General features: G+C 46.1%; 1 protein-coding gene across 3 annotated transcripts; it reads left to right on the forward strand.

Annotated features, from left to right (window-relative positions):
- Nucleotides 1-1181: 1181 nt before the first annotated feature.
- GNGT1 (G protein subunit gamma transducin 1) lies at nt 1182-121307 on the forward strand. Of its 3 annotated transcripts, none has more exons than XM_063924789.1 (3): nt 1182-1413; nt 119596-119694; nt 120819-121307. In XM_063924789.1, exons 2-3 carry the CDS (start codon nt 119599-119601, stop codon nt 120942-120944), a joined length of 222 nt encoding a protein of 73 aa, XP_063780859.1. In that variant the 5' UTR covers nt 1182-1413; nt 119596-119598; the 3' UTR covers nt 120945-121307. The 3 variants fall into 3 exon arrangements, with proteins under 3 accessions (XP_063780859.1, XP_063780858.1, XP_063780856.1); XM_063924788.1 differs by lacking the exon at nt 1182-1413 and adding an exon at nt 119287-119507; XM_063924786.1 differs by lacking the exon at nt 1182-1413 and having other exon boundaries at nt 119514-119694.
- Nucleotides 121308-136327: the final 15020 nt, after the last annotated feature.

The raw sequence follows: 136327 nt of genomic DNA on the forward strand, positions 1-136327 counted from the left end.
GCCCCCTCACACACATATGTTTATTGCTCTATTTTGTCATATAATGTGGATCACCCTTATTAAGTTGTTTATCATGTTTAACCGTTCTTCTCCCCGCCACCTTAGTTAGAGAGGGAAGTCTACATTTTTAGTTTTAGTATTAATAGGCCTTCCTCTCAGTCAAAATAAAAAGCTGACCCCTTTCACGCCAATTACGGTTGTTGTGTCTTTATTTACTAAGATAAGTGTGCTTGAGTGGCGTGCGGATGCATCTGACGTGTGAAGTTTATGAAATAAATCCTATTTCTGGTCACATTGCTCAAAGATAAGGATTTTAGGTGACTCACTGTTGAGCGTTCTGATAACGTGTACACACTCATTAAAGCCTAAACATCTGTTATCACGCTGCCTATCTGTTCACACCTGTTATTATACACCTTTCTATTGCCAGGAGATTCAGAGCATCAAAGTTCTTGCTTTTATTGACTATGAGTAGTTCAGTTATAAACAACATCCTGCTATTGAATGAATCCATGGTATAGGTCATCCAGAGAGAACCCACCCCCTACTGTAATGTATGTCTGTTTGTCTGACTTCATGATGTGCTGTTAGTTTAAAAGTGAATAATTTACAAAACATCACTCAGAACCTGATCACCAGTGGCAGAGTCTGTGGGGAGCCGGCGTCACTGACATCTGTGCAGTCAGTCAATTCTACTCCCATAAATATACATCTCAGCATTATCGTGTGTGTTTATATATTATGCTAATCTGTAGGACATTTTAAGGAGCAACCCAGGGACGTGCAGTCAGGGGAGGCAGTGCCTCCCCTGTCATTAATGATTAAAATAATACAAAGAAGATACTTATGACACATATTCTGTGTCATAAGTATCTTCTTTATATTATTCTAATCATTGTAAGTCATTAAATTAGTTTGGGAGGCACTGATGGCAGTGCCTCCCATAGACATTGGGAACGAGGATACAGCGGGGGGCGGGGCCAAGCAGTGGGCTCCAAAAGCCCATTGAAAAAAGACAAGAAAGCGGCACTAGTGTGAGTGCCTCATTGACAGGGACCGATGTGATTGGACAGCGGATGCAGTGCTGGATCCGCTGGTCCAATCACCTATTAGCAGCGGCGGGACAAGTGACTCTGAGCTGCCAATGATTTCCATCCTCTGTCTTCCATTCCCCTGAGTCCTCGCTGCCGCTGCTCGTGGTGGGAGCCTGACAGGAGGAGCCTCCATTACATCTGTTCTTTTCCGTTACCCCGCAGCTAGCAGCAGCTAATCTGCGGGGCCAGCGCAGGTGGCCTGGGAAGCCCAGAGAATAGTGCAGTGGCAGCGGCAGCCGGCGCTCTCCTCCTCCCCCACAAGATTCTTCTGCTCCGCGGCAAGCATGAACACTGTCCTGGTGCCCATACGCGCACGCAGGTGAGTGATTTATTTATGTGCAGTCCCGAACGCCGGAGCTCAGCCGCGGTTGCAGCAGCTCTGAGTCACACTGAGGCTGGCTGCTGGCATGTAAGGAGAGCAGCTCCTCTCAGGCTGTCATCGAGTGGCCAGCTTGTGTGGTAGCTGCGCTGTCCTCAGCCTAAGGGGTGAGCCTGCGTGCATGTATGCCATCCCCACCCTCTAATAAATTATGCTCTCTGACCACCATGAGTGGGTAGCGGGAGCCAGGGAGTGGGGTGGGTTAGGGTGAGGCTTGATTGCGTTTGTGCTGCTGTCTATGGAGGGGCCATGGGTGCTCGGGTGGGAATGATGAAGAGGGAAGGGGGGGGGGGGGGGGTTCTGTGGTGGGAATAATCTCCACTTAGCTTTCTCTTTCTCTCTCTCTCATGTAGCTCTCTCATTTAGCTCTCTCTCTCATGTAACTCTCTCCATGTACTGTAGCTCGTTCTCTCTCCATGTAGCACTCTCTCTCCCCATATAGCACTCTCTATCCATGTAGCTCTCTCTCTCGCCATGTAGCGCTCTCTCTCCATCTAGTGCTCTACCTCTATTTAGCGCTCTATTTCTCTCTCCTTTCCATCTCTCTCTCTCTAGCCATGTCTGTCTCTCTCGCCATGTCTGTCTCTTGCTCTCACCATGTCTCTTCCTCTCGCCATCTCTCGTGCCATGTCTCGCTTTCTCTCTCCCACCCCATGCCTCTCTCACCATGTCTCTTTCTCTCTCTCTCACTATATCTCTCTCTCACTCTCTCCCACCCTTCATATTTACACACATCTGGAACCCCCCCAAAAATCCTGCGTTTGGCCCTGGTGCCTCCGTGTCAGGACCAGACACCGCAAGCCGCAGCATGCCGGGACGCCATCTCCATATGTCCTATGAGGTCCAAGCCAGGACAAGAATAATATGTCACCTGTCATGCCCCTGAGAGTGTCTCTACAGTGGTGAGAAATGTTATACCAGTTGTATTTGTGTGCCAAGGTTTCCAGTTTTTAAAGCTTTGTCTTTAATTAAAAGAAGTATCTGCACTATGGTGAGCACCCTCTGTTTAATGTTCCCAGATTTTTATATATATATATATATATATATATATATATATATATATATATATATATATATAATATACTGCTGGGGATGTACTGGAGTAGCCAGTGCCTCCCCAGCCATTGACCTCACCGCACGTCACTGGAGCAACCCAGTTTACTTGCTATATTTTCCCTTATCTATGGAAATCGAAGGAACTGACAGCTTTCTGCGCCTCCCATTCAGACCCATATCCTTTTTACAAAAATCAAGAATCTTTATCCAATACTAGGTATGGCCATTGGTGTGTTATCTATCGATGGTTGCCATCTATGGCACCATTGATGGATAACCCTGATAGTAAGAAACCAGATCTGTAAGGGAACCATCGATGGTTTCACCAACTGATGGTCACCTCTACGTTAGTACTGAGTGAGTTGGAGGCCAATCATGACCGGGGGGCATAGTTTCAGAGGTGTTGGTGGGCGGAGCTATGCTCTGTGTCTCCAACACTGACAAAAAAAATATTCGATAGCTCTTTATAATTAATGGCAGGAAACCATATGGTTCTTCCCCATTGATGGTAAAAGTAGTTACCATTGGTTATAGACCATCAATGATTTTAAATAATTGATGGCCGTTGGCCATTCTTATCCAATACTACACTGCAGCAATAGGGAGCCAAAAGAAACATTTTAGCGTGCTATTCCTGAAGCTCCTCTAAGGGCATGAAGCAGGAAGGTGAAAATTTAATGAATAAACTGTGTAGGATTGCTGCTTAATATAATAAGAATAAGGTCTAATTTTGGGATCTAGTTATGTGACTGGCGGTCAGGAGACCGCCAGACACGATACCGACGGCTACATACCACCCCTCTCTAACTCCCGACAGTCAGCATGCCAACTAGCAGCGACTATTTCCACTCGTATGTGTTCACGACACCCATAGAGTGGGAATAGAACCTGTGGCGAGTGCAGCTCACCACCGTGCCTGCAGCATGGCGAGCGCAGAGAGTCCACAAGGGGCTTTGTTGCACTTGCCTCCCTCACCGGCATTCTGCTGCTGGGATCATGCGGTCGGTATGCTGACCGCCGGGATCCCCAGCTCCGGTAAAGCATACCCAACTCCTAATTTTATATGTGATATTAACAACATTAATTATGTAAGTATCCCATTTGCCGACTTTCTTCTTTTGAGGGAGACTGATGTAGTAAAATGAAGGTGTGGTGAAGGGATGTGACCTGGTCTACCCACTGGCAGTGCCTAGCTCCGCCTATGGGCATTACATACTGCCAGGGGGCGGATTCTGGTACTTACACAGGCTGGCAGCTAGCTCAGAGAGCTTGGAAGGCAGCAGAAGTAGTGAGGGGGCGTGTCCTTAGCGAGTACAAGCCACTGGCCCAAGATGTCATCACAACGCATCATACCACCACAACCAAAATTCTGGGAGGTCGGCATTAACTCCATAATGCAGATATTAGATCTCAGCGGACAGCTTCTTGCTCCATGCTGAAAAGCAGACCACCTTAAGGGTACATTGCTTAGTATGAAGGTAGTATATTGCAAGAATAAGGAACACTTTTTTCATTAATGCTGCTGCTCAATACTGTAGATAGTTTTTAACAGAAAATCTATTATACAATATGTGCAATAAAAAAGGAAAATTGCTGTAAAGCCAGCTATAAACACTATAAATAGAATATAAATGCAGCATTGTATTCCAGCAACCAGTGGCAGCTCCAGAGGTGTGGCTGCAGCACAGTCCAAAATTCAATTACGGAAGCCACGCCAACTGCCAGTGAGTCCCAGCCGGCGATGTTTGGCAGTGTTTGGGGTGGCAGTTAGTTGACTCCGCTATTTGAATTTTGGACTGTGCTACAGCCCCACCTCTGGAGTTGCCACTGCTGACAACCATCCACAGCACTGGGAATAGGAGCAATGTCTAGTGCAGAACACTGGAAGCAGTGGCTCTCTCAGTGACCCACAATGTTGTGGAGCAACTTTGCCACTGACTGTTTGTGTCACTATTTTCTGGGCTTATCCCTGGCAACAAGTTCTCTCAGACATACACTGGGTATGGATGGTTGGTGCATCATCACCCAAGTATGGCCAGACCCAGCACCCACAAACATGTTGCTTTGGCATCACAGTCCTGACTATATGCCTGCTGTGGTGTGGAGGTCTCCATATTGGGGGAAATTTTGTAGCGGTTATTCCACCAGTGCAGTGGCGGATACAGGGGGGGGGGCACTCGGGCCCGTGCCCCCCCTGTCATTTGTAGCCCCAACCCTATGCGTCCCCGGCGCTGCACAGGGAGATGACGGGCACCCGCTGAGATTGTGTTACCAGCGGGCGCCCGTCTCTCCTCACCGTGAGCCGGAGGCAGGAGCTCAGCACTGAGCTCCGGCTTCTGGCGCTGTCACTGTGCGGCGTGCGCTATGGGAGAGACGTCAGTCATGACGTCTCTCTCATAGTGCTGACTGAGGAGCGGATGCCCAGAGAGGAGGAGGACTGCAGCGGTCTGGAAGCGGGAACAGGGCTCGGTAAGTATGATGTTTTTTTCTTCCTTAGTGCAGCGGGGGCCTCTACTGGGGGCAAACTACGGGGGGACCTTACTACTGGGGGGGCATCAACAAGGGGCATTACTACTGGGGGGGCATTACTACTGGGGGGCATCTACTGGGGGCATTACTACTGGGGGGCAGAGCCGGCGCTACCATTAGGCAGCTGCCTAAGGGCGCCGGCACCTGAGGGGGCGGCTGTGAGGCTGATGGCATCATAAGGGTGTCTCTCAAAGAGACATCCTTATTTTACTTATCGCTGGTGGCGGCAGTGGTTCGCATAACCAGCGGCCGCCACTCCCGCACCTCACAGGTGCTATCTGGCTGAGTCTGCAGACATGTCATAGTCTGGTGCAGCGCAGCCAGCAGCAGCAGTGTCTGCTCCTGCGTCCGCCCCCCTTTCCTTCTCTGAACAGTGAGTGGCTGCTCCCTCCCCCGACACAAGCCACCAATGTTCTCCTTCCCATCCCGAGGCCCCGCCTCCTCGTCTGAGGCTCCGCCCCCTTTTGCTCTTTTGGTCCTGACTTTCTTGAGCTAAGCTTGCCCTGCTTATAGTCCTCTGCAGTTCTATGGGGGGACCATGATGACTGACAGGAGATTACAGGAGTCGGACCTCCTTCAACCAGAGGTACAGTAACTTGTAAGTATCTTATGGTGATTTTTACTGTTATCTGGAGTTTATTAATATAATCTGGGGAGGTGGATATTGCAGTAATATCATGTGGGGTGAGGTGTAGTACTGTTATGGAGTCGTGAATTCATGTTTTATTTTGGTATATTGTAGGTATTTGTGGGTGACTTAAAGTTATGTGTGTGTGTGTGGGGGGGGGCTGTGCTAATATTTTGTGGGAATTCTTTAAGGGGATGTATTGATGTTTAACATGTAGATAGTGCTGTAAAGGGTCTATTCATGTAGCAGAGAAAAGCCCTGCTTTTCTCTGCCTAGTGTAATTCACAGAGCGGGTTACTGTGGAGAAGTCCCTGACTTCTCCAGCGACACCCCCGCTCTGTGCCTGAATGGCCTCACCATACTTTTGTATGGTGAGTGCGATTCATGAAGGAGCTGAAAGCTCTGCTTTCCGCTTCTCCATGGGGTTCAGGTTCTCCATCTCAGGATGGCGTAACCTGAACTGCGGTGCCGAGACAGCAGGGAAGCTCAATGCTTTCATGCTCTCTGTCCACACCCGGCACTGGCTCCGCCCCTGACCTCCCAGCAGCCACTGCGGCCTGCCAGGAGGTCAACAGGCGGCGCATGCGCAGAGGGACCCGCTGGCTGACTCCGCACATCGGAGAGGGAACTGCCTAGAGAAGACGTCACAGCTGGACCCCTGGATTCCGCAGCGCATCATCGAAGGGTGAGTATACATAAATTGCCACTTATTATAGCTATACATCGCAGCGATGCGATGTATAGTGATAAGTAACAATTCAGTTTTAATTTTCTTAATGAATAGACCCCTCAGTAACAAGGCCCAGGTGCAGCACAGAGGAGGCAGGATATAGGTGATGGGATGGGTGGTAAGCGGCACAGAAGAGCCGGGATATAGGTGACGGGATGGTGGGAAGTGGCACAGAGGAGCCAGGATACAGATGACGGAATGGGGGGAAGCTGCAAATAGGACTCGGGACACAGGTGACAAAATTGGAGGAGGTGGCACAGAGAAGCTGGGATACGGGTGATAGGGTTGTGGGGAAGCATCACAGAGGAGCCGGAACACAGGTGATGGGATGGGAGAAAATGGCACAAAGAAGACAGAAATAGGGGAAGCAGCACAGAGGAGCCGGGATACAGATGACGGAATGGGAGAAAACGAGAAAGCAATACAGAACAGCTGGGAAACGGGTGATGGGATGGGGGGAAGTGACACAGAGGAGCCAGGATACAGATGACGGAATGGGAGAAGCTGCAAATAGGATTCGGGACACAGTGACATAATAGGAGGAGGTGGCACGGAGAAGCCTGAATACGGGTGATAGGGTGGAGGGGAGTGGCACAGAGGAGCAGAGTTGAAGGTGACAGGTTGGGGGGAAGCGCACAGAGGAGCCGGAACACAAGTGACAGGATGGGAGAAAACGGCACAAAGAAGACAGGAAACGGGTGATGGTATAGGGAAAGCAGCACAGATGAGCCAGTACACAGGTGGCGGAATGGGAGAAAGCGATACAGAAGAGCTTGGAAATGGATGATGGGATGGGGGGAAGTGGCACAGAGGAGTCGGGATACAGATGACAGAATGGGAGAAAGCGGCACAGTAGCCTCGACACAGGTGACAGGATGGGGGGAGGTGGTACAGAAAGCTGGCATACAGGTGATGGGATTTGGACAAGCGGGACAGGGAATCCGGGACACAGGTGACGGGAATGGGGAAGTGGTACAGAGGAGCTAGGATACAGCTGATGGGGTGGGGGGAGAACCGCACAGAGAAACCGGGGCACAGGTGACGGGATGGGGTGATAGGATACATTTTGCCTAGGGGGCCCAGAAACCTTGCACCGGCCCTGCTGGGGGGGGTCATCTATTGGGGGCATTACTACTGAGGAACATTATTACTGGTGGCATTTACTGGGGGTTTTACTACTGGGGCATTATTCCTGGGGGACATCTACTGGGGGCATTACTACTGGGGGGTTATCTATTGGGGGCAAACTCCTGGGGGGCATTACTACTGGAGGCAGCTACTGGGGGACATTTTCACTGGGGAGCATCTACTGGGGGCAAACTACTGGGGGACATTATTACTGGTGGCATCTACTGGGGGCATTACTACTGGGGGCATTATTACTGCGGGGCATCTGCTGGGGCCATTACTACTGAGGGGGTCATCTATTGGGGGCAAACTCCTGGAGGGCATTACTACTGGGGGCAAACTACTGGAGGACATAATTACTGGGGGGCATCTACTGGGGGACATTATTACTGGGGGCCAACTGCCTCTCACAGACTGCACCCTGCCTCTCACACCCTGTCCCTCACACGCTGCCTCCTGCCCCTCACACGCTGCCTCCTGCCCTTCACACGCTGCCCCCTGCCCCTCACACACTGCACCCTGCCTCTCACACCCTGTCCCTCACACGCTGCCTCCTGCCCCTCACACGCTGCCTCCTGCCCCTCACACGCTGCCCCCTGCCCCTCACACCCTGCCTCCTGCTCCTCACACGTTGCCCCTGGCACCCTGCCTCTCACACACTGCCCCCTATACCCTGCCCCTCACATGCTGCCCCTGCCCCTCACACACTGCCCCCTGTACCCAGCACCTCACACACTGCCCCCTGCACCCTGACCCTCACACGCTGTCCCCTGCCCCTCAAACGCTGCCCCCTGCACACTACACCTCACATGCACCGAAGCAGCACGCAAATGTACTTGCCCCTTCCATGGTGCCCCCCCTTTCATTTTCTTCTGGATCCGCCCCTGCACCAGTGTGTGTGTTCTTCACTCTTGCACCTAACTTTCACTTTGGCCTTCCCCAGTTCTGTCCCTCCCTCTTATATTCCCAGGCTCTGTGGGGTAAAGGGTGAAAAGCTGCTCTTCCAAAAGTTAGTTTGAAAACCAGATCAGGGGATTTATCCTGGAGCAGAGAAAAGCCATGTTTGCCGAAAACAGGTTTTTTTCTCTACTTCGTTCTATGCACAGAGCTGGTTACTGCAGGGAAGTTCCTGATTTCTTCAGCAGCACCCCCGCTTCGTGCCTGCATCGCATTGCTATGCTTTTGGATGGTGAGTGCGATTCATAAAAGAATGGAAAGCTCAACTTTCTGTTCCACTGCTGTGTTCAGATTCGCCGTCTGAAGAGAGCAGGGAAGTTGAATACTTCTCTGCTACCTGCCCGTCATCAGCTATTGCTCCGCCCTCTTTCCTAGACCAGCATCCACTGTAGCTGGTTCCTTGCCCAGAACGCCGATGCATGCGGAGAGAAACTACTGCCCTCCAGATGCTCCAAGCAGTAGGACAACTTCCATGGCACTAGGGAAGAAGACATAGCATCTCTCCCCACACAGGGCCTAATTCAGACCTGATCACTGTTGTGCGAATTCGCACAGCAGCTGATTATCGAATGCCTGCGCATGCGTATGCACCGCAATGTGCACGCGCAAGCCCAAACAGCAACAGAATGGTGCAAAAATTTCAATCGCTAGGCGTACGCAAGGTGATTGACAGGAAGGAGACGTTTGTGGGTGGGAGTGTCAGAAAAAACACAGGCGTTCCCAAGCGTTTTCAGGGAGGGTGTGTGACGTCAGCTCCAGCCCCAGTCACCTGTTGCTACCGCACTGTAGGAGTACTGTAGGTCCTGGGCTACGCAAAGACTGCACAGAATGGAAAAATCATTCGATGGTGAGTGAGTTGTGAACGGATTTGCAGATGTCCGGTGTTTGACGAAGTTTTCGCATGGCATACGCATGTATTCGCACACTTGCATGGGGCGGGTTTTCACTCTCAATGGGCGGCAGCTATGTGATCGCAGTACTCTGCAGAGGAGCGATCAGGTCTGAATTAGGCCCCCATTGCAGAAGCTGTAAGCCAAGAAGTGGGAAGCATGCAGCAAAGAGGCAGGTACAGTTGATACCGCCACCAGTCTGTCCTGACCAGTGCTGCTGCACCACCTGCACCCCCCTCTATACGGCACTGCCTGCCAGTCTATGGTAGGTGCAGTGTCTCCTTCGAAAATTCCTCTAAACATGACCTCTGTGGCTGGGGATCTGTTTTTGGGAATGTAGCCACTTCCCAGGCACCGCCCAGGAACGCCCCTGGTTTTGCGCCACCAGTTCTACTGCCAGAGGCAGAACTCTGGGAGGCAGCGGAGTCAGCTGCCGCCGGGCTTCTGCTTTGAAGGGGGCACCTCTCCTCCTGTCCCGTGTGTTCAGCGACATTAATCAATTAAGTTAAATGACAGCAGCCGGTATCTCTTCCGTAGCCGACTTCCCCACTAGTCACTGTACCTTACAAATCACACCCTCCTTATTATAGATACACTGGTAGCAGTCACCTTACTGATTAAGCTATTTTCTCCTATAAAGGAAACATGAGAATTCTAACTATATGAAGTTATTTCTCTGACAATTACACGTAACTTCACATAGTTAGAATTCTCATACTTCCTATGCAAGAGCAGATATCTCCATCAGTAAGGTGCATGCTTCCAGTGTAATAGGTTGTGGGTTCTAATCCTGGATATGACACTTGCAAATTAATTGTCAGAGAAATAATCAGCATTGTGATTGACTGAGCAGATCTATGTAGTGTGTGGCTGGACCCCTACATAGATCTGCCTAGTTGCAATGGGTTTTGTAGTAGCTTCATATAGTTAGAATTAGAGATGAGCGGGTTCGGTTTTACTCGGATCTCTAAACGGCATCTTATTGGCTTACGGATGATATATAGGGGGGGGGGGGGGGAGAGGCACCAATATTTTTCTTGCCTCCGGGTAACTGGGACAAACTTACGCCACTGTCTACTGCCATCCTGTTGTGCACAAGGCAGTACACCATTTAGCCAAAATATGTCAGGTCCTCTTCAAAGCAGCTGCTGCATCCACTACGTTTTAACCACCATGCTGACAATGAAATACAAATGACAAGGATGAGCATTATGCAAACTGCAGTACCCTAGAATGGGACCCTTATGGTTCTACTAGCTGGGGGCTGGGGCAGTAAAACATCATTCATTTCCTTTTTCTTAAGTACTGTTTCTATAATGTCAAACTTTTTGCCACTAACGTTATGTATCACAATGATATTACTGAAAAATAAGTTATATAACTCCTACAGCAATGCTCTCTTGCTGTAGTGTAAAAAAATATACTTTATGTTGATGTATAAAAGCTTGTTTTGTCATTTCCATTTTTTTTAAGAGGTAGTTAGAGCTGAACGAATATCCAGATGATATTTTGCTCTTACAGTAAAGTTATCTGCAGTACAGACAGAGGAAAAGGGAAAAATTTCTTAGCAGCCAGGAACACTCCCTGCCCCCACGCCACATCCTCTGTGACATAGCTCTGTACAAGTCTACTGAGGTCATTGCAATGTTATAATTAGAAGGCAACTTTTACTAGCAAAATATTGTTTGTTCAGTGACACAAGGAAGTCTTGTCCAGCTGGTCTCCTCTCAGATCCTCACAGTTACATTGTATCATATTCTTATATGCAAGGAAACAACTTAATCATACAAGAATAAATTTCAGAAATGTTACATTGGCATCTACGCAGGTCTGGAAACCATCAACTCAACCCAGGATTTGTGATACAGTGTACCACTAATGGATTATTATAGGGAGGGGGGGGGGGGGGGTAGTCTGTACCCAAACCTGTAAGAAGGTGCTGACAAAATCAAGTTTGGCAATGTTGGGTTACAAGCATTCAAGTTGCATAAAAATCCTTCATCTGCATGGGTACCTGTAGAGCTATTGTCAGAAGGTTAATCACAATAATATGCAATAAATCAAGTGGTCTGTTAAGACTCAAATACAATTTCTTAATATATTATTACTTTACGTAATCGAAAAAGTCCTGTTTATAGGTTTTGAAGTTCAATCAGTCCATATAACGCATACTGTTTTGATACCCTTTCCTCCTGGCTCCTTCAATTTTTGTAGGTCTCAATACACTTTAGTGAGATGTCTCCACCTTTGGCTCCACATAGGATACAAATTTATTGTTAAAATCACAATTTTTACATAAACATGCGTACCAAATGTGACCTTCTAAGGAAGGCGCAGTAAGAGCATATAGGTGGATTTTTATAGTTAGAAGTTCAGATTATTTCTAATAAATATTTAAAATGCCAGCATTAATATATGCTGCGGATGCAAGGCACATCTTATTACCATATACGATAAAAGTGCGCTGTACGTCGCAAACACTACATCCCTTAAGAGAAAACAAGTACTCGCATACATTGTAAGCTGAGGTCCAACGCTCAGAGATGTATATATTTGATACTAAAATGATATGCATATAATATAACGCATGTACAGTGTATGTATGTATATATATATATATATATATATATATGGTTACAGAGTTACAATTACACAAGAAGCAGTTGTAAAATTACAGCTACAGCCAGCATACATTACCATGTCCCTCAATGCAAAGTCCGCTCCATCTTTGAAACTGCCCCAACAGCAAAAAAACAAACAGCAAATAGAACTTCTTGAGTGAGGGGAAAATACCTATGTACTGTGTATTGGGGGGAGTACACATCTGGAACTGAGTCTTCTGTTATTGGTCCAGGGGAGGGTGATCTCTCATTCAGCTTGTGTTATTGGTCAGTTCACATGCAAGCAATGTCCAGCCTTGAAGATAGGTTAGCCACTGGTTTTTCAGGAAGTTCTTTGTTCACTTTAGAATTTTTGGCTTCATATTCCTACATTTAATCATAACTAATTGTTGCAATGTGCTACAATCTAACCATTGCCATCAAATTAACACACTCATTCCCCTGATCATTTTGACACCAAGCATGACATGTTTATCTTGTTCCATTCCAATAATACGTATATATCTGATGTTAAACACTATTATATAAATACATTAATGTCTGGTGCTTGACGTGTTTAATTTATGTGTGGTATCAAATATGTGTTCTTTGTGGCTTGTCTGTGTGAATGTGTATGCTACCATATATCACTGTGCACGCTGCGTGTATGCTCATGCACAGCGACCCATCTGTTTGGAGTTTGTATGTAATGTGTGTGTAATATTTTTTACTTTGACAGTCCACCCTTTGACAGTAGACAATAACTGTCATAACTGTCACACTAAACATAATTAAAAAAAAAAATTCAAACACATACTCGGTGACCTAGACACACGTATGTATTCATTTCACAAATCAGACATTGACTATATTTGGAGAAGAAAAGGAGGAGGACGGAACATCCTCTATATGCACTCGGCGGTCACAGGACCACTGGTTGGGTGTGGGATGACATTCAACCTATAGAGTATGCTGGGACAGTGCTGTGACCTATGACAGTGATGGCTAACCTTGACACTCCAGCTGTTGTTGAACTACACATCCCAGAATGCCCTGCTACAGTTTTGCTATTTGGCCTTGCTAAAACTGATGCAGGGCATGCTGGGATGTGTAGTTCAACAACAGCTGGAGTGTGAAGGTTAGCCATCACTAGCCTATGATGTCTGATTTGAACGAATGTTGGACACATACATGTACCTACGTCTTTGCACACTGATGTTCGGATTCGATAGAGGTTTTGCTGGGTAGAGGGAGAAAACACAAACAAATCGTGAAAGAGACATATAAAATTTTCATGGTATATATTCCTATCACTCCCTGAACATTGTCTCCATTTCTGGATCGTATGCTAGGTCTGTTTCATCACTGAACAAGGGTTATTATTTCAGGTAGTGTCCTTCATAGATAACAAAAACCTTCGGAGTTAGGGGAGAGCCATTCATAAACTTTTCTTCCACATATATTAATGAGCTCTTTATCTGCTATGTGTGAATAGCCATTGTCTGATTGTTCCCGATTACCTCCCAATTTCTTGATTTCCTGAAGTTGGTGAGATTTAAACATACCAGGGATTTATCTATGGTACTGGTGGATCTTAAGACTAGGGGGTCTAGTTATATTATATTCCTTGTCCACCGGTCCCTTCCCCCCTCCCCCCTCCGTGTAATTCAAGTAACTCAGCTAACTCTAAAGAATATGGCACTAATCCTGCATTATTTCGTCTTAGAGGTACCTGTGAGCACATCCAACATTCCATTTGGTTTAAGACCTTACCCACTAGTGAGTGGTAATCACTCAAGGGATGTCTGTCAAATTTTGCCTTATTGCTAGACTGACATCTCTGGATGCACTCATCTTCAATTATAGGGTCACAATAACTATAAAATACAGTATTCTTCAGACAATAGCCTATCACGTTACCTCCGAACTCCATAACTACTAGACCTTTGTTTTTTTCTGGCTTTAACAAAGTGATCGGTTGATCCTGGGATCCTATAAAGACATCAATCCTTTCTCCAGAACCAGTTCCAGTCCCACACTCGACTCCTCATGAAAACCTCACAAAAATAGAATGTCCTGAAAAAATGTTTGTCAATGGGAAAAAGATAGAACAAAACAAATCTTGCTTATAGCAAATCCATTACTACGACTGGTCTTTTTGCAATCCTTTTGTACGCTCAGGTAGTGTGCAACAATGCCGCCTCTCAGTCTTCACGGAACAGACTCTCGGGTGATACTTCTGCGATCTCACTCCCTTTACAAGTTCCTTCCGGACTACCGACTTTCCTGCGATGGGAATCGTGGACCCAAGTCTCTCTCTCAGCTACTTTCACTGGGATCGTGCTGTCAACAAAACTTGGTACGGTCCTTCCCACCTGTCTATTTGGCAACCTGAGTGTAAGAACAATCACACAGTCTCTTGGTTCACAATCAAGACAGTTAGTAGTTGGCATACCAGGAATCAACAGTTTCAAGTTCTTTTGTTAAGTTCTCAAATGCTGGCTCATCTCTATAAGGTACTGTACTGTCATCTCATTGGTGTATTTCTGATCATGGTACGGATAGATCATGACATGAGGTTGTCTTCCAAAAAAAAAAAAAAAAACATTTCAAAGAGGGTGATTCGTTAAGTGGGGATCTGGTAGTGGTTCCGATGCTACATAACACTAGTGGCAGTGTCTATGGCCACAATAGTCCAGTTTCAAGCTATCTTTTTGCTCCTACTCCTAAGGATACCATATCTACACACAAATTTCTGCACAATTTTCTTCGCGGTAAACACAGCAGTATTTGTGGCGGCAGGAAATGCCTCTACCCAGTTTGAGAAAACATCAGTGCACACCAATACACATTTCAAATTCCTACAGGGTGTTAACTGTACGAAGTCGATTTGTATTACAGGTTGAGTATCCCTTATCCAAAATGCTTGGGACCAGAGGTATTTTAGATATGGGATTTTTCCGTATTTTGGAATAATTGCATACCATAATGAGATATCATGGTGATGGGACCTAAATCTAAGCACAGAATACATTTATGTTACATATACACCTTATACACACAGCCTGAAGGTAATTTTAGCCAATATTTTTTATAACTTTGTACATTAAACAAAGTGTGTGTACATTCACACAATTCATTTATGTTTCATATACACCTTATACACACAGCCTGAAGGTCATTTAATACAATATTTGTAATAACTTTGTGTATTAAACAAAGTTTGTGTACATTGAGCCATCAAAAAACAAAGGTTTCACTATCTCACTCTCACTCAAAAAAGTCCGTATTTCGGAATATTCCGTATTTCGGAATATTTGGATATGGGATACTCAACCTGTACCTGGAAAGGTCCGTCTGCAGGAGGAGTATGGGATGGCTATGTTGGTGCTACTTTACCAAATGTTCTTCCTCATGCAAGTAAGACAGGTCATTGCTTTCCTGCTTGCCTGAGAAGAGAACCCTGGTGCACGCCAGTATGCTCTTACCAATTTGCACATACCTTCCCTACCCTAGGTGAGTCAGACCATGTGCCGCTTCAGCTAGGCTTGGGGGCCACTGGCTTACCTTGTCCTTCTCTCCAGAGTCCTGAGGACCCCTGACCATACCCCTTCACCTTCCAGACCTCCTTTTCCTGTAGGGAACACAAATTTGCATCTCAATTTAATTGTAGTGTGTTTTCAAGGTAGAGTACCATGAGCATCACTCAAAAAAGAAAAGAAAAAACATCTCTAGAGGGAAAAAGAAAAAAAAATATCAGGTCTGCGTTCACCAGTGGGCTGTCACTTATTTCTGGTCTCGTAGTAAAGGTCTGATTCAGATATTCCATACCATTATGCATATCAGTGTCTATACAAAATTTTCCTTCACCAGTATTCTCATCCTCCACCCTTTGTGCATGACATCGCACACTGCAGTAATATACTGGTGTCATCATGCTGATGAGACATACTGGGTTCGGGCAGAACTTTGAAGGACCAATACAAATCATGTACCAGTACTACGTCCCAGGTATTTGACCCTTGTCCTACACAACTGTAGTTTATCCCTTGAGACCTGTTGTCATTTCTGGAAGAGACGAAACAGAAACTGCTTTGTATCTGCCAGGGACGACTCAAATGAATCAGCGCACAACAACAAGTCATCAACATGTTGTATCAGCACTAGTGATGTGCACCGGACATTTTTCGGGTTTTGTGTTTTGGTTTTGGATTCAGTTCCGCGGCCGTGTTTTGGATTCGGACGCGTTTTGGCAAAACCTCCCTGAAATTTTTTTGTCGGATTCAGGTGTGTTTTGGATTTGGGTGTTTTTTTTACAAAAAACCCTCAAAAAACGCTTAAATCATAGAATTTGGGGGTAATTTTGATCCCATAGTATTATTAAACTCAATAACCATAATTTCCACTCATTTCCAGTCTATTCTGAACACCTCACAATATTATTTTTAGTCCTAAAATATGCACCGAGGTCGCTGAATGACTAAGCTAAGCGACCCAAGTGGCCGACACAAAAACCTGGCCCATCTAGGAGTGGCACTGCAGTGTCAGACAGGATGGCACTTCAAAAAATAGTCCCCTAACAGCACATGATGCAAAGAAAAAAAGAGGTGCAGTGAGGTAGCTGTGTGGCTAAGCTAAGCGACCCAAGTGGCCGACACAAACACCAGGCCCATCTAGGAGTGGCACTGCAGTGTCAGACAGGATGGCAGATTTAAATAATAGTCCCCAAACAGCACATGATGCAAAGAAAAAAAGAGGTGCACTAAGATCGCTGGATGGTTAAGCTAAGCGACCCAAGTGGCCAACACAAACAACTGGCCCATCTAGGAGTGGCACTGCAATGTCAGACAGGATGGCAGATTTAAAAAATAGTCCCCAAACAGCACATGATGCAAAGATAAATTAAAGAAAAAAAGAGGTGCAAGATGGAATTGTCCTGGGGCCCTGCCACCCACCCTTATGTTGTATAAACAAGACATGCACACTTTAACAAACCCATCATTTCAGCGACAGGGTCTGCCACACGACTGTGACTGAAATGACTGGTTGATTTGGGCCCCCACCAAAAAAGAAGCAATCAATCTCTCCTTGCACAAACTGGCTCTACAGAGGCAAGATGTCTACCTCCTCCTCATCGTCCGATTCCTCACCCCTTTCACTGTGTACATCCCCCTCCTCACAGATTATTAATTCGTCCCCACTGGAATCCACCATCTCAGGTCCCTGTGTACCTTCTGGAGGCAATTGCTGGTGAATGTCTCCACGGAGGAATTGATTATAATTCATTTTGATGAACATCATCTTCTCCACATTTTCTGGAAGTAACCTCGTACGCCGATTGCTGACAAGGTGAGCGGCTGCACTAAACACTCTTTCGGAGTACACACTGGAGGGGGGGGGGGCATATTAGGTAAAATAAAGCCAGTTTGTGCAAGGGCCTACAAATTGCCTCTTTTCCCTGCCAGTATACGTACGGACTGTCTGACGTGCCTACTTGGATGCGGTCACTCATATAATCCTCCACCATTCTTTCAATGGTGACAGAATCATATGCAGTGACAGTAGACGACATGTCAGTAATCGTTGGCAGGTCCTTCAGTCCGGACCAGATGTCAGCACTCGCTCCAGACTGCCCTGTATCACCGCCAGCGGGTGGGCTCGGAATTCTTAGCCTTTTCCTCGCAGCCCCAGTTGCGGGAGAATGTGAAGGAGGAGCTGTTGACGGGGTCACGTTCCGCTTGACTTGACAATTTTCTCACCAGCAGGTCTTTGAACCTTGTGTCTGCCGGAAAGAGAGATCCAACGTAGGTTTTAAATCTAGGATCGAGCACGGTGGCCAAAATGTAGTGCTCTGATTTCAACAGATTGACCACCCGTGAATCCTGGTTAAGCGAATTAAGGGCTCCATTCCACAAGTCCCACATGCCTAGCGGAATCGCTCTGTTTTAGCTCCTCCTTCAATCTCTCCAGCTTCTTCTGCAAAAGCCTGATGAGGGGAATGACCTGACTCAGGCTGGCAGTGTCTGAACTGACTTCACGGTGGCAAGTTCAAAGGGTTGCAGAACCTTGCACAACGTTGAAATCATTCTCCACTGCGCTTGAGTCAGGTGCATTCCCCCTCCTTTGCCTATATCGTAGGTAGCTGTATAGGGTTGAATGGCCTTTTGCTGCTCCTCCATCCTCTGAAGCATATAGAGGGTTGAATTCCACCTCGTTACCACCTCTTGCTTCAGATGATGGCGGGGCAGGTTCAGGAGTGTCAGCTGTGTGCCTCTTCTGGAAAGCGGTGATACAAAGCGTAGCCTGCCTAGGAATGAGTTGGCATTTGCGAGATGCTGCTACTGGTGCCGCCGCTGCTGTTCTTGATGCGGGAGGCAATACATCTACCCAGTGGGCTGTCACAGTCATATAGTCCTTAGTCTGCCCTGCTCCACTTGTCCACATGTCCGTGGTTAAGTGGACATTGGGTACAACTGCATTTTTTAGGACACTGGTGACTCTTTTTCTGAGGTCTGTGTACATTCTCGGTATCGCCTGCCTAGAGAAATGGAACCTAGATGGTATTTGGTACCGGGGACACAGTACCTCAAGCAAATCTCTAGTTTCCAGTGAATTAACGGTGGATACCGGGATCACGTTTAACACTGCCCAGGCTGCCAAGGCCTGAGTTATCCGCTTTGCAGCAGGATGACTGCTGTGATATTTCATCTTCCTCGGAAAGGACTGTTGGACAGTCAATTGCTTACTTGTAAGTAGTACAAGTGGTCTTCCGACTTCCCCTCTGGGATGACGATCGACTCCCAGCAGCAACAACAGCAGCGCCAGCAGCAGTAGACGTTACACTCAAGGATGCATCAGAGGAATCCCAGGCATGAGAGGACTCGTCAGACTTGACAGTGACATGGCCTGCAGGACTATTGGCGTTCCTGTCTAAGGAGGAAATTGACACTGATGGAGTTGGTGGTGTGGTTTGCAGGAGCTTGGTTACAAGAGGAAGGGATTTAGTTGTCAGTGGACTGCTTCCGCTGTCACCCAAAGTTTTTGAACTTGTCAATGACTTCTGATGAATGCGCTCCAGGTGACGTATAAGGGAGGATGTTCCTAGGTGGTTAACGTCCTTACCCCTACTTATTACAGCTTGACAAAGGCAACACACGGCTTGACAAATGTTGTCCGCATTTCTGTTAAAATAACTCCACACCGACGAGGTGATTTTTTTTGTAATTTGACCAGGCATGTCAATGGCCATATTCGTCCCACAGACAACAGGTGTCTCCCCGGGTGCCTGACTTAAACAAACCACCTCACCATCAGAATCCTCCTTGTCAATTTCCTCCTCAGCGCTAGCAACACCCATATCCTCATCCTGGTGTACTTCAACAGTGACATCTTCAATTTGACTATCAGGAACTGGACTGCGGGTGCTCCTTCCAGCACTTGCAGGGGGCGTGCAAATGGTGGAAGGCGCAAGCTCTTCCCGTCCAGTGTTGGAAAGGTCAGGCATCGCAACCGACACAATTGGACTCTCCTTGGGGATTTGTGATTTAGAAGAACGCACAGTTCTTTGCTGTGCTTTTGCCAACTTACAGATGTATCCACATTTATCTTGACGGTTAATAGGATTAACTGTGACTGGCCAGTCAGACTTAATCCCCTGCTGTAATGACTTAATCCCCTGCTGTATTGTTCTCTGTATTGTATTGCAGTTGGTGGATACATCTGTAAGTCTTTTCATTTTTCTAGCGGGAGGATGAGTGCTTCCATCCTCATGTGAAGCTGACCCACTAGTCATGAGGAACATAGGAGAGGGCCTCAGCCGTTCCTTGCCACTCCATGTAGTAAATGGCATATTGGCAAGTTTACGCTTCTCCTTTAATTTAGATTTTTGGATCATTTTACTGAACTTTTGTTTTTTGGATTTTACATGCTCTCTACATTGGGCATCGGCCTTGGCAAACGACGTTGATGGCATTTCATCGTCTCGGCCATGACTAGTGGCAGCAACTTCAGCACGAGGTGGAAGTGGATCTTGATCTTTCCCTATTTTACCCTCCACATTTTTGTTCTCCATTTTTTAATGTGTGGAATTATATGCCAGTAATATATCAATAGCAATGGCCTACTGTACTGTACTGCTATATATTATATACTGGTGGTCAGCAAAATTATGCACTGTCCTCCTACTACTGCGCACAACAACTAAAATGTACCACAGGTATGGATGGATAGTATACTTGACGACACAGAGGTAGGTAGAGCAGTGGACTACTGTACCGTACTGCTATATATTATATACTGTCCATCCTAAGTTCATAGGGAACTCGGTATCTGTGAGATCATTTCCTCTATCTATGATGGACATGAATCTAGAACAGTGGAATGCAACATTAGTCTTTGGGGGTATCTAATATACCTTGTACTTCCTGAACGGGAGTACATGCAACATGCAAGGTAGGTAGAGCAGTGGACTACTGTACCGTACTGCTATATATTATATACTGGTGGTCAGCAAAATTATGCACTGTCCTCCTACTACTGCGCACAACAACTAAAATGCACCACAGGTATGGATGGATAGTATACTTGATGACATAGAGGTAGGTAGAGCAGTGGACTACTGTACCGTACTGCTATATATTATATACTGATGGTCAGCAAAATTATGCACTGTCCTACTACTGCGCACAACAACTAAAATGCACCACAGGTATGGATGGATAGTATACTTGACGACACAGAGGTAGGTAGAGCAGTGGACTACTGTACCGTACTGCTATATATTATATACTGGTGGACATGAATCTAGAACAGTGGAATGCAACATTAGTCTTTGGGGGTATCTAACATACCTTGTACTTCCTGAACGGGAGTACATGCAACATGCAAGGTAGGTAGAGCAGTGGACTACTGTACCGTACTGCTATATATTATATACTGGTGGTCAGCAAAATTATGCACTGTCCTCCTACTACTGCGCACAACAACTAAAATGCACCACAGGTATGGATGGATAATATACTTGACGACATAGAGGTAGGTAGAGCAGTGGACTACTGTACCGTACTGCTATATATTATATACTGGTGGTCAGCAAAATTATGCACTGTCCTACTACTGCGCACAACAACTAAAATGCACCACAGGTATGGATGGATAGTATACTTGACGACACAGAGGTAGGTAGAGCAGTGGACTACTGTACCGTACTGCTATATATTATATACTGGTGGTCAGCAAAATTATGCACTGTCCTCCTACTATATACTACAATGCAGCACAGATATGGAGCGTTTTTCAGGCAGAGAACATATGATACTGGTGGTCACTGGTCAGCAAAACTATGCACTGTCCTCCTACTATATAATACTGGTGGTCCCCAGTCCCCACAATAAAGCAGTGTGAGCACAGATATTTGCAGCACACTGAGCACAGATATCGAGCATTTTTCAAGCAGAGAACGTAGATATTTTCAGTACACTGAGCACAGATATTTGCAGCATACTGAGCACAGATATTTGCAGCACACTGAACACAGATATTTGCAGCACACTGAACACAACTGAGAGAATGCTGCACACGTCCTCTCCCTATCATCTCCAATGCACGAGTGAAAATGGCGACGACGCGCGGCTCCTTATATAGAATACGAATCTCGCGAGAATCCGACAGTGGGATGATGACGTTCGGGCGCGCTCGGGTTAACCGAGCAAGGCGGGAGGATCCGAGTCTGCCTTGGACCCGTGTAAAATGGGTGAAATTCGGGAGGGTTCGGATTCCGAGGAACCGAACCCGCTCATCTCTAATCAGCACAGACCCATTCTCAGGCTGAAAGGACTGTAAACAGTCATGTAGGGCTTGGGAGAAAATACTCAGGCTGTCACTTGAAACCTTGGGAGAATAGGGTCCATGTATTGTACCCCCTTTGTGAACGCAAAAGATGAAGAGGAAACTGTGAAGAAAAACAGAATAGAGGTTGGTGAAAGATAAGTTTGTAGAGGTGGAGAGGATTTTATTAAAATGACAGCTGGATTGGGCACTATGGGGAATTGATTAACTATTTGGTCTACCCCCCTTAAAGCTTGTGCTTGCTGTGTCACTACTGGGACGACCTCAGCCATCAATCCAGTGTCCTGTCCATCCTAAGTTCATAGGGAACTCGGTATCTGTGAGATCATTTCCTCTATCTATGATGGACATGAATCTAGAACAGTGGAATGCAACATTAGTCTTTGGGGGTATCTAACATACCTTGTACTTCCTGAACGGGAGTACAATATATGTATTTCACATTTAAATTTACACAACAAAATCTCTGTCGATTAAGTCAGGGGCCACTGCTGCTAGGAAAAAAAGAAAAGGGTTTACCATCATAGAGGCCCAATCGTAACTTCTGCAGGTTTTGTCAAAGGGTAATGTTGCACTTCTATCGTTCCTCCCATTTGCCGAATTAGTGTTTACCAGTGATCTTATCCTGACGGAGAATTTTCTAGTACTGCAAAAAAAAAAAACACAAACAAGCTTCTAGGTCATGCAAAGTATTCATTAATCCTTATCATCCCGTATTAAGGGTCTGTACATGGTCCAACAAACATTTCCGAGCTTATCTAGACAAGGTCATTCCTAGAAGTGAATACTTCTTAAGTGGTAAGAAAAAAAAATACCCTGGGGGTTACCCCATCTCTGTCCGCTTTCCTACTGGGAAATACTAATGTGCGGACAGGATATTCTCCATTTATGACATTACTTTCTTGATTTTTTTATTTTATTTTTTGGGTTTTACTATATATGTACTTGAATGACTCCATACTTACCAGTTCCACTGGTCTCAGCCACTTCCCCTGCAGGCTACAGCTCCTCCTTTACTGGTTGGATACTCCTCTGAGTGCATGAGAAATGGCTGAAACCAGTCAGGCCACCTTCTCCTCCTAAATAAAACTTTGACATTCATTAGTAAATATATAGGTTACATTCATAATTTTCATATTTTTAATTTTAGTATTTTCTATAGTTTGTATGCTGGCTGTAACTGCTTCCACATCCACATATGGCAGTGTACTTGCTTTCTCTTTTTTCTTATTTATTGTTGCTATGAGTTCAAACAGTTATTATATTTCCATTCTTGTCTTATATGACTTTGGTTAAACATACTTCCTGCAATATCTCAGGATCAAAAACCACCAACCCTAGGAAATGATGCCCAATCATCAACAGTCATTCGTACCCATTTGTCACAAAAAGCCTCACCGTGTGGACCGTACTTCCCACACATTATAAACCGAGCGGACCCTCTTGGCCTCTGCTCTCCAGCCTGTACCCTGGCTGCTGAACGTTTCTCGCTTGTGCACTTGGCTCCCATCGTGGACTTTTTTGACACAGTCCCCAAATGGACAATATAAGCAAACAGTGAAAGTCCTCCGAGTTCTTTCACCAACTCCTTCACCGCTGGAAAGTACCACGGTCCACTTCTGTAGTTACTGCCGCGTACCCAGTGAGGACCCTACCAGACCCCTCAGCACTGGAAGTATGACGTATTAACAGATCAATACGCCACCTTTTTCAGTGGAGGTTACAGGCCTGACTTTTTGAGTTTCTATCCACTAGAATTTTTTTGGGTGAGAAACAACTTATCGATCACCCTATCCAGTGAATGTCCACCAAGGAACTCCCTGTGAGCTCAGCGAAGTTTCTTCTTCCTTACACAAATCACATTTGTGTATGCTAACACAGCGGGTACGATATCACAATTTGTGTGAAATCACACAAATGGTATCACGTTGCGCCGCATATCACACACACACACACGTGCGGTCCAATCGCTCGACTCACAAATACTTGTTATTTGTGTGCCTTACGATCATGAAGACAATTTCCTTTTTTTTTTAGAAGGGTATGTTTTTTAGAAGGGTATGTTTGACTAACCCCACACCCGGCCTTAAAACGTGCGGCTGCAAACCACCCCGCCACTGAAGCTTCTCCTAACTTGAGTGTCTCGCCCTACGGGATCCCTTCCGGGGTTCAATACATTCACACGTACTTTCAAATCACACTAATACACAATGTTTTCTGTACAGAAAAATATCACTCCCTTTGATTGGTAGCTTGTCCCAGAGGTAGTACACTTTAAACAAATATAGTAATCTGCTTTTAAAATCGGATAGTTACTCGTTAATGTATAACTATGTCTTTTATCCCACCTTAAATTGAACTTCAGTTGTGTGGTTAAAAACCTGCGCTCGCTACTTTACGCAACCTTGCGCGTAATCACGCCACATGTGTGTTCCCATACGCTTACCGCATGTACTTTTTCTACCGTACCACGTGTATACCATGCGTTCGCACCTAAATATTCCACACTTATCATGATCAATGTAAGCAATGCAGCAAATTTGTATTTCTACTGCTCACTACACATTACACCTTTGTTCCTTACACAAGCTGGAAGTTGCCCACACGGGTAATCTTCTGTTGAGTACTGCCTAAACTTTTAGATCAGAACTGAGAGTTGTATGTGTTCTACAATTTACCCACTTAAAATATACACAAAATGTATAACAAATAAACGTATCCGATTCTATGCAGATCTATAATGACTATTGACTATAATTTAAATGCTATGATTCAGATTGGATAGCTATCTTGCAGAACATACACTGATATAAATATCCATATAGTAATATAACATATATATGTATTATATATATACACCACTTGATCTCATAGAACCCCCACACAGCACATGTATTCGTACACACATACTGAATGAATGCAGTTTTTACAGAGCCTCTAATTTGCATTTCAACAGATGTTCACAGGGTGGTTGAACAGGTTCATTAACATTTCAATTGCTTATCTTGTAGCAAGTAGAGGGTTAACAAATCATGGAGAAAAAAAAGACTTTATATCTGTGTGTAATTCTCACATCAAGTATTCATCTCACTATTAACTCTCACTAGGCCCAACTGAAACTATTTGTAATTGACTATGGCATGAGTTAATTAAATTCATTGGTAGCTTTTAAATGTTGTTGGATTTGTACATATATATTGTTTATTTGTGACAAAAGAAACAGATTATTTAAACACACTGAAAGTCAGTTGTTAGCTAAGTAGATAGAGAGTGACCTTACGTACCTAAAATGGCCACTGCTCCTCCCCCTTATTCCCAGCCATGTGCATTGACAAAATGGTGGTCACACCATGCGGCCAGAAATACAAACACTAGCTCCTTTGTCACAAAACACAAGTTATACAAGCACCGGAAGTCTGTTACTTCAAGCCTATGTTAGCAGAGTGTGAATAGGACGCAGCATGCTAACACAGCTATATCATACCTATGCACCAACTTTTAAATGCTCTTAAAATTTACTTAACAAACAATCCAATCTGAATCAAACACAATATGACTTATTGAAACTCGTTTTAGCAACAATAAAAATATGCTGTAGCATTTCAAATATTGTGCGTTTTTTTGTCACACACACACAACAAAGAAATATATTGTCCCTTGAATTTCATATCAGCGCCTTACTGATAACACAAAAAAACAAACGGCCTGCGGTTCAGCAGCATCTAGATGCGTTCATCTTTAGCTGGTAGACCACAGCAGCGTCTGCACAGTGCATCATTAATTACGTGATATCGTGGACGCAGCCCCCAACTGAGAAGTTCAGATTATTTCTTATAAATATTTAAAATGCCAGCGTTAAAATATGCTGCGGACGCAAGGCGCATCCTATTACCATATACGATAAAAGTGCGCTGTACATCGCAAACACTACATCCCTTAAGAGAAAACAAGTACTCACACACATTGTAAGCTGAGGTCCAACGCTCAGAGATGTATATATTTGATATTAAAAGGGTATGCATACAATATAACACATGTACAGTATATATATGGTTACAGAGTTACAATTACACAAGAAGCAGTTGTAGTAACATAAAGATCAATTACAGCTACAGCCAGCATACATTACCATGTCCCTCAATGCAAAGACCGCTCCATCTTTGAAACTGCCCCAACAGCAAAAAAAACAAACAGCAAACAGAACTTCTTGAGTGAGGGGAAAATACCTATATACTGTGTATTAGGGGAAGTACACGTCTGGGACTGAGTCTTCTGTTATTGGTCCAGGGGAGGGTGATCTCTCATTCATGATGTGTTATTGGTCAGTTCATATGCAAGCAATGTCCAGCCTTGAAGAGGGGTTAGCCACTGTTTTTTCAGGAAGTTCTTTGTTCACTTTAGAATTGTGGCTTCATATTCCTACATTTAATCATAACTAATTGTTGTAATGTGCTACAATCTAACCATTGCCATCAAATTAACACACTCATTCCCCTGATCATTTTGACACCAAGCATGACATGTTTATCTTGTTCCATTCCAATAATAAGTATATATCTGATGTTAAACTCTATTATATAAATACATTATAATGTCTGGTGCTTGACGTGTTTAATTTATGTGTGGTATGAAATATGTGTTGAATATATCTTTGTGGCTTGTCTGTGTGAATGCGTATGCTACCATATATCGCTGTGCACGCTGCGTGTATGCTCACGCAAGCGACCCATTTGTTTGGAGTTTGTATGTGATGTATGTGTAATATTTTTTACTTCAACAATAGCTTCCCCTATTAAGCTGTACCTCCTTCAGATCCAAGGCAGCATTTGACAGCAGTAAACACCGTGTTTCAAACTCTGTGGGGTCTTTATCAAGGTGTAAGTAAATGTCTGAAGGACCAGGTATTTATAGTGAAAGGAAGGCACCACCCACTTCCTATATTGGGGGGGGCGGGATTTCGGATGTTGGTGGTAAAAAATATTTTAACATATTTAAACAAGCAGCAACATAGCCATAAATATAATAAAAATGGTGAGGTGAGACAGATCCTTTCCTGTCTTACTAATGTATATGCCAGAGTTTTGACTATATAAAGTATATGAAAAATACAAAGAATATATCTTCTTTGTATTATTCTAATCATTTTTATAGTCAAATTTCTGGAGTAAAAAGTCATTGGCAGGGAGTTGCTTATCTTTTCCACACTTCTCTGATCAAAAGTCACTAAATTTCCAGCAGTATATTCTGCTGCACTTGTATATAATACCCACATGTATATACTGCTGCACCTGTGTATAATGCCCCCACATGTATATACTGCTGCACCTGTGTATAATGCCCACATGTATATACTGCTGCACCTGTGTATACAGTAATGCCCACATATATATACTGCGGCACCTGTGTGTTATGCCCACGTGTATATAGTGCTGCACCTGTGTATAATGCCCACATGTATATACTGCTGTGCCTGTGTATAATGCCCACATGTATATACTGCTGTGCCTGTGTATAATGCCCACATGTGTATATACTGCTGCACCTGTGTATACTGCCCACATGTATTTACTGCCGCACCTGTGTATAATGCCCACATGTATATACTGCTGCACCTGTGCATAATGCCCACATGTATATACTGCTGTGCCTGTGTATAATGCCCACATGCAAATACTGCTGTGCCTGTGTATAATGCCCACATGTATATACTGCCACACCTGTGTCTAATGCCCACGTGCATATACTGCCACACCTGTGTATAATGCCCACATGTATATACTGCCACACCTGTGTCTAATACCCACGTGCATATACTGCCACACCTGTGTATAATGCCCACATGTATATCCTGCTGCACCTGTGTATAATGCCCACATGGATCCTTCGCACAAACCTGTCGCTGAGCGGCGATCTGCTTTGCAGCTGTCCATCACGCCTGCGTATTGCGGTGCATACGCATGCACAGTTTGGATCTGATCGCCCGCTATGTGAAAGCGCACAGCAGCGATCAGGTCTGAATTACCCCCAAAGTACATTAGTCACCAGTCAATAGAGTCTATATAGCCTATTAGACAACACTCATTTGGATGTGTATTTCCCTAGGGCCTATATTGTTCACTAGTGTCTGATCTCTAGAACTTGCTTGGGAACACGTCATGGATAGCTATTGTCTGCGCCCGTCACATAGAGTAGACAGCCTTACTAGTACCAGGTTGGCATTGAGTCTTCTATATATAGTGGCCTGATACTAAGTCGCACACGAGACCAAAATTTGCACAAATGTGCATGTGTCACACGGTATGTATGCAGTATGAATTGAGACGCACCCTATCCAAAGTGTATTGGACGCATTATGGAAGTGATGCAGGTGTGTCACTGAACTGGGGAGAACTTGGGTGCATAAATGCTCACATTGGAGGTCGGAATCTTATGGAGAGTCTGCACCTAGTATGGGGATGTTGGTCTGATTATGCGACCACTAGTTGCATCTGAGACGCAGCAAGTGTTATTTCAGTACCTAAAGATTCTCAAAGGGGACATCTCAGTCCTTGCACAGTCAGAGTCATGGATGTACACCAGGGAAGGGCTTGTAGCGCTATCAGCATAAAGTCACACACTGGCAAAAGATGCACAGACAGAAGCTGCAGCATCTGAATCAGCCTCTTAGTGTTTATTACTAGGATTTACAATAATTAGACAACATGAATGGAACAGTCAAACAAGTTGTTTGTCAGGACAAAGGTGGATAACATCTCTGGCAAGTGGTGTTGCACCAAATTGAAAAGTCAGGAAACTTATCAATTATTATTATTATTATCCTTTATTTATATGGCGCCACAAGGGTTCCGCAGCGCCCAATTACAGAGTACATAAATAATCAAACAGGAAAACAGCAACTTACAGTTGACGACAATATAGGACAAGTACAGGTTAATAAACATAGTTACATCAGCAGGTGACACTGGAATAAGTATCAGGTGGCAGAAGACTGCTGGATTTGGGCAGTTGAAGATTATTAAAGTAAGACAAAGGATAAGCACATGAGGAAAGAGGGCCCTGCTCGTGAGAGCTTACAATCTAAAGGGGAGGGGTAGACAGACAGGGGTGACACAGATGGGGTACATAGAGAATGTGGAACAGAGGCTTAGGATGAGATTTGGCTGGGTTTGGTGAAAAAGTGGGTATTGAGAGCCCGTTTGAAGTGTTGTAGAGAGGTGGATAGTCTGAGGGGGAGAGGTAGGACATTCCAGAGAAGTGGTGCAGCACGTGAAAAATCTTGGAGGTAGGAGTGGGAGGAAGTAATCCGTAGGCAAGAGATTTGTCGTGCATTAGCAGAGCGAAGAGGACGGTTGGGAGTGTAAAGGGAGATAAGGTCAGAGATGTAGGTGGGAGAGGAGTGGGTGAGGGCTTTGTAAGCGAGTGTGAGAAGCTTAAAATGGATTCTGAAAGGGAAGGTGAGCCAGTGAAGGTCTAGTAGGAGAGGAGAGGTAGACGTAGTGCGTTTGGTGAGGAAAATGAGCCGGGCAGCAGCATTGAGGATAGATTGGAGTGGAGAGAGGTGTTTGTCAGGAATGCCAGTCAGGAGGAGATTACAGTAGTCCAGTCTGGAGATGACCAGTGAGTGGATAAGAGTCTTAGTAGCATCCTGGGTCAGAAAGGGTCTGATCCTGGAAATATCTTTTAGATGAAAATGGCAGGTTTGTGAGATGTGCTGAATGTGCTCAATTATCAGGTAAGGATCAGAGGGCCTAATTCACTAAGGATTGCAATTGCAAAGCTGTTTGCAGCAGGTTTGCAATTGCAATCCTTAGCAACGCAAATGCAGGAGGAGGTGAATACTACCTCCTGCCTACATGCCACCTACTCCCTGCATTTGCGATGCAATCACATCTGAGATGATCATTGCGACCATCGGTTCAGTGAGCCTAAGCTTTCTCAGGCCTGCCATTGCAGGGAGGCTTGCGAGGCCATGGGACCTGCATCTCGTGTCACGCCAGGGACGTGTGGTGAGGTAAATGGCTGAGGAGGCACTGGCTAGAACCAGAGCCAGATTTACACACAATATATGGGCCAAAGGGTTCATGCGGGCATTATACACAGGTGCAGCAGTATATACATGTGGGCATTATACACAGGTGCAGCAGTATATACATGTGGGCATTATACACAGGTGCAGCAGTATATACTAGAGATGAGCGCCTGAAATTTTTCGGGTTTTGGTTTTGGGTTCGGTTCCGCGGCCGTGTTTTGGGTTCGAACGCGTTTTGGCAAAACCTCACCGAATTTTTTTTGTCGGATTCGGGTGTGTTTTGGATTCGGGTGTTTTTTTCAAAAAACACTAAAAAACAGCTTAAATCATAGAATTTGGGGGTCATTTTGATCCCAAAGTATTATTAACCTCAAAAACCATAATTTACACTCATTTTCAGTCTATTCTGAATACCTCACACCTCACAATATTATTTTTAGTCCTAAAATTTGCACCGAGGTCGCTGTGTGAGTAAGATAAGCGACCCTAGTGGCCGACACAAACACCGGGCCCATCTAGGAGTGGCACTGCAGTGTCACGCAGGATGTCCCTTCCAAAAAACCCTCCCCAAACAGCACATGACGCAAAGAAAAAAAGAGGCGCAATGAGGTAGCTGTGTGAGTAAGATTAGCGACCCTAGTGGCCGGCACAAACACCGGGCCCATCTAGGAGTGGCACTGCAGTGTCACGCAGGATGGCCCTTCCAAAAAACCCTCCCCAAACAGCACATGACGCAAAGAAAAAAAGAGGCGCAATGAGGTAGCTGTGTGAGTAAGATTAGCGACCCTAGTGGCCGACACAAACACCGGGCCCATCTAGGAGTGGCACTGCAGTGTCACGCAGGATGTCCCTTCCAAAAAACCCTCCCCAAACAGCACATGACGCAAAGAAAAAAAGAGGCGCAATGAGGTAGCTGTGTGAGTAAGATTAGCGACCCTAGTGGCCGACACAAACACCGGACCCATCTAGGAGTGGCACTGCAGTGTCACGCAGGATGTCCCTTCCAAAAAACCCTCCCCAAACAGCACATGACGCAAAGAAAAAAAGAGGCGCAATGAGGTAGCTGACTGTGTGAGTAAGATTAGCGACCCTAGTGGCCGACACAAACACCGGGCCCATTTAGGAGTGGCACTGCAGTGTCACGCAGGATGTCCCTTCCAAAAAACCCTCCCCAATCAGCACATGATGCAAAGAAAAAGAAAAGAAAAAAGAGGTGCAAGATGGAATTGTCCTTGGGCCCTCCCACCCACCCTTATGTTGTATAAACAAAACAGGACATGCACACTTTAACCAACCCATCATTTCAGTGACAGGGTCTGCCACACGACTGTGACTGATATGACGGGTTGGTTTGGACCCCCCCCAAAAAAGAAGCAATTAATCTCTCCTTGCACAAACTGGCTCTACAGAGGCAAGATGTCCACCTCATCATCACCCTCCGATATATCACCGTGTACATCCCCCTCCTCACAGATTATCAATTCGTCCCCACTGGAATCCACCATCTCAGCTCCCTGTGTACTTTGTGGAGGCAATTGCTGCTGGTCAATGTCTCCGCGGAGGAATTGATTATAATTCATTTTAATGAACATCATCTTCTCCACATTTTCTGGATGTAACCTCGTACGCCGATTGCTGACAAGGTGAGCGGCGGCACTAAACACTCTTTCGGAGTACACACTTGTGGGAGGGCAACTTAGGTAGAATAAAGCCAGTTTGTGCAAGGGCCTCCAAATTGCCTCTTTTTCCTGCCAGTATAAGTACGGACTGTGTGACGTGCCTACTTGGATGCGGTCACTCATATAATCCTCCACCATTCTATCAATGTTGAGAGAATCATATGCAGTGACAGTAGACGACATGTCCGTAATCGTTGTCAGGTCCTTCAGTCCGGACCAGATGTCAGCATCAGCAGTCGCTCCAGACTGCCCTGCATCACCGCCAGCGGGTGGGCTCGGAATTCTGAGCCTTTTCCTCGCACCCCCAGTTGCGGGAGAATGTGAAGGAGGAGATGTTGACAGGTCGCGTTCCGCTTGACTTGACAATTTTGTCACCAGCAGGTCTTTCAACCCCAGCAGACTTGTATCTGCCGGAAAGAGAGATCCAAGGTAGGCTTTAAATCTAGGATCGAGCACGGTGGCCAAAATGTAGTGCTCTGATTTCAACAGATTGACCACCCGTGAATCCTTGTTAAGCGAATTAAGGGCTCCATCCACAAGTCCCACATGCCTAGCGGAATCGCTCCGTGTTAGCTCCTCCTTCAATGTCTCCAGCTTCTTCTGCAAAAGCCTGATGAGGGGAATGACCTGACTCAGGCTGGCAGTGTCTGAACTGACTTCACGTGTGGCAAGTTCAAAGGGCATCAGAACCTTGCACAACGTTGAAATCATTCTCCACTGCGCCTGAGACAGGTGCATTCCACCTACTATATCGTGCTCAATTGTATAGGCTTGAATGGCCTTTTGCTGCTCCTCCAACCTCTGAAGCATATAGAGGGTTGAATTCCACCTCGTTACCACTTCTTGCTTCAGATGATGGCAGGGCAGGTTCAGTAGTTTTTGGTGGTGCTCCAGTCTTCTGTACGTGGTGCCTGTACGCCGAAAGTGTCCCGCAATTCTTCTGGCCACCGACAGCATCTCTTGCACGCCCCTGTCGTTTTTTACAAAATTCTGCACCACCAAATTCAAGGTATGTGCAAAACATGGGACGTGCTGGAATTTGCCCATATTTAATGCACACACAATATTGCTGGCGTTGTCCGATGCCACAAATCCACAGGAGAGTCCAATTGGGGTAAGCCATTCCGCGATGATCTTCCTCAGTTGCCGTAAGAGGTTTTCAGCTGTGTGCGTATTCTGGAAAGCGGTGATACAAAGCGTAGCCTGCCTAGGAAAGAGTTGGCGTTTGCGAGATGCTGCTACTGGTGCCGCCGCTGCTGTTCTTGCGGCGGGAGTCCATACATCTACCCAGTGGGCTGTCACAGTCATATAGTCCTGACCCTGCCCTGCTCCACTTGTCCACATGTCCGTGGTTAAGTGGACATTGGGTACAACTGCATTTTTTAGGACACTGGTGAGTCTTTTTCTGACGTCCGTGTACATTCTCGGTATCGCCTGCCTAGAGAAGTGGAACCTAGATGGTATTTGGTAACGGGGGCACACTGCCTCAATAAATTGTCTAGTTCCCTGTGAACTAACGGCGGATACCGGACGCACGTCTAACACCAACATAGTTGTCAAGGCCTCAGTTATCCGCTTTGCAGCAGGATGACTGCTGTGATATTTCATCTTCCTCGCAAAGGACTGTTGAACAGTCAATTGCTTACTGGAAGTACCGTGTTTCCCCGATAATAAGACCTATCCCGAAAATAAGCCCTCCCCTTACTGTGTAAGATTCCTCTAAAATAAGCCCTCCCCCGAAAATAAGCCCTACTGAGATTGCTACGGTACTGTAGTGAAGGTGATCCCCTGCGCTACGGTACACGCGACATTACGGTACCCTCTGTATGCACCTTTCCCCCCCCCCGGGTGAAACGCACGCCGCGCTACGAGCTGCATCCAATCAGAGCTGCAGCAGTGAGCGCGTCATCCTGTCTTCCCCAGTGATTTACCGTACTTGCTGGCGCCATTGAGAGCAGTGCCGCGGAGGAGAGCTGAGGCAGGACAAAAAACCCGGTATGTAAGCGGGAGTGAGGGGGCATGATGGAGGATAAAATAAGCACTCAGGGGGCATGATGGAGGATAAAATAAGCACTCAGGGGGCATGATGGAGGATAAAATAAGCACTCAGGGGGCATGATGGAGGATAAAATAAGCACTCAGGGGGCATGATGGAGGATAAAATAAGCACTCAGGGGGCATGATGGAGGATAGAAGGAGCACTCAGGGAGCATGATGGGGTTAAAACATTATTGAGGGACATGATGGAGTGAAAAGAAGGACTGATGGTCATAATTTTATTATTCTGTCTGTTTTGACCCCCAGACATGAGTACAAAAAGGAAGAGCTATACTGTTGAGTACAAGAAAGCAATTGTAGAGGAGTCACATGGCAAGAATCTTGCAGTTTTCTGTAAAGAAAAACTTTTGGATCTTCGAATGGTCAGAAAATGGAGAGCAGATTATAATAACCTCAATCAACAGGTGGATGAGGGAAAAGGGAAAAAGCGCAGGTCTGGATTAGGTCGGCAACCCTTATATCCTGACTTGGAGATCCTCATTGGTGAATGGATTGCTGACAGGAGAGCAAAGGCCTTGGTTGTGCGCAGGGCTGATATTCAAGCATTTGCCCTTTCAATGGCACCAGAGTTTGAAATGGTCTCAGAAGGATTCAAAGCATCACAACACTGGTTGGACGGTTTCCTTCAACGGTATGAACTGTCCCTAAGAAGATCAACAACACTGTTTAAGCTGGAAGATGCTGAAGTTATTAAACGTGCACTTGCATTCAAGTCCTTTATTGATAGGATCGACATTTCCAAGTACCAAACCTGCAATATGATTGCTATGGATGAAACTGCAGTGTTTATGGGACAAGGATCTCAAACAACAATTCATCACAGGGGTGCAACGTCAATCTACATTCCCACCACTGGCTATGAAAGTGCACGGGTCACCTGTGTTTTGGCAATTCGTTTGGATGGAAAGAAAGTCACACCTCTAATCATCAGTAAGGGCAAGAAAGATAAGATTGAACGTGTATCAGGCATTTACGTTCTTGAAACCGAAAAAGCCTGGTGTACACAAGCCGTTATAAGAAAGTGGGTTGATTTAATGCTGCCACTTGTTATGCGAGGTAACCAAAGAGGTCTGATAGTCTGGGATTCAGCCAGCACTCACCGCGCTAAAGACATGAAGAACTTCCTTGCAGAGAGAAGAATAGATCAAGTAATGATTCCTGCAGGAATGACTGCCTATCTCCAGACCCTTGATATTGCAATAAACAAGCCATTCAAGGACCATTTGCGCATGGAAGTCAATGACTACATTGAAAATAGAATGGAAAGAAATCAGCGTGGAAACTTTGTGAAGCCCTGTCTGCAAGAAGTCGTGACTTGGGTGAAGAAGTCATGGGATAAAATTACTGACAGCTGTGTCGCCAAGGCACTACGAGCAGGTTACCTGGACAAGACATGTTCATTTAAAGAGAGCTATATTGCTGGACATGACAGATTGGGTCCACTTCTTCTGAAGGAAATGGAGGCGCAAGACATCCAGGACGGAATTCAGGGTATGGACACTTATGACGATGTTGTTGAAGAAGATGACATGATCATTATTGAATAAAGGTACATTTCTTTTGTTCACATTTACCTGTTTATTAAAATTGCTGTCAATGTTCATTAAAATAAGCCCTCCCCTGAAAATAAGCCCTCTGGCGTTTTTCTTTAAAAAAATAATAATAAGACAGTGTCTTATTATCGGAGAAACACGGTAGTACAAGTGGGCTTACGACTTCCCCTCTGGGATGACCATCGACTCCCAGCAGCAACAACAGCAGCGCCAGCAGCAGTAGGCGTTACACGCAAGGATGCATCGGAGGAATCCCAGGCAGGAGAGGAATCGTCAGAATTGCCAGTGACATGGCCTGCAGGACTATTGGCATTCCTGGGGAAGGAGGAAATTGACACTGAGGGAGTTGGTGGGGTGGTTTGCGTGAGCTTGGTTACAAGAGGAAGGGATTTACTGGTCAGTGGACTGCTTCCGCTGTCACCCAAAGTTTTTGAACTTGTCACTGACTTATTATGAATGCGCTGCAGGTGACGTATAAGGGAGGATGTTCCGAGGTGGTTAACGTCCTTACCCCCACTTATTACAGCTTGACAAAGGGAACACACGGCTTGACACCTGTTGTCCGCATTTCTGGTGAAATACCTCCACACCGAAGAGCTGATTTTTTTGGTATTTTCACCTGGCATGTCAACGGCCATATTCCTCCCACGGACAACAGGTGTCTCCCCGGGTGCCTGACTTAAACAAACCACCTCACCATCAGAATCCTCCTGGTCAATTTCCTCCCCAGCGCCAGCAACACCCATATCCTCCTCATCCTGGTGTACTTCAACACTGACATCTTCAATCTGACTATCAGGAACTGGACTGCGGGTGCTCCTTCCAGCACTTGCAGGGGGCGTGCAAATGGTGGAAGGCGCATGCTCTTCACGTCCAGTGTTGGGAAGGTCAGGCATCGCAACCGACACAATTGGACTCTCCTTGTGGATTTGGGATTTCGAAGAATGCACAGTTCTTTGCTGTGCTGCTTTTGCCAGCTTGAGTCTTTTCATTTTTCTAGCGAGAGGCTGAGTGCTTCCATCCTCATGTGAAGCTGAACCACTAGCCATGAACATAGGCCAGGGCCTCAGCCGTTCCTTGCCACTCCGTGTCGTAAATGGCATATTGGCAAGTTTACGCTTCTCCTCCGACAATTTTATTTTAGGTTTTGGAGTCCTTTTTTTTCTGATATTTGGTGTTTTGGATTTGACATGCTCTGTACTATGACATTGGGCATCGGCCTTGGCAGACGACGTTGCTGGCATTTCATCGTCTCGGCCATGACTAGTGGCAGCAGCTTCAGCACGAGGTGGAAGTGGATCTTGATCTTTCCCTAATTTTGGAACCTCAACATTTTTGTTCTCCATATTTTAATAGGCACAACTAAAAGGCACCTCAGGTAAACAATGGAGATGGATACTAGTATACAATTATGGACTGCCTGCCGAGTGCAGACACAGAGGTAGCCACAGCCGTGAACTACCGTACTGTACTGTGTCTGCTGCTAATATAGACTGGTTGATAAAGAGATGTCTATGTAACTATGTATGTATAAAGAAGAAAGAAAAAAAAACCACGGTTAGGTGGTATACAATTATGGACGGACTGCCTGCCGAGTGCAGACACAGAGGTAGCCACAGCCGTGAACTACCGTACTGTACTGTGTCTGCTGCTAATATAGACTGGTTGATAAAGAGATGTCTATGTAACTATGTATGTATAAAGAAGAAAGAAAAAAAAACCACGGTTAGGTGGTATACAATTATGGACGGACTGCCTGCCGAGTGCAGACACAGAGGTAGCCACAGCCGTGAACTACCGTACTGTACTGTGTCTGCTGCTAATATAGACTGGTTGATAAAGAGATGTCTATGTAACTATGTATGTATAAAGAAGAAAGAAAAAAAAACCACGGTTAGGTGGTATACAATTATGGACGGACTGCCTGCCGAGTGCAGACACAGAGGTAGCCACAGCCGTGAACTACCGTACTGTACTGTGTCTGCTGCTAATATAGACTGGTTGATAAAGAGATGTCGTAGTAGTATGTATGTATAAAGAAGAAAAAAAAACCACGGTTAGGTGGTATATACAATTATGGACGGGCTGCCGAGTGCCGACACAGAGGTAGCCACAGCCGTGAACTACCGCACTGTACTGTGTCTGCTGCTAATATATAGACTGGTTGATAAAGAGATAGTATACTCGTAACTAGTATGTATGTATAAAGAAAGAAAAAAAAACCACGGTTAGGTGGTATATACAATTATGGACGGGCTGCCGAGTGCCGACACAGAGGTAGCCACAGCCGTGAACTACCGCACTGTACTGTGTCTGCTGCTAATATAGACTGGTTGATAAAGAGATAGTATACTCGTAACTAGTATGTATGTATAAAGAAAGAAAAAAAAACCACGGTTAGGTGGTATATACAATTATGGACGGGCTGCCGAGTGCCGACACAGAGGTAGCCACAGCCGTGAACTACCGCACTGTACTGTGTCTGCTGCTAATATATAGACTGGTTGATAAAGAGATAGTATACTCGTAACTAGTATGTATGTATAAAGAAAGAAAAAAAAACCACGGTTAGGTGGTATATACAATTATGGACGGGCTGCCGAGTGCCGACACAGAGGTAGCCACAGCCGTGAACTACCGCACTGTACTGTGTCTGCTGCTAATATAGACTGGTTGATAAAGAGATAGTATACTCGTAACTAGTATGTATGTATAAAGAAAGCAAAAAAAACCACGGTTAGGTGGTATATACAATTATGGACGGGCTGCCGAGTGCCGACACAGAGGTAGCCACAGCCGTGAACTACCGCACTGTACTGTGTCTGCTGCTAATATATAGACTGGTTGATAAAGAGATAGTATACTCGTAACTAGTATGTATGTATAAAGAAAGAAAAAAAAACCACGGTTAGGTGGTATATACAATTATGGACGGGCTGCCGAGTGCCGACACAGAGGTAGCCACAGCCGTGAACTACCGCACTGTACTGTGTCTGCTGCTAATATAGACTGGTTGATAAAGAGATAGTATACTCGTAACTAGTATGTATGTATAAAGAAAGAAAAAAAAACCACGGTTAGGTGGTATATACAATTATGGACGGGCTGCCGAGTGCCGACACAGAGGTAGCCACAGCCGCGAACTACCGCACTGTACTGTGTCTGCTGCTAATATATAGACTGGTTGATAAAGAGATAGTATACTCGTAACTAGTATGTATGTATAAAGAAAGAAAAAAAAACCACGGTTAGGTGGTATATACAATTATGGACGGGCTGCCGAGTGCCGACACAGAGGTAGCCACAGCCGTGAACTACCGCACTGTACTGTGTCTGCTGCTAATATAGACTGGTTGATAAAGAGATAGTATACTCGTAACTAGTATGTATGTATAAAGAAAGAAAAAAAAACCACGGTTAGGTGGTATATACAATTATGGACGGGCTGCCGAGTGCCGACACAGAGGTAGCCACAGCCGTGAACTACCGCACTGTACTGTGTCTGCTGCTAATATAGACTGGTTGATAAAGAGATAGTATACTCGTAACTAGTATGACTATAAAGAAAGGAAAAAAAACCACGGTTAGGTGGTATATACAATTATGGACGGGCTGCCGAGTGCCGACACAGAGGTAGCCACAGCCGTGAACTACCGCACTGTACTGTGTCTGCTGCTAATATAGACTGGTTGATAAAGAGATAGTATACTACTAATATTATATATACTGGTGGTCAGGTCACTGGTCACTAGTCACACTGGCAGTGGCACTCCTGCAGCAAAAGTGTGCACTGTTTAATTTTAATATAATATTATGTACTCCTGGCTCCTGCTATAACCTATAACTGGCACTGCAGTGCTCCCCAGTCTCCCCCACAATTATAAGCTGTGTGAGCTGAGCACAGTCAGATATATATATACATTGATGCAGCACACTGGGCTGAGCAGTGCACACAGATATGGTATGTGACTGAGTCACTGTGTGTATCGTTTTTTTCAGGCAGAGAACGGATATATTAAATAAAACAAACAACTGCACTGTCTGGTGGTCACTGTGGTCGTCAGTCACTAAACTCTGCACTCTCTTCTACAGTATCACAGCCTCAGGTCAATCTCTCTCTCTCTCTCTCAACCCTAATCTAAATGGAGAGGACGCCAGCCACGTCCTCTCCCTATCAATCTCAATGCACGTGTGAAAATGGCGGCGACGCGCGGCTCCTTATATAGAATCCGAGTCTCGCGAGAATCCGACAGCGTCATGATGACGTTCGGGCGCGCTCGGGTTAACCGAGCAAGGCGGGAGGATCCGAGTCTGCTCGGACCCGTGAAAAAAACATGAAGTTCGTGCGGGTTCGGATTCAGAGAAACCGAACCCGCTCATCTCTAGTATATACCTGTGGGCATTATTCACAGGTGCAGCAGTATAAACTCCTGGAAATTTGGTGAGTTTTGATCAGAGATGTGCAGAAAAGGTAGGTGGTGGCGCTGCCTCACCCATCATAGACTTTTTTCTCCAGAGGTTTGACTATAAAAATTATTAGAATAATACAAAGAAGATATTTCTAACATATTTTTAGTATTTTTCATATACTTTATACAGTCAACACTTTGGTGCAAACATTAGTATTACAGAAAAGGCTCTGCCTCACCTCACCACACATCTTTATGTCATGCCCCTATTTTCCCAAACACCGGAACCCATGCGCAATACCCGGCCATTGGTGTAATTGCAGTAAGGTTGGCATTAGCGATCCTTACTGAATCACCCCCTGAGGCATGGAGTGCACAGTGCAGATCAATAAACAGGCAAACGTCTGCAAAATGGGATGCGGATAATATACCGTCTGTTGGGATCCCGGCATTGAGGACACTGACGCCGGAATCCCAGCAGCCAGTGAAATACCAACAGACGGAACCCCAACCACCGCAGATTATTCCCGCTTGGTTGCTGGGATCCACGCCATCAACCGAGTGGGAGTATAACCTGTGACAAACAGGTCGACAGAGTGAATAGGTCGACATGACTATTGTCGGCACAAAAAATGGTTGACACATGTTATTTTGGCCAAATGTTGTACATTTCATGTTCTGGGACCACCATCAGTAGAAACGTAGACTCTCGCGGGATTACTTCACTCGCCACACTTCGGGCAACTATCACCAATCATAGTCCATGTGGATAGTAAATCAAGCAAATTACTTCTCCAAACAGTAGATGGGTGTACCTGGGTCCCAGTTCTGAGCTGATGGCACTGCTGGACATTTTCCAATTTCTCTGACGTCCTAAGTGGATGCTGGGACTCCGTAAGGACCATGGGGAATAGCGGCTCCGCAGGAGACTGGGCACAACTATAAAGAAAGCTTTAGGTCTAACTGGTGTACACTGGCTCCTCCCACTATGACCCTCCTCCAGACTTCAGTTAGAATCTTGTGCCCGGCTGAGCTGGATGCACACTAGGGGCTCTCCAGAGCTCTAGAAAGAAAGTATATTTAGGTTTTTTATTTTACTGCTGGCAACAGACTCACTGCAGCGAGGTACTAAGGGGAGAAGAAGCGAACCTACCTAACAGGTGGTAGTTTAGGCTTCTTAGGCTACTGGACACCATTAGCTCCAGAGGGATCGACCACAGGACCCGACCTTGGTGTTCGTTCCCGGAGCCGCGCCGCCGTCCCCCTTACAGAGCCAGAAGCAAGAAGAGGTCCGGAAAATCGGCGGCAGAAGACTTCGGTCTTCCCCAAGGTAGCGCACAGCACTGCAGCTGTGCGCCATTGCTCCTCATGTACACCTCACACTCCGGTCACTGATGGGTACAGGGCGCTGGGGGGGGGGCGCCCTGAGGGCAATATATGACACCTTGGCTGGCAAATCTACATCATATATAGTCCTAGAGGCTATATAGATGTAAAAAATACCCCTGCCAGTATTCCAGAAAAAGCGGGAGAAGTCCGCCTGAAAAGGGGCGGGGCCATCTCCCTCAGCACACTGGCGCCATTTTTCCCTCACAGCTCCGCTGGAAGGAAGCTCCCTGGCTCTCCCCTGCAGTCTGAAACCTACAGAAGGGTAAAAAAGAGAGGGGGGGCACTAAATTTAGGCGCAGGATATATAGATATATAAAAAGCAGCTATAAGGGAAAACACTCATTTATAGTGGGATCCCTGTGTTATATAGCGCTCTGGTGTGTGCTGGCATACTCTCTCTCTGTCTCCCCAAAGGGCTTTGTGGGGTCCTGTCCTCTGTCAGAGCATTCCCTGTGTGTTTGCGGTGTGTCGGTATGGCTGTGTCGACATGTTTGATGAGGAGGCTTATGTGGAGGCGGAGCAGATGCCTGTAAATGTGATGTCACCCCCTGAGGGGTCGACACCTGAGTGGATGGTGCTGTGGAAGGAATTACGCGACAGTGTCGACTCCTTGCATAAAAGGTTTGACGACATACCTAATGTGGGACAGCCGGCTTCTCAGCCTGTGCCTGCCCAGGCGTCTCAAAAGCCATCAGGGGCTCTAAAACGCCCGCTACCTCAGATGGCAGACACAGATGTCGACACGGATACTGACTCCAGTGTCGACGACGATGAGACTAATGTAACTTCCAGTAGGGCCACACGTTACATGATTGAGGCAATGAAAAATGTGTTGCACATTTCTGATGTTACCCCCGGTACCACAAAAAAGGGTATTCTGTTTGGAGAGAAAAAACTACCAGTAGCTTTTCCTCCATCTGAGGAGTTAAATGAAGTGTGTGAAGAAGCGTGGGCTTCCCCTGATAAGAAGCTGGTAATTTCTAAGAGGTTACTAATGGCGTACCCTTTCCCGCCAGAGGATAGGTCACGTTGGGAAACATCCCCTAGAGTGGATAAAGCGCTCACACGCTTGTCAAAGAAGGTGGCACTACCGTCTCCGGATACGGCCGCCCTGAAGGAATCTGCTGATAGAAAGCAGGAGGCTATCCTGAAATCTATATATACACACACAGGTATTATACTGAGACCAGCTATTGCTTCAGCATGGATGTGCAGGGCTGCAGCTGCATGGTCAGATTCCCTGTCAGAAAATATAGATACCCTAGACAGGGACACTATATTGCTAACCGTAGAGCATATAAAAGACGCACTTTTATACATGAGGGATGCACAGAGGGATATTTGCCGGCTGGCATCCTAAATTAGTGCAATGTCCATTTCTGCCAGGAGAGGGTTATGGGCTCGGCAGTGGACAGGAGATGCAGATTCCAAACGACACATGGAAGTTCTGCCGTATAAGGGTGAGGAGTTGTTCGGGGATGGTCTCTCGGACCTCGTTTCCACAGCAACAGCTGGGAAGTCTACATTTTTACCCCATGTTCCCTCACAGCCAAAGAAAGCACCGTATTATCAGGTACAGTCCTTTCGGCCCAATAGGGGCAAGCGGGTTAAAGACGCGTCCTTTCTGCGCAGAGGTAGGGGAAAAAAGCTGCAGCATACAGCCAGTTCCCAGGAGCAAAAGTCCTCCCCCGCTTCCTCTAAGTCCACAGCATGACGCTGGGGCTCCACAGGCGCAGCCAGGTATGGTGGGGGCCCGTCTCAAATATTTCAGCAATCAGTGGGCTCGCTCACGGGTGGATCCCTGGATTTTTCAGATAGTATCTCAGGGGTACAAGCTGGAATTCGAGACGTCTCCCCCCCGCCGTTTCCTCAAATCTGCCTTGCCAACCACTCCCTCAGGCAGGGAGGCAGTGTTACAGGCAATTCACAAGCTGTATTCACAACAGGTGATAGTAAAGGTACCCCTACTTCAACAAGGACGGGGTTACTATTCCACAATGTTTGTGGTACCGAAACCGGACGGTTCGGTGAGACCCATTTTAAATTTGAAATCCTTGAACACATATATAAAAAAATTCAAGTTCAAGATGGAATCGCTCAGGGCGGTTATTGCAAGCCTGGACGAGGGGGATTACATGGTATCACTGGACATCAAGGATGCTTACCTGCATGTCCCCATTTACCATCCTCACCAGGAGTACCTCAGATTTGTGGTACAGGATTGTCATTACCAATTCCAGACGTTGCCGTTCGGTCTATCCACGGCTCCGAGGGTCTTTACCAAGGTAATGGCCGAAATGATGATACTCCTTCGAAAGAAGGGAGTTTTAATTATCCCGTACTTGGACGATCTCCTGATAAAGGCGAGGTCCAGAGAGCAGTTGTTGGTCGGGGTAGCACTATCTCGGGAGGTGCTACAACAGCACGGCTGGATTCTAAACATTCCAAAGTCGCAGCTGGTCCCTACGACACATCTACTGCTCCTGGGGATGGTTCTGGACACAGAACAGAAAAAAGTGTTTCTCCCGGAGGAGAAGGCCAAGGAGCTGTCATCTCTAGTCAGAGGCCTCCTAAAACCAAAACAGGTGTCGGTGCATCACTGCACGCGGATCCTGGGAAAGATGGTAGCTTCCTACGAAGCAATTCCATTCGGCAGGTTCCATGCAAGAACTTTTCAGTGGGACCTGTTGGACAAGTGGTCCGGATCGCATCTTCAGATGCATCGGCTGATAACCCTGTCTCCAAGGACAAGGGTGTCTCTGCTGTGGTGGCTGCAGAGTGCTCATCTTCAGGAGGGCCGCAGATTCGGCATACAGGACTGGGTCCTGGTGACCACGGATGCCAGCCTTCGAGGCTGGGGGGCAGTCACACAGGGAAGAAACTTCCAAGGACTATGGTCAAGTCAGGAGACTTCCCTGCACATAAATATTCTGGAACTAAGGGCCATTTACAATGCCCTAAGTCAGGCAAAACCCCTGCTTCAAAACCAGCCGGTACTGATCCAGTCAGACAACATCACGGCGGTCGCCCATGTAAACCGACAGGGCGGCACGAGAAGCAGGACGGCGATGGCAGAAGCCACAAGGATTCTCCGATGGGCGGAAAATCACGTGTTAGCACTGTCAGCAGTGTTCATTCCGGGAGTGGACAACTGGGAAGCAGACTTCCTCAGCAGGCACGACCTCCACCCGGGAGAGTGGGGACTTCATCCAGAAGTCTTCCAACTGATTGTAAACCGTTGGGAAAGGCCACAGGTGGACATGATGGCGTCCCGCCTAAACAAAAAGCTAGAAAAGTATTGCGCCAGGTCAAGAGACCCGCAGGCGATAGCTGTGGACGCTCTAGTGACACCGTGGGTGTACCGGTCGGTTTATGTGTTCCCTCCTCTTCCTCTCATACCAAAGGTACTGAGGATAATACGGAGAAGAGGAGAAAGAACTATACTCATTGTTCCGGATTGGCCAAGAAGAGCTTGGTACCCGGAACTTCAAGAAATGATCTCAGAGGACCCATGGCCTCTACCGCTCAGACAAGACCTGCTGCAGCAGGGGCCCTGTCTGTTCCAAGACTTACCGCGGCTGCGTTTGACGGCATGGCGGTTGAACACCGGATCCTGAAGGAAAAGGGCATTCCGGAGGAAGTCATTCCTACGCTGATTAAAGCTAGGAAAGAAGTAACCGCAAACCATTATCAACGCATATGGCGAAAATATGTTGCGTGGTGTGAGGCCAGGAAGGCCCCAACGGAGGAATTTCAGCTGGGCCGTTTCCTGCACTTCCTACAGTCAGGGGTGACTATGGGCCTTAAATTGGGTTCCATTAAGGTCCAGATTTCGGCTCTATCGATTTTCTTCCAGAGAGAACTGGCTTCACTACCTGAAGTTCAAACTTTTGTTAAGGGAGTGCTGCATATTCAGCCCCCTTTTGTGCCTCCAGTGGCACCTTGGGATCTCAACGTGGTGTTGGATTTCCTAAAGTCACATTGGTTTGAGCCACTGAAAACCGTGGATTTGAAATATCTCACGTGGAAAGTGGTCATGTTGTTAGCCTTGGCTTCGGCCAGGCGTGTATCAGAATTGGCGGCTTTGTCATGTAAAAGCCCTTATCTGATTTTCCATATGGATAGGGCAGAATTGAGGACTCGTCCCCAGTTTCTCCCTAAAGTGGTATCAGCTTTTCATCTGAACCAACCTATCGTGGTGCCTGCGGCTACAAAAGACTTGGAGGCTTCCAAGTTGTTGGACGTAGTCAGGGCCCTGAAAATCTATGTTTCCAGGACAGCTGGAGTCAGAAAGACTGACTCGCTCTTTATCCTGTATGCGCCCAATAAGTTGGGTGCACCTGCTTCAAAGCAGACTATTGCTCGCTGGATCTGTAGTACGATTCAGCTTGCACATTCTGCGGCTGGACTGCCGCATCCTAAATCAGTGAAAGCCCATTCCACGAGGAAGGTGGGCTCTTCTTGGGCGGCTGCCCGAGGGGTCTCGGCTCTTCAACTTTGCCGAGCAGCTACTTGGTCGGGGTCAAACACGTTTGCTAAATTCTACAAGTTTGACACCCTGGCTGAGGAGGACCTAGAGTTTGCTCATTCGGTGCTGCAGATTCATCCGCACTCTCCCGCCCATTTGGGAGCTTTGGTATAATCCCCATGGTCCTTACGGAGTTCCAGCATCCACTTAGGATGTCAGAGAAAATAAGAATTTACTCACCGGTAATTCTATTTCTCGTAGTCCGTAGTGGATGCTGGGCGCCCATCCAAAGTGCGGATGTCTGCAATACTTGTACATAGTTATTGCTTAACTAGTGGGTTATTGTTGAGCCATCTGTTGAGAGGCTCAGTTGTTATCATACTGTTAACTGGGTATTGTATCACGAGTTATACGGTGTGATTGGTGTGGCTGGTATGAGTCTTACCCGGGATTCAAAATCCTTCCTTATTGTGTCAGCTCTTCCGGGCACAGTATCCTAACTGAAGTCTGGAGGAGGGTCTTAGTGGGAGGAGCCAGTGCACACCAGTTAGACCTAAAGCTTTCTTTATAGTTGTGCCCAGTCTCCTGCGGAGCCGCCATTCCCCATGGTCCTTACGGAGTCCCAGCATCCACTACGGACTACGAGAAATAGAATTACCGGTGAGTAAATTCTTATTTTCAAATGGAAGTAAGCATGATGTGTTTTTCATCTGATGCACTAAGTCAGCATGGATCGCTAATTAGAGAAATCACAAACTGAGCAATTATCGAACGAGGGGTAATAGCGACAGAAATTGTGTACACATCATAATCACAATGTAGCCGCTGTTTGATTGATAGGAAGCCGGCGTTTCTGGGTGGAAACGTGACATTTTTTGGGTGCGTTACAAAAATTGTGCACAGGCGTTTTTGGGTAGGGTCTCTGACATTAGCGCAGGCCACTTCCAGGCCGTCTCAGTCAAGATTACTGGCAGCTTTAAACCTATTCAAAATTTGCTCAGACAGCAAAGATTCTTTTTGATGTTCCGGGAATTGCGTATGCATCTGAGAGTAGATAGCGATCTGCGATGCATTCACAGTTTTGCACAGGGCATTTATTCTTACTGTCAGGGCAGCGCCTTTCTACTCACAGACAACTGCAATTTCTAAGAATAATGCTGAATTAGGCCCTAAGTTTCCTTGACCAACCACTGTGCCTACAGTCCTCAACATTGTCCGTTTCTTTGCGTTTCTTCAAAAGAGCTTGAACATCACATCTTGAAACCCCGAGCTGCTTTGAAATACTTGCCTGGGAGAGACCTTGCTGATGCAGTATAACTACCTTGTGTCTTGTTGCTGTGCTCAGTCTTTCTATGGTATATGGCCTGTGACATGAAACTGTCTTCCACAACCTCACCTTTGTAGCTGAGTTTTGTTGTTCCTCACCCAGTTTTAAGCCTCCTACATAGCTGTTTCTGTTTCAGTTAATGTCGGTGTTTCAACCTACATATGAAAATGATGATCATTATCACCTGGTTGGTATGATTGGTTCATCATACACCTGACTATAGTCCTTCAAAATCCCTGACTTTGTGCAAGTGTACCTAAAAGAATTGATGCTGTTTTGAAGGCAAAGGGCGGTCACACCAAATATTGGTTTCATTTTTCTTCTGATCATTCACTTTGCATTTTGTTAATGCATATAAATAAACTATTAACACTTCTATTTTTGAAAGCATTCTGACTTTGCAGCATTTCCTCTACAACCGTCAAAAACTATTGTGCAGTATTGTGTGTGTGTATGTATGTATGTATATATATATATATATATATATCCAAAGGTGCTCCTGCACTCACATCCTCCAAGGAAGTCAAGTGGGCGGGTGCTTCCAACAGACCATGAGGTCCACTATATACACAGAATGTCCACGAAGTGGGGATGCACTCTCGCTGTGAAGAAATTATTCAATTTTGAGCAGTTGAATACCACCGTAGTTTAATGTCGACGTTTCGGCCTGTTAACAGGCCTTTCTCAAGACCGGTGAAACAGCAGATCAAATGTTCAATTGCATTGACAGAAAAAACAATCTGTAGGAACAATGATTATAGTTAAAATCACATGCCTCACCGGTCCCTGGGAGACCCACACCAAAATAGAAAAAAGATATATATATCTAATACCAATACAAGTTGGTGCACACTATGCCATGTAATCACCCATGTGTATATCCTCCACCTGGTGGATAATAGGTGACCCATAACTGTCACGCCTCATCCTTCGCCTGGTTACATGTGATATTAAAACAACACCATGCTAGCGAACAACAGACAATCCACTGTACATCACACTGTAATAATAACAAGGTTATAGAACCTAGTTATAAACCACACCACATAATGTGAGAGCATTTATGACTCTCATACAAATAACCTGGGTAGCAGTGAAAATTACCTAATGTATAGTATATAGTCAATGTTGTCCCTGGATGCAGTCACATCTGTTGATATTAACAGTGCTGCAAAGGGAAGAAGTCCAGTACAGGTTGAGTCTCCCTTATCCAAAATGCTTGGGACCAGAGGTATTTTGGATATCGGATTTTTCCGTATTTTGGAATAATTGCATACCATAATGACATATCATGTCGATGGGACCTAAATATAAGCACAGAATGCATTTATGTTTCATATACACCTTATACACACAGCCTGAAGGTCATTTTAGCCAATATTTTTAATAACTTTGTGCATTAAACAAAGTGTGTCTACATTCACACAATTCATTTATGTTTCATATACACCTTATACACACAGCCTGAAAGTCATTTAATACAATATTTTTAATAACTTTGTGTATTAAACAAAGTTTATGTACATTGAGCCATCAAAAAACAAAGGTTTCACTATCTCACTCTGACTCAAAAAAGTCCGTATTTCGGAATATTCCGTATTTCGGAATATTTGGATATGGGATACTCAACCTGTATCAACATCAGATAAAAACAACCAGTGAAACATTACACAACTCGGAAAACATAAAGCATAAAGCCAGTAACTCACACAGGGCTGGAGGCGTCTTGCTTGTGACTGCATAACCTTCCTAACTCCAGAGTGCACTTAAATACCGCGCTCACCGGAAGTGACGCAACTCAGTGTAGTATACCACAATAACGTCCTCATGTTACAGGACACATACAAGCTAAACCTATAGGCGAATACCCATAAAGGCCACAATGTACCTACACAGGGAATCCATTGAGCGACCCCCCAGTCGTGTCCTTCGCCGCCGACGCTGGACCCGCACAGCATTGGCCGGAGGTGGCGCCATGATGCGTTCCACTGCGGCGGAAGTGACTCACACGCTGCGTTCCACAGTGGCAGAAGTGGCGTAGCCGTCAGTGTGGAAATACACTAGACGGTGCGTTCCACAGCGGCGGAAGTGTCGTAGCCTGTCAGTATTTGAATACATTGAACACTATAATGAACATCTCTTGAGGATTCAACACTACTATAGTAACCAAGGATGAGCAATACCCCGTCTGGCAATTGCATAGTGTGTATATGCATCAGAGAAAAACAAGTGTATTATCTATACAGAATAACACACGGTTACACCATATCCTCAGGTAACCATGGTAACTAGCATCATCATCCAAGATACACAAAACAAATACAAGAGGTCACCACCTTATGAGTGTTAGCGGTCAGCCAACCATATAGTGGTAGACGGGTGTTAAGAAACACCTGATCTAATTATTCATCAAGTCGGTAAAATTCTGACAAAACGTAACAATATATACTCGGTGTGTGGTGAACCAGAGACCGGTGAGTTCACAGAGAGGGCAAGCTTACACATCTACTAAATCATATTACACATAAACACAGACAATTAACATAATATATAAAAACATAAAAAGAGAGAAATACCCACAGACAATGACACACAAAAGAAATAATTACATACAAAAATACAAACATAAAATCAATTGAGAGTTCACTCAACAAGAGCTTCAAGGTACACCTACACAGTTGTTACAGAAACATATATATATATATATATATATATCGACCACCGGACCCAACCACCTGTATAGGGGACATAGCCCCAACAGACCTTCCTCGAACAAGCTGGTACCCGATAATGGACCTACAAAAATATGTTGAGGGGATTACCCTCATTAAGCCCTCTTGGAGTCACGGTATCTAATGTGTGAATCCAGTAGCTTTCCCGACGTTTAAGGGCGAGTGTTCTATTGCCCCCTGTGTGTCTCGGTGGTACCCAATCTATGAGCCTACATTTCAGGCTCGCCACCTGATGCCGTGCCTGCAAAAAATGTCGGGCTACCGGTTTGTCAGTTTGTCCCGTCTGTAATGCTGTATGGATGGAGGACCTGTGATTTGCCATACGATCCCGAAAAGTCCGTGTGGTTAGCCCAACATAGCACAATCCACATGGACATTTAGGATGATGATCTACCATTTAAACACACTCGAGCACCGATGATGGCGTACCGAAAAGGAGCCAATTTGAAGCAATTATTGATGCGTCCCACATTATTCACGAATAATCCCACAAGACAGTTGACCTCTAATATAGTGATGCAGGCTAAGCCAGGCTGTTTCTCTTGTGGTAACTGCACCACATGTCGGTCCATGCAAACTGGCCCTTTTTTCAATCACCCACATACAGGTAGGACAATTAAAATCAGGTACCATCTGCATTGTAGACTTGACTATGTGATTTATTTACTTAAATGTCCATGTGGTCCATTATCGGGTACCAGCTTGTTCGAGGAAGGTCTGTTGGGGCTATGTCCCCTATACAGGTGGTTGGGTCCGGTGGTCGATATATATATATATATATATATATGTGTGTGTTTCTGTAACATCTGTGTAGGTGTACCTTGAAGCTCTTGTTGAGTGAACTCTCAATTGATTTTATGTTTGTATTTTTGTATGTAATTATTTCTTTTGTGTGTCATTGTCTGTGGGTATTTCTCTCTTTTTATGTTTTTATATATTATGTTAATTGTCTGTGTTTATGTGTAATATGATTTAGTAGATGTGTAAGCTTGCCCTCTCTGTGAACTCACCGATCTCTGGTTCACCACACACCGAGTATATATTGTTACGTTTTGTTAGAATTTTACCGACTTGATGAATAATTAGATCAGGTGTTTCTTAACACCCGTCTACCACTATATGATTGGCTGACCGCTAACACTCATAAGGTGGTGACCTCTTGTATTTGTTTCATGTATCTTGGATGATGATGCTAGTTACCATGGTTACCTGAGGATATGGTGTAACCGTGTCATTCTGTATAGATAATACACTTGTTTTTCTCTGATGTATATACACACTATGCAATTGCCAGACGGGGTATTGCTCATCCTTGGTTACTATAGTAGTGTTGAATCCTCAAGTGATGTTCATTATAGTGTTCAATGGATTCAAATACTGACAGGCTACGACACTTCCGCCGCTGTGGAACGCACCGTCTAGTGTATTTCCACACTGACGGCTACGCCACTTCCGCCACTGTGGAACGCAGCGTGTGAGTCACTTCCGCTGCAGTGGAACGCATCATGGCGCCGCCTCCGGCCAATGATGTGCGGGTCCAGCGTCGGCGGCGAAGGACACGACTGGGGGGTCGCTCAATGGATTCCCTGTGTAGGTACATTGTGGCCTTTATGGGTATTCGCCTATAGGTTTAGCTTGTATGTGTCCTGTAACATGAGGACGTTATTGTAGTATACTACACTGAGTTGCGTCACTTCCGGTGAGCGCGGTATTTAAGTGCACTCTGGGGTTAGGAGGGTTATGCAGTCACAAGCAAGACGCCTCCAGCCCTGTGTGAGTTACTGGCTTTATGCTTTATGTTTTCCGAGTTGTGTAATGTTTCACTGGTTGTTTTTATCTGATGTTGATACTGGACTTCTTCCCTTTGCAGCACTGTTAATATCAACAGATGTGACTGCATCCAGGTACAACATTGACTATATACTATACATTACGTAATTTTCACTGCTACCCAGGTTATTTGTATGAGAGTCATAAATGCTCTCACATTATGTGGTGTGATTTATAACTAGGTTCTATACCCTTGTTATTATTACAGTGTGATGTACAGTGGATTGTCTGTTGTTCGCTAGCATGGTGTTGTTTTGATATCACATGTAACCAGGCGAAGGATGAGGCGTGACAGGTATGGGTCACCTATTATCCACCAGGTGGAGGATATACACATGGGTGATTACATGGCATAGTGTGCACCAACTTGTATTGGTATTAGATATATATATCTTTTTTTCTATTTCGGTGTGGGTCTCCCACGGACCGGTGAGGCATGTGATTTTAACTATAATCATTGTTCCTACAGATTGTTTTTTCTGTCAATGCAATTGAACATTTGATCTGCTGTTTCACCGGTCTTGAGAAAGGCCTGTTAACAGGCCGAAACGTCGACATTAAACTACGGTGATATTCAACTGCTCAAAATTGAATCATTTCTTCACAGCGAGAGTGCATCCCCACTTCGTGGACATTCTGTGTATATATATATGACTGAAGCTGCCGTGCTGTGTCAATTGATTTAATAGTCTCCAAGAGTGCCGGTTATCTACATTCACCTATATATATATATATATATATAGTATTGTGTGTGTGTGTGTGTGTGTGTGTGTGTGTGTGTGTGTGTGTATATATATATATATATATAGTATTGTGTGTGTGTGTGTGTGTGTGTTGTGGCAGGAGAGGTACTTTGCCACCTGTAAGCTACACACGGGGTCCCGGGGGTGGATGGGAAGTGTGGATGGACCGGGTTCCCATCCATTTGGCCCAGACCACGTCTTATAGGCTTCTTAGCCCAAGAAGCTGCTTCATCAGCCAGCACCTGGGTGCTGGGTTTAAAGCAGAGTCTCTCCCATGAGTCAGGGTTCCTGAAGGCAGTTAGTGTCCAGGTGATAGGCCTGCTAGGGACAGTGGGATCCGGAGGGCTGGGCCACTAGTGTCAGGATGCTGGGACCTGAGGTGTTCCTTATTAAGTAAGAGGGAGTGAGGCAGGGCCTAACCTCCCTGGTTATTTATACTAAAGACAGTCATCTTTGTTTTATGTGTATCTTTGGATATGAGCAACCTGAATAAAAGGTATTTGTTGTTTTTGCACAAGCCTGGAGTTGGTCGCTGGTGGAATTTTTGTAGCAGAGCACATTCTAGCAAGACTCCTGTTACAAATGGCGCCTGAACAGGGACCCTTCTGCTAGTCGTGTCACACGTGGCAGAGGACCCAACAGCTGCAAGGTAGCGGCACACATACCAGCGAACTCCAGACCAAGCTGAACTCTTGGGCATCAGTACCAGACCAAGGGTGTCATGATTAGTGGTTAAGACCAACCCCACGGGTTAAAAATAATGATATGTTTTGTTTAAACTGAATGTGTTTGATTTTGGTGCGAAGGTTTGCATGGGCAGCAAAGAGGTTAAACAGGGTGCATGGCCTGTTCTGTCTTATATGCTTTGCACCATTCATTGAAAGTAGCTGTGCTGATTTGCTCTAAGGGGTTGCAAGGAGCTGATCATTTATGACTGCATTTCTTTTCCAAGCTTATTTTTACCTGTGCCTGCAAAATCTGGTAATGGGAGTCTGGTGTCCCTGTTAATTAGCTCATTAAGACCAATCAAGCAAAGTTGAAACCTTTTATAAATGTGGTTCTATTTAAATAGAGAAAGTTTGTGGCACTATGTGTCCCAGCAATCCCTGAGTTCTAGTTTTAAGAGCCTGAAGAGAGAAGTTGTTTATTTGCACTACCAGTGTAAGGTATTTGTGACCACTATGTACTCTATATGCTACCTTTCAGTGCTTTGCTAAAAGCTTAATCTGTGCTAAAAAAAAAAGAAAAAAGGAATTTTTATTTCCCCTTTCACTTACAGTTTTCAAAGGTAACAGGGTAAATAAAGATTTTCAGAAATACAGCATATTCTGAAGTCTCTTCAAATGGGTAACAAAAAGAGAATTAATGCTAAAAAAAACAAAAGAGGTGACAGCTCTAACACCTCAGGTCAGGAATTTATGTAACCCTATTAAAGACCCACAGTTGGAGAGTGAAGTGGAGAGCTTATTGGGGAGTAATCCAGATCTTGGGGACGATTTTAGCATGGAACCTTTTTTTTTGGTGTCACATGATAAGTGACCTTGGCCCTCATTCCGAGTTGTTCGCTCGCAAGCTGCTTTTAGCAGCATTGCAAACGCTAAGCCGCCGCCTACTGGGAGTGAATCTTAGCTTAGCAAAATTGCGAACGAAAGATTCTCAAAATTGCGAATAGAAATTTCTAAGCAGTTTCTGAGTAGCTCGACACTTACTCTGCCACTGCGATCAGTTCAGTCAGTTTCGTTCCTGGTTTGATGTCACAAACACACCCAGCGTTCGCCCAGACACTCCCCCGTTTCTCCAGCCACTCCCGCGTTTTTCCCAGAAACGGCAGCATTTTTTCACACACTCCCATAAAACGGTCAGTTTCCGCCCAGAAACACCCACTTCCTGTCAATCACACAACGATCACCAGAACGAAGAAAAAACCTTGTAATGCCGTGAGTAAAATACCAAACTTCTCAGCAAATTTACTTGGCGCAGCCGCAGTGCAAACATTGCGCATGCGCAGTTTGCGGAAAATCGCTGCGATGCGATGAAAAAGAACGAGCGAACAACTCGGAATGAGGGCCCTTGAAAGGAATGTCCAATTAAAGAACCAGGCGCTAGAAGAGCTTAGGAAAAATGTGATTTTCTTCAAGAGCAGGTGTACACCTTAATGCAAAAGCTGGAGGAGAAGGAATCTCTTTTGTCTGACTCTCTGACCAAATTGGGATGGAGTAGAGAAGAGATTGCCAAGCTCTCAGGCCAGGTGTCAGAGTTGCAGAAAACCTTGGCAAAGACAAAACCCAGATCTGAAAACTTTGTAGTTCATAGCCAATGACTATTAGAGGAAGTCTCCTGTGACCAGACACGTTATGGGAGTTTGGTGCTGGCCAATAAGGCTCTGTCGCAAGACTTGGCGGAGCTTCAGGAGGAGGTTTCTAAGCTAAAACCATTGGCTATGCCTAGTTTCAGTTCAGACACAGGTGTAGCTACACCAATTGCTGAAGACGTTATGCCGAAGGTTGGGTCAGAGACATTATCAGCCGAAGGGGAGATGCCATCTTCAGGGGAAATGATGCCAATGGTGGTGCAGGCTGTGGTAGAATGGTACCATACTGTATTGGAACCCGGCTATACTGGATTCCCTGTTCCAGCAAGAAGGAACAGGAAAGTTGAGCCAGAGCTGCCAGTGCCTAAGGCCCAGAAGGCTCCCTGCTATGCCACTAGTAAGGCCATCTGCCTGGAAAGTGGAAATGAGGGCCCTTCCTCAGAGGTAGAGCATTTACAGGCACTAATGTCCATTCAGTTGGTATTGCCATTCCAGAGCATGGAGGAAGCTGCAGCCATTATTATGCAGTGCACAGAAAATCCACAGGAATTTTTCAAGCAGCAAGAGAGAGCTACATCAGATGGCAGTGTTTAGTTGTTAACCCCTAGGATGGCAGTGAGAAGTTCCTCCGAAGCAGGACCACCTCATTCTCTGGAAAAAGAATGTCGTAGTAGCTTGGGTGAAGAGTGGAACAAAGCCCTGAGTTCAGTGGAACCTGTTCAAGATGGAGCATGGCATTGGCAGCCACAGGGGCTCACAGAAGATGTGTTTATGGAGACACAAAATGAGGATGTGGGATTCCCGGCTACTCCTCAGTTGACAGGGAGTGAGGAGGAGGCAGTAATGGAGCTGGGAGAGGTTTGCTTGATTTCAAGTGATCATCCACCTCCAAAACAAGAATCCTATAATCTGCTGGATCTGTGGCAGAATGATGAACCCCAGGAATCTATCTGGACAGATGGCAATTTTATGACTACTCAAGAGCCCATCCTAGAACAGGAAGTCTTATCTGAGCTGGAGATTGCTTCGGTTGAGGTCTTGGAAACCCAGGATCCTTCTCCTGTTGACGCGATGTACGTTCAGAAGTCAATCCCTGATGGGACATCACAGGTTCAGAAGCCCCTGGCTCTGGATATCCAGTGCACATGTGAGACTTTCTCTGATGAATCACAGACAAAGACCATACCTTTGGCGGTGTCTCACCTACGTGAGCTAGTCATGGCTAAGCTAGTTGCAATGCAGGAGTCCACTTCCGAAATCATCCAGAAACCTGCTTCTGATGGGTTCCCCTCGTGTATGAGGAGGATAAGGTGCAAGATTTCGATCTTGGGGTTGTTGCACCGTGGCATGATCCACCACGTGAGGCTCAAGATCCAATTGCTGAACTGGGACAGTTTATAAAGGACACACTAAGTAAGGAGCAAGAACCTGTCTCAGAGGAATCGGTGCAAAATCCCACTTCTGAGGTTGCTCTACCCAGGGAGAGTTCTCTATATGAGACATGAGAGCTGGAAAATTTGAGAGGGGAGTTCCAAAAGCTGGCCCTAAGTAATAGCCAACTAAAAGAAGTAGTGAAGGAGATTCCTGAATTACGGAGTCGAATACGAGACCTGGACAAGAGAATCAAAATGAGTTTTGTGCCGGTCATAGAACAGCAAAGTCGGTGATTAGGGTCATAGATGGGAGATCGGAGGACGAAGCAGTCACGTTAATGAAGAAAATGTTGTCAAAGCTGGAAAGACTGAAGGAAGCACTGACAGTTCGACAAATGAAAGGACTTTCTGAGACTCAGGAACAATGCATCACTCTGAGGGAAAGGGTAGGGGCAAAGTTGGACCATGACCTCAGAACAATTAAAGTCAGGGCAGAGACTAGGTGTTACCGGTGCCAAGAGCTTGGCCATAAAAGGTAGAATTGTCCATATAGGTCAAGACCAGTGAGGGCCAGCGTGACTACTAAGCCCAGAGTGAACTTCAAACCTTCCCCAGTCAAGAGTTGGTTAAGGTCAGGTGTCACAGACACCCAGACAAGAATAAAGCGACTTTCTCAGTAGCCAGTAAATCTGAGCCCGATAAGAGAAACATCCCTAAAGGAGAAAAGGTGAAGAGGAGGGGAAGTTTAGTGGGCAACGGGAAGTTGTCCAATAAAATGACCATTTTGGCCACTATGCCAAAGTGGAGGGAATGGGAAGGTGGCACAGTGGAGTCAGTGCCACCAACCTTTAATGGAAATAGATTCCAAGGCCAGTTAAAAGGGACTCGGACGTGTACTTGGGTTAGGAACTTGGGACCCAGGTATATGGGCCCAAGTTATGTCCCAAAGATTTGTCAGCCCAAAATAATTGGCAAATGTGAAACCTTGCCAATGTCACATGCCGCTTTTCTGAGCCAGGAAAAGCTGAGGGAAAGGGTATGTGACAGGAGAGGTACTTTGCTACCTGTAAGCTACACACAGGGTCCTGGGGGTGGATGGGAAGTGTGGATGGACTATACACTTGCTCGTTTACAAGACCCTGAGTGCTGCAGACTCTTCTTCGGTCTACATATATATATATATATATATATATATATGTACATATACACTGCTCAAATAAATAAAGGGAACACTTAAACAACACAATGTAACTCCAAGTCAATCACACTTCTATGAAATCAAACTGTCCACTTAGGAAGCAACACTGATTGACAATCAATTTCACATGCTGTTGTGCAAATGAAATAGACAACAGGTGGGAATTATAGGCAATTAGCAAGACACCCTCAATAAAGGAGTTGTTCTGCAGGTGGTGACCACAGACCACTTCTCAGCTCCTATGCTTTCTAGCTGATGTTTTGGTAACTTTTGAAAGCTGGTGGTGCTTTCACTCTAGTGGTAGCATGAGACGGAGTCTACAACCCACATAAGTGGCTCAGGTAGTGCAGCTCATCCAGGATGGCACATCAATGCGAGCTGTGGCAAGAAGGTTTGCTGTGTCTGTCAGCGCAGTGTCCAGAGCATGGAGGCGCTACCAGTAGACAGGCCAGTACATCAGGAGACGTGGAGGAGGCCGTAGGAGGGCAACAACCCAGCAACAGGACCGCTACCTCCACCTTTGTGCAAGGAGGAACAGGAGGAGCACTACCAGAGCCCTGCAAAATGACCTCCAGCAAGCCACAAATGTGCATGTGTCTACTCAAACGATCAGAAACAGACTCCATGAGGGTGGTATGAGGTTCCGACGTCCACAGGTGGGGGTTGTGCTTACAGCCGAACACCGTGCAGGACGTTTGGCATTTGCCAGAGAACACCAAGATTGGCGAATTCGCCACTGGCGCCCTGTGCTCTTCACAGATGAAAGCAGGTTCTCACTGAGCACATGTCACAGACGTGACAGAGTCTGGAGACGCCAAGGAGAATGTTCTGCTGCCTGCAACATCCTTCAGCATGACCGGTTTGGCAGTGGGTCAGTAATGGTGTGGGGTGGAATTTCTTTGGGGGGCCGCACAGCCCTCCATGTGCTCACCAGAGGTAGCCTGACTGCCATTAGGTACTGAGATGAGATCCTCAGACCCCTTGTGAGACCATATGCTGGTGCGGTTGGCCCTGGGTTCCTCCTAATGCAAGACAATGCTAGACCTCATGTGGCTGGAGTGTGTCAGCAGTTCCTGCAAGACGAAGGCATTGATGCTGTGGATTGGCCCGCCCGTTCCCAGACCTGAATCCAATTGAGCACATCTGGGACATCATGTCTCGCTCCATCCACCAATGCCACGTTGCACCACAGACTGTCCAGGAGTTGGCGGATGCTTTAGTCCAGGTCTGGGAGGAGATCCCCCAGGAGACCATCCGCCACCTCATCAGGAGCATGCTCAGGCATTGTAGGGAGGTCATACAGGCACGTGGAGGCCACACATAGTACTGAGCCTCATTTTGACTTGTTTTAAGGACATTACATCAAAGTTGGATCAGCCTGTAGTGTGTTTTTCCACTTTAATTTTGAGTGTGACTCCAAATCCAGACCTCCATGGGTTAATAAATTTGATTTCCATTGATAATTTTTGTGTGATTTTGTTGTCAGCACATTAAACTATGTAAAGAACAAAGAATTTAATAAGAATATTTCATTCATTCAGATCTAGGATATGTTATTGTAGTGTTCCCTTTAATTTTTTGAGCAGTGTATATATATATATATATATATATATATATATAGTAGCTGCAGTGGCCGGCACTCAGTCTGCAGTGTGATACTCGCCTTGGTGCCCTCCTTACCACTAAAAGTGGAATTAGATACGGAGAAAGATTGGCGGCACTCACAGGACTTAATGAGCAAAGAAATTATGAAGGCAATTGCAGCCTATCGTTCATCAACGTTTCAGTTTTATTGTAAAAACTTTCGTCAGGATACAATACAAAAATAACCACATACCTTTATAGAGTTAAAACCCTCACAATGTGGACTCGTGGTCCCGAGGCTGCGGCTGGGGTCTATGACATCACACCAAGTGCGACGGGTGCCGGGACCGCACCGGATTCCCGTAAGCCGTTGCCAGGAGACCTTACAAATACAGAACACCAAATTATGTGAAAAAAAACAAAACCTATATACATAAATACAAAATAAAGAATCAAAAAAACAAGAGAATCTTTAGCAGGGTGTGATGATTGTGCCGAACGACTAATAGCATGAGACATACTTGATTGAGACCAAACCGAGAGCAAATCTCAATAGGAATGATATCTAATCCGTTTAAACACAATAGATTAGATATAGCTATGGCTGAACTCCATGCTCCACATGCATTGGTAAAACAAATTTAAGGCGCTCTAAGGAGTGGGTTGCGCCAATATCTTATGAATGCAAAACATACATGTGAAATGACAGCAACATCATGAGACTATGTCTATGCTAAAGTATAAGGAAGTTATTCGATAACAATTTCCATGGCATAATAAAGACTGTGCAATAAATGTCGTTCACACACACAAATATAAAAGCTGGCAAAGGATTAACACCGTATCCGGGGCATGCCAAACTTTGATAGTAAACCTTTTGTCAGGGTAACTGCAGATGATGAATAACAATAACAATTAGTTGGTAAAACAACTCAGACCAAATTACATATAGCAATTCCAGGAAATATACTCATTTAGCCGAGCTGGTGATACAGTATTTAATCTATGTATCCAGTGGGTTTCAAGACGTAAGAGCTGTTTCGCTCTGTCTCCCCCTCTGATGTTAACTGGAACATGGTCAATAATCTTGTATTTGAGTGAAGATAGATTATGTTTAGACATTTTAAAATGTCTTGCCACTGGTTGATCTTGGTTTGCCCCTTCCAGGGCTTGTCTTATGGCCATTCGATGTGTGGCCATTCTTTCCTTGAACATACAGGTAGTTTTACCTATATAGAGCAATCCGCATGGGCAACGGATGTAATAAATGACAAATTTGGTGCTGCAAGTAAGTATGTGTTTTATAGGGATGCGAATCCCCGTATGTGGATGATTGAAATCTTTGCCGGTCTCCATATAGCTGCAGGTTATGCAGCCTGTGCATCTATAGCAACCCGGCTTGCGACTCAAAAAGTGTGACTGATGTGTGCTGCTGGCGGTAGAAATGTCATTTTTAACCAGAATATCCTTTACATTTTTGTTCCTAGTGAAACTAGGTAAGATGCTTGTATTTTTAGCAAACTGGAGATCAGGATCTAGAGCTATTGTTGGCCACAATTGTTTTGCTTTCCTAGAAATTGATGTACTAAATGGATGGTATTGCTGCACAAATACCTGTTTATTCTGTAGTGCGGTTCTGGATATGGCTGGCGCTAACAGTTGTGCCCTGGGAAGAGCTAAAGCTTTCCTTTTTGCCTGTTGTAAAGATGCAAATTTGTAACCCCGTTGCATGAATTGTGTGATCATAGCATCTATGTCTGCAACGGCTTTATCTTGTGCATCTGAAATTCTGCACACTCGTAGGAATTGTGAGTATGGTAAGCCTTTGATGCATGCTGGTGGATGTTGGCTATGTGCATGTAGATAGGTATTTCTATCAGTGGGCTTCTTGTATAGGCCAGTGTGTATAGCTCCTTGTTCAAGTGATATGTTCACATCCAGATAGTGAACTTCTGTATCACTTATGTCCAAAGTAAATTTCAGGGTATTGATGTGCAATAACTGTGATTCTAACTGCAATTTGGTACCTGTCCAAATTAGCAGGAGGGCATCTATGTACCGGATTATCCAAAGTAGATTATCCGCAATTTCTCTGTTAGACAGAATTAAATCTTGTTCAATTTTGAACATATAGATGTTTGCAAACGACGGAGCCACGCAAGAACCCATTGCGCAGCCCCGCCGCTGGCGGTACCATCTATTATCAAAAAGGAAATAGTTGCGTTTTAGGGTAAGATAAGTGATACAGAAGTTCACTATCTGGATGTGAACATATCACTTGAACAAGGAGCTATACACACTGGCCTATACAAGAAGCCCACTGATAGAAATACCTATCTACATGCACATAGCCAACATCCACCAGCATGCATCAAAGGCTTACCATACTCACAATTCCTACGAGTGTGCAGAATTTCAGATGCACAAGATAAAGCCGTTGCAGACATAGATGCTATGATCACAAAATTCATGCAACGGGGTTACAAATTTGCATCTTTACAACAGGCAAAAAGGAAAGCTTTAGCTCTTCCCAGGGCACAACTGTTAGCGCCAGCCATATCCAGAACCGCACTACAGAATAAACAGGTATTTGTGCAGCAATACCATCCATTTAGTACATCAATTTCTAGGAAGGCAAAATAATTGTGGCCAACAATAGCTCTAGATCCTGATCTCCAGTTTGCTAAAAATACAAGCATCTTACCTAGTTTCACTAGGAACAAAAATTTAAAGGATATTCTGGGGGCATCAGCAGCTTCTGCTGATTAAAATGATATGTCTGAATTTCCCGATCCCAGAAAGGATCTAGCCGCATGTCAGAGGTTTATTAGAGAACTAAGTAACGCCACCGAACCCACAAACAAAGATTGGCAGACAGTGCTACAGGCATGTTTGCCCTCCAATATTGACCCTGTGAAATTTATTGCTGATTGTAAATTAGACGCAGAAGTACCTCTCACTGATGAGTACACTCAGGAGAATGTACGACAGATCAATCTGCAATTAGGAGTATATTTCCCTACTGTTGTCAAGTGGAATAAAATATTTTCCATAAGACAAAAAGAAGGTGAAACTGCTTCTGAATATTTCCATCGAGCACTGCAGGAAATGGCTAGATACACTGGGGTCGAGGACATTAAGGAAAATGTACATCATAGAGAGGTAGCTGTGTCCGTATTAATGGACGGCTTGAAAGAAACGTTGAGAACAAGGGTACAAACCACTCAACCTAACTGGAGAGGTATTTCAGTGGCTGCATTAAGAAAGTCCGCTATCGATCACGATCGGAACATCATTAAGCACAGGGAGTCACAGGGGGATAAGCTGATGACCGTAAGTATCAAAGCCCTGACAACGAAGCCACATCAGCCTAAACCCCAGACCCCTAATGGTAAGTCGTATGTAGTAAAATGTTATAATTGTCAGAGGGAAGGACATTACGCACGGAACTGTTATTATAAAAGCAACGTATAATGACCCCCTAGACCAGAACATGACTCACAGCATAACACACGTAATTGGGATCAGGGACCGCATAGGAGGAATTATAAGCCACATGCAGGGGAAACAAGGAGGTACCCACCTAGGAGGGACTGGCAGACCTCTGAAAATTCTCAGCTACCCCCCTCACATATTGTAGCTGCCAGCGCGCTGCGGGAAGGTCACAACATACAATAGGGATTAGGCCACACCTGTAGTTTGCAGCCAGTGAAGTTGATTGCTAGCCTTGGAAATGAACCCGAGGTTACAGTTGATGTAGCTGGTAGATCACTACCTTTCCTTGTAGATACAGGGGCGGCCAGGTCAATGTTAAATTCAACGGTAGGTATGAAAACAACGGGTAAAACAATTTCAGCAATGGGGGTAACAGGAGTAGTGCAACACTACTCTTTAAGTAGACCAGCGGAGATTACGATAGGGCCTTTGCAGACCAAGCACTCATTTTTGCTAGCTGCATCGGCTCCGACTAATCTACTTGGGAGAGATTTACTGTGTAAGATGAGGGTGTCTTCTTAGATAAACCCGAGAATCACGTTCAGGAAGTGCATGATATGTTAGACACCCCACAAAGGTTAATGTCACACTCTGCTGTTATAGACAGGTGTCCATCCAAGGTAGAGGAAATGATCTCCCAGATACCGGAATCCCTCTGGACCAAAGATGGACAAGACACTGGATTGATGGTAAATGTAGCTCCTGTAGTAGTGCAAGTAAAAGATGGTAGGATAGCTCCAAAAATCCCACAGTATCCTCTGAAGCCAGAGGTGGAATTAGGAGTGTACCCAGTCATAGAGCGCTTGCTACAACAGGGCATCCTAGTTAGGACGTCCAGCACTGCCAATAGTCCCATCTTCCCTGTGAAAAAGAGTGGGGGGAGGGGTTACAGGCTAGTGCAGGATCTAAGGGGGATAAACAAGATAGTTGAGAGCCAATTCCCCGTAGTGCCAAATCCAGCTGTCATCCTCATGCAAATCCCCCCTACTGCGAAATTTTTCACTGTCATTGACCTCTGTTCTGCTTTCTTTTCGGTCCCTCTGCACCCTGACAGCCAATATTTGTTTGCAATTACATACAGGGGAGTACAGTACACCTGGACTCGTCTACCCCAAGGTTTCATTGACAGCCCAAGTATTTTCTCCCAGGCTTTGCATGACTGTTTACCATCCTTTCAACCTGAAAGCGGATCAGTATTAATACAGTACGTAGATGACTTACTGCTGTGTTCAGATTCACTCGAGTCGTCCTTGAAAGACACGAAACAGCTTCTGTTTCACCTTTCTAATACGGGACACAAGGTTTCAAAGGATAAGTTACAGTTGTGCCAGACCAAGGTAAAATATTTGGGACATTGCTTGACACAAGGACTGAGACACCTCACCGCTGATAGAATACAGGCGATTCGCGACATGACTCTGCCACAAACTCAGCAGCAGATCCGCACTTTCCTTGGAATGTGTGGGTACTGCCGAAACTGGATCCCAGGGTTCTCCATACTGGCTTTACCTTTACAGGAAATGGTCTCCTCGAACAAACCAGATCGGATCTCTCACACAGATGAGTCCGAACTGGCATTTGAGAGACTTAAACAATGCCTATCACAGGCACCTGCATTAGGCATGCCAGATTATGGGAAACCTTTTGAGTTGTACGGTACGGAAAGTGCTGGGTGTGCGGCAGGTGTCCTAACCCAGAGACATGGTGATGCCAGCAGGCCGGTAGCGTACTACAGTGCACAGTTGGACACCGTAGCACGGTCTCTCCCCACATGCTTGCGAAGTGTTGCAGCGATAGCTTTGCTAGTGAGTAAAAGTGAAGATGTAGTGTTGGGACACAACCTGACCATCCATACACCTCATGCAGTATCAACCTTACTGAACTTTGCCCAAACCAGACATGTCTCATCAGCACGGTTTACAAGGTGGGAATTAGCACTAATGGCACCTGTAAACATCACCATAAAAAGATGCAACGCACTAAATCCTGCAACTTATCTCCCAGGTGTGCCTGGACAGGCACAAAGAGTGGAGGATGAGAGTAATGGTGAAGGAGGATTTAGTACAGACACTGACACACATGATTGTATGGAATATCTGAACCAAACTTTCACTGCAAGACCCGACATTAGTGACAACCCACTGGAAGGCGTAGATTTTACTTTTTACACTGACGGTAGTTGCCACAGACATACGGACTCGGGAGACTTGTGTACTGGATACGCAGTCGTAGATGACAAAGGTATCATAGAAGCTGAACCCCTGGGCCCACCGCACTCAGCACAAGTTGCTGAGCTGGTCGCCCTAACCAGAGCGTGTGAATTGGCTAAGGGTAAGTCAGCCAATATATATACAGATTCTAGGTATGCCTTTGGAGTAGTGCATGATTTCGGGGCCCTATGGCGCCTCAGAAATTTCATGACGGCAGCTGGCACACCTGTAGCGCATGCATCCCATATAAAAAGGCTTCTAACAGCGATACAGGAACCTGACAGAGTGGCTGTTATCAAGTGCAAAGCCCACACTTACAGTCAAGACCCAGTGTCACTTGGTAACAGCCGGGCAGACGAAGCTGCTAAATCAGCAGCCAGCACCCCCATACAGACAGATAGCACACAACTGATGGTATTCAATACCGTCAACACACAAAAATTAAGTGAAATGCAAAATTTGTGTTCTCCACAGGAAAAGGCAGTCTGGAGGTTAAAAGGATATGGCCAGGAGTCCTCAGGACTCTGGACAGATGGACAGGGTAAGCCAGTAGCCCCCAGAGCATATCTTCCAAGCTTAGCTGAGGCGGCACACGGTCTGACTCATCTGGGCAAAGAGGGTATGTGTAAGCTGGTGAGAGCCTACTGGTGTGCGCCAGGATTCTCTTCTCATGCGGGTAAGAGAGCAATGACATGTCTTATCTGCTTGAGGAAGAATATTGGAAAGTCAATACCAACAGAACCATCCCATATCCCGCCAACAGACGGCCCTTTTCAGGTAATACAAATTGATTTCATACAGTTGCCACCCTGCAGAAATTTAAAGTATGTGCTAGTTTGTATTGACATGTTTTCAAATTGGGTAGAAGCGTTCCCCGCTGCCACAAATACTGCTACTTTCACTGCAAAGAAAATGGTGCAGGAATTTGTGTGCAGATATGGTATCCCTAGGATTATTGAAAGCGATAGGGGTACCCATTTTACAGGTGAAGTCTTTCAGGTTATGTGCAAACTGATGGGAATTAGTAGTAAGCTGCATACTCTGTACCGCCCACAGGCGAGTGCGAAAGTGGAAAGAGTAAACAGCACTATTAAGAACAAGCTGAGCAAAGTGATGGCTGAAACTGGATTGTTATGGCCATAAGCTTTGCCACTTGTATTGTACAGCATCAGAACCACTCCCAGGTCCCCCCTTAACCTATCACACTTTGAGATTCTTTTTGGTCGACAACCCCATGTAATGATTGACCCCCAGGATGATTTGAAATGCAATAATGAGGTGACTGTAAAATATATGGTTAAGATGAGCCAGCAGCTGAGGAATCAAAACAGAAATCTAAAGCTGGTGATTCTTGACCTACCAAACAGTAATTGTCATGACATTGAACCTGGGGATTATGTAATGATTCGAAATTTTCTACGCTCAGGTTGCCTTATTGACCGGTGGGAAGGACCGTACCAAGTCTTATTAACCAGCACGACAGCATTAAAGGTTGCCGAGAGAGAGACTTGGGTCCACTCGTCTCACTGTAAGAAGGTCGCTGACCCAGAGAGAGCCCGTGACAAAGAGCAGAGTGTAGAGGAAATCGTATCACTGGAGTGCCTGTTCCGGGAAGGTTGAGAGGCAGGACTGTTGTCACGGCACCTGAGCACAGAGAACTTCAAGACCAGAGGCGGTTGTCGCACCAAATTTCTTTTTCCTTTTTATTATTTTCTCCATCTCCCATTACCCTCCTTTCCCCTTCCTTGCTCCTTTTTCTCTCCCCTTAACAAGATGGACTTACCCCAAGAGACTGCATTCCAGGTTTTCCTGTTGACCCTGTTGTTGACCAGAGCAGTCTGTTTCGGTGAGAGTACCAGAGAGGTCGAGAAAGGATCTGGAATGGGTTCTGATGGCAAGGACGGATTTGTAGAATTCCAAGAGCAACACATCCACCGAGCAAAGGCGAGTATCAGAAAACGATCTGGTAGTCAAGAAACTAGGAGGCACTGTGAAGGGTTATTGGCTGAGGAAAATTGTATTTGTAGAAACTGTGAAAACATAGTTGAGGACGGGTGCATCCAGAGATGTCAGTCCAGCCTTAATATCAACATGGACCGTCATCCATTGAGTGATTATCACTCATTAGTGGGTAAGGTTTTAAACCAAACAGAATGCTGGGTGTGCTCACAAGTACCTCAAGGTCAGAGCAAGTCAGGACTAGTGCCGTATCCCTTAACAATAGATGAGGTACTTGAATTAAGGGGTGGGAGACCGGTGGACAAGAAATTTAATATTTCTAGGCCCCCTAGTTTGAAGCTCCACCAATATCACGTGGATAGATCCTTCGTATGTTTCAACATTTCCAATTCCCGAAAGCCGGGAAATTGGGAAGTGACATGGAATAACCAAACCATGGCATTTTCACACAGAGCCGACAGAATACCCGTAGACACTGAACTTATCCGCCAAATAGCCGACGGTGGAAGGTATTTTTGGTACAGGTATACTCTAGGAAGTAGGACCATGCGGGTTGGAGAAGTATCACCAGGGTACTGTGCGCATATCATACAGCCTGATACGTGTACTGAACAGATGAGAGAGTTAGGGATAGGATTTTTCACTTGGAAGGTTTGCAATATGGTAATGTCGTATTCTGTCCCATATGTTCTCCCCGATGATGCATATTTCATATGCGGGAGGAAGGCGTATAAGTGGCTTGCCCCAAACTCAGAGGGATTGTGTTACATTGGAAGAGTGTTGCCAGAAGTAATGACCATAACCCATAATAAGATGAAAGACATTCACCGCAATGCTCAAGCTCCTTACACTCACACTCACTATGAACACATCGTTAAGAGACACCTTATAGATAGGACAGAGCACGCAGCCTCTGATTTGATCCACGAATCCACCGGGATTCAATTCCTACTCGCATTAGATATCACCCGTACCGCCAGAGGAATTATAAATTATAGGTATATCCATGCGCTAGCGAACCTAATAGATAATATCACCGAGATGTATGATGACACCTTCAGGTATACAGGGAGGGAGTTGCAAGCTTACAAAACGGAACTGATCCAGCACAGGATGGTTCTCAATTATATTACAGCGGTGACAGGCGGGTACTGTGTCACCTTAGCAACTCAGTATGGTGTGAAGTGCTGCACGTACATTACAAACAGCACTGATGACCCAACCGAGGTCATAGATCAAAAGATGGACGATATCTTGCAGTTGAAGTGGGAGTTCCGGAGGAGACACAACCTTACCCTTACTGCTGTGAGTAATGAACTGACCGGCTGAGTCTCATGGTTGAACCCACGCAATTGGTTCTCAGGTTTAGGAGAATGGGCACAAAATGTTATCGTGAGTGTAGGAAAGTTTCTCCTTTGTATCCTGGGAATTGTCATAATGATTGGTTTGATATTTAGATGTGTTCGAATTTTAACGCGGTGCAAGCGCGGTACCAAAGTGATGAGTTTAAGGAGCGGGGGCATTGTTACAACAACTGATTTAATTTATGACCCATCAATAGAGACAATGTTGTGATAAGACGTGATTCCACGGTCCGTTTCTTTCACCCGTTTTTCCTCTGTTTTCCCTCAGCAAAAATACACCCATCCAGAAAAGACTTTGATGAACACTCTCAGCAAAAATACACCCATCCGGACAAGACTTCGATCAACACCCAAGAACGATTGCACAAATGTTATGTGATTGTATTTGTGATACGTGTCTTATCTTCATCTCTACAACCTTCAGGTAGTGACACACATAGTCGACAGGTGATATCCACATATTAGCATTCACATATGTTCCCCCTCCATGTATCATCAACTAAATGTGCACCCCAGTTGCTGAAACAAGAAGCCAAAAAGAGCTCGGTAGTGTTTGTTGGCCCACTTACAGACCCTTAATACGGGATGAGAAGGATTTAATGTATACTTTGCAATACCTCGAAGCTTATCTAGAACATATACGGCACGGTGATACATGCCCCTCAGACATGGATTTCATACATACATGCTTTTACTATCCCACTAGGTCATACATTTCCTGCCTACACCTCTCCTCCTAGCATCCAATCATTTATGGATAATGTATTGTATATTTTTATCCAACCATATGTAGATATTGTATTATATATTTTTCTGTTTAATGTTTAGATAGTGGCAGTTATAGTTGACTGCCAAAGGGTGGACTGTCAAAGTCGAAAAATATTGTAATGCATATGCCTTGTACTAACCCCATGCACATGCCCGCTGCTCGTGCACTCAGTCCTCCGTGCGTGCACATATCCGCAATTTGCGTAGGATCGCTCCGGCGATCATGCGCATGATATGGGTATTTACGGCGGAGTTTGTGAGCGCGTAGAGGGTTATTAGAACATTACATATTTAACCCAAATAGTGCATTTTGTACCCATAGTTCCCTTTTACCACATCAGCGAGTATTAATAGTTTAAACAGTTCCTGGACTAAGAGATTCGCCTTTGCATGATAGGAAGGGTTAGATAAAGGTTGGAAGGTGATGTCTAGTATCCAGCTGTAGGGTATTTTGAGGGTAACATTCCGGTGTTGGTTAGAGAAAGATCGCATGTTCCAGCGTATAGTTATGTGCAGAAGCAGAGTATAGATATTAACTGTATTTACTTATATTATGTATGCGGCGGGAATCCAGAGGATACCACCCACAAGAGCAGTTGGGGAAAGACATCGCCCATCTATTCAAATCCACCTATGACCTCTTCTGTAATGTAAAGACACATCCCTGTGTCCAATGGACAATGAGATTACAGTGACCATTGTATTGTGTATGCATGTTGTGTATAAAAAGCCCATTGTTGCCTGGCCGGTCAGAAGACTCTGAACGCTTTCTATCTGACTAGCGGAGGACCGTCCGGGTTGCGCTTGCGAACATTCTCACGTATGTACATTCTCTGTAGCCATTATTCTGTTTAGATTTATCTTGTTAGCCTGTAGTGTATGATTTGTACTGTTTACCTTTTGGAATTAATCCACTGTGGCCTTAGAACCCTGTGGTTTCAACTACAAATCAGTGTTGTGTCTTCACTTTCCTGCAAGGGTTTTAAAGTGTATTTATCTGTATAAGGTGTATAAGTATTGATAAGGTGTACGCACTGCGGGTACTTTGTACCGTCAGCGCTACTTAAGGTTTAAGGTATAACATTGTTGCAGTACTTTGCTGCTAAAGGTTTTAAAGTGTAATCATATCATCGCATTGTATCATTAACAAGGTTTAAAGGTTATCAATTGTGTGTGCGTGCGCTGTGTGTACTCTGTACACTCACGGCGGCGTGTGTACGCCAAGTACGTACCACATGCAGGACTCTGTACGCAAATAGCGTACAAAGTGCGTAGCATGTGTATTCAGTCTAGCGGCCTTAGCGGCTCCACGGTAATAGTGTATCTAGAGGTATAGCTTTTCGGTCTAAGATAATATTGGCATTATCACAGGCTGATATACACAGTGAGTCACTGTTTCCGTGCTGCCTCTGTGGCTCTGCCTGCTTCGATCGGCGCCTCTGTCTCCTCTCTGTGTGGCTGCTGGGGAGCCTGGGCTGGCTGGAAGTGAAATCCAGTCCACGTGGTCCAGGGTCCACCACTACGCGCTGCCTGACTCCTTAGCCTGTCCCGCAGCCCGCTCCGTCTCCCGGCCTCCGTGCGCTGCTGCCTGCTGGTCACATGCACTGCAGCAGGAGAGGAGGAGGGAGGGAGGGCTGCACTCACTGTGGGCGTGAGCCGGCTCTGGTCCCAGCGGCAGCTGTCAAATCAGCGTGCGCTGACAGCCTGCTGGGGCAGGGCTGGCACAAATGGAAAAAAAATCCTCTGCCACTGAGCGCAATCCGAGGCCGCAGCCAGGGCCCCTGAGACTTAACGGGCCACAAATGACAGGGGGGGGGGGCACGGGCCCGAGTGCCCCTCCCCCCTGGATCCGCCACTGCATATACTGTATTTTCCATCTTTGTAGGAACAAGCTGTTTGTAGTTTATAGTATGTTAATAAGAAATTGTTCTCCTTTTTAGCTTACATAATAGGCCAGACAATAGGTCTATTCGTGATCAACAAACAGATGTTTAACTTTGATCAAGTGGCCTAGACATCTACAATACGCAAAGGTAAAGAGCTATTTGTCCTACATTAGAATTCAATACAACAATAGATTTCACAATATTGTACAAGTGACCAGGGACTCCAATGACATGTGCATGGAGATATGATCCCTTGACCACCTCTCAGAATTCTGGGTTAAATAGAGGGTCACGTCAGACTGATGGCAGCCTCCATTGAGACCTGAGATTGGCAATAGGGTTCCTTTGACTGACAAGACCTAGGCGCTACGCAGCGGCAGGAGGCTCCCTTGGACTACACCTTATGCTAGGACTCTGATTATCCTGTATAACTGCCTTAAGGAACGTGGATAAGTATATTTTAATTATTGTCAATGATATTGTAAATAAATGATTTGTTAAACTGTATTAGTGTTCCTGACTCTCACTATACTTCCAATATAATAGTCCTACTGGGAACACCATCCTCCCTTATCTCTGTGTATTTTTTGAACAAAACATATTTACTATTTTTTTTCCTTCTTCTCCTTCTCTTTCTCCTTCGCCTTCTCCTCCTCTTTCTCCTCGTTCTCCTTCATCTCATTCACATTTCTGGTACATTTCCGAAGCCTATAAATACACGCTCTATCTATAGATATAGCTACATGTATTTATTTATTAACAGTTTCTTTTATAGCGCAGCATATTCCGTTGCGCTTTACAATTAGAACAGTAATAGAACAAAACTGGGGGAAAACAGACAGACATAGAGGTAGGAAGACCCTGCTTGCAAGCTTACAATCTATAGGGAAAACGTGTACAGTACTTAATGCTCCTTGCAGGTGAGGGGTTAATCCTGGGTTTATGCCTAACAGATGAAAGAGAAAACAGAGGACACAGAGGAAGAAGGAACCAGTCACTAAGGGGGAGTTTATCAATCCTTCTACAGACACAAGTGGAAGTGTTGTCCATAGCAACCGATAAGATTCTAGCTACCCTTTATCTAGTACAGTCTATAAAATGACAGCTATAATCTGACTGGTTGCTTAGGGAAACGCCTCCCATTGTGCTCTTTAGAAAGTTTGATAAATCTCTCCTTACAAATCATTTGTGAACATACAGTTGTGCATTAGACATTGTGTGCCTACGTTTGTATCATGTCACCCATTCATACAGGTAAGCTCATCAATTTTCCCTCCAATATAGCAGCATCATTGGCATGCACAGGACATGTCATTAGGATGTGCCCACAGGAAAATCTAGAGAGGGATACGTTGTACCAAGGGGCGTGTTATGTACCCACAGGGGCGTGCTTAGCATTATTTGCTCATTATCAATCCTCCCCTCTTATGATCCTGACCCATTACTCTCCACCCATGTCCCACCCAATCGCCACCATATCACCATATGCCCTATCAATCCTCCCAGCTCCATCACATCACTTACCTTTGACCATATTATGACACACAGTCATGGTTGTATTTATAATGGGTAGAGGGTGTCTGGTGCACATGGTTTCAGTGGGGCCCACACTGCACACCCTGCACCCATTCAACTTACTTACCCCGCTATCACTGCCACAGGTATCACTGGGTAGATAGCACAAGCTGTGAGCTGCAGATATCACTGGAAACATGACACAGGCACCATGTTCCCAGAGATCTGTGCATTTCCTCTACAGAAATCATGGGAAAAATGGCGCCTGGCACACTGAAAGGAGGATGCACACAGGCGCTCCTCTCTCTTGATTTACCCCTGCACACAGTAATGCCCCAATGCATATTATGCCAAATAGAACTGGGCAGTGTATTTTATAGTGCGCCTCTTCTGGAGGTGGAGATAATTAGGACGGTGAAGGTGATGGTCTGCTGCGTCCTATGAGTCATTAAGTGACTGATTCACAGACAATGTCATCTTATCAGACTGCTGGTATGTGTCATGGCTATGAGCGGCACCTACAGGGCAAGGGAGGATCTAGTCTTTTGCTGTTAGGGAGGACAGTATAGCGACATTTACTAAGCAATGATAAGAGTGGAGAGGTGAGCCAGGGAAGAAGTGGCCCCATCAACCAATCAGCAGTTCTGTATAGGGAGGCCAATCCCGGGATCGGCGGGATCCCGGGATTTGGGCCCAAAAATGCCGGTATTTGAATCCCGGGATTGGAGCATCCAATCCCGGGATTCACGGGATTACATTGCGCATGTGCGGGAGGGTGGGTGTAAGTAATACTACTTACTACTATTAGGCGGGCGGCATCCATGGACACGCTGAATGCGGCGGCACTTCAAATGTAGCACCGCGCCAGCCAATCAGAGCTGGCGAACCGGCAGCCAATCAGGGAAGCTGCCGCAGCAGCGGCAGACAATCAGGAGCGACTGCTGCGGCCGCTTCCCTGATTGGCTGCCGGTCCACCAGCTCTGGTTGGCTGGTGGCCGGCGCTTCATTTGAAATGCCACCGCATTCAGTGTGTCCATGGCTGCCGCCCACCTAATAGTAAGTAGTATTACTTACACCCTCCCTCCGTGCAGTGCTCTCTAACAGCCTCCCTCCCTCCTGCTACCAACCCTCCCTCCCGCACCGCTACCTACACCCTCCCTCCAGCGCTGCTCCCTACACCCTTCACTGATCCCTACTGCAATCCCAGGATCCCGGGATTGAGCGTTTTTCAATCCCGAATACCGGGATTGAAAAAACGGCCCGGGATTGGCCTCCCTAGTTCTGTATCATTCTATAGTATACAAATTATAGATGTTACTTCAGTGTTGATTGGTTGATGGGGCAACTTCTCCACTGGCTCACTTCTCTGCTCTTATCACTGTTTAGAAAATGTCCCCCTTAATCTTCACTCCGTCCCTTTCCAGACTCACTCCACATCTTTAGCCCTGACTCTTATCATACAAATATAATGAAATTAAAACAAAATACATATTGGTAGATCATCCTTCTGTATTCCAATATACACTTCATGGTGGGAGCAGAGACATTAACCCCTTGTCTGTCACTAACGTATGGGATGAGACTGCAGCCAGGAGTGCGTTACCTGACCAGGTCCCATACGTCAGTGATGCCACTGGGCCTCTGCCAATTGTTTGGAGGAAATCTGGTCTGCCCATGTGCAGAACGGATCTCCTGACCAGACCAACAGGAGTGATGTCACAGTCTGTGACCGCTGACTTCACTACCAAAATAGCACTCCAGTATGCCGCACAAACTGCATCCCAGGGCGCATGCACCTAAAAATAAAGTGAAGGATCCTCTGCAGCAGGGGGTACTGATAATCAGTACTCCCTGCCCCATGCTCAGCTGCGCTCTGCAACAAAAGAACGCTATATGGGGGTAAAAGGTAGGGGTCAACTTTTAGCAGTAGGGGGTGTTGGCTGGGGAGGATATATCAAAAATTATACATATAATAAGTTAAACGTGGGGAGAGTGGGGACTAAACTGGGGGCCCATTGACACTGGGGTGAGGGTGGGAGCTCTACCATATGGATCTATTACCACTAGGTGGGTGGGGGTTGACATTGAAGGGTATCTTATGCCACTGGAGGGGAGCTATTTCTTATGGGGAGGTGGGAAGTAAAATTACAATGGGGGCCTATGGACATGAGGGTGGGGGGTGGGGAGCTAAATACCCCTTTGGTTTATGTTTTTGTTTTTTAAAATAACATATTTAAATATATGTTTTAAAATACTTTTTCCAAAAAAAAATTACATTGAAATTACAATTTCTGAGCGGTTTTGCACAGGGCGTTTTTTTCTTCCTGTCAGGGCAGCTCCTTTCTACTCACAGACAACTGCAAGTTCTAAGAATAATGCTGAATTAGGCCATAAGTTTCCTTGGCCAACTACTGTGCCTACGGTCCTCAACATTGTCCGTTTCTTTGTGTTTCTTCAAAAGAGCTTGAACATCACATCTTGAAACCCCAGTCTGCTTTGAAATACTTGCCTGGGAGAGACCTTGCTGATGCAGTATAACTACCTTGTGTCTTGTTGCTGTGCTCAGTCTTTCTATGGTGTATGGCCTGTAACATGAAACTGTCTTTCACAACATCACATTTGTAGCTGAATTTGGCTGTTCCTCACCCAGTTTTAAGCCGCCTACATAGCTGTTTCTGTTTCAGTTAATGTCGGTGTTTCAACCTATATATGAAAAAGATGATCATTTATCACCTGTTTGGTATGATTGGTTCATCATACACCTCAGAATCAGAATCAGCTTTATTGGCCAGGTATACTTACGTATACTAGGAATTTGTCTTCGGTTTGCTATACAACAGCCAAGTAGGTAACAGGTAAGCAGGTGTGTGTGTGTGTGTGTGTGTGTGTGTGTGTGTGTGTGTGTGTGAGTGTGTGTGTGTGGGGGGGGGGGGCAAGTAAAGTTACACAGATAGGTATACCGTAGGGACACAAGTGAGTTACATGTACGTCTAGTCAGTCAATGTTCAGGAGTTCAGCAGGCGGACAGCTTGGGGAAAGAAACTTTTGAGGCTTCTGGTGGATCTGGCGGGGACAGCCCTGTAACGCCTGCCTGAAGGAAGCAAGTTAAACATGCTGTGGCCGGTGTAGCTGGTCTTTTACTATCTTCATTGCCCGCTTTTTAGCTCTGGACAAGTACAGGTCCTGGACTGAGGGAAGGTCGGCCCCGATGATCTTCTCTGCGGTTCTGACCACCTTTTGGAGCCTGCATATGTCCCTCGCGCTGGCGGAGCTGTACCATACGAGTATCGAGGAGCACAGTACCGACTCCACAATCGCGGAGTAGAAGAGGAGCAGGAGCTTCTGTGGGATGTTGAACTTCCATAGTTGCCTGAGGAAGAACAACCTCTGCTGCGCTTTCCCAACAGTGGCGTCAGTGTTGGACCCCCATTTAAGGTCCCTGGAGATTGTGGTCCCTAGAAACTTGAAGGAGTCCACTAGCGATACCACACTGTCAGCAATCGTTAGCGGAGGTGCACTAGATGACTTCTTCCTGAAGTCCACTATCATCTCGACAGTTTTGAGGGGGTTGAGGTCAAGGTTGTTGTGGATGCACCACTGGGCCAGCCGGTCTACTTCCCGTCTATAGGCCGATTCGTCCCCATCCTTGATGAGGCCGATGACGGTGGTGTCATCGGCAAATTTGATGATCCTTACTGATTGCGCCTCTGAGGTACAGTCATTTGTGTACAGGGAGAAGAGCAGGGGTGAGAGGACACAGCCCTGAGGGGCCCCTGTACTGATGGACCGCGCTTGAGAGGTGAATTCCCCCGCTTTCACCACCTGTGTCCTATCTGTCAGGAAGTCTATTATCCAGGAACAGGTAGCTTCTGGGACCCCTAGGCGAAGTAATTTGGGGTGGAGGATGCTGGGGACGATTGTATTGAAGGCCGAGCTGAAATCGACAAACAGGACCCTCGCGTAGGTACCGGGAATGTCTAGGTGCTGTAGAATGTAGTGCAGGCCCAGGTTGACTGCATCCTCGACACACCGATTCGAGCGATAGGCGAACTGCTGGGGGTCCAGTTGGGGGCCAGTCACAGTTTTCAGGTGATTCAAAACCAGACGCTCGAACGTTTTCATGACCACAGACGTCAGTGCTATCGGCCTGTAGTCGTTCAGGTTCGTGATAGTGGGTTTCTTGGGGACCGGGACTATAGTAGACCTTTTGAGGCAGGAAGGGACTTTCTGTAGCTCCAGCGATTTATTGAAGATCTTGGTGAATATGGGGGCGAGCTGACCCGCACATGCTCTTAGGGCAGATGGTGACACTCCGTCAGGACCCGGAGCTTTCCTGGTTTTGGTCCTTTTGAACAATGCCTCCACCTCTTCTTGGGTGACTTGCAGTGCCTGGGGTTGGCCGTCGGTGTTCGGGGCATCGTAGAGGTGATTGTTTGGGTTGCAGGGGACTTCTTTTGCGAACCTGCAATAAAAGTGGTTCAGTTCATCTGCAAGGTCTTGGTGCATGGCGGTGGACTTTGATGTTATCCTATAGTTGGTTATGGATTGCATTCCTTTCCATACAGATACGGGGTCATTGGTGGAGAGATCGTTTGTCAGCTTGTCCGAGAACCGCTTTTTTGCTAGCCTAATTTCTTTAGTCAGAGAGTTCCTAGTACGGTTGTATAGTGCTCTGTCACCGCTGCTATAGGCCTCCTCTTTGGCTCGACGAAGTTGCCTGAGCTGGGCATTGAACCAGGGCTTGTTGTTGTTGTAAATGCGGTAAGTCTTGGTAGGTACACACATGTCCTCACAGTAGCTGATGTAGGATGTGACAGTGTCTGTCAAGTCATTCAGGTCGGTTGCCGAGGCTTCAAAGACCCCCCATTCCGTGCAGTCAAAGCAGGCCTGGAGCTTCATCTTGGCCTCATTGGTCCATTTCTTGACAGTCTTAACGACAGGCTTAACTGCTCTCAGCTTCTGTGTATAGGTAGGGAGTAGGTGGACGAGGCAGTGGTCAGATAGGCCGAGTGCAGCACGCGGGATAGACCGGAAGGCAGACTTGAGGGTAGTGTAGCAGTGATCAAGGGTGCGCCCTTCTCTAGTGGGACACGTGACTTGTTGTTTGTACTTAGGTAGCTCCTTGCTCAGGTTAGTTCTGTTGAAGTCACCCAGTACTATAAGCAGAGAGTCTGGGTGTTTTTGTTCTATGTCGGATATACATATGGCCAGGTGGTGCAGGGCTTCGTTCGCGCAGGCGAGGGGGGGGATGTACACTCCCACAAGGACAATTGAGGCAAATTCCCGGGGGGAATAGAAGGGGTTGCAGTTGATACTCAGCATCTCCAGGTGAGGGCTGCATGATTTGCCTATGATCGTGACATTGGTGCACCATCCGTCGTTGATGTAGAAGCAGATGCCACCACCCTTCGTTTTTCCTGAGAGAACCTTGGAGCGATCGGCCCTGAAGAGACTGAAGCCCGGCAGAGACATCGGGTTGTCCGCAATATGGTCGTCCAGCCACGTCTCCGTAAAGCAGAGGATAGATGACCCTGTAATGCCTGACCCTGCGCTGCCCAGAAGGAGGGACAATTCGTCGAACTTGTTTGCCAGTGAGCGCACATTCGAAAGCAGGATCGCGGGTAGTGCAGACCGGTGCCCTCGCCGCCGCCACCTCACTAGGGCGCCTGCGCGACAGCCTGACTATAGTCCTTCAAAATCCCTGACTTTGTGCAAGTGTGCCTAAAAGAATTGATGCTGTTTTGAAGGCAAAGGGCGGTCACACCAAATATTGGTTTCATTTCTCTTCTCTGCATTCACTTTGCATTTTGTTAATGCATATAAATAAACTATTAACACTTCTATTTCTGAAAGCATTCTTACTTTGCAGCATTTTTTCTACACCCGCCTAAAACTATTGCACAGTATTGTAATATACTGTATGTATATATATATATATATATATATATATATATATATACCAGTGCCGTAACTAGACATTTTAGTGCTGTGTGCAAGAAACAGCATCGGCACCCCACCCATCCCCCACCCCCACATATACAAAAAGTTGCTGTAGCCGTAGGCGCGCACCAAAAATATAAGGGCGTGGCTGCATGGGAAAGGAGCATGGCCACAGAGCTCCCTTTTTATACATTACAGCAGGCAGCGCTCCCTTTTACACAGTACAGCAGGCAGAGCTAGAATTATTAAAAATGCAGGTCCAAACTATTTTTCTTAATACAAATTACAATATTTATAATAATTCAAACAACAGTAAAAGCCAATACACTACATGAGGGAGATCCAGTGAAGATCCGACACTGGCATCCCAAATAGGGTCAGTTGCCCGGCGCTGGAATCCAGACTGCCGGGATCCCGAACGCGTAAGTAAAGGGACACTGGAGAGGTATGCCGTGGGGGAGGGAGGGTGGCTGAGGGTAAGGGTTAGGCTGTGCCCCAGGGGGTTAGGTGTAGGCTGCTGGGAGCAGGGTTAGGCTGTGTGGAGGGGTGCTAGGTTTAGGCTGGAGGGAGGACGGGTTAGGTTCACTTGCCACCGTGGAGGGTTAGGTTCAGGCTGCAGGGAGGGTTAGGAGAACATTTGGAGAAGGTAAGTATACTTATTGAGATTCTGTATGTCAGGATCTGACTGCAGCATCCTGACCACAGGCATTCTCTACACAACCCCATAAGGTGACCACAGCAACTATATGTGTCCCTAAACTGCATATAATCTGTGGCATATCATCTCTGTGTAATCACAGAGTTAAGGGGGAGATGTAGTGCTATTAGGGGGGCGGTGACTGAAGGGAGGGTGATCATTATGGGGATACTGCTGCTCTGGAGGGTGGGGGGGGGGGGGTGATCGCGGGGACGGAGCGGCGTGCATGTGGGCATGAAGAGACATTTACCTGCACTGCTGATTGCTGAAGCCTCTTGTGTCCTTCTCCTCCTCCGTCCCAACTGCAGCACAATCCTCCAGTCTATGCTTGTCATTTGTTGGCCCACCCACCCCATCGTCATTGGTCAGGGATCTGTGTGGGAGGCGGAGCTCTGGTCAGCATGCAGGGAGCTGGCCACCACACAAATGAGACACGGCACCTGGCAGTTAAGTCTGTATTGTGGAGTCCTGTCCAGTGAGCGTCAGCTGGCGGTTTTCTGCATAATAAATCAAATTTAAAAATCCACCACTGGCGCTGCCTACAGCAGACAGCCCTACAACGTGTAATGCCCACTTCACACACGTAGTTACGGCACTGATATATACTGTATATATTGTGAAGGGATAAGTATAGGGGTGCCGTCTCCTGGGGTAGATTGGCACCTACAAACACACAGCAGACAGGAAAACAGCACACCAGTCCAGGGTTTTCGTGAAATCAAGCCATGCTAGTTTTATTGTGCAGTACAAATACAAAACATAACAAAAAATCCTAGCCCACCTGGGAACTAAACATATAGATTCCCTCTCTCAAACTGATAGGGTCTAATGCCCCTACCACAAACACAGTCATATGAACAAAACTTATAGTCAGTAAATCAAAGTGTTTCATAACAGGCCTGCTACCTGTGTCTCCATGCAGTGAGACCCTGAGCCAAGCCACATCTTATATTAGCCTCTTACAGGTGCAGGCACTGATTAGCCTGCTCCCGGGCTGAAGGCCTAAAACCCCAAAATGGGCTTTATGGGAGGAGCCCTCCCTTCTCTCACACCTACATCCCCAGGACCCCTTATCCGGCTTTTAGTTAAAGTCCAAACTCTAATCAAGTTTGTTTAGCAGAAACAGACAATTTCTGGGGGTTTAAAATACATACAGGCCAGAAGCCTGGGACAAATATATCTCCTGTTTATCACTTTACCTGTGCTTCTGTCACGATATACATACATTTATATATATTTTTTTATATACACACACATAGCAGCTATATATAGCAGCAGTGGATGGCACTCAGAGCTCCCCGCAGGGAATAATACACAGACAGCGTCTGATAGTGTCAACGTTTCAGTGTTACTAAAATAAAATTTTCATCAGGACAAACATAGAGACAAACACAACACACCTTTATACCATGCCCCCGCCGTCCATGCCGCCCGCCGTCCAGTGTCTCTCAGTCACTTACAGATGACGTCATCGTGCGGCGCCGGCCGCAGCATCACGGAGGGCAAAGGACACACCTGTGGTACACTAACAAAATGCAAAACAGAAACGATATAACAATAAATCAACAAAAACAAATCTAGTACAAAATGCATGACATCAAGCTGTTAGCGGCATTGGAATTCTTACCCTGCTAACAAAGTTAGATATAAAAGCATTTATGCAGTGAACTAGCGTAGTTCCACATCATACTGTAAAGGGAACATACTGCAATCGCTGCAAATTAATGTCAATAATAAAACTGTCTCAAAAAGAGAGAGTATCGTATAGTTAAAGAAACAATGTTTATATAGTGGAAAGAAAATTGAAAGAATGAAAGGAAACAGGACAACCCAGACTGTTCATTTAACCCCTTAGGAGACAAAGTGTCAAGAAGAAAAATCCGTTGTGCCTCTGATTTAAGAAGGAGTAAACCACAATCACTCCCCCCCCCCCCCCCCCCTTCCCATTTAAGAGGGGGAATGTGGTCGATAATCCGATGTCTGAGGAGCGCTAATGAGTGTCTGGCATTAAGGAAATGGCAAGCAACGGGTTGGTCACTATGACCTGTAGATAGTGCTGATCTAATGGAGGTACGGTGCCCTGCCATCCTTTCTTTAAAAGAGCACTCAGTCTTCCCCACGTAATGAAGACTGCACGGACAGCTAAGAAGATAAACTACATATTTGGATGTACATGTGAACCGGTGACGGATCTGTCAAAGTCAGAAAAATATCACGATGCACACTGCCATATTTGCACCTCATACAGGTCTGCGCTGCGCATGCGTGCGCTCTCCCGTGCATGCGCATACTCGCTGTTGCGGGCACCCGCGGGCGCGCGGTATGTGCATTTACGGTAGAGTTCATGTGTTCGTAGCGTGCGACTCAATCGTTACATATTTTCACCATATAATGTATTTTGTAGATCATGGTCCCTTTGATAGATTCTGAAAGTTTGGTTAATGTAGAATGTTCATGAACAGAGAAATCCCCCTTTGTTTGATACGAAGGGTCAGACAGGAGTAATACAGTGGTGTTTAGTATCCATCGGAAGAGTATTTAATTAGCAATATTCCGGTGTTGGTTTGAAGCGGATTAATCGCTCGTGCGAATAATTATGGACATAAGAAGTTTATGTCCATTTACTATTATTTGCACTTAATTATCCATGCGGCGGGAAACCCAGTTTCCCTCCCACCTGAGCTGTTGGAAATCGTCACAGCCCACCTGTATGAATCAACCCATGACCTTTTGTTATGATGCGAGGTGGAATTCCTGTGTCCAATGAACAATGAGATTGTAGGGACCATTGAATTGTATTGTGTGTGGGGCATAAATAGACGAGCCGATCACATCCAGCTCTCACTCTTCAACGGTTATCATTGCTGAAAATCGGGAGCTGGATGTCCAGAGGCGCATGCGATCGTTTCCTTTGTGCGTAAGTTTTCTCCGCAATCATATTGTCTTTCTTGTTGTTATGGGCCATATCTCTCTCTCTCTCTCTCTTCTCCTCTTTCTCTCGTAATCCCTTAAACGTAATAGTATTGTATTGTATTTCATGTGTAGTTATCTGGTTAGGTAGTCTATGTTATATTGTAGTGTATGACTTGTATTGTATTAATTCTTTTGCAAGTATAACATTCATAATATATATATTAGGCGTTGGACCCTAAGCACGGTATCTGTGTATTTCTTATAGTGTTAAGTATTCCCTGAGCGTCGGTGACGCTCAAACAGCTTTTAAGTTAATAAGGTTACACTGTGTTGCATCTACACCCTATCTCTACACTAAGGTTTTACAGCATATTACATTGTTTATGGTTTAGATATAAAGGTTTAACATTGTGAGCGTCTGCGCCGCTCGTGATCTCGTGGTCTCGAGCGTCCGCTACGCTGATAGCGTAGCATTACGGTAGTCGCTCACCTATAAGTGTGCCCGATACCAACAGCGTATTCTCGTGAGCGTCTGTATCGCTCGAGCAGCCCGCTCCCGATACAGCGTCCGTTACGCTATAGCGAATCATTACGTTAGTCGGCAGCCAATAGCGTGCCTGCCTGTGATCTCTTGGCCGTGAGCGAACGTGACGCTTGAGCGTCTCGACCACAGCTAAGCGATCGTTACGCAACGAGCGTACCCTTACGGTACTCCATACGTAAATAGCGTACAGTGTTCTTAGACCTCACAAAGGGTTTTATATAAGATAAATATTTAGCTTTATCAATTGGCCGCTCGTCCTGTCCTTCACATATCTCTGCTAGGTAATTTCAGCAGACATTATCCATCAGCAAAGGGCGGGAGATCATATTCTTCGCAGTGCTGATGGGATAAGCGTCTGCTTCGCTTAGTAAAGGGTGCTGAAGGAATCCGGAACCGGAGGTAAGAACAACACGCTAGTGTCTTTTAAAACTGTTTATTTCTGTCTTGCGTACACACGCACATATCTGCATTTCTTTTTCATTCGTGTATTTTCATATATCACTCTCCTGTTTGCCATTTTATAATTGATAAAACGTGCTAAGAGAGATTTGTCGCTATTTCATAGTTAAAGTGTAAAACCCACACGCAACTCTACCTAAGGTAAAAGGAGAGATTGGTGTGTTGCGCGGTAGACGATCGAGGATCATCTACATTGATAAAAGTGTTAGTTGTGTTACGGTGGACATTGGTTTTGTGTACACGTGTCTCTAACAAAGGGCTGAGACTCGCATACGCAAAGGCCGACGCACGCAGCGTAAATTACGCAACGGAGCGTCTGGGTACGCCCACGTAACTCAAGTCACACGACAGTGTTGATTTTTTTTTAAGTAGCGCAACAGGCGATAAATAGCGCAACAGGCGATAAATAGCGCAAATCTATTTTAAATCCGAAATTTAGATTAACAGATCCTTCTCCAAATTCACAACACATCTGGTCTAAAGAAAATTTCTGCGCAGAAATAGAAATAGAAGCAAAAGTGTACGTGTGGTGAGTGAGTGTTTTGTATATATAAGTTTATACAATTTTACAGGTTGAACCACAAGAAGTCGAGTTCTCGCAGAGGTACATACATGTAAGTGACGTGCATGGTGGCTAGGGAGGCATCTCTGGTTAAACATAAAATTTGAGCAGTAGAGTATAGTAGACCAGGAGGTCATACTACAGACCGGGAGGTCCAGGTACAGCAGACTAAGAAGTCTGCCATAAAAGAGAAAAAGGGCACAACCCAGGGGGTTGGTGCAAAACCCATATAGGCCAATAAAGCTCTGGCTGAAGGAATTCGCAGCCGAAATTTTCGATTCCACTGGTCGCTCAGCACATAAGATTAGTTGCTTATGTGCTGAACGATTGTACCGCACGTAATTGTGTACATTAGTTAATCTGACCAGTACCATTTGTGTACAAACCCGGTCGTAAAACTATTTGTACACTCTGATGTGATTTGTGTAATTTTTTATTTTCTGAAGGGAAGTTCGCTGGTCACTCAGGAATTGTCCAACAACCAATAGTTACTGGAAAGAGTAAGTGTTCTGCGGATATCCCTCGCATGTTCCAGTAAATAGAGGTTCATAGGGGCCCTGGGTCGAGTACGCCAGCACTAAGGCAGTGTGTGGGTCGTATTGGTCGGCGTGGGCGAGTGAGTGGGGTACTCGGTAAACCGCCACCGTCAGCCTATCGTGAACATTTTGGTTTTTGTAAGGGTTCGCTGAAGACCCTGAAATAAGGTCAGAGGTGGTGAAAGCAACACCTGCAAGTTATGGGGGCCAATTGTTCAGGAAGGGGGCGATCAACCTCGGTTCGGGTTGATTCAGTAAACCGACCAGTCGGGTCGGCAAGGTACGTAATGTGTGAAAAATATGGTTCACATACAGAGGTTTTATGTGATGAATGGGAGAGAATGACAGTGCATGACGGGGAGAAATTCCCAAGAGTAGGTAGCTTTAGCCCAGAAGTGTTGCAAAATTTAAGGAGGAGGATATGTCTCATTAAATCATCAAAGAGACGAATCCAACATTATGATTATTTGCAGTTATGGCAACAGGAAGGTGAAATACAGAGAGGATTGGCTCTGGCGGCGGGATCTAATCCTATCAAGAAATTGATAGCGACAGCCCCGCCGCCACCATACATATCAGGAGAGAAATTGGTTGCGGAGAATGACGCATTAGGGTGTAACAAACAAACACTTAGCAACTGTGTAAATGTTAATAAGTTAACCAATGCAAGTATTAACCCGTGCAAGTTGTACCCTGTTTTGAACTTTCCCCAGGAGTGTGATCAAGAAGACGAATCGGCAACAATATCGGCGCTCTCTCTAGCAGCCACCATAGCAGAGACAACAGTAGGCACGGCTCCACCCACGAGATTAGTAACAAAAGCCCTTTGCGGAGGGATAGGTGAGGTCGTATCTACAGGTAAGTACGGCACCATACACTACGCTGAAACCATTTCACCACAGGCTGTAGAACCTACACAGAGTGATGTTAGTAGACTTAATCCTGTTAGGGTAATAGCAGTGCCAAATGGGAAAACTGACACGACAGGAATCACTCCTGTTAGGAACATTGCCATGTACAGCCCATTTTCCCGAATGGAATTAAGAACCATAGTGTCTGAATTCCCTGACCCTAGGAAAGACTTAGTTGCCAGCCAGAAATACATCAGAGACCTAGGGAACACTTTAGAGCCCAATAACAAAGACTGGCAGGTATTGCTGAGGGCATGTTTACCCTCAAATGTCGACGCAGCTCAATTTTTGGCTGACTGTGGATTAGATCAGGATGTACCTCTTACAGATGTGTACAACAAAGATAACGTAAAAAGAATAAGTTTACAGTTAAAGGAGTATTTCCCAGCGGTAGTTAAGTGGAACAAGATTTTCTCCATTAGACAGAAAGAGTCAGAAACTGCTGCAGAATATTTTCACAGGGCATTACTAGAAATGTCAAAGTACACAGGTATAGAGGACATTAAAACAAACATAAACCATCGAGAAGTAGCAGTATCTGTACTAATGGATGGTTTAAAAGAGACATTAAAGACAAGAGTGCAGACCACGCAACCATGTTGGCGAGGTCTGTCGGTGGCTACTTTGAGAGAGGCTGCTATTGATCACGACCGGAATATCACCCGACACAGGGAGTCACAAGGTGATAAGTTAATGGCCGTAAGTATACAGGCCCTGACCACAAGGCAGCCTTTGTATAAATCACCAAACCCTGTGGGTAAGTCAAATGTGGTAACTTGTTTTTCTTGTCATAGACAGGGACACATGGCACGAGACTGTAGAGTGAAAAATTCACAAAACTCATATCAACCCCCTAGACAACGACACGACACACGACATTGGGAGCAGGGTCCGCAGAGACGGAGTTATGAGCCACATACAGGGGAAACAAAAAGATACTCCCCGAACAGAGACTGGCAAGCCACTGGTAGTTCCCATTTAACCCCTTCACAAGCAGTTGCTGCCAGCGGGATTCAGGGAGGTCACCATACCCAATAGGGGTGTGGCCATACCTGTAATCTGCAGCCAGTAAAATTGATTGCAAGTCTTGGGAGTGAACCTGAAATTGCAATCAATGTAGCTGGTAAATCATTAAACTTTCTTGTAGACACAGGGGCGGCCAAATCAGTGATAAATTCGACAGTGGGCATGAGAACCACTGGTAAGACAATTCCAGCCATAGGAGTAACAGGAGTAGTCCAGCACTACCCTGTTAGCAAACCAGCCGAGATTACAGTAGGGCCGTTACATACCAAGCATTCCTTTTTGCTGGCTGCATCGGCACCGACTAATCTCCTGGGAAGAGACTTATTGTGCAAAATGGGGTGCGTCATTTATTGTACTCCTGAAGGTGTATTCTTGGACATACCTGAGAATCACGCTCAGGAAGTGCGAGACATGTTAGACTCCCCGTCAAAATTAATGTCACATACCATTATGACAAATAGGACTCCATCCCAAGTAGAGGAAATGACATCCCAGATACCAGAGTCACTTTGGACTAAAGATGGACAGGACACTGGATTAATGGCAAACGTAGCTCCAGTAGTTGTACAAGTAAAAGATGGTAGGATAGCTCCAAAAATCCCACAGTACCCTCTGAAGCCAGAGGTGGAGTTAGGAGTGTATCCCGTAATAGAGCGCTTGCTACAACAGGGCATTCTGGTAAGAACGTCCAGCACTGCCAATAGTCCCATCTTCCCTGTGAAAAAGAGTGGGGGGAGGGGTTACCGGCTAGTGCAGGATCTAAGGGGGATTAACAAAATAGTTGAGAGTCAGTTCCCCATAGTGCCAAATCCAGCTGTCATCCTTATGCAAATCCCTCCCACTGCGAAATTTTTCACTGTTATTGACCTCTGCTCCGCTTTCTTTTCGGTACCTCTGCACCCTGACAGTCAATATTTGTTTGCATTCACATACAGAGGAGTCCAATACACATGGACTCGATTACCACAAGGTTTCATAGACAGTCCAAGTATCTTTTCCCAGGCTTTGCATGATTGTTTACAGTCTTTCCAACCAGAGAGTGGATCAGTATTAATACAGTACGTGGATGATCTACTACTGTGTTCTGATTCATTGGAAGCATCCCTGAAGGATACGAAACAGCTCCTGTTTCATCTTTCAGACACAGGACACAAGGTTTCCAAAGACAAGTTGCAATTATGCCAAACTAAGGTAAAATATTTGGGACACTGTCTAACACAAGGACTGAGACACCTGACCGCTGATAGAATTCAAGCAATTAGAGACATGACTCTGCCAAAAACCCAGCAACAGATCAGAACATTTTTAGGAATGTGTGGGTATTGCCGTAACTGGATCTCAGGATTTTCCATTCTAGCATTACCTTTGCAGGAGATGGTTTCCTCAAACAAACCTGATCGGATTTCGCATACAGACGAGTCCGAGATGGCATTTGAGAGACTTAAACAGTGCCTAATGCAGGCACCAGCATTAGGTATGCCAGACTATGGGAAACCCTTTGAGCTGTACGGAACAGAAAGTGCTGGTTGCGCGGCAGGCGTCTTAACCCAAAAGCACGGTGATGCCAGCAGGCCGGTAGCATACTACAGCGCTCAGCTAGACACGGTAGCGCGATCCCTCCCCACATGCTTGCGAAGCGTTGCTGCGATAGCATTGCTAGTAACGAAAAGCGAAGATGTAGTGCTAGGTCACAACCTCACAATTCATACACCACATGCAGTGTCAGCCTTGCTAAATTCTGCCCAAACCAGGCACGTCTCATCAGCGCGGTTTACAAGATGGGAATTGGCACTAATGGCCCCCGTAAACATTACCATAAGGAGATGCAGTGCATTAAACCCTGCAACATATCTCCCAGGTGTGCCTGGACAGGCACAAAGGGTGGAGGATGAGAGTGGTGGGGAAGGAGAATTTAACACAAAGGAAGACACACATGATTGTATGGAATATTTGACCCAAAATTTTACCGCAAGGCCTGACATCAGTGACAACCCACTGGAAGATGTAGATCTAACTTTCTACACGGACGGTAGTTGTCATAGACAGTCAGACTCGGGAGACTTGTGTACTGGATACGCAGTCGTAGATGACCAAGGCACCATAGAAGCGGAACCGCTAGGCCCACCTCACTCAGCCCAGGTTGCTGAACTGGTCGCCCTAACCAGAGCATGTGAATTGGCTAAGGGCAAATCAGCCAATATCTACACCGACTCTAGATACGCATTCGGGGTAGTCCATGATTTCGGAGCCCTATGGCGCCTCAGAAATTTCATGACGGCAGCTGGTACACCGATAGCGCATGCAGCTCACATCAAAAGGCTTCTAACAGCGATACAGGAACCCGACAGAGTGGCTGTTATCAAGTGTAAAGCACACACATATAGCCAAGACCCAGTATCACTTGGTAACAGCCGAGCAGACGAAGCAGCTAAGCTAGCAGCTGGTACCCCCAGACAGACAGACACCACACAACTGATGGTATTTAATACCATCAACACACAGAAGTTGTGTGAGATGCAAAATTTGTGTTCCACACAGGAAAAGGCAGTCTGGAAGGCAAAGGGATATGGCCAGGAGTCCTCAGGACTCTGGACGGATGGACAAGGTAAACCGGTGGCCCCCAGAGCATATCTTCCATGTTTAGCTGAGGCAGCTCACGGGCTGACTCATCTGGGCAAGGAAGGAATGTGCAAGTTGGTAAGAGCATATTGGTGCGCCCCAGGATTTTCATCTCATGCAAGTAAAAGAGCAATGTCATGCCTTACATGCTTGAGAAAGAATATCGGAAAGGCAATATTAACAGAACCATCTCATATCCCACCTGCAGGCGGCCCTTTCCAGGTAATACAGATTGACTTCATTCAATTACCCCCTTGTCGAAATTTGAAATATGTACTTGTTTGTATAGATGTTTTTTCAAATTGGGTCGAAGCATTTCCTGCGGCCACAAATACCGCTATGTTTACTGCTAAGAAAATTGTGCAGGAATTTGTATGTAGATATGGTATCCCTAGAATAATTGAAAGTGATAGGGGTACCCATTTTACAGGTGAGGTCTTTCAAGGAATGTGTAAGTTGATGGGAATTGATAGCAAGCTGCACACTCCATACCGTCCACAGGCGAGTGCGAAAGTGGAAAGAGTGAACAGCACCATTAAAAATAAACTGAGCAAAGTTATGGCAGAGACAGGATTGACATGGCCAGAAGCTCTACCCATTGTACTGTACAGCATCAGAACCACTCCCAGGTCCCCTCTTAATCTGTCTCCCTTTGAAATCTTGTTTGGTCGACAACCGCATGTTATGATTAACCCTCAGGATGATTTGAAGTGTAACAATGAAGTGACTGTAAAGTACCTGGTTAATATGAGTAAACAGCTAAGGAATCAAAATGATAATTTGAAGTTAGTGATTCCTGACTTACCAGATAGTAATTGTCATGACATTGAACCTGGGGATTATGTAATGATACGGAATTTTCTACGCTCAGGTTGCCTTATTGACAGATGGGAAGGACCATACCAAGTCTTATTGACTAGCACTACAGCATTGAAAGTTGCCGAGAGAGAGACTTGGGTTCATTCGTCCCATTGTAAGAAGGTTGCTGATCCAGAGAGGTCCCGTGATAAGGAACAGACGGTAGAGGACGTTGTATCACTGGAGTGTCTGTTCCAGGAGGACTGAGGCGGCACCTGAGCATCAAGAATCACAAGATCAAAAGCAGTTGTCGATCCCCCGTTTCCCTTTTATTGTTTTTTCTCCACTTCCCATTCCCCCTCCCTCAAATTATTTTTTTCCCCTTCTCATTCTTCTTCGTTTCCTCCTAAGATGGACTTGCCTCAAGAGACTGTGATCCGGATTTTCCTGTTGACCATGATGTTGACCAGAGCAGTCTGTTCCGGCGAGAGTACCATGGAGGTCGAGAGAGGTTCTGGAATGGGTTCTGATGACAGAGATAGAGGCATAGTTTTCCAAGAACAACATAACCAACAAGCAAAGGCGAGTATCAGAAAACGATCCGATAGCATTGACCATAGAAGGAATTGTGAAGGATTGTTAGCTGAAGAAAACTGTATCTGTAGGCTCTGTGACAATGTAGTTGAGGATGGGTGCATCAAGAAATGCCAATCCAGTTTTAATATCCACATGGACCGGCATCCCTTGAGTGACTATCACTCCTTAGTGGGTAGTGTGTTAAATCAAACAGATTGTTGGGTATGCTCTCAAGTACCTCAAGGTCATAGCAAATCAGGACTAGTACCATTCCCTTTAACGATAGGGGAGGTACTTGAGCTAAGTGGTGGGAGGCCGGTGGACAGGAGGTTTAATATCTCCAGTCCTCCTAGTTTGAAGCTCCACCAATATCATGTGGATAGATCCCTCATATGTTTTAACATTTCCAATCCCCGAAAGCCGGGAAATTGGGAAGTGTCATGGAGTAACCAAACCATGACCTTTTCATATAGAGCAGATAGAATGCCGACAGATACAGAGCTTATACGCCACATAGCCAGTAGAGGAAAATCTTTCCGATATAGGTATACCCTAGGAAATAGGATTACGAGAGTTGGAGAGGTATCACCAGGATACTGTGCACATATCGTACAAGCTGATACGTGTACTAGACAGATGGGAGAATTAGGGTTAGGAGATTTCACATGGAAGATGTGTAATATGGTTATGTCCTACTCCGTCCCATATGTTCTCCCCGATGATGCATATTTCATATGCGGGAGGAAGGCGTATAAGTGGCTTGCCCCAAACTCTGAAGGATTGTGTTATATTGGAAAAGTACTGCCTGAAGTAATGACTGTATCACATGCCAAAATGAAAGATATACACCGTGTTGCCCAAACTCCTTATACTCACACCCATTACGAGCACGTAGTTAAACGGCACCTGATAGAAAGAACAGAGCATCCGGCCTCTGACATGATCCATGAATCCACCGGGATTCAGGTTCTAATCGCGTTAGATTTCACTCGCACCGCTAGAGGAGTGTTGAATTATAAATACATATCTGCGCTCGCAAATTTGTTAGACAACATCACAGAAATGTATGATGACACGTTTAGGTATACTGGAAGAGAACTTCAAGCTTATAAAACAGAACTAGTTCAGCATAGAATGATTCTCAATTATCTCACGGCAGTAACAGGCGGATATTGTGTCACACTGGCAACGCAGTACGGCGTGAAATGTTGCACATATATTACAAATAGTACCGAGGACCCGGTCGAGGTCATAGACCAAAAGATGGACGATATTCTCCAATTGAAGTGGGAATTTCGCAGGAGACACAATCTCACCCTTGCTGCTGTGAGTAATGAGCTGACTGGTTGGGTGTCATGGTTGAACCCGCGAAATTGGTCCTCCGGTTTAGGAGAATGGGCTCAAGGAGTCATAATGGATGTTGGGAAGTTTCTCCTATGTATCTTAGGTGTTATCATAACGATTGGCTTGATATTTAGATGCGGTCAGGCTTTAACGAAGTGCAAACGAAGTACCAGGGTGATGAGTTTAAGGAGTGAGGAAACTGTAATTCCAATGGATTTGATTTATGACCCAAATGTAGAAACAATGATGTGATGAAAATGCGATTTCTACGGTCTGTTTCTTTCACCTGTTTTTTTCCGTTTTCTCCAAGGTAAAAAGACCCACTTGGACGAGGAATTTGATGAGCCGATACACAGACAACAGATGGATTAAAGAAGAAGTTTTGACAACCTGATACACAGATTTTTGATGAACTTTGCCATAGATCCCCAGTTTCCCTAGAAATTTTAAAATTACGCTAGCCCAACACTTTTGTAAATCTATGGACATTGACAAAGCTTTTGCTCGCACCTTATGGGCAAAAGCACAAAGAAGACTGCATTCAACAGACACCGAACAAGACTTCAACCGACAAATGTTCATTTACCAGACATAGAATACCACTGCATTTACCGTAATTATGTCTTTTCTTCATCTCTACAACCTTCAGGTAATTACACACATAGTATAGGGAATACAGGCACAAATATCAGCAATCACATATTCCCCCATTCATGTATCATCAACTAAAATGTGCTCCCCATTTTGTTACAACCAAAATCCGAAAAGAGCTCGGTAAAGTTTGACAGCCCATCCACAGACCCGTACCACGGGATAAGAAGGAATTCAAATGTATACTTCGCAGTACCTCGAAGCTTGATTTAAAACACGTACGGCACGATGATACATGACCCCCAAACATGGATTCATACACACATGCTTCTGCTATCTCACTAGGTCATACCCTTTTCCTACCTTCTCCACTCCTCCCCTACCCAACCATGTAAATGTATTAACCCCTGACATATATTTTTCTCTTTTTGAAATGTTTTAGGAAGTGGCAGTTATTGTTGACTGCCAAAGGGTGGACTGTCAAAGTCAGAAAAATATCACGATGCACACTGCCATATTTGCACCTCATACAGGTCTGCGCTGCGCATGCGTGCGCTCTCCCGTGCATGCGCATACTCGCTGTTGCGGGCACCCGCGGGCGCGCGGTATGTGCATTTACGGTAGAGTTCATGTGTTCGTAGCGTGCGACTCAATCGTTACATATTTTCACCATATAATGTATTTTGTAGATCATGGTCCCTTTGATAGATTCTGAAAGTTTGGTTAATGTAGAATGTTCATGAACAGAGAAATCCCCCTTTGTTTGATACGAAGGGTCAGACAGGAGTAATACAGTGGTGTTTAGTATCCATCGGAAGAGTATTTAATTAGCAATATTCCGGTGTTGGTTTGAAGCGGATTAATCGCTCGTGCGAATAATTATGGACATAAGAAGTTTATGTCCATTTACTATTATTTGCACTTAATTATCCATGCGGCGGGAAACCCAGTTTCCCTCCCACCTGAGCTGTTGGAAATCGTCACAGCCCACCTGTATGAATCAACCCATGACCTTTTGTTATGATGCGAGGAGGAATTCCTGTGTCCAATGAACAATGAGATTGTAGGGACCATTGAATTGTATTGTGTGTGGGGCATAAATAGACGAGCCGATCACATCCAGCTCTCACTCTTCAACGGTTATCATTGCTGAAAATCGGGAGCTGGATGTCCAGAGGCGCATGCGATCGTTTCCTTTGTGCGTAAGTTTTCTCCGCAATCATATTGTCTTTCTTGTTGTTATGGGCCATATCTCTCTCTCTCTCTCTCTTCTCCTCTTTCTCTCGTAATCCCTTAAACGTAATAGTATTGTATTGTATTTCATGTGTAGTTATCTGGTTAGGTAGTCTATGTTATATTGTAGTGTATGACTTGTATTGTATTAATTCTTTTGCAAGTATAACATTCATAATATATATATTAGGCGTTGGACCCTAAGCACGGTATCTGTGTATTTCTTATAGTGTTAAGTATTCCCTGAGCGTCGGTGACGCTCAAACAGCTTTTAAGTTAATAAGGTTACACTGTGTTGCATCTACACCCTATCTCTACACTAAGGTTTTACAGCATATTACATTGTTTATGGTTTAGATATAAAGGTTTAACATTGTGAGCGTCTGCGCCGCTCGTGATCTCGTGGTCTCGAGCATCCGCTACGCTGATAGCGTAGCATTACGGTAGTCGCTCACCTATAAGTGTGCCCGATACCAACAGCGTATTCTCGTGAGCGTCTGTATCGCTCGAGCAGCCCGCTCCCGATACAGCGTCCGTTACGCTATAGCGAATCATTACGTTAGTCGGCAGCCAATAGCGTGCCTGCCTGTGATCTCTTGGCCGTGAGCGAACGTGACGCTTGAGCGTCTCGACCACGGCTAAGCGATCGTTACGCAACGAGCGTACCCTTACGGTACTCCATACGTAAATAGCGTACAGTGTTCTTAGACCTCACAAAGGGTTTTATATAAGATAAATATTTAGCTTTATCAGATCTTATAGCGTTGACCTGTATAAGGATGACAAAAGCTGTCTCCCACAAACATATGGCTGCACGTCGTGCAGTCAAGGCATTTGAAACATCCAAGTTTCTGTGGGTTCAAAAAGGAATGGGGCTTAATTTTAGGGGTTAATGGGTATTGTATGTTAGTTTTAACAAGATGATCACCAAAATTTGTACCCCTCTTGTATGCGGGTATTAGACGGGTATTTGATAATGTGCTGAGATGTTTATCGGCCTGTAGAATTGGCCAAAAGGATTTGCTGATACGGTTGATACTTGGAATGAGTGAATTGAATTGGTTGACCCAAATAAAGTTCTCCTTTTTAGGTTGTTTCATAGGAGTTGTGAACGAGGTATGTTCATCACCTTGGTTTTTACATGGTTCAAATCAGACAGTCGGTACCCCCGTTGAGCAAACTTCTGGACCATATTATCTAGAGCTGTGATGACACTTGATTCATCACTAGCTATTCTACATACTCGTAGCATCGGGAGGCCTCTACATAATGGAATAGTATGGTGGCTAGAAGGGAGTAAGATGTTATTACGGTCTGTTGGTTTATAAAACATATTCGCAATAATTTTGTTGTTAACAATTTCAATATGCACATCTGGATAATTAACAGTAACCGGATCAATGTGATATGTAAACTTCACCGGTGAAGATGACTCATTATGTATGTTAAGTAATGATGACAACTCCTCACCGGTCCGCATCCAGAGGACCAGTAGATCGTAAATATATCTAAGGTATAGTAACACCTTAGATTTTGTAATTGGATCTGAAAAAAATAAGTAATCTTCAACTCTGAACATGAAGCAATTCGCAAAGGAGGGCAACAACTGCACAGGTGTGTCATTTGCCCTCTGTGACGCCGCAGCCAGCGCCGCATGATGACATCATCTATAAGTGACTGAGAGACGCTGGACAGCGGGCGGCATAGACGGTGGGGACATGGTATAAAGGTATGTTGTGTGTGTCTCTATGTTGGTCCTGATGAAAATGTTATATTAGTAACATTGAAACGTTAACACTATCAGACGCTGTCTATTATTCCATGCTGGGAGCTCTGAGTGCCGCCCACTGCTGCTATATAGTCACAGTTCACAACGCTGTTTGGAACTTGGAGAAGGCACCGGCTGGATGTATATATACCTTGATGGTATACATATATATACAATACATATATATACATGCACACAAACACACGCACGCACAGAATATAACTTTGAATGTTGTTACTGTTTGTTTTTGTTGCTCTGTGCTATCGGTTTTGAGCAATATTTCTCTGGCTTATAAGTATGTGCTATATATGTTGTATATATGGCTATGTGCTTGAGATACGTTGCTTCTCTTTGTCAGGTTTCAGGTTGGATCTATGGTTGCACCAGCTTTGATGACAGTAGAGCCTGACAAGTTACACAGGACATTATGCTATACGTTATCTGACTGCCAGCACTCACTTCTCTGTGGCTCTGATTATACTGTGTGACCCATATTTATGTGATCCTCAGATACATTATTTACATGGAAAAAAAGGCATTTTGTTTCCCCCAGCATCCTGAATGATACCAGTAACCAGATTTAAATCCTACAATATATTAGAATTCAGAGATCTTGGTTACATATATTTGCGCAAATGTGTGACTAAGCCCCCAAGCCTATTCAAGGCCTCTCTGTATATTGGGGGTCCCTATTGCTATATCTAGGTGCAGGGTGTGGCACCCCAAAAATCAGCATAAGCCAGAAAAGCCCAGGGCAGCACACCAGTGAAAAAACTATAGTGTTAATAGATTAGTGTAAGGAAGCCGAAGCTATATACAGAAAGTGATACAAAAATAATGAGATGTAATTAAAAAATAGTGTTGATAAAGAAATTAGTAAGTGATAAGTGTTAATAGATTGTTATGGTATGCCACACTAGAGCCATGCAGCCCGGCCAATCCAGGGGCACTGCACCCACCTCCGTTACCCCAATCTGGGTCTATGATTAACCAGCAAGGAGCCACATGATAATGGTTCCTTACTTGCATACTGTATATCTAAACTAAGAGCTACCTACCTTGGAGCAATCCCATAGTGCTCCATATGGCCTATCAGGACCTGCACCTCCTCCTAATGCAGGATCCTATCTGCATTTCACAAAAGACATATATAGTGGCAGATGCTCAGTTAGCTTAGTGATATCACTCAGGTGCTTGCAAGGGAGGGGTATTTCTAAGCAAGAAAAAAAGGCATTTTGTTTCTCACAGCACCCTGAATGATAACAGTAACCAGATTTAAATCTTACAAGATATTAGAATTCAGAGATTCTGGTACTGGTTACTGGTATCATTCAGGAAGCTCAGGGAAACAAAATGCCTTTTTTTCTTGCTTAGAAATACCCCTCCCTTGCAAGCACCTGAGTGATATCACTAAGCTAATTGAGCATCTGCTACTATATATGTGCATTATTTACATGTCCTGATTTACTGTTCTCAAATCCTCTGTATATATCTCAACTGACTTAACGGTGGCACCAGGGGCAGAACTCTGGGAGGCAGTGGAGTCGGCTGCCGCCGGGCTCCTGACCTCAAGGGGGCACATCTCCTCCATTGTCTCCAGCTGACTGACCCTGGCGATCTGTAATGGGTTTGAGTATATCACAACCAGGCGTTAAAGCTGCTGACTAAGTGCAATTCTCATAAGTTTCACCTTACTTCTAACACAATATAGCAGTAAAAAAAAGAGAGAGAATGTGCATAAAAATCAAGCGCTTAGAACAGTACTTCCCTTATTTTGGGATGATTATGAGCCCAATGTTTCTCCTCTTGAGTGGTTGATGGTCTCAATGTAATTCACCAGATTTAGAGAATAAACATGGAATAAAGAAATAAAACTACACCATATCTGTTTTATTTCTTTATTCCATGTTTCTTCTCTAAATCTGGTGAATTACATTGAGATCATCAACCACTCAAGAGGAGAAACATTGGGCTCATAATCATCCCAAAATAAGGGAAGTACTGTTCTAAGCGCTTGATTTTTATGCACATTCTCTCTCTTTTTTTACTGACCCTGGCGATCGTTCGCTGCGAGGAACTTTCGTGTCAGTGACACGGAAGCTGCCTCCTCGTATATACAGAGAGCTGGCTGTGGCTGCAGCTAGGGGCAGCTCCAGAGTGCAGCTCCTGCCAGGCCCTTCCAGTTGAGCTGGCCGAGTGAAGCTCTCTGTTCCTCCGTTGGGCTGATAGCAGCAGGTAGGCACTGGCAGCACTTGCCTCAAGCTGCACTGTGTGGGGGTGTGTGTAGTTGGAGGGGGGAGGGGGGGGGTCTTAAATAAATGTTGGCAGCACTGTGTTTTATGTGTGCATGTTTAAGTGAGGTGTGTGTGTGTGGGTGTAAGTGCAGGAGGCATGTGTTTGTTTTTGTTTGTGTTTTTAAGTGAAAGAGGCGTGTGTGCATGTAAGGGAGACGTGTGTGTGAGTGTGAGAGAGGCATTTGTGTGTGTGTGTAAAAGTGAGAGGCGTGTGTATGTTTAAGTGAAAGAGGCATGTGTGTTTAAGTAAAGGAGGCGTGTGTGTGAGTTTAAGTGAAGGAGGCATGTGTAAGTGAGAGGCATGTGTGTAAGTGAGGAGTGTGTGTGTTTAAGCGAAGGAGGCATGTGTGTTTAAGCAAAGGAGACGTGTGTGTGTTTAAGTAAAGGAGGCATGTGTGTGTGTTTAAACGAAGGAGGCGTGTGTGTGTGTTTAAGCGAAGGAGGCGTGTGTAAGTAAGAGGCATGAGTGTAAGTTAGAGGCATGTGTGTGTGTGTGTGTGTGTGTGTGTGTGTGTGTGTGTTTAAGTGAAAAAGGCGCTTGTGTGTTTTTAAGTAAAATAGGTATTTGTGTGTGTTTAAGTGAAAGAGGCATTTGTGTGTGTGTGTGTGTGTGTGTGTGTGTGTGTTTTTTTTTATGTGAAAGAGGCATTTGTGTGTTTTTAAGTGAAAAAGGCATTTGTGCATTTTTTATATATATATCGGCACACCACTGCGCCAAAGCATCTACATTGTGACACGCTGGTGGGTGAGGGAGTACTGTAGGTGTACTATAAAGGTATGCTGGTGTCTATTTTAATGTGATGACTGACTTGGAGTGCCGTCCACTTTGCTTGTGTATCTATATTACTATTGGGAAAGAGCACGCTGCTACTGTTCACCATGAGTGCCGGATATCTACATATGAAGAGGGTGTGTGTGTGGGGGGGTGTATGTAAGGGGGGCACCAACATTTATCATGCCTCCGGGCAACTGGGGCGAACTTACGCCACTGACCAGGTCCGACAGGCAGTCAGCCTATTGTTTAATCAGGCCCTGTGAGCTTCTGCTGAAAATGGCACCCTGATGGCCCTCTCAGCATCCTGGAGTGGAATGCCTACTGTGCATGTCAGATTCTCTGTCATCGCGCAGCACCAAAAGCGGGATGGAGTGAGGAGGGGCCAGACGCTGAAGACGCTGCAGCTCAGGCAGTACTCAACAGTGATGATGACTGAATCAGTCATCACTGCACTGCATACTGTCTGCAGCAGTGACTGGGAGAGTGGCACAGACAATTACCATGCCGACGTTAGGCGCAGCCTCACTGCCACAGGAAAAAAAGAAACCTGATTAATCTATTGTGCCGGTGTTGCGCCCCCTCAGGCCCTAGCGTTCCAGACTGCAGCCTGATCAGCCTATTGGTCAGGCCCTGTAAAATATGCTCAAATCATACTTGCCTACCCTCCCGGCAGAGCCGGCCCTAGCCAATTTGATGCCCTAGGCAAAATTTTGTCTGGTGCCCCCTAGCTCCGCCGCTAGTTCTGCATCTGTACCTGCAACGCTCAGGTAGTGGGGCCCACCGGGGGGTTACCCTGTGGGCCAGTTCAACTCTGCACAATGCCACACAGTAATGACCATAATACATATAGAGGCAGATGTATTAACCTGGAGAAGGCATAAGGAAGTGATAAACCAGTGATATGTGCAATGTGATAAAGGCACCAGCCAATCAGATCCTAACTGTTAATTTACATATTGGAGCCGATTGGCTGGTGCCTTTATCACCTTACACATATCACTGGTTTATCACTTCCTTATGCCTTCTCCAAGTTAATACATCTGCCCCATAATTCCACACAGTAAAGGAACCTTACACATATGCCCCACATTAGTAATGCCCATAATACACATAATGCCACAGATACTGCCACACTTGCTGGTTATACAAAAAGATCAGTATCAAACATGTAGAAACTGTCCATTCTCTTCACTATTCAGTGTGTTTGCTGGTGTCTGTTACTCCCGTTAACTGCATGCCCTTTACTTTATACTGCCAATGCCACACAGTAATGCACCTTACACATATGCCCCACATTAGTGATGCCCATAATACACATAATGCCACACAGTAATGCACCTTACACATATGCCCCACATTAGTAATGCCCATAATACACATAATGCCACACAGTAATGCACCTTACACATATGCCCCACATTAGTAATGCCCATAATACACATATACTGCCACAGATACTGCCACACTTGCTGGTTATACAAAAAGATCAGTATCAAACATGTAGAAACTGTCCATTCTCTTCACTATTCAGTGTGTTTGCTGGTGTCTGTTACTCCCGTTAACTGCATGCCCTTTACTTTATACTGTGGGAGCTAAATGCTCTGCCCTCCAGTCTGATGTGTCCAAAAGTCACGCAGCACTGATGTTTCATATAGAAATAGTACAACGCAACTTACTGACCACGTTACAGTGCTGGGTGGCAGGGGAATTTTACGGTATGGACTGACTAGGAAATAAAGTGTGGGGAGAACACTGCCCATGTTATGTCCCTGCAGACACCTGGGGTTTGCACAGGGATAAGGGACACACACAGGATGGCAGGGTCCCCCTCCCCCATGTGCACAAGCAGTATAGGTGATGTCAGGTTTCTGTGAAGCAGTCTTCAAAAATACGTATTTTTCGGACCATAAGACGCACTTTTTCTCCCCAAAAATGTGGGGGGAAAAGTATGTGCGTCTTATGGAGCGAATAAGACGTGTTTGCGGGTAGCGCCGGCGGCCGGTGGGTAGCGGCGGGTCCTGGATGCTGCTGCTGCGCCATCATCAGCAGAGCGCAGATCGCCCGCATCTCAGAGCCCATCTCAGCAGCAGAGCCGGCATCATGTGACTCCCCCGCTCCCCCCACCTCCTCCCTCCTCAGGAGTGCACCGCGGGCAGCGTTAGCCTGGAAGCGGGGAACCACTGGTACTGTCAGTATGTGTGTGTGTGTGTGTGTGTGTGTGTGTGTGTGTGTGTGTGTGTGTGTGTGTATGCTGGCTCTGATGTGTGTGTGTCTCTGTATGCTGGCTCTGACAGAAGGCTGCACTGTACAGAATCCTTGTAGGAGTCTGAGAAATCACACAGAAATATCTCTTAGAGGTTGGTGAAAACTAGGGAGGCAGCGCAAGGATGATAGAGCAGAAATGGTTCAGAATATTTTTTTTCCAGTTTTCCTACTCTAAAAACTAGGTGCGTCTTATGGTCAGGTGCGTCTTATGGTCCGAAAAATACGGTACATGTGTTATCATAAGAAGCCATCCAGTAATAACCTTATATAGTCAGTAAAAATGTCACAGGTCCAGGAATTGCATTTACTGGGCTTCTGCTGTCTGTCTGAGGTCTCACAAGTCAGGGGCATTCAAGCATGTCAGAGGAAGTTTAAGGCACAGTGTGCATTTTTTTTGACAAATGTAAACAGCAGTGTTTACAAGTACTGATTGAATACATTTGGAAAGTAACAGTTAGTTTGCGGACTGTCCCTCTCAGCATGAGATGCTGCAGGGACATGCTTGGATGCCCCTAGACATGCTTGAATGCCCTAGGCAAATGCCTAGCCTGCCTATAGCTAAGGCCGAGTGAAGTGGGCGATCCGGGCAGGCGATGACGCGATTCTTGTTGAATCGCGTCATGCAAGCCACGCCCCCACTGTATAATGCCGGTAATTGTGGCATTACACAGTGGGGGCGTGGCTTGCATGACGCGATCCAGCAGCCACACCCCCGCCCCTCCTCTGGCCCGCCCCCGTGCCGCCTCCGGCCCGCCCCCTCCTCACATCAGCTCACTGCCCGCCCCCGTGCTGAGCCGACTGGCTGCTCTCTCCCAGGGAGAGAGCAGCCCAAAAGTCGGCAACTATGGCTCAAATGGAATCTCCTATATAACAGCCCAGGTCTGTGACTGTGTGTATAATGCTGGGCGTGGCTAGGAGCTCTCATTGGGTTAGCGGCAGGTCTATCACACCCAGTCCACAGTTGATTGGGCAAGAAACGCCCTCCCACGCAGGTTACTTCCAATGGGAGACTTTACCCTGTGGCTGCTGTGTGTTCCCAGAGCAGGATTAACAATGGAGCTGATGGAGCTGCAGCTCCAGGTCCACGCCCCAAAATAGGCCCACTGCATCTGCAGCATCATACCCTCCAACAATTTACACACCAAAAATCGGTACAAATTCAAAAAGAGGGCATGGCCACAGGTAAAGGGGCGTGGTCACATCCCTTTTCCTATACTTTCAATGGAAGTTTGGAGAGCCAAATATTGGTACAGACTATAAAAAAAGTTACTGTACCTGCCAAAAAGGTACAACTGGAGGGTATGCCACTACATCTGCAGCAAGTCTCTGCACTGTAGATAGGGGGGGGGGGGAATCCTTTTACTGCAGCGTCCTATGTCCTGCTGCCAGTCCGCCTGCCCTCGACTAGAGCGGCCGCGCGGGGCGCCACCCTTAATGGGCGCCGCGCGCTGGCGCCGCCATCTTTGTGCCTGGAGCCAGCCTGCAGTGCTCCCTGGCCTAAACTTAAACTGTTGTGTATGCGGCTGTGCGGCGCCGGCGTCTGACGTTAGACGCCGGCGCCGGGCAGCCGCGCACACAAGAGTTTTAGAAGAGCCGCCCGCGTCCTCAGCGGCACTCCCCCTCCCGCCACGCAGGTATCATGAAGCACTATATGGATCGGGCTCTGTGTGGGGGCACTGTGGGGGCATATCTTTCACTGTGGGGGCAATTATGTATCTGGAAATGTGGGGGCATGTCTGCACTGTGGGGGTATATCTTTCACTGTGGGGGCGTTTATGTATCTGGCACTGTGGGGGCATATCTGGCACTGTGGGGGCATTTATGTATCAGGCACTGTGGGGGCATTTATGTATCTGGCATTGTGGGGGCATTTATGTATCTGGCACTGTGGGGGTATTTCTGCACTGTGAGGGCATTAATGTATCTGGCACGGTGGGGGCATATCTGCACTGTGGGGGCATTTATGTATCTGGCACTGTGGGGGCATATCTGCACTGTGGGGGCATTTATGTATCTGGCACTGTGGGGGCATATCTGCACTGTGGGGGCATTTTATGTATCTGGCACTGTGGGGGCATATTGGCACTGTGGGGGCATTTATGTATCTGGAACTGTGGGGGCATTTATGTATCTGGAACTGTGGGGGCATATCTGCACTGTGGGGGCAATTATGTATCAGGCACTGTGGGGTCATATCTGCACTGTGGGGGCATTTATGTATCTGGCACTGTGGGGGCATATCTGCACTGTGGGGGCATTTTATGTATCTGGCACTGGGGGGGCATATTGGCACTGTGGGGGCATTTATGTATCTGGAACTGTGGGGGCATTTATGTATCTGGAACTGTGGGGGCATATCTGCACTGCGGGGGCATTTATGTATCTGGCACTGTGGGGGGCATATCTGCACTGTGGGGGGCATTTATGTATCTGGCACTGTGGGGGCATATCTGCACTGTGGTGGCATATCTGCACTGTGGGGGCATTTATGTATCTGGCACTATGGGGGCATTTATGTATGGCACTGTGGGGGCATATCTGCACTGTGGGGGCATTTATGTGTCTGGCTCTGTGGGGGCATTTATGTGTCTGGCACTGTGGGGGCATTTATGTATATGGCACTGTGGGGGCATATCTGCACTGTGGGGGCGTTTATGTATCTGGCACTGTGGGGGCATATCTGCACTGTGGGGGCGTTTATGTATCTGGCACTGTGGGGGCATTTATGTATCTGGCACTGTGAGGGCATATCTGCACTGTGGGGGAATTTATGTATCTGGCACTGTGGGGGCATATTGGCACTGTGGGGGCATTTATGTATCTGGAACTGTGGGGGCATTTATGTATCTGGAACTGTGGGGGCATATCTGCACTGTGGGGGCAATTATGTATCAGGCACTGTGGGGTCATATCTGCACTGTGGGGGCATTTATGTATCTGGCACTGTGGGGGCATATCTGCACTGTGGGGGCATTTTATGTATCTGGCACTGTGGGGGCATATTGGCACTGTGGGGGCATTTATGTATCTGGAACTGTGGGGGCATTTATGTATCTGGAACTGTGGGGGCATATCTGCACTGCGGGGGCATTTATGTATCTGGCACTGTGGGGGGCATATCTGCACTGTGGGGGGCATTTATGTATCTGGCACTGTGGGGGCATATCTGCACTGTGCGGGCATATCTGCACTGTGGGGGCATTTATGTATCTGGCACTATGGGGGCATTTATGTATGGCACTGTGGGGGCATTTATGTATATGGCACTGTGGGGGCATATCTGCACTGTGGGGGCATATCTGCACTGTGGGGGCATTTATGTATCTGGCACTATGGGGGCATTTATGTATGGCACTGTGGGGGCATATCTGCACTGTGGGGGCATTTATGTGTCTGGCTCTGTGGGGGCATTTATGTGTCTGGCACTGTGGGGGCATTTATGTATATGGCACTGTGGGGGCATATCTGCACTGTGGGGGCGTTTATGTATCTGGCACTGTGGGGGCGTTTATGTATCTGGCACTGTGGGGGCATATCTGCACTGTGGGGGCATTTATGTATCTGACACTGTAGGGGCATTTATGTATCTGGAACTGTGGGGACATATCTGGCACTGTGACCATTTATGTATCTGGCACTGCTGGGGGGCATGTCATGTGTAGCTGGCACGGCTGGGGAGCATATCATGTAGTGTTCCCGCTAGGCGTCTGTGGCTAGGCAATGTGTCTCAGTGCTCTGCCTGGCGCAAAGTGTCTAACGTGCTCTGCCTGGCGCAGTGTGTATAGGAGGTTCTACCTGGTGCAATGTGTATTAGCTGCACTACTGTGTGGTGTAATGCGAATTGCCACTATTATGTGGCCACACCCCTTCTCCACGAAGCAACGCCCCTAATTTTTTGCTGCGCGCCTTCGGCACGCACTGTCCGTGCTTTGGCATGTAGGTAGGGGAGCACCAAGCATTACAGTATGTACATCATTTTGCCATCCTAACTTAAAAATGTGTCCTCCCTGTGATCAGCACCCTGCCCTAAAAAGTGAACACTGTCATGTGTAGCTGGTACTGCTGGGGGACATATTGTGTGTAGCTGGCACTGCTGAGGGGCATGTCATGTGTAGCTGGCACTGTTGGGGGGCATGTCATGTGTAGCTGGCACTATACTGGAGACATTGGCCCTCATTCCGAGTTGTTCGCTCGCAAGCGGATTTTAGCAGATTTGCTCATGCTAAGCCGCCGCCTACTGGGAGTGAATCTTAGCATCTTAAAATTGCGAACGATGTATTCGCAATATTGCGATTACACACCTCGTAGCAGTTTCTGAGTAGCTTCAGACTTACTCGGCATCTGCGATCATTTCACTGCTTGTCGTTCCTGGTTTGACGTCACAAACACACCCAGCGTTCGCCCAGACACTCCCCCGTTTCTCCGGCCACTCCTGCGTTTTTTCCGGAAACGGTAGCGTTTTTTCCCACACGCCCATAAAACGGCCTGTTTCCGCCCAGTAACACCCATTTCCTGTCAATCACATTACGATCACCAGAACGATGAAAAAGCCGTGAGTAAAAATCCTAACTGCATAGCAAATTTACTTGGCGCAGTCGCAGTGCGGACATTGCGCATGCGCATTAAGCAGAAAATCGCTGCGATGCGAAGATTTTTACCGAGCGAACAACTCGGAATGAGGGCCATTGTGTGTAAGGAACATTACTGTGGCTATTATGTGTAAGGCTGCTAATTGTGTGTGTAGAGGGGGTGTGAAAATATATTTATAGTTTGAGTATATGAAGTTATTAGGCCACGCCCACTTTCCAGAGGCCACGCCCACTTTTCCAGGAGAGCTCGCCTGCGGCGCGCACATAAGGGTGGGGGGGGGGGCTCTTAAATCTTCTCGCTCAGGGTGCTAGTAGGCCTGGAGCCGGCCCTGCCCTCCGGCATCAACAATCCCCACTCCCTAGCTGTGGCGCAGGTGGAATAAAAGCTGCAGCGGCCACCAGCATAGATGTGTATGAAAGTGGCTTTCATAGCCCTTCCTGCACCGCAGACTCTCTGAGCCCAAGAGCCTCCTCTACGCGTGATGTCACAGAAGTGCCTCCCCGCCACAGCCGCGTCCAGATCCCCAGAGGCCCTGACTTTGCAACACAGCACCTGGGCTGCCGGCCTGGAAGCCCCGAGATGGCTAATGTAACGGATAGAGTGGGTGATATCGCGGAGGGTAATGTCTGGACGCTGAACCAATGTAAAAGATGACAGTGCTGTGCAATGCAGTGGGTGTGCAGTGTCACTGACACTGCACAGCACTCTCACTTTTTAAATTGATTCAGCGAGTCAGTCAGTTCTGCCAGTCAGTCACTATTGTTAGCGCCGGTGTCCCAACGCGCCGCATTACAGGGAAGTAGACACACTAAATAAACTACAGCTCCCAGCAGCCCTTAGTGCCAAAGCATTCTGGCGCTAAGGGCTGCTGGGAGCTGTAGGTTATTGAGTGCATCTTCTTCACTGTAATGCAGCGCGTTGGGACACCGGCGCTAACAATAGTGACTGGCTGTTTGGCTGCAGTGTCAGTCTCCGAGAGAGCCACTGTCAAAGGGAGGACAGCAGCTTAGCTGCTTCTAGGAGGAGAAGCAGGAGAAGCATTATCCGCCCCTCCCCCACTCGCAGTACCTCCGGGCCCCATCCGCGGTACCGCCACACCTCCCCTCCACCACCCACGGTGGCTACGGACCCCCACCCCAACCCGCAGCATCCCTGCACCTGCCCCTCCCCCACCCATGACACCACCACACCCGCCCCTCCCCCACCTACGGAACCCCCGCAACCACTCATCCCCCATCCGTGGTGGCTCTAGACCCCCTCCCCCACCCACGGCACCCACGCACCCGCCCCTCCCCCACCACCACCGCACCAGCCCCTACCCCACCCGTGGCAACCCTGCAACCGCCACCTCCCCCATCCGCATCTCCCCCGAACTCCCTCCCCCATCCGCGTCTCCCCCGCACCCGCCACTCCCCCAACCACAGCACCTACTAGGTGATTCATCAGGCCCTGCGTGCGCTGTTCACGCCGTTGCAAGGGGCTACGACCCCTTAACCATTGCACGCCCTTTGTCCTTGCAATATTTAACCACTCACACAATTATGACTGGAGGTAATACTCCATATAATAAAATATTGCTATTATACAATATGTGAAGAACATCTCTTACACTTTTGTAACTTTAACTAATACTAACTACTTCACTAGAAGGTGGGATTTTCATAAGCATCTGCCAGTCTTTAAACGTAGAAGCAGACTTATTATAATGGGGGCATTTTCTAAAAATAGGATTTTAATTACTTACCGGTAAATACTTTTCTCATAGTCCGTAGAGGATGCTGGGGTCCACATTAGTACCATGGGGTATAGACGGGTCCAGTAGGAGCCACTGGCACTTTACGAGTTTGAGAGTGTGGGCTGGCTCCTTCCTCTATGCACCTCCTACCAGACTCAGTCTAGAAACTATGCCCGAGGAGACGGACAACATTGAGAGAAGGATTTTACACAGATAGTGGCGAAATTCACACCAGCTCACACATACAAGGCAAACCAAGCTAACTAGCTTGAAACATCAGCAACGGCTGAACAAGATTACTTAACTAAGTAACAAAACAATACTTAACCAAGAACTAAGCAGTACTGAACTAAGTAACCACTGCAGGATTACGAGGCGCCCAGCATCCTCTACGGACTACAAGAAAAGGATTTACCGGCAGGTAATTAAAATCCTATTTTCTCTTACGTCCTAGAGGAGGCTGGGGTCCACATAAGTACCATGGGGATGTACCAAAGCTCCCAGTATGGGAAGGAGAGCGCGGAGGCTCCTGCAGAACTGATTGATCAAACTTCAGGTCCTCAACAGCCAAGGTATCGAACTTGTAGGACTTTGCAAACGTGTTCGACCCCGACGAAGTAGCCGCTCGGCAAAGCTGTATAGACGAGACACCCCGGGCAGCCGCCCACGAAGAACCCACTTTATGAGTAGAGTGGGCCTTAACAGACGTAGGACATGGCAATCCTGCTGTAGAATACACATGCTGGATAGTGAACCTGATCCAGCGAGAGATCGTCTGCTTAGAAGCAGGACACCCAAGTTTCTTGGGATCATACAGGACAAACAGAGAGTCCGATTTTCTGTGATGAGTAGTCCTCTTCACATAGATTTTCAGAGCCCTTACAACATCCAAGGACTTCGATGAAATTGAGGAGTCAGTAGCAATTGGCACCACAATAAGTTGGTTGATATGAAATGTCGACACAACCTTCGGAAGGAACTGCTGACGTGTCCAGAGCTCAGCTCTATCTTCATGGAAGATCAAGTAGGAGCTCTTACAAGACAAAGCCCCCAGCTCCGACACACGTCTAGCAGAAGCTAAGGCCAACAAAGTGACAGCCTTCCACGTGAGAAACTTGACCTCAACCTCCTGTAGAGGCTCAAACCAATCCGAGTGGAGGAACTGCAACACCACGTTAAGATCCCAGGGTGCCGTAGGTGGCACAAAGGGAGGCTGGATGTGCAGAACCCCTTTCAAGAAAGTCTGAACCTCAGGTAGGGAAGCCAATTGTTTCTGGAAGAAAATGGATAGGGCTGAAATCTGGACTTTTACGGACCCCAACCTCAGGCCCATATCCACACTTGCTTGTAGGAAGAGGAGAAACCGTCCCAGTTGAAACTCCACCATAGGAAACTTCTTGGACTCACACCAAGATACATATTTTTTCCAAATACGATGGTAATGTTTAGACGTTACTCCTTTCCTAGCCTATATCAGGGTAGGAATACCCTTGTTCGGAAAGCCCTTCCGAGCTAATATCTGGCGTTCAACCTCCATGCCGTCAAACGTAGCCGAGGTAAGTCTTGATTAAGCGAACGGCCCCTGCTGCAGCAGGTCCTCCCAAAGAGGAAGAGGCCTCGGCTCTTCTAGCAGTAATTCCAGAAGATCCGCGTACCAAGCCCTTCTTGGCCAGTCTGGAGCAATGAGGATCACCTGAACTCTTGTTCTCCTTATGAGTTTTAGAACTCTTGGAATGAGTAGAAGTGGAGGAAACACGTATACCAACCACGGCTTGCGGGTCCCTCAACCTGGAACAATACCACCGAAGCTTCTTGTTGAGATGAGAGACCATCGTGTCTATTTGAGGTACACCCCAAAGATCTGTTACCTCCGTGAACACCTCTGGATGGAGTCCCCACTCTCCCGGATGGAGATCGTGTCTGCTGAGGAAGTCTGCTTCCCAATTATCTTCTCCCGGAATGAAGATTGCTGACAGCGCCAATGGGTGTTTTTCTGCCCAGAGGATGATTCTTGTTACCTCTGACATTGCAGCTCTGCTCTTCGTTCCGCCCTGTCGGTTTATGTAAGTCACCGTCATTACATTGTCCGACTGCTCTTGAATGGCTCGATCTCGCAGAAGATGGGCCGCTTTGAGATGACCGTTGTATACGGCTCTTAGTTCCAGAATGTTGATTGGTAGGCTGGAATCCAGGCTTGACCACCTCCCTTGGAAGGTTTCCCCCTGCGTGACTGTGCCCCACCTCCGAAGACTTGCATCCGTGGTTAGAAGGATCCAGTCCTGAATCCCGAACCTGTGGCCCTCCAGAAGGTGAGGCAGCTGTAGCCACCAGAGGAATGAAATCCTGGCTTTTCTGGTGCATGTGTAAATGAGATCACTTGTCCAGGAGATCCAGTTGAAAGGGCCAAGCATGAAACCTTCTGTACTGTAGAGCCTCGTAAGAGGCCACCATCTGCCCCAGAATGTGAATGCACTGATGAACCGAAAGCCGGGCTGGCTTCAGGACATCCCAGACCATTGTTTGTATCACCAACGCTTTCTCCTCCGGAAGAAACACCCTCTGCACTTCTGTGTCGAGGATCATTCCCAGAAAAGACTATCTCCTTGTCGGCTCCAAATGTGATTTTGGAAGATTCAGGATCCAACCGTGTTCCCTGAGCAGATGAGTTGTGAGAACAATGGACTGCAACAACCTCTCCCTGGATGATGCCTTTATCAGCAGATTGTCCAGATATGGAATTATGTTCACCCCCTGTTTGCGGAGAACCATCATCTCTGCCATCACCTTGGTGAACACCCTCGATGCTGTGGAGAGGCTGAATGGTATTGCCTGGAATTGATAGTGACTGTTTAACAGTGCAAATCTGAGATAAGCCCAGTGAGGCGCCCAAACCGGAATGTGGAGGTACACATCCTTAATATCCAGGGATACCAGAAACTCTCCCTCCTCCAGACATGAAATCACTGCTCTGAGAGACTCCATTTTGAACTTGAACACCCTCAGGTAAGGGTTCAACGATTTCAAGTTCAAAATTGGTCTGACCAAACCATCCGGTTTCGGTACCACAAAAAGGTTTGAATAATAACCCTTGTTTTGCATATTAGGTGGAACTGGGACAATGACCTGTGATTTTTCCAATTTCAGGATGGCTTCCTGCAGGATAGCCCTGTCTGTCAGCAAAGCTGGGAAGCCTGGTTTGAAGACTCTGTGAGGCGCGAGTTCTTGAAACTCCAGTCTGTACCCCTGGGATACAATATCCTGTACCCAGGGATCCAGGCCGGATGACACCCAGACGTGGCTGAAACGTCTGAGTCTCGCTCCCACCAGCCCGTCCTCCAGGTCATGCTGAGGATTTTGAGGAACCAGAAGCAGGTCTCTGGTCCTGGGAGCCTGTGTGTGCAGGCTTTTTGTATTTTGCCCGACCACCTGTAAAGAAAGTGGTAGAATGCTTGGGCTTTTTTGTCTTAGCGGTCTGATAGTGGCTCTCACCCATAGGGTAATACACTACTCCCCCCTAAGTCCCACGAAGCAGGGAGGCTGTTGCCAGCAGCCTCCCTGTAAAATAATAAACTCTAAATCATACCTGTTTCAGATAACAACTGCCGAGTCGCACCTGGGTTTGTATATAGGTCTCTCACAGATGCGACTCGGCGAGACCCCTTTCAGACAGGCAGCCAGACCCAGGAATATGCTGGTTTGGATTGATGACACATGCGGAGGTGGTGCTTGGAGATTAGATGATCTCCAAGTGCCGCCTCTTCTCTATGCAGTGAACGGGTTCCGGGTCGCTTCGACACAGCTTACCCGTTCACACCGCACCGAGAGTCGGGTTGAACACGTGTTCAACCCTGTTTGCTACCCAAGTTGAAATACCGACCTGGATTATTTCAACTGACCCCTTCCAGACTGCGCCGCAAACCAAGATTATTGCTGGTTGTCTGAAAGGGGTATAAGTAGAGAAGGAGATAATTGAAATAACAAATTAAACTTATGGAAAAATTCAAATCTGATCGCAGCAGCAAATTTGTTAGCTAATGGGCAAAACCATGTGCACTGCAGGAGGGGGGCAGATATAACATTTGCAGAGAGAGTTAGATTTGGGTGGGTTATTTTGTTTCTGTGCAGAGTAAATACTGGCTGCTTTATTTTTACACTGCAATTTAGATTTCAGTTTGAACACACCCCACCCAAGTCTAACTCTCTCTGCACATGTTATATCTTCCCCCTCTGCAGTGCACATGGGGGGTCATTCCGAGTTGTTCGCTCGCAAGCTGCTTTTAGCAGCTTTGCACACGCTAAGCCGCCGCCTACTGGGAGTGAATCTTAGCTTATCAAAATTGCGAACGAAAGATTAGCAGAATTGCGAATAGACACTTCTTAGCAGTTTCTGAGTAGCTCCAGACTTACTCGGCATCTGCGATCAGTTCAGTCAGTTTCGTTCCTGGTTTGACGTCACAAACACACCCAGCGTTCGCCCAGACACTCCTCCGTTTCTCCAGCCACTCCCGCGTTTTTCCCAGAAACGGTAGCGTTTTTTCGCACACACCCATAAAACGGACAGTTTCCGCCCAGAAACACCCACTTCCTGTCAATCACATTACGATCACCAGAACGAAGAAAAAACCTCGTAATGCCGTGAGTAAAATTCCTAACTGCATAGCAAATTTACTTGGCGCAGTCGCACTGCGGACATTGCGCATGCGCATTAGCGACTAATCGCTCCGTTGCGAGAAAAAAATAACGAGCGAACAACTCGGAATGACCCCCATGGTTTGCCCGTTAGCTAACAAATTTGCTGCTGCGATCAAGTCTGAATTAGGCCCTTAGAAAAACCAAGACCCAATTAGATGAAAAGCAGATAATGGCTCATATGCTGTATAGATAATGGCTCATATGCTGTATAGCCCTAACACACTCTTACTGTGTATACAAGTGCACTTCTCCGTGTTCCATCCCATACCATCTGCTGTTTATACTCTCTGCAGGACCTACTTTATATCGACCTGGCTACAGCAATGTAAAGTACTAGGATGACTCCCAGGAACAATAACCCTCTCCAGACGATGACAGGGCCTCTCTGTAATTAGTATTACCCAAGTGGCCTTTCTCTTTCTTAAGAGGCTTTTTAACCGCTGAAACTGAAATCTAATTTCTGTCAAGTAAAAGCTACTGGTAACCGCAATTCCCTATCTCGATAAGGTCACAGAAAACATGTTTTCCCAGACAGAGTGCTCCGGCCATGGCTGCAGGAAATTGTGGACAGTGACATAAAAACGAACGTCTAATGTGATTATCATTTCTGCTCCAAACCATATGGTTCCATGTGGTCTGTTTAACAATCACCCTTCCCGTAATCCCATGCTACAATAATGATTTAAACCATCTGTATCTCAGTCCCCTCCAATGTGCACATGAGATGAGCAATCTAGCTCTGCTCTCATTGATCAGCCTTGCTGATGCATCTATACAGAGGGGTCCTAAAATAAATGGCTGACTGACATATACAGGTATGTCTACAAAGGTAGAACATCTGTAGAGGCAAGGGATGCAGCTAATATGAGGACGGTGGGATTGGGTGTAGCAGATGCAGATGGCTCTCTGTAAATACGGTAGGTAGTGCCATAGGAATTGGTGGAGGGGGAGGGGAGTGAGTGGAGGTGATGTCATGTTTTTCCATAGTGGTAGTTGGGCTCTACCCAAATTGGAGCTTCATCTTAAATGTGTCAACTTACGAGCATGCTCAGAAGCACAGAGGGGGGATCGTATGGATTGCAATCCACAGCCCGAAAAGGCATGTGGAAAGGCAACGCGGGACCACAGTAAGGGTTAAGGTATTATACGTGAGGCCCCTTAACCCTTACTGTGAATGGGTGGGAAGGGGCCCAGGGCATACAATGCTGTTAAGATGGCCCTGACAGGCAATGCTGAGTTTAAGGCCAGACTGGCTATCTAGCACTTCCAACAAATACCAGAAGGGTTGGTGGGTCGTTCCAGGATGCCTGACCATTCTCGGCTGGCATGCTTAGATGGGGTGTGCCACAAAGCCACGCCCCTATGACTTGTGGAACATCCCCATTATGAATTGCCACGCCCTGTGTCTCACAGTCACCCCCCCCCCCCCCTTTTTTTATGCCTGAGGCGTCAGCCCCAGTCCATCCCTAGCTAGTTCTATATGTTTCAGTTACATATCCACTTGCAACTGAGGAGGCGCACCTGGGCTGGGGTTTAGTGAGCGCGCTCAAATGGATTTGCTGGAGAGTTGGCTGCAATTGCAGAGTTGGATGGAAGCATAAATACAGTATGCCTGCATGCAGATGCATAATATAGTGTAGCCTAGTGCACTGATGATGATGATGATGATGATGATGAGTATCAAGCCAAGAGTAGGGATAGGGCAAGATTGGGTACAGCACTGCATATGACCAATTATTCGCATTGCGACGAGTCGCGTTCAACTAGGCATCAGACCTAAACGTCTTTATGAGGTGCACACAGCTGGTTCTATAAGTTGCACACATAAGATGGACCACGTGTATGCCAAGTACAGTAGGGGCGTGGTCACATGACTGCATTTCAGGTAGACCAGGATGCAATCCCAGATACCCTTGTTAGTAGGGGCCAGGGGTGTATCTTACTATTGGCCAGGATGGCACTCGCCAGGGGCGCCAGTCGAGGAGGGGCACCATCCAGAGGTGCCACCCGCGGGCAGTAGGTACTGTAGATTCACTTTTAGAGGTGGCAGCTATCCCCCCACCCCATGTAGTTCCTCAACAACCCATTAATGATCAAAGAATGCAGCAACAGCCACTGTAATTGGCGCCGGGGTCCACCACCGCACCACAATACAGACAAGAAACTCTACATACTGTAAACTACACCTCCCAGCAGCCGCTGCTGCATGCTGTGATTGTTACTGGTCATCCATGCTGGTGAGGAAGTGCTGCCTTTAATAGTAAAATCAACATGGGGGAATATGTATGTCTGGCACTGTGGAGGCATACGTGTATCTGGCACTGTGAGGGCATACGTGTATCTGGCACTGTGGAGGCATACGTGTATCTGGTACTGTGGGGGCATACGTGTATCTGGTACTGTGGGGGCATACGTGTATCTGGCACTGTGTGGGCATTTGAGTGTCCGGCACTGTGGGGGCATACAAGTGTCTGGTACTGTGGGAGCATACTATATGTGTTTCTGGCACTGTGGGGGCATATGTGTATTTGGCACTATACTCGGAGGCATTATGTGTATCTGGCACTGCACTACTGGGGTCATGATGTGTAACTGGCACTATACTGGGGGACATTATGTGCATCTGACACTATACTCGGGACATTATGTGTAAGGAGAACTACTGTGGGTATTGTGTGTAAGGCTGCTAACTGTGTGTGTGCATGTGTAGGGGGTGTGATTATATATTTATGGTTTGATATCATAATATAAAATTGTGAGCCATGCCCACTTTCCCAGGAGCGTGTACGCCTTCCCATATATGTGGGAACTACTGTGTGGCATAATGTGTATAAGGGGTAGTACTCAGTAGCGTATCTATAATGGGTGCAGTGCACACGGGCCCCTGAGTCCCAGGGGGGTCCACACCGGACACACTGCACCCATTTCTCCTATACTTACCTTTCCAGAGTCCATCGCTGACTGTGGACCCCCTCCTCTCCTGTAGCCGTCACCGCCGCTGCTAGCGAACTGAGCACTAGAGACTCTGGCATAGTGCCAGAGTCTACAGCGCATGCGTAGGACTTCGAAAAAATGGCACGGTGGCCATTTTTCTGAGTCCTGCGCATGCGCTGTAGACTCTGGCACTGTGCCAGAGTCTACAGCGCTCAGAGCGCACAGAGCGCTAGCAGCATCGGTGACGGCTATGAGAGAGGAGGAGGCCCAAACATGGAGTCTGCACATGGGTCCCCTCCTCTCTAGAGACGCCCCTGGTACTACTGTGTAGCATAACATGAAGAATGTACTGTACATTACTGTGCTGTGTATTTTGAATTGGGGTACTATTGAGTGGCCACGCCCCTTTTTGGCACACGTGCCTTCCCTATTTCAAATATGGGGGGGGGGCACCAGTCCTTTACTTTGCCAGGGGTGCTCGGACCCCTAAATACACCCCTGTTAGGGGCATCTCTGAAAGGCTGATTGGATGATTGCATATTGAGCCTTCCAGCTGTCAGTACTTAAATGTCTAAAGTGGCTGCTATATTATATGATGTTGCAGCTGCGTATGCTAGAGAGAAGCGCTCGGCACTACTTCTGTAATGGCCATGTAGCCAGTGGACACTAGGACCCTGCATGTCTCTCCCCAGAAGTCTGTCTTTCTGACCTGCACTACTGTCCATGCGCAGCTACTCTACGTATCTTTCCCTCAGCGTCCTGAGGCTGAAAGGACGTGCCCATGAGTACTCCAAACTGTGGTGAGCCCTATAAGACACCAAACTCCATTGTGCCACCACCGCAGTGTCACCACTGCATAAACAGCATCTAGAGTGTACTGGCACACTACAACACCCAGCATAGTGTACACTCCAGGCTGCAACTGACATACCTGTACACAGCCTGTGGCTATAACTGATCCTGTGTTTCTACCTTTTTCTAACTGGTTAATAAACCAACCCTCTGGAAAAGCCTGGAAAAGCCTGGAAAAGCCATCTGCTGTGTGGACTAACCACCATTCACATACTACTGCATATCCACCAAAAATCTATTCATATTACTTAACTGATATTTCCACTTGAAGTATGGCAGTAAAGAATATTCCCACTTACATTATAGAGGTGGAAACTGCACATTTGTATTTTACGTATTTCATTAGTATTTTACATTTTATTTTAGTTTTGTGTCTGTGTTTCCATTTACTTCTATTTTATGACTTTTGCATCCAATGATACCACTGCCAAGACACTATTCTCGCTTATGTGTATGCGGGGCATCAAGAGAGGAGGGAGGTGGATATAGATCTCCTGGGCCAGAGCCAATCTCTAAGCCTGACACTTCAGTAAAAATGTACCAATACATGTTGATTTTTGGGTGGGGCAGGCAGGGAGAAGTGGCTATGCCATGGTGCAAGTAGATGGAGGACGGGGGTGGCGCAGCCAGGTGGAACGTGTGGAGGCATAGTGCAGCCAGGTGGTAGGTGTGGGGGTGTGGTGCAGCCAGGTGGAACTTGTGGAGGCATGGTGCAGCCAGGTGGTAGGTGTGGGAGTGTGGTGCAGCCAGGTGGCACGTGTGGAGGCATAGTGCAGCCAGGTGGTAGGTGTGGGGGTGTGGTGCAGCCAGGTGGAACTTGTGGAGGCATGGTGCAGCCAGGTGGTAGGTGCGGGGGTGTGGTGCAGTCAGGTGGAACGTGTAGAGGCATAGTGCAGCCAGGTGGAATATGTGGAGGCATGGTGCACCCAGGTGGAACATGTGGAGGCATGGTGCAGCCAGGTGGTAGGTGCGGGGGTGTGGTGCAGTCAGGTGGAACGTGTGGAGGCCTAGTGCCGCCAGGTGGAACATGTGGAGGAATGGTGCAGCCAGGTGGTAGGTGCGGGGGTGTGGTGCAGTCAGGTCGAACGTGTGGAGGCCTAGTGCAGCCAGGTGGAATATGTGGAGGCATGGTGCAGCCAGGTGGTAGGTGCGAGGGTGTGGTGCAGCCAGGTGGTAAGTGCGGGGGTGTGGCGCAGTCAGGTGGAACATGTGGAGGCATGGTGCAGCCAGGTGGTAGGTGCAGGGGTGTGGTGCAGTCAGATGGTAGGTGCAGGGGTGTGGTGCAGCCAGGTGGAATGTGTGGAGGCATGGTGCAGCCAGGTGGTAGGTGCGGGGGGGTGGAGCAGCCAGGTGGTAGGTGTGGGGGTGTGGTGCAGCCAGGTGGCTGGTCGGGGTTGTGGTGCAGCCAGGTGGTAGGTGCGGGAGGGGGGGGGGAGCAGCCAGGTGGTAGGTGTGGATGTGTGGTGCAGCCAGGTGGTAGGTGTAGTGGTTTGGTGCAGCCAGGTGGTAGATCTGGTGGTGTGGTGCAGCCAGGTGGTAGGTGAAGTGGTTTGGTGCAGCCAGGTGGTAGATCTGGTGGTGTGGTGCAGCCCAGTGGTAGGAGCAGGGGCATGGTGTAACCAGGTTGTAGGTGCAAGTGCATGGTGCAGCCAGGTGGAAAGTGCAGAGGCATGGTGCAGTCATATGGTAGGTGTGGTGTGGCCAGGTGGTAAGACTAGGGGGCTGCTGTAGCCAAGTGGAAGGTGCGGGGGTGTGGTGCAGCAGAGGTGCTAGGTGTGGGGGTGTGGTGCAGCCAGGTGGTAGGTGTAGTGGTTTGGTGCAGCCAGGTGGTAGATCTGGTGGTGTGGTGCAGGCAGGTGGTAGGAGTGGGGGCATTGTGCAACTAGATTGTAGGTGCAGGTGCATGGTGAAGCCAGGTGGAAAGTGCGGAGGCGTGGTGCAGTCAGATGGTAGGTGTGGTGTGGCCAGGTGGTAGGAATGGGGGGGGGTGTTGCAGCTAGGTGGTAGGTGTGGTGGGTGTGGTGCAGCCAGATGGAAGGTCCGGGGGGCATAGTGCTGCCTGATGGAAAGTGCGAGGGTGTGGGGCAGATAGATGGTAGGTGTGGGGGTGTGGTACAGCTAGGTGGTAGGTGTGGAGGCAGAGTGCTTCCAGGTGGTAGGTACAGAGGTGTGGTGCAGGCAGGTGGAAAGTATGGGGACATAGTGCAGCCAGGTGGAAAGTGCGGAAGGGAAGGGGGGGGGGGTGCAGCCAGGTGATATATGTTATATGATTAACCTTGGTGTATGGAGATATTTTACTGGTTCAACCAGGCTACCATATATACATGTGCTGGTTTCCCGCTGCACATGTGTACAGGAGCCTTTGTGATTCCGTTCGCAGTAAGGATTTCTTTGCAGAGTAATTGACAAGAAGTGAACATTTGGGGGTGGTAACTGGGAGTGGCAGCAAAAATGCAGACGTCTCATGGCCGTTTATGACATCAGCTGCGATCATGTACACAGAGAAACATGGCGCCTGCGTCGCTCCTGCCTCGGCCAGTCTACGTAGCCATAGACCTACTGGAGCAGTCGATGTTCCCCGTTGTTGCGTGTGGGCTGCGAATGTGTACAGTATGTAGTTGTGAATGAGTTTGTGTGGCTCTGTGGGCGTCTCCTTTCATTCCTGGGCGACAGTTTCACTTTGCTGACATTTGCAGTTTCGTAGCCTAGAGAATCGCGATTGCAATGGCATTAGCATACAACTCTCAATTAGGCCCATAATCATATATTAATGCATATACAATTAGAACTTTGTCTATGATTGTAACATTTTTAGATTTCCAATTAGACGTATAAGGACAGATTCAATTGGCTGTGGCACTTACAGTACGGCTGCAATTCTGCCCTGAGCTATTCCCTTACTGCTGCTATCCCATACACTTAGGCACCCTCTTACGGTACGCGGTAACGCCATAGCTCTGGACGCTTAACCTGGGAGCCAGTGGTAGATTTCCCACTAGGCACATGCCTAGGGGCACCACTTACTGAGGGTGGCACAGCAGTGACCAACTTCCCTCCCACATCAGAGCAGCTGGCAATTTCCAAGGGCACAAAGCTAAACATGGACGCCACCACCGCTGTCCACCATTGTTCTTCTACACTGGTCCCAGTAAGCTAAAGAGGCGCCACTGTGCTCAGAATACTCCAGCTACGGCCACCAGCATTCACTCACTGCCGACGCTCTCACGTGACTGGGCTCCTATAAAATGCATGTGAAAATAGATTAAAATAGATATCACCTTTTTGTAATGCAATGATTTTATTATTTTGATCCTACCTATACTAATAACTTATTCCATGAGTTTAATAAATATTGTAAAAAAAATTATAAATATACTGTATATATATATATAAATATATATATATATATATATATATATATATATGTATATGCAATATACAAATATACAGTGTAGATAGATAGGTTCCGGTATGAATGGTCGACCATGTTATGGTCGACAGTCATTAGGTCGACCACTATTGGTTGACATTGACATGGTCGACATGGACACATGGTCGACACATGAAAATGGTCGACACATGAAAGGTCGACACATGAAAAGGTCGACATGAGTTTTTTTACTTTTTTGGTGTCGTTTTTTGCGTAAAGTGACTGGGAACCCCAATTAGTGCACCGCGTCCCCTCGCATGGCTCGCTTCGCTCGCCATGCTTCGGGCATGGTGCCTTCGCTTCGCTCGGCACAGATTACCGTTCCAATCGTAGTCCCCGTGGATCGTAAAGTATGGAATAGTTCCCCAAAAGAAAAAAAAGTAAAAAAACTCATGTTGACATTTTCATGTGTCGACCTTTCATGTGTCGACCATGTGTCCATGTCGACCATGTCAATGTCGACCAATAGTGGTCGACCTAATGACTGTCGACCATTACATGGTCGACCATCTGAACGGATACCAGATAGATAGATAGATAGATAGATAGATAGATAGATAGATAGACGTCACCGGGTGTAGTGACACCCGATGCGCACCCTTGATTTTGCCGGAGGCGCGCTCGTGGCAAAAGGGGGCGTGGCCATCTCCAGAGATGCAGAGCTTTACTGGGCTGCCTACGGAGACTGTCTGCAGCGCTGTCGGCTCCTCTTCTATGACAGGAACCGGGTGCTGAAGCAGAATTTCACACTGTAGCACCTGTCACCGCGGAGGAGCCCACAGCAGATTGATGTCACCCTTTCTAGGCGTCGCCCCCCCTCCCCCCCCCTTTCCCCCTGCACCCGGCTTGTGAGGCCACTGGATAGATAGATAGATAGATAGATAGATAGATAGATAGATAGATAGATAGATAGATAGATAGATAGATAGATAGATAGATAATATATATAGAGATAGATAGATAGATAGATAGATAGATAGATAGATAGATAGATAGATAGATAAATAGATAATATATATAGATATAGATAGATAGAATGTATATATATATATATAGATAGATAGATAGATAGATAGATAGATAGATAGATAGATAGATAGATAGATATAGATAGATACATACCTATAAAGATAGACAGACAAACAGACACACACACACACACACACACACACACACACACACACACACACACACACATTTATATAATGCACTAGACAATGGATTTTCCAGTTCTGAATGAACAGTCTGCAGATTCACAAACATGACAGAGTTATATGCATTTACACTAATCTGGATAAAGCAGTCTGCTTGTTAAATGGATTAGGTCATGATGCCCAGATGACCCCATTTGCGTTCCTGGTGGGACTTGTGGTGCCACCAGGACTGGGAGAGCCCCCTGCCACTGCCCAGCACAGCAAAACATATCTGTACAACTCACACAGCTCCATAAGTAATTGCAATGCCCTGATAATTGCAGCAATATAATAAAACAGGGCTGAGGGGACGTGCTGCCTATGGAGAGATGTGCTTTGGCCGTGGAGTTTGCAGCAGCCCTTGATTAAATCAGATTAGGGGAGATTATGCAGATTACTTTAAAAAACAGCTAAGTGCTATTGCTGGAGCAGCTTTGGGAAGGTGTGCGAGGAGGCTGTGGCAGAGGAAGCTGCTACTCCAGGGAGTCCTGCTTCCAGACCACTGCACCACAAGTAAGTCCTCATGTAGGTACCGCTGCATGCTATGACCTCTGCCAGAAAAACTTCATCGGCATATATTGTACCTTTTTTCCCCCATCAGAAAATGCCGGTAATCAATATAGAAGACCTCACAGAGAAAGATAAAGCGAAAATGGAAGTGGAGCAGCTGAAGAAAGAGGTGAAGCTGGAGAGGCAGCTGGTGAGTACAAACTGCTACAAAAGTTTCAACAAACTTTGCAAACTTTTTTCCCCCCTCTGCAACTCCAGCGTTGTGCAGCCTCCCACCCACCAAGCATCCATGGATAGGAACATTACAGCACAGGCTGAGATGTGCAGTTCCTCACATTAATGCCAGATAATTGGATATTTCAGATGTTTCAGCAGCAGGTGACCTGTGAGGCTGAGCCTCTCCATAGGGCTGACACCTAGGAAACCCCTCTCCACATTGACACATCATTTTCCTAGGAATAGAAGGGGGGATGAAAATAGCAGAGTGGCATAAACCAAAAGTGTACCACTGGGTTACATAAACTGAGTCTTTGTACATAAGGCACCTCTCCCCCTCCTCTCCAGCCACATGTTGCAGCAGTAAGTGACTTCTTGTGAAATATAATGAGCACATTACTTGTCAGGCTGCTGGTGCCCTGCCTGTCTCTATAGTAATAATGGATCATTTGCACTGGAAATCAAGCAGTGCTCTGGGGAAGTTATTCCATAATTGCAAAATGTTTTCCTTATCTGAGATTTGCTGCTTTAATTCCAGGCTGTAAAAGGGATTTTTTTTTTCCCGTTTGTATCTTTTCCCACTTCAACAATGTACATCCTGTAGATGTAACTATGTCACAAATGTAACCAAAAGACAATAAATGCTGTCGGGTTTAAATAAATCACTTAATAAACATTGTTTGCACCTATGATTTTTATGTTGAGTGCATGGAGATTGATAAATACAGTGCAGTAAATATTATTCATTTATATAATTTTGTTTCAGCTTCATGCTATATGGATCATTGCTAATGTAATAGTAGACAGTGGAGAATAAGACAGCCATACCCTCAATCCTATTAGCCTAAGCACTAAAACATTATCCTATTTGAGACATATGGTTCATGGTTTAAACCAGGTCACACAGGAAAAGTAGCAAGATATGCAATTAATACATTGAAGCCGTATTTCCCATTGTAATCCATCACTCCCTATGTCTGTGCATGTATACTACAGAATAGACTTTATTTATACAGTATTAGTCACAGGATTTTGGATTGATACATTTCCTCTGGATTAGGAAACAGGCATCTGATCTTACATTTCTGTTTTCTTAAGGTTTCTAAAATGTGTGAAGAAATCAAGAATTATATTGAAGGGAACTCTGGAGAAGACCCCCTTGTAAAGGGCATCCCTGAAGACAAAAACCCATTTAAGGAGAAAGGAGGATGTGTCATTGCTTAAACCCCCTAGGACTGTTCTCTTCAGTCAAGACATGGTGTAGATATCTCTTTATGGCTCCGCTGGCACATTTATAGCCCCCAATGCTGCACTGCATGGAACACAAGCGAGGACTGTATGTAATTCCCACACTTCTGCACTCTGCATGTACCCACCTTGGGCTTTATGGTCAAAGCACAGAGAACGTTGTGAATGTGTCTGACTTAGCCCTAGGTGTAACAAGTTTGTTTTACGGGTCGTACTAGATTGGTTTAATAAAATATGTGTCTGTTAATCAAATTCAGAACCTTTATTCTAGAATAAAAATGTAATAAGGATGTATTGTTACTTGGTGATATATTATCGCATTACAGAGATACAATGGCATTGGAAAGCTGTTATTGTTTTTTTGTTTCTTCTTATCTGAAACAGGGAAAACACAACTTTGGCCTGCAGCCAATAAATAAACAGATGTTGAGATGGGTCAAAAAGCTGAAATAGCAAAGCAGTCCTTGGTTTTATTTTTTATTTTATTTTTTACATTTCAGGTATTAAGGCAACCATCCCATGTTTTGTTTAGTATTTGATTTTGCAGTCTTTAAGACCAATCTTGTTAATAAACATTTTCTTGGCTTGATTCTTCAGGCTGCGATTACTGGTTTAGAGTTCTGCAGTTTCCATAGAGTCATGTCATTACCATGGCACCCACAGTCACATTGCCTTTGATATAGGGAGCAGAGAGGCTCTGGAATGCCTCTCTGTTCATGTTCATTGCATAGACAGGACAAATCAGATCTCCAGGATCTGCAAATGGGGTGTGGTTCAATAGATCTACATGAAAATGGTGTATAGTCAACAGGTTGATCCCAAATGGTCAATAGGTAAAAGGTCGACAGGGTCAAACGTTTGACAGGTAAAAAGTCAACATAGAAATGGTTAACACAAAAAAGGTCTACATAATTTTTTATATTTTTGTGTGTTTTATTCACTTTTGGCCACTAAAAACCTCCATTACTGTACCGCTATGCTTGCCACACTTCGGGTAAGGTCACTGTTCTCATTTGTTGTCCACGTGGATGGTAAAGTATAAAAAAGTGGAAAAAATTGAAAGAATTTCTATCAACCATACGTGTGTCAACCATTCTCATGTTGACCTTTTAAACCTGCCATCCTTTTGAACCTGTCGACCTTTTGTATCTGCCAGCCTAATGAATGTCGACCATTTGGGGTCGACCTATTGACTGTCGACCTTTTTACTGTCGACCTATCATGTATATAATCTGCAAATGCAGATACATACCCGTTTCTGGCAACACTGGACGCCCGTGACCCCGTCCCTCCCTTCGAAGGCCTCTGTCTGTCAATCAGGCAGAGGCGTTCCCATTTCTACATTGTGATCGCAGGATCCTTTTGATCGAAGGACCAGTTCTGCACATGCGCAGAATGCGTCCTGTGCGCAGTGGCAAACGCAGGATTTGCATGGGGGGGTTTCCAGAACTGGGCGGAGCCAATCACGGGGTGCGGACTGAGGTGACCCAGTATATGCTGGGTCCATAAAACTAGTGTGTGTGTGTGTGTGTGTGTGTGTGTGTGTGTGTGTGTGTGTGTGTGTGCGCGCGCACACACACACACACACACATAGAATGTAAGCTCTCACGAGCAGGGCCCTCTTCCCTCATGTGCTTACCCTTTTATTACTTTAATAATCTTCAACTGCACCAAATCCAGCAGTCTTCTGCCACCTGATACTTATTCCAGTGTCATCTGCTGATGTAGCTACGTTATTTACCCTGTACTTGTCCTATATTGTCGTCAACTGTAAGTTGCTGTTTTCCTGTTTGATTATTTGTTTATGTACTCTGTAATTGGGCGCTGCGGAACCCTTGTGGCGCCATATAAATAAAGGATAATAATAATAATAATATATCTACACATATATATATATATATATATATATATATATATACATACATACACATATACATAGCATATTAAACATGCATACACATATATATATATATATATATGTACACACACATACAGTACACATATATATATATATACACTTGTATATATATCATGTGTGTGTGTGTGTGTTTATATGTATGTATGTATGTATGTATGTATGTATATACATGTGTATATATGTATGCATGTGGATATATATGTACTATAAATTAAAATAAAGTAAACTTTTATTGCACTTACAAGTGCCACCAGGAAGACAGCAGGCTGCAGAGGACGCTAGACAGCCATTAATAATACTCATGCAGCAAAAAAAAAAAAAAAAATTTTAGTGAGGGGGGGTTTCTGGGTACTCGGAAACCCCCCCTGGGTGCGCCACTGTGTGCGTGCAGTTTCACGACCATCTGGGAACTGCGAGTTGACCTGTATGAGTCCCATAGATTGTGCCTGCTGTGTTGGTTCTGAGCTGACTACTTGGGAATTTGTACATGCTAAGATATTTTTTATTTTTATTGTTTATTAACATACTGTAGGACCACCAATTTATGCAGCAATGTAGAAAGAATGTTTGTCATTTATGTCAGTCCCTGACCCGTTGGAGCTTAGACATGTGCCAAACCTTCTAAATAGAAAAGTGGACAAGTTGGTCATAGCAACTAATCAGCTTCTAGCTATCATTTTACAGAGTGTTCTTGATAAATGCTAGCAAATTATAAATGTTACTTCAGTGCTGATTGGTTGCCATAGGCAACTTCTCCACTCTTTTCTCTGCTTAGTACATCTCCCCCTAAGCCTTAAAAAGTGGAGACGGATAAAGAGGGATAAAGTACCAGACAATCAGCTACTAACTGCCATGTTACAAGATGTTTTTGAAAAATGACAGCTAGGAAGCTGATTGGCTGGTGTTTTATCACTCTTTATCCATCTCCACTTTATCACTTTTTAAGCTACCTCCCAACTGTGTCCCGTCGGCAAGAGGGACACACGCGCGGCGTCGCCGCGCGCGCTTCTGAAAAGGGGGCGTGACCTATGGAAAAGGGGCGTGTCTTCGTGATCGCGAGCCACGCCTCCATTTTTCGGCACTGAGGGGGCATGCCCAGCGCTCTGTGAGCCGCTGGCATGCCCCCTCTCCCTCTGTCTGCACTGAATAGACGCTGTGCGCATGCGCACAGCGTCTATTCACCGCTGCTCTGCTAAGCAGGGCAGCGAGAGACGGAGCCTCCCAACTGCCCCCCCGCCCCCACCACCGCGGGACACTGCGGCCCGCGGGTGGGACAGCAGGACAGTCCCCAAAAAACGGGACTGTCCCCCGAAAATCGGGACAGTTGGGAGGTATGCTTTTTAAGGCTTAATACATTTGGGCCATTTTATACTAATGATCAGAGCGCAGGACTGTTGTAGGTGTCACAGGTGACCCCCTTTTAGATGATATGACACAGAAAGTAAGAGTATATTGATACTAATTTATATGGGTAACCAGGTAATCCTAGAGCCTAGGCTAACTGGCTTTTAGGTAATCCTGGATTAACTGGCTCTTTAGGATTTGAAAAAACATTGTAGCTAATTTAACAGTGTAGCAATGTGTGCTCAGAGATTCCGTAATCCAGGCAACTGACTTTATTTTCTATACTGTACTAGAAAAATAAACTGTTATAACAAGTGTATAGTTAACACAAACTTTTATATATATATATATATATATATAAATCTATATATATATATATATAAAACTATATATATATATATATATTTAAACTTATTATATGTGTATATATACATATACATATATATATATATATATATATATATATACATGTATATATACAGCAAAACTGTTTGATTTGAGAACAACATGGGCTTGCGGTATACAATTAAATTGGTATAAACTGGAATGATGAAAAGTACTAAAATATGCTTATTGTAATTTATCAATGATACAAATAACTATTTGGCAATGCTATGTTATTAACTAGCAATACAAATAACATTATATTAAGTATTTAAAAATGACATAATACAACAAAATGTGTTACTCTTAAAGATAAGTATGCAAAATATATATATATATATATTAAACATAAATAACCAAATATTGTAACAATCTATGTTCCGTATCTTATACATTTCATAACAGTTGAGGTAGTCATATGGTATAAACAGGGATATTGATAAATAAGTAGTTATTATTTAATGTAAGTGCATAGTTATCCCAATAAAAAAAGACGCTATAAATGTCACATAGTTACTGTACCTACCCATATTGATTGGGGGATGGGAATTGCTAGATCCTGGCTACCAGGGATCCAGTATGTTTTACCGGCAGACGGTAAGCCGGCTTTCTGTATACCGACATGCCGGGATCCCCACAGCCGGCATTTTATCTGCAACCCGTTACAGCATGATATTAGTAAGTAAACCCATTTTTTTAGACAGCTATACAGGCTACAAATCCCAGATCTGGACGTTGGCCTATAGTGGAACAGAAGGCTAGGTCTTCAAACTGGTCACAAGTGTGATTGGTGAAACTGTACAGGATCTGCTAGTTGGGAGGATGAACCAAGTGAATGAATCTCAATAGCCCTATGGAGTGCAATTAGTCAATGCCCACATACGTACACCGTTATAGCCGGAACATAAACAATAGAAACACAGCTGATCATGACAAGGGTATCCGGACTCCAGGTCGACAACAAAAAGGTCGACACACCTTAGGTCGACGTCAATTTTTCGACAAACCTAAGGTCGACATGGACAAAAGGTCGACAGGAACAAGGTCGACATGAAAAAAGGTTGACATGAGTTTTTCACAATTTTTTTCTTTTTTGGAACCTTTTCATACTTAACGATCCACGTGGACTACGATTGGAACGGTAATCTGTGCCGAGCGAAGCGGAGCGAAGGCACCAGGGGGGTCATTCAGAGTTGTTCGCTCGTTATTTTTTTCTTGCAACGGAGCAATTAGTCGCTAATGCGCATGAGCAATGTCCGCAGTGCGACTGCGCCAGGTAAATTTGCTATGCAGTTAGGAATTTTACTCACGGCATTACGAGGTTTTTTCTTCGTTCTGGTGATAGTAATGTGATTGACAGGAAGTGGGTGTTTCTGGGCGGAAACTGGCCGTTTTATGGGTGTGTGTGAAAAAACGCTGGTGTTTCTGGGAAAAACGCGGGAGTGGCTGGAGAAACGGAGGAGTGTCTGGGCGAACGCTGGGTGTGTTTGTGATGTCAAACCAGGAACGACAAGCACTGAACTGATCGCACTGGCAGAGTAGGTCTCGAGCTACTCAGAAACTGCACAGAGAAGTCTTTTCGCAATATTGCAAATCTTTCGTTCGCAATTTTGAGAAGCTAAGATTCACTCCCAGTAGGCGGCGGCTTAGCGTGTGCAAAGCTGCTAAAAGCAGCTTGCGAGCGAACAACTCGGAATGAGGAACCATGCCCGAAGCATGGCGAGCGAAGCGAGCCATGCGAGGGGACGCGGTGCACTAATTGGGGTTCCCGGTCACTCTATGAAGAAAACGACACCAAAAAACCTCATGTCGACCTTTTGTCCATGTCGACCTTGTCCATGTCGACCTTTTGTCCATGTCGACCTAAGGTGTGTCGACCAATTGGCCTCGACCTAAGGTGTGTCGACCTTTTTGTTGTCGACCTGGAGTCCCAGACCCCATGACAAGATACTGTATGTAGTCAGTATGGCGACATTACTGGTGTTATGGGTCATAGGGTCGACCTGAGTAAGATCGACAGTCATTAGGTCAACACCAAAAGGTTGACATGACAAAAACGTTGAAGCAGAAACAGTCAACACATGAAAAGGTCGACATGGGTTTTTTGGGGGCGGGGGTTTTGTGTCGATTACTCCGTAAAGTGACCAGGAACCCAAATTAGTGCACCGCGTCCCCTCGCTTGGCTCATTTCGCTCGCCATGCTGCGGGCGAGGTGCCTCGCTCCGCTACCACCGTGCTCGGCACAGGTTACTATTTCTTGTCATAGTTCATGTGGATGGTAAAGAATGAAAAAATTAAACAAAATTGTAAAAAAACTCATGTCATCCTTTTCATGTGCCGACCTTTCCCGTGTCAACCCTTTTGTCATGTCGACCCTTTGTCCATGTTGACTTAATGCATGTCGTCCAATAGTAGTCGACCTAATGACTGTCAACCTCAGTCATGTCGACCTAGCATCCGGATACCCAATAGTGGGACCACACAAGTGTCAAAATTGGGAATATTTACTGTAATGTGTGGAGGGTTTTACATATACCTCTCTAGAACTATTAGGTACTTTCAGGACTTAAACCGTCCTGGGAATACACTGGAAGGATTCATGAGGCTCTTCCCGTGTGATTTCTGTTTGATCAGCCTTTATAATGTACAAAAAAAAAATAATTCTCATAATGGAGATTTTATGTCTCTTTACGGCTGAAACTTTCAGTTTGACTCATCCTGCCCACAAACCAGTTTTCCCAGATCCAAAGCTCTCTCCTTGTTTTTACCGGCGGTCCCATTGGGTCTCACTGTCTAATGTGTTCTCATACAGCCCGTCTCCCACGACCTTGTGACCTGTAATAATGAACCCCTGGCATCTGTGCTGCGGGGAGTGTTGTACCTTCAGGGCCCACTGTTACCAGTCTTAGCCTCAGTCTTCTGTTTTAAAGATCTGCATTGATATACTACAAATATCCCTATTTTTAATACTGATCAACTGCACAATACAATGTCTCTTAAGGTGCTATGTAGGCTTTTTCATAGAGCTATACATTACATTTATTGACTAGCCATGTGAATTCTACAATCAAAGCCTTTGTGCTTATTTATGCTTGTAGCCAGGGGTGTATCTAGGGGTCTGAGCTCCCCTGGCAAAGTAAGGGACTGCCCCCCTTCCCCATCCACGCCATATTTTTTGAATAATATACTCTCACTCACCCCCCCCCCCCCAACACCCCTTCCCCCCCTCAACTCCATTGACAGCTTCATCATCCTTAACCCTACCCTAGTCCAGCCTCACATTAGGGGGGATGTATGATACTGGCCCGGATTGTGCCGGTATAAGTCTTCCCGCTTCGCCTCTTTACCAAGGTGAAGCAGGACGCAGTAGCATCAAGATGTAAGAACATTTTGTTTGCCAGAGTGTGGGAAAATTCCCTCCTCCGGCTATCCCTGTCATGCTCCAGAGCACATCAGTCTAGTTCCAATGCGCTGTGTCTTACTATCGGGAGCTAGTACTCGCTACTATCATGAGATGTCCTATGTGCATCCTGGAGTAGGCAGTCACAGCAGCCGCTACAGTGGTTGTCAATGGGGCAACGACACCTGCAGCTGTTGAAATTGATAGCCACAAGCGTCGGAATGGTCAGTGCCACTCACCATTCTTACATAGCCCTGCACATTGGCGTGCTGTATTTTGCAGATAGCAGCGTGTCATTCAGCACACACCGCTGCAGTAATACATGGTGGGAGGGGGGGGCGGTATCAGTGCATATATTAAGTGGGCTGATACCACTTCTCCCCCATAACGAACTATGGGGGTCATTCCGAGTTGATTGCTCGCTGACGATTTTCGCAGCGCAGAGATCAGGTGAAAAAACTGCATTTCTGCACATGCGTATGCCCCGCAATGCACACGCGCGACGTATGGGTACAAGGCTCTTTGTGGTTGTGCTCAGGTTCTAGCGAAGTTTTCCCTCGCACTGGCGGCCGCAAGAAGATTGATAGGAAGGGGGCGTTACTGGGTGTCAACTGACCGTTTCCAGGGAGTGTTTGCAAAAACGCAGGCGTGTCTGAAAAAACGCAGGAGTGGCTGGGCGTTCGCTGGGCGGGTGTATGACGTTAAATCCGGACACGAATAGGCTGAAGTGATCGCAAGTGCTGAGTAGGTTCAGAGCTACTCTGAAACTGCACAAACTGTTTTTGTAGAGCTCGGCTGCACATGCGTTCGCACTTCTGCTAAGCTAAAATACACTCCCCAGTGGGCGGCGGCATAGCGTTTGCACGGCTGCTAAAACTAGCTAGCGAGCGAGCGAGCGATCAACTCGGAATGACCCCCTACAATACATCTACCCCTCTAACAAACTCACTGAAACCCTCTCATTTTGCTCTCTTATAGCCTGATCTCCTAATTACACACATTGCCCTTCTACTCTGCAGGGTACATAAGGCCCCCAAAGTACCCCTTAGTATGCACTGCACCCTCCATAATACCCTTCAGTATACACAACAGCCACCATAATACCTTTAATACACGTGCCTTCCACCATATTACCTCTCAGTACACATAGTGCCCACCATGGTATTTATTCCTCCAGTACACACAGCGGAATGCGGTTAATATCCTGACGGTCAGGATCCCGGTGCACAACATAACAGCACCGGAATCCTGGTACACAACGGAAGGCCGACGCTAGAATCCCAAAAGGGGACAGGACACTGACGCCGGAAACCCAACCGCCGGGATCCGGATTGTAGAGACAGCGGACCAGGTAAGTACTACACGTGGGATGGGGGGGGGGGGGGGGGGGGTAGGTTTAGGCACCACCTGGGGGGTTAGGCTTTGGGTGCGGGCAACGGCGGTTAGGTTTAGGCGCCCACACGGTGGTTCTGGTTAGGCTGCAAGGAGGGGTTAGGGTTAGGAACCTAAAAGGTAGGGTTAGAGTTAGGGTAGGTTAGGGGGAGGATTAGACCACTGCTGCTGTCACCTTCATGACCACCGGCATCCCGACAGTCGGCATTTCATTCCCAACCCCACACTGCACCCCTATATAAACCCTAGTATATACAGCACCCCCAATATTACCTCCCAGCACACACAGCACACCCATATTACCCCCTAATACACACAGTACCCCATATTACCCCCAGTACACAGTGTCTCCATATTACCCTTGCCCGAGTGCACATAGCACCCCATATTGTCTGTAATATTATTATTATTATTATTATTATTAACAGTTTCTTATATAGCGCAGCATATTCCGTTGCGCTTTACAATTAGAACAACAGTAATAGAACAAAACTGGGTAAAAACAGACAGACAGAGGTAGGAAGGCCCTGCTCGCAAGCTTACAATCTATAGGGAAATAGGCATAGATACACAAGGATTGATGCTACCTATTGCATAATGGTCCACCAGATTGCTAGGTTCTTAATGGGTTGTATGATGATACCCCACAAAGTTATCCAAGTGTCAGGAGGGTGTGAGACTAAAGAAAGACAAGATATGTGATGTTATGAATACTCTACAGAGGATGTAATTAGATAGGGAAGCACTGAAGGTTATGTGGGTGGGTCTGGAATTTGATAGGCTTGTCTGAAGAGGTGAGTTTTCAGGGAACATTTAAAGGTTTGGAGACTAGAGGCGAGTCTTACTGTGCGTGGGAGGGCATTCCACAGAGTGGGTGAAGCCCGGATAAAGTCCTGTCATTTTGAGTGTGAACAAGTAATGCGTGTGGATGAGAGACGTAGGTCTTGTGCAGAGCGGAGAGGTCGGGTAGGGAGATATTTTGAGATGAGTGAAGAGATGTATGTTGGTGCAGTTTGGTTAATAGCCTTGTATGTGAGTAAAAGTATTTTATATTTAATACGGTAGAATACCGGTAACCAATGGAGGGACTGACAGAGCGGATCTGCAGACGATGAACGTCTGGCAAGGAAGATTAGCCTCGCAGCTGCATTCAAAATGGATTGTAGTGGTGAGAGCTTATGTTTGGGAAGACCGGTCAGGAGACTATTACAATAATCAATGCGGGAGATAATGAGAGCATGGATTAGAGTTTTTGCTGTGTCTTGTGTAAGATAAGGGCGTATTTTGGATATGTTTCTTAGATGTATGTAACATGATCTTGAGACAGATTGAATGTGGGTAACAAAGGACAGTTCAGAGTCAAGAATGACACCTAGGCAGCGAGCTTGTGGGGTAGGGGTGATTGCAGAGTTCTCAACAGTGATAGAGATATCAGGTTGGAAACTACTATTGGCCGGTGGAAATATAATTAATTCTGTTTTGGAAATATTAAGTTTGAGGTGGCGAGATGTCATCCAAGATGAAATGGCAGAAAGGCATTCAGTGACACGGCCCAATACAGATGGTGACAAATCAGGGGAGGATAGGTAGATTTGAGTATCATCCGCATACAGATGGTACTGAAATCCGAAAGAGTTGATTAGTTTGCCAAGAGATGTGGTATAGATAGAGAAAAGCAGAGGACCTAGGACTGAGCCTTGCGGTACTCCAACTGAGAGAGGTAGCGAAGGAGAGGTGGAATCAGAGAAACGAACACTGAAGGAGCGATTAGATAGGTAGGATGAGAACCAAGAAAGGGCTGTGTCCTGAATACCTAGGGATTGTAGTGTTTGTATGAGAAGAGAGTGGTAAACAGTGTCAAAAGCAGCAGGGAGATCAAGGAGAATAAGTAGAGAGAAATGTCCTTTAGATTTAGCAGTGACCAAATCATTCACTACCTTAGTCAGTGCTGTCTCTGTGGAGTGTTGGGCACGAAATCCTGACTGAAGTGGGTCCAGTAGGCTGTGTGAGTTAAGAAAGTGTGTGAGGCTAGTGTAGGCAAGTCTCTCCAGTAGCTTGGAGGGGCATGGGAGCTGAGAGATGGGACGGTAGTTAGAGAGAGAGTTCGGGTCAGAGTTTTGTTTTTTCAGAATGGGAGTAATCACTGCATGCTTGTATAGAGAAGGAAAGATACCAGTAGACAGGGAGAGATTACAGATTTTCGTTAAGGTTGGGATGAGCACAGTAGACAGAGCTTTACTAATTTGTGAGGGTATAGAGTCAAGGGGAGAGGTATTAGAGTAGGCAGATGAAAAGAGTGCAGATACTTCATCTTCATTTGTAGGATCAAAGGAAGAGAAGGTGTTAGAGGGTTCAGGCAGGGAATTGAGCAGGTCACTTGCTGTGGAAGAGCATACCATTTCATTTCGGATCTTGTCAATCTTGTCCTTGAAATAGGAAGCAAGATCTTGCGCACTGACAGTGGCTGGTGGGTTAGGTGAGGGAGGGACAAGAAGTGATTTAAATGTATTAAAAAGTCGCTTGGGGTTAGAGGCTTGAGCAGAGATGATAGATTGAAAATATGTTTGTTTGGCAGTGTCCAGAGCAGTACGATAAGAGTGGTAGGTGGTCTTATACAGCAGCAGCGTGACCTGGGCTGAGGAGGAGAGCTGCAGCTGTTGCTGCCAGGCAAGGGGAAGGGGGCCTGGGCCTCCACTGGGACCTCATTGGCCCCCTCCATCAGACCTGGGCCCGAGTAATTTTTACCCTCTCCACCCTCTCTCGGCACTGGTTAGACGGCCTAGATCAGTACACAGTATAGCTTTAGCAGCAGAGCAGGGTCAGTGCTGATGTGACACCTGTGGGACTCAGGTGATCCTGAAGGTGCGTGGCCAGATCCAGGAGGTGTGACCATGTCCCTTCCAGTTAAAACGTGCAAAATACTATGTACACCATGGCGAAGCAGTGCCATGCCCTAAAAAGGCACCTGCCAACCCACACACTGATTGGTGAATGCCTGGGACTATCCTCTTATGGAAGTGCTGGAAGCTGTCTATTGGCTATGACGGTGTCCCAGCACATTCAGTCTTCTTCTCCAGCAAGCAGAGAGACAAAGCAAAGTAGCAATGAATTCGGGCAGCCACTAGAAATCTTCATTTTGTTACCAGCTGAGGTCAATGTCCAGTAGGGGCAGGTAATATCTAAAAAGTTGACAATGATGATCAAAAGTAAATGCAAGAAGCCATTTTCTGATATGCTGCTAATGGTACCATGTATTCCTGCGCACCGGGCCTCATTCAGACGCAGCGGAGTCTGTGTGTGCATCTTTGCCGGTCACGTCTGCGTCTTTATGCTAAGACTGCTAGAATCTCTTCCCAGTGTGTATGAACGTGCCAGGACTGTGATGCCCACTTCCAGCATCTCCAGATGCCAACATCGGCTGCACCATCAACATTTTCACCAGCCCCAAGCTAGGTGCAGATATTACGACTAAATATGGCCTCAAATGCACGCAACCACTTCAGCGACACCGCTGCGACACCACCATAACACGCCCATACTGTAAAACAGACCACCTCTGTGCATCTGAATAGCCACCTCCCAGTCACCACCCAGGAATGTTGAGAACACCCTCCTGCGTGCATCTGAAATCGCTACTGCTACTCTGTAGGAACACAATTGGGATGCATGCATGATGTGACTTAGACGCATGCACAGTAAAAATAAAACTCATTCAACTGCACTCGACAACAACATAGTGGGACTCAGACCCACAGTGTGCCAGGTGCTGTCACATTACCATTACCATTATTATTATTATTATAATCCTTTATTTATGTGGCAACCCAAAGGTTCCGCAGCGCCTAACAAAATACATAAACAAATGAACAGCGATTTACAGTACAAGACAATGTAGGACAAGTACATGGTATATAATCAGCGAACAGGACACTGAAATAAGAGGCAGGGTGGCCAAAGCCGAGAGCTAGGTGCAGATGTAAGGAGTATGGTGTGGGAGTCTAAGTAAAAGAAGGAAAAGCATAAAATGGAAGAGGGTCCTGCTCGTGAGAGCTTACGTTCTAAAGGGGAGGGACAGACAGACATGGGCGACACAGATGGGGTAGACAGTGAGCATGGAACAGAGGGTTAGGATGAGAGACGGTTGGGTTTGGTGAAGAAGTATGTCTTGAGAGCCCATTTGAAGTTTTGTAGAGATGTGGACAGTCTGATAGGGAGAGGGAGAGAATTCCAGAGAAAGGGAGCAGCACGTGAGAAATCTTGGAGGCAGGAATGGAAGGTAGTAATCAGATGGAAGGAGAGGTGGCATGCATTTGTGGAGCATAGAGGACGGGTGGGAATGTAAAGGGAGATAAGGTCAGAGATGTAAATGGCAGAGGAATGGATGAGTGAGTGTGAGAAGCTTGAATTGGATTCTGAAGCGGAAGGGGTGCCAGTGTAGGGCATGATAGAGAGGGAAGGTGGACATAGTACGTTTGGTGAGGAAGATGAGCCGGGCAGCAGCATTGAGGATAGATTGGAGTGGAGAGAGGCGATTGTCAGTGGTGCAAGATACTATAGTAAAAGATTATAGTAGTCCAATCTGGAGATTACCAGTGAGTGGGTGAGGGTCTTAGTAGTATCCTGAGTGAAAAAGGGTCTAATACTGGAAATATTTTTGAGATGGAAACGGCAGGACTGTGAGAGGTACTGCCACATTTTATAAATGCACCTGAGATTTGTAGTTTCACATTAGTATACAGCCACTGTTTCTCTACAACTGTTCTCTGACGGATAAGTATTACATTAAAAAAAATGACTTTAGGAGGGAATAAGAGTGCTGCTATTTTATTTTAGTAAAGTCTATTTTAAAAGTTTGCTTTGAGCAGATATCAAAAGACAGACATATGAGTCTTTAAAAAGACAACCCTATTATACTAAGTATGCCCTAATACTTGTCCTGTTAGTAGGCCAGTGACACTGACCGCTGCTCAGCGCAAACTGCACGCCCATTGCTGCCAAGAAATTGGAAATTGTAATCAGTGACTATAACCTTGCCACCCAATGTCTCTGCGGAGTCATCTAACAACGTTTCCTTATGTATTTTAACCTCAAATTCGGCAGCCATTCAAAATGCAGCTGAGAAGACTTTCCAAGTGTGTCCTAGGTAATTGCACAGGTTATAAGGTGCCCTTGTCTGTGATTTTGGCGTCTTAAATCTCACACACCACATCGCATTATTATTAATCAGTAAGGGCAGCTCTGGAACGACTTGCTGCTTATATAAGCCTGGCTGGAGAGATAGGTCACTTCATTGGAAAATTAAAGTCAAGTACCTAACAAAACTTTAGTTCTCCTTTTGGTTTTGTAGCTGCATTTTGACAAAGACACGAAGCAGAATTTAGGGCCTGTACTGAGCAGAACACAATTTATGGCAAAAACATAGACAGAAATAGCACTAAAACCATACCTCCCAACTGTCCCAATTTTGGCGGGACAGTCCCATTTTTTTACGGTCTGTTCCGCTGTCCAACCCGCGGGTCGCAGTGTCCCGTGGTGGTAGTGGGTGGGGCAGTTGGGAGATCCTCCCCCTGTCACTCGCTGCTCTGAGTAGAGCAGTGGTGAATAGATGCTGTGTGCATGCGCACAGCGTCTATTCACGGCAGAGAGGGACAGGGGGCATGGCCATCAGCTCTCTGAGCGCTGTTCATGCCCCCATAATGACGAAAACGGAGGTGTGGCTTCGTGGCAAGTGCCGCTATCGCAAGCCACGCCTCCGTTTTCATCATTATGCCCACTAATTTCAGGCAAGCGCCTTCAGCGCGCAATAATGTCCCTCCCTAGCTCGGACCAAGGTTGGGAGGTATGCTAAAACACGCATGTATTACAGCATTCCGAGCTGCAGGGTTCTTAAGGTACCTGCGACTCTGCATAGCGGGGATCATTCTGGTGCGGTTGGTGCAGCTGTCACTGCTGCTTCCGCTGTACGAAGATGCAGCAGAAGGTGTCTATTACATGCAGACGCTACCTGCAGGTGTAATGATCGGACCTGCATCCTAGGATGCGGCATCAAATCAAAGCACCCACCATCTGGCAACTTGCTGCAGCCATGGTGCCACGCAAGCCGGCCATTGCAGAAGCCTGGAAATCTCCATCCTATGTCAGATCCCTGGCCTCTTCCCATCCCCTAAATGGTGGAGATGGCCACTCCATTTCTGATCCCATCTGAGGCATATGCTAGAGCACCTTTGTGCAGTACCAAATAATCGCTGAACTACGTGAACACCGGCGCTGCGTGCAGTTTGCGGCAACTCAGAATCAGGATTAAGCCTACCATGCCTACCAACATTTGGGAGCAGGGCCAGCTTAATTTATAGGTAAACCGGGCAGCTGCCCAGGGCCCCACAATTCTAGGGACCTCCGAGCAGGGGTGAGTGGTGGTCACATAATCAGTGCGGCGAGGCAGTATTTTCTACCTGCCTCCCAGCCAGACAGAGAGTGGCTCTTAACATGCTGATTGGTGGATGGCTGGAGCTATCCACCAATCAGAGTTCTGACAGACAGTCACTGTTTGGAAGCATGTTGAAAGATGGCGCAGGACTGTAGTAGGGGTATGTTATGATATTTTTTTTATTGGTACCCATGAATGGGTGGGTCCAGTGAATTGCTTTGCCCAGGGCCTTACAATGCTGTTAAAATGGCCCTGTTTAGAAGTTTGGAATTGTATGGGGGGCGTGATAGACCAAGAAGAGCCCAGTCTATAATGGGATAACAAGCAGCAATATCAGCCACATCATGTCATCGGACCTTGTGGTTAACTTCTGCCAGAGCACAGTGCACAGGGTAAAAAATGCAGCCAAACCTCAGAAAATACAATTTTTGGAGGTTTGTCCGCTTTCCGCATATGAACCAAGCCTCGGAACGTGATAAATTCCGGGGCTTGGA

The sequence above is a fragment of the Pseudophryne corroboree genome, chromosome 5 (assembly GCF_028390025.1).
Source record: "Pseudophryne corroboree isolate aPseCor3 chromosome 5, aPseCor3.hap2, whole genome shotgun sequence".
Classification (NCBI taxonomy): Eukaryota; Metazoa; Chordata; class Amphibia; order Anura; family Myobatrachidae; genus Pseudophryne; species Pseudophryne corroboree.

What these genes read in the sequence shown, in the direction of transcription:
- GNGT1 (XM_063924786.1), top strand. Translation starts at nt 119,539, where the DNA reads ATGACCTCTGCCAGAAAAACTTCATCGGCATATATTGTACCTTTTTTC. An exon ending in TGAAGCTGGAGAGGCAGCTG is followed by an intron (nt 119,695 to 120,818) that starts GTGAGTACAAAC and finishes TGTTTTCTTAAG; the next exon opens with GTTTCTAAAATGTGTGAAGA.